The 134,267-nt window shown below is 32.9% G+C and overlaps 6 protein-coding genes and 2 non-coding genes across 44 annotated transcripts; 2 read left to right on the forward strand and 6 right to left on the reverse strand.

Annotated features, from left to right (window-relative positions):
- Nucleotides 1-2,144: 2,144 nt before the first annotated feature.
- Nucleotides 2,145-36,454, reverse strand: LOC109802929 (stomatal closure-related actin-binding protein 3). Of its 37 annotated transcripts, XR_014433636.1 has the most exons (7): nucleotides 36,211-36,454; nucleotides 36,044-36,139; nucleotides 35,925-35,965; nucleotides 34,865-34,935; nucleotides 34,204-34,272; nucleotides 2,513-2,539; nucleotides 2,145-2,307 (listed from the first exon to the last, which is right to left on the reverse strand). XR_014433636.1 is itself a non-coding variant. In XM_083074078.1 (6 exons), exons 1-5 carry the CDS (start codon nucleotides 36,307-36,309, stop codon nucleotides 34,235-34,237), a joined length of 345 nt encoding a protein of 114 aa, XP_082930204.1. In that variant the 5' UTR covers nucleotides 36,310-36,454; the 3' UTR covers nucleotides 2,145-2,307; nucleotides 34,204-34,234. The 37 variants fall into 37 exon arrangements, 23 of the variants coding, with proteins under 23 accessions (XP_082930204.1, XP_082930210.1, XP_082930199.1 ...); XR_014433639.1 differs by lacking the exon at nucleotides 2,513-2,539 and having other exon boundaries at nucleotides 34,795-34,935; XR_014433643.1 differs by lacking the exon at nucleotides 2,513-2,539 and having other exon boundaries at nucleotides 34,760-34,935.
- An 823-nt stretch (nucleotides 36,455-37,277) lies between these two features.
- LOC145957600 (alpha-L-arabinofuranosidase 1-like) lies at nucleotides 37,278-43,028 on the reverse strand. The gene is made up of 15 exons (XM_083074068.1): nucleotides 42,041-43,028; nucleotides 41,729-41,844; nucleotides 41,490-41,640; nucleotides 41,007-41,076; nucleotides 40,544-40,689; nucleotides 40,376-40,421; nucleotides 40,212-40,264; nucleotides 39,982-40,126; nucleotides 39,669-39,787; nucleotides 39,473-39,544; nucleotides 39,264-39,367; nucleotides 39,094-39,150; nucleotides 38,747-38,948; nucleotides 38,409-38,555; nucleotides 37,278-38,311 (listed from the first exon to the last, which is right to left on the reverse strand). Exons 1-15 carry the CDS (start codon nucleotides 42,116-42,118, stop codon nucleotides 38,216-38,218), a joined length of 1,602 nt encoding a protein of 533 aa, XP_082930194.1. The 5' UTR covers nucleotides 42,119-43,028; the 3' UTR covers nucleotides 37,278-38,215.
- A 6,834-nt stretch (nucleotides 43,029-49,862) lies between these two features.
- LOC145957615 (small nucleolar RNA R71) lies at nucleotides 49,863-49,969 on the forward strand. Its single transcript, XR_014433658.1, has one exon. It is a non-coding gene; the product is annotated as a small nucleolar RNA R71 (small nucleolar RNA).
- A 15,984-nt stretch (nucleotides 49,970-65,953) lies between these two features.
- LOC145957601 (alpha-L-arabinofuranosidase 1-like) lies at nucleotides 65,954-74,225 on the reverse strand. The gene is made up of 15 exons (XM_083074089.1): nucleotides 69,967-74,225; nucleotides 69,655-69,770; nucleotides 69,415-69,565; nucleotides 68,939-69,008; nucleotides 68,476-68,621; nucleotides 68,308-68,353; nucleotides 68,144-68,196; nucleotides 67,914-68,058; nucleotides 67,601-67,719; nucleotides 67,402-67,473; nucleotides 67,186-67,289; nucleotides 67,018-67,074; nucleotides 66,671-66,872; nucleotides 66,333-66,479; nucleotides 65,954-66,226 (listed from the first exon to the last, which is right to left on the reverse strand). The coding sequence occupies exons 1-15, from the start codon at nucleotides 70,042-70,044 to the stop codon at nucleotides 66,131-66,133; spliced, it is 1,602 nt and encodes a 533-aa protein (XP_082930215.1). The 5' UTR covers nucleotides 70,045-74,225; the 3' UTR covers nucleotides 65,954-66,130.
- An 11,545-nt stretch (nucleotides 74,226-85,770) lies between these two features.
- On the reverse strand, nucleotides 85,771-93,658 carry LOC145957602 (alpha-L-arabinofuranosidase 1-like). The gene is made up of 15 exons (XM_083074090.1): nucleotides 91,294-93,658; nucleotides 90,982-91,097; nucleotides 90,742-90,892; nucleotides 90,266-90,335; nucleotides 89,803-89,948; nucleotides 89,635-89,680; nucleotides 89,471-89,523; nucleotides 89,241-89,385; nucleotides 88,928-89,046; nucleotides 88,729-88,800; nucleotides 88,513-88,616; nucleotides 88,345-88,401; nucleotides 87,998-88,199; nucleotides 87,660-87,806; nucleotides 85,771-87,553 (listed from the first exon to the last, which is right to left on the reverse strand). Exons 1-15 carry the CDS (start codon nucleotides 91,369-91,371, stop codon nucleotides 87,458-87,460), a joined length of 1,602 nt encoding a protein of 533 aa, XP_082930216.1. The 5' UTR covers nucleotides 91,372-93,658; the 3' UTR covers nucleotides 85,771-87,457.
- A 5,458-nt stretch (nucleotides 93,659-99,116) lies between these two features.
- On the forward strand, nucleotides 99,117-99,223 carry LOC145957616 (small nucleolar RNA R71). Its single transcript, XR_014433659.1, has one exon. It is a non-coding gene; the product is annotated as a small nucleolar RNA R71 (small nucleolar RNA).
- A 17,343-nt stretch (nucleotides 99,224-116,566) lies between these two features.
- On the reverse strand, nucleotides 116,567-121,855 carry LOC145957132 (alpha-L-arabinofuranosidase 1-like). Its single transcript, XM_083073348.1, has 18 exons — nucleotides 121,715-121,855; nucleotides 121,449-121,609; nucleotides 121,329-121,362; nucleotides 120,896-120,950; nucleotides 120,575-120,780; nucleotides 120,263-120,378; nucleotides 120,024-120,174; nucleotides 119,539-119,608; nucleotides 119,082-119,227; nucleotides 118,914-118,959; nucleotides 118,750-118,802; nucleotides 118,520-118,664; nucleotides 118,205-118,323; nucleotides 118,009-118,080; nucleotides 117,800-117,903; nucleotides 117,631-117,687; nucleotides 116,946-117,485; nucleotides 116,567-116,839 (listed from the first exon to the last, which is right to left on the reverse strand). Exons 1-17 carry the CDS (start codon nucleotides 121,853-121,855, stop codon nucleotides 117,254-117,256), a joined length of 1,908 nt encoding a protein of 635 aa, XP_082929474.1. The 3' UTR covers nucleotides 116,567-116,839; nucleotides 116,946-117,253.
- A 3,223-nt stretch (nucleotides 121,856-125,078) lies between these two features.
- Nucleotides 125,079-127,397, reverse strand: LOC145957603 (uncharacterized). The gene is made up of 2 exons (XM_083074091.1): nucleotides 127,188-127,397; nucleotides 125,079-127,134 (listed from the first exon to the last, which is right to left on the reverse strand). Exon 2 carries the CDS (start codon nucleotides 126,982-126,984, stop codon nucleotides 125,080-125,082), a length of 1,905 nt encoding a protein of 634 aa, XP_082930217.1. The 5' UTR covers nucleotides 126,985-127,134; nucleotides 127,188-127,397; the 3' UTR covers nucleotide 125,079.
- Nucleotides 127,398-134,267: the final 6,870 nt, after the last annotated feature.

Below are 134,267 nucleotides of genomic sequence, written 5' to 3' on the forward strand. Positions count from 1 at the left end.
AAAAGGAAAAATGATTAATTTAAATATAAAATTACTTTTATTCATAAACTATTCTTTGTAAATCATATTCAAAGTAATATTAGTATTTTAATCTTCATTATTTTTTACCCATATCTCGAAGCTTCAATTGATGTAATTGTTGATATTTCAAAACATATTAATAAAATGTAATATAAATTGTATTTTATAATATAAAAACTAATATTTTCATTTATTAGAAAAATTTCACTGTTGTTAATTTGATCAAAAATATTTGTCTTTTGAAATATTCATAAATGAATTACGCGAATTTTTAGCTTCCATTAAATTCTTTTGGGAATAATGATAGATATTAAAGACAATATTTTAACCATTCTAAAAGTAATAAAAATAAAATAAAATTAAACAAAATATTTTAATAAAAAGAATAAAATGTTAATAAATTGGGTTCTTAAAACATCATAACATAATATCCACACAATGGGATATGTAACTTTAAAAACAATATTTTCTTTATTCTTAAGTTGGTCATTGCAACTCAACAACACCATGCTTAAATGCTTAAAGTATTCTCAACACTCATCATCTCAACAACATCATGCATTAATTTAGCATATTCAATACAACTATATAATCACATAATCTACAACTTAACTCAACTTTCAACTAGCAACTCACAATATAAATCACCAACGTATTAACTTTCAACATATAGATTTCATTATCATGCAACATTGTCCCTACAACTTATTCAGCATCATTTAACCATAAAATAATTAAAACAACAAGTGTTCATATAACTCATTCATCATGTAAGCAACTAGCTAAATTAGAGAAGAAAATTATTTAGCTAAGTTCCCATGCTAAAGGTGAAATCTCACACTAAGTGTCAGGTTTCTAGAGAGTCATAATAATTTTAAAAAATCCTATGTTAAGCATGAAATTCACGCTTAGCTTCAACCTTCTAAAGGCTCATCCAATCCTCACACTAAGCATGAAAACTCATGCTTAGCCTCAACTTCTTAGAGGTACATCCCAATTCTCACACTAAGTATGAAAACCAACCCATATGCCTAGCCTCACAAACTCAGAAAGTCATGCATAGCTAAAGAACAACCCAAAAGTTATGAACACCACTCAAATCTCTAAAATCCTCTCAACTTCTAACTAATTCATGCACGCAACCTCAAAATCTTCCAATTATTAACAATATGCAACTCATAAATCAAAAGAAAAGAAACATGCATCAACAACATATCAAGTAGATTGTCAATTCTCAATCTTTCATCAAGAACAACAAAACCTCTAAATTTCAACATGCAACCCACTTCAAAATCAACCTCCATAACTACGAATCTAAAATATTCTATCAACATTCAACTCGTAATCCATTTAAAAACTCAACAACTCCATTAAAAAAGGATTCTAGCTTCGTTGACGACTATACACCAACTCAAATCCTTCGTCTCCACAACTCTTGATCACACACACAACTATTCAACTATAAGAATACAGTTACCCGGAGTTAGAGAGAATGAGAGAAAAAGTTTCCAAGTTTAGGCATTACAATTTTCTGCTATGTTATTGTAACTATAGAGATCTCCCAGGTTGTTATAAAATTTTTTGTTTTACTAATTTTTTACATTTCTATATAATCTATAAAGTAAATCAACAAGTGTGCCTTCCAAACAAAGATTAATAATAATAAATTATGTGTAACAATAAAGATATTATAGCATAGTCTGAGAAAAAATTCATTAAAATATAAATAAATGTTCTAGAAATTAATTTTCATAATCCTTAATTAATAATGTGTGTATATATGTGCACATGCTTGTAGAAGTGAATATAAATTTAAAACTGAAATTAATTAATTAATTAATTTTATAATTTATTACATTTTTATAAATAAATAAATTTAATTGAAATTTTTATTTTTATTCACAATATATTTATTTTTAGTTTTTAAATTAAAATAAAAAAATATTATTAAAGTAAAATAATAAATAATTTTTTAACTAATAAAAAATAATTATTAATTTTTTAAAAGGCTATTAAAAGTTAGAAATAATTACTACAATAATATTATTTTTATGAAGATGGATTATTATTTGCAGATAATATTAAATGAAAAATTATTGCATATTTATAACAAAGTTGTTCACTTAATTATAAAAAGTCCCATAATATATATAACTGAAAGTAGGAAAATAATACCTTATACAATAACTAGGTAGTCAAAAGCTACCAATCAACTAACTAGCTACAACGTCAGCCCTCCTCCTGAGTCCCGAAGCTCACCTAGTCTAGCAGAGCACCTATCTTGATCTGCTCGAATACCAAGATATAGTCATCGAAGTCCCAACCACATAGGGAAAACATGTTAGGGTAAGCTCACAACAATAATTATAAAAAAAAATAGCATCAACATATAATAAACAACAATATAATTCTACTTTCAACAACTAGGTAGTCAAAAACTGCCAATCAACTAACTACAACGTCAGCCCTCCTCCTGAGTCCCGAAACTCACCCAGTCCAACAGAGCACCTATCCTGATCTGCTAGCATACCAAGGTATGGTCATTGGAGTCCCAACCACATAGGGAAAACATGTTAGGGTAAGCTCACAACAATAATCATAAATAAAAAATAGCATCAACATATAATAAACAACAATATAATTCTACTTTCAACTTGCAACTTAAAGAAACACAACATCTACAACAATAGATATACAATATCATCTACTAGCAACAACTTTCAACACATCGCACTTTATTCAAATTGGCCGCTTGTAATCGGTATAGCTCGGCCTGGCCCCTATACCGTGGTCGCTTCATACACGTGTGCCTGGATCCTGCCCACACACGGGACCAACCAAGTCCTAGAGGAGAACAACACATCATCCACTCCAAGGGACAACTTTCCAAGGAGGGTTTTTAAGCAAATTGAGCTCTCAGAGCACCACAACTATCACAATCCGCACAATGGGATGAACAACTTTGAAAACTTCTCCTTTAGTCCTAGTGATCAACAACTCATCACAACACAATCACATAGTATTTATCAAAATAGCTCAACTATCAACTCATTCATACAATATTATATACAACTTGAATACAACAACCCATGCAACATCAACTAATAAGTCGTCACGCATATACAACTAGGAGATCTCCAACAACTAAGGTTGAGCAATCTAGGTGGCATAAACCCTATCGAATATAGCGTTTGACCTATCTTAACCAGGTCAGGTATAGGATATCGTTAGGAACTCCGAAGAGAACCATGTATAGACATAAATAGGCGATTGCTCAAGTGTGCCACTTAGACTCGGAGGTCCAGTACTACTGTCAGGTCAGAAAGGTTTAGGTATAAACCTACCACGGCCTTGACTAGCATCACCAATCTACATATGGAGTTAGCCCACCCACTATCCTCCAAGTACCACGTACCCTCCAGTACCTAGTCAAAGACTACATCTCTAACTAGATACCTTACTCAAATTGGTCATTCAACCAAGACATGGATCGACTACTTCCATGTCGCCCACACAGTACTAAAGGATTCAACTTTAAAACAACTTTCAACTTATCTTCTTAGTACTATGTATCTCAAAATAGGACATATATCTTCACCATATCTCCCCAACTTTTCAACTTTACAACAATAGGAAGCTTTACAACTTTACAACTATATAGGCATCATAACAACTTTACAACTATAAGCATCATAACAACTTTACAACAATAGGCATCTTTACAACAATAAGCAACTATAGTCATCAATCTCAACTTTAACAACTTTAAGGAAACTTTCAACTTTACAGAAATAGGCATCTTTACACTACTTAATTAAACAACTAGAACAACTATAGTCATTACAATATCAACTTAATGCAACTTAACAACTTTACAACAATAATCTACTTCAACTTATACATCTCAAATTATTAATAATTCAACGATAGACAACATGTAAACAACTGAGTTTCATCAACCACACAACCTATAAACAACTTAAGCCAACAACTACTCAAATCATCTTCATCGGACAACTTAACAACTTTATAAACAACTTCAACAATATACAACATATTCGACACAAATTACAAATCAACCAACATATTTAAAGTTCATCTATCATGCCAACTTACACAATGCATAAAGCTTCCCTAACCTGAATATTGGCTCTGAATAGCTAGCCAAGAATTCGGGAATAAGAAAAACTTTCCTCCGAGCTCGACTCCCGAACTTCAATCCTTCAAAATCAAGCTTTCTAGCGGACCAGAGTCCTTCTCTCTAAACTTCTCTCCCTTCCTCTCCCTCTTTCTTTCCCTTTCTCTCCCTCCTTAACGCCTATTTATAGAGGTCAAGAGTGGTCAGAACGGCCCTTTTCGAATCTAGAACGGTCCGTTCTGGGCTCCTTTATCATGTGTAAAATTCACATGCAGAATAGCCTGTTCTGAAACCAGAACAACCCGTTCTGGAGTTGAATTTAACTCGTAACAATCACGTTTGGAATGACCCATTCCAGTCTAGGATTTTTAGGCCAATTTAGTAGTTTGGAATGGTCCGTTCCAGTTTGGAAACGACCCGTTTTGGGCTACTAAATCACCCATCACCTTCTGAAATACTTACTACGTTACAATACCCCCAAACAAATAGGAATTTTCGTCCCCGAAAATAGACTTACTTGGAAATAAAGAAGGATATTGCTCTCTACACTACTGCTCAATCTTCCTATGTAGCCTCACCAGTAGCTGCATCCCAAAGAAACTTCACCAATCCAGTGGACTTGCCTCTCAACTCCTTCAACTTGAAATCAATCACAGCTACCAGTCTCTTCTCATAAGTCAGATTCTGCTTGACCTGAATCTTATCCAACTCAACTACATGACTCAGGTCATGAACATACTTCCTCAACTGTGAAACGTGAAACACATGTGATAAGTGCTATGATTTCATTAAGTTTATGGCCTAGTTTGAAGCACTTATATCAATTTTCCTTGCTTTAGACTTTGTTTTTAACTCAAAACATATCTAAATTGTTAGGTGATCACATTTTGTTTTTGAATCATGTTTTTAGGTAACTTACAAGTATTTGGTTGTTGTTTTGTAGTTTAGGAGAAAGCTAGGAAAGAAGGAAGGAAGTCAAGCACAAAGTGGTGAATTTGAAGTTGAAGGAATTTTTGGTTAAGTTCCCAGGCTAAGCCCCAGATCCACGCTTAGCCTCAGCATGGCAGAGAATCCCTGAACAGAATTTTGATCCCCACGCTGAGCGTGGAACTGACGCTTAGCGTGGATTGTGCTGACATGTCATTATTCACATAAGACAAAAGCTTTTATGACCTAAAAGTGGGATTTTCGAGAGAAGTAAGGAGGATCATTCTTGGACTTTGTGTGGCGGCTGGAGAGCTCTAGAACCTTCAAGATCAAGCTTCTTCCTTTCTTCATCATTTGTAGAGTTCTATATGTCTATGTGTAGCTAAACTCACCCTTGTTGGGGTTTGATGTAACTAAATCTATTCTCATGTGTAAACTCTAAGCTATCAATCTAAGTTGTTATTCAGTTTTATTGCTCTTTTTCTGTGCATAATGCTTGTTATGGCTTGATCACCCTTAACTTGAACTTAAGGTTTTTAAGAGATTGAGAAATGATTTTAAACCTTTGACTTGAAATAGAGCAACTAATGGTGCTTATTGCTAGAGATAGAGTAAATGCCATTGGTCTTTCTTAGCTCTTGTTTTTAAAGCTGGTTTCTAGGTTAAACTATGCAAGAGATTGATAGTTTAAGCTAGTAACTTAGATGCCAACTTGTAAGAGATTAGGGTTGGTTACTTTTGAGAGTGATTGATAAATTCTAAATAATAACTATTGTGAACTTAGTGATAAGCATGAGAGGAAGGTTTAGTGAAGTCAAACCCCAACAATTTATTAATATTGCATTAGAATCAAGTTTTGCGCTCTAAGTGTTTACCAAAACACCAAAAAGAATTGTTATTGCTTGTTTACATTATTTACTGCAGCAAATCAAACTCTTATTGTTTTTCGGTAGCTTAGTTATTATACCAAGTGAAATTGCAAAGTGTTGCGCAAGTCCCTTGGGAGACGATACTCATACTTTCATTGAACTACGTATACGATTTGGTACACTTGCCAAACGAGATAACAAGTTTCTGGCGCCGTTGTCGGGGACTTGCGTCTCAATTCTTAGGCAAAGTCACTTGGATTACTAATCTAGGCTGTGATTCATTTATTCTTTTACATTTTGCAATTACTATATTCCTTGTCTTTTAATTCATTGTATTTGTGTTGCTGACTGTTTGTTGTAGCTTTGTGATTCTGGTTTATGCGAGGTACTGTTCCTGCTAGTGATTTAGCTTACGACCCAGAAATTGAGAAAACAGCTAGGAGGAACAGGGGAGCAGTAAGGAAGCAAAGGTTACTAGCCAAGCAGGCACAACATAGAGAGGCTACTTCGTCCTTTCTCAGTCCTTCTTTATCTGAAATCTTAGAGGAAGTTGAAATGGCAGAGGAAAGACCAAGAATTACTCTTGGTGATCATGCAGCTGCTACTGGTACTACTCATTTCTCTAGCATTGCCACTCCTGCAATCGCAGCACTAATTTTGAGATGAAGCCAGCACTGTTGAATCTGATTCAGAACAACCAATTTGCGGGCCTTGATCATGAGGACCCATATCTGCATCTCCATACTTTTGTTGAGCTTTGTGGCATAGTGAAGATACATCAAGTTCCTGAAGAGGTGATTCGGATGAAGTTGTTTCCTTTCTCACTACTTGGGAAAGCTAAGATGTGGCTCAATGCTCTACCACATCAAAGCTTAACCAAGTGGTCTGACATAGAGACAAAGTTCTTGGCAAGATTCTTCCCTTTTGCTAAGATAAATCAAGCAAAAAGTGAGATTGTCACATTCTCTTAGAAGCAAGATGAACTTCTATCCGAGGCTTGGGAGAGATACAAATCCTTGTTGAGGAGATGTCCAAGTCATGGGTTTGATGACCTTACTCAGGTTAATATTTTTCTGGGTGGATTACAGCCACGGGTGAAAATTCTATTGGATGCCTCAGCTGGAGGTAGTATGCGTTTTAAAACACCGGAGGAGGCTATTGAGTTGATTGATGCTAGGGCAGCAAATGATTATGATCTACCAGCTGAAAGGGAGTCAAGACAGAAAAGAGGAATTCTAGAGTTGGGATCTCAAGATGCTTTATTAGCTCAAAATAAGCTCTTGTCCCAACAAATTGAGGCTCTTACCAAGCAAGTTGCTCGGATTCCACAACAACTACAATCCACTCAACATCAAGTTCTAAGTTGTGATCTTTGTGGGTTGAATCATCCTCACGGGCAGTGCATTGATACTTTCCCATCTCATGGAGAAGAGGTGAATTACATGGGAAATCAAGCTCGACAAGGAGGAAATTATGGTGGTAATTATGGGAAGAATTGGCAATCACACCCTAGCACAGGGTGGAACCAGAATGATATTGCTCAATCTAGTAGACCTCCTATGCAAAGGCCCAACTTGTATGACAGGCAGACTAAATTAGAAGAAACATTGAATCAGTTCATGCAAGTCTCAATCTCTAACCACAAGAGTACTGAAGCATCTATAAAGAATTTGGAGATTCAAATGGGGCAGCTGGCCAAACAATTGGCTGAAAATTCTGGTGGAAATTTTTCAGCCAATACTCATACTAATCCAAAGGAGAATTGTAGTGCAATTACAACAAGAGGTGGTAAGAGAGTGGGTGTGTTGGAGGATGAGGAAGAGCAACAAGAAAACAAGGCTGAAGAGAGAGAGGGAGGTGAAAAAAATAATGAAAAAAATAAAAAATAGAAAATGCAAAAGAGAATGTCATAGAGGGAGAAGAGTTGGCTGAGGAAGTTGTTGTTAAAAAATCAAAGAGCCAACTAGCAAGAGAATTAAAGATGAAACCCAAGGTGTCTAATACCAAGGATATGCCATATCCCCCAGCCCCAAGCAAGAAAGATAAAGAAAAGCAATTTGCACGCTTCATGGAGCTTTTTAAGAAGCTTCAGATCAACATTCCTTTCTCAGAGGCATTGGAGCAGATGCCCACTTATGCAAAATTCATGAAAAACCTCTTGAACAAGAAGAAAAAGTTCATTGAGCAAGAGATTATTGAGTTGGAAGCGGGGTGCAGTGCCATAATTCAAAAGAACTTACCTCCCAAGTTCAAGGACCCTGGAAGCTTTACAATTCCAATCACTATTGGGGACCTATCAGTTGGAAGAGCACTGCTAGACTTGGGTGCAAGCATTAACCTCATGCCCTTGTCTATGTTAGATAGAGTTGGACAGGTGGTAGTAAAACCAACCCGCATGACTTTGCAACTAGCAGACCGGTCCATCAAGTATCCCTATGGTGTCATTGAAAACATGCTAGTCAAAGTTGACAAATTCACATTTCTAGCTGATTTTGTGGTTATGGATATGGAAGAAGACTGTGCTATTCCTATTATCTTGGGGAGGCCATTTATGAAGACTGCACGAGCAATCATTGATGTTGGGGATGGTGAATTAAAATTGAGGGTCCATGATGAGGTGATCACTTTTAATGTATTTGAAGCTATGACCCATCCGAATGATAAAGGTGCTTGTTTCCGAATGGATGTGCTGGATGAGGTAGCGTGTGAGACTACAAAGAAGTTGAAAAAATCAGTTCCAGATGATGTAATCCGCTTGAAGCCACCTCCATTCTCACTGCTTAGGAAATCTAAATTGTGGCTCAATGCTTATGAGTCAGCTAAGCATTACAAGGAAAAGGTGAAGTTGTATCATGAACGAAAGATCTTAAAAAGAGAGTTTCAATCGAGACAACTTGTGCTCCTTTACAACTCCCGGTTGAAACTATTTCCAGGGAAGCTGAAGTCAAAGTGGTCAGGGCCATTCAGAGTTAAGAAAGTTAAGCCTCATGGAGCAATACAAGTAGAGGATGTTTCCTCCAAGGAGAGCTGGGTGGTAAATGGCCAAAGACTTAAACTCTACTTGGGCGGTGAAATTGAGCGAGCTTATTCCACCGTTGCATTGGAGGACCCCTGAAGCTTTGGTTTGTCAAGATAGTGACAGAAAACGAGCGTTTTATGGGAGGCAACCCATCATTCTTAATCCAAAAAAAAAAAACCAGTTAGCATGCCTTTAAATTCAGTTATTTTGTGTTAGTGTGTTCTAGGTGTATGTGCATGGTTAATCATTGTGTTTGCTTCTTAGTTGAGAAAGCATTGTGATTGTGAGGGCTTGAGGAACTTCATGTTGAGTTATGCTTGAAAATTTTGAAAATTTGCAGAAAAATTGAAATTCACGCTCAGCATGAAGTTCCAAGCTAAGCTATATCAGTGCAGAGGTAGAAGAATAGCTCTCTAGAGGTGCCACGCTAAGCCTCAGTCCCACGCTGAGCCTCAGAACTTAAACTTGAAAACTGGGAGTTCTCTCTGGAACTCCCACGCTCAGCCTCAGTCCCACGCTGAGCCTCAGAACTTAAACTTGAAAACTGGGAGTTCTCTCTAGAACTCCCACGCTCAGCCCCAGTCCCACGCTTATCCTGGGAGTTCCTTTTTCATTAAATGCTGTCACTCTCTCTCCATACGCCTATTTCTTTCCCTCTACCACTACTCAACCTCTCACAAACACTCTCAAAACCCTAGGTTACTTTCTTTTCTTCTCTCTTGTTCATCAAAGGCGCGAAGGTAAGTTCATCTCCCCTAACCTTGTGTGGTTCCCTCCATTGTATATTTCTTGGTTCCCATTCCTATTTTTCTCCAATCATCTAATCCTCCCTACCCATTTTCATGCAAACCCTTGTATCCATGGTGTTTTTGGGCTTATTTTCATGGTTGATGTTCCTTTATGATATTTGCACATTTGTGGTGGTATATTTGTGAATGGGTCTTCTTAAAACCCTTGGAAACCTTATTTTTGTGAATGCCCAGTACAAGATTCAAGTTATTTTGGTGTTCTTGGTGGTGGGTGAAGCCTTTTGGGGGCCAAAAGGGGAGCACATTGCTGCAACCCTCATGCTGAGCGTGGGCTGGGCGCTCAGCTTGTCTATGGAGTTAAAAAAAAAAAAAACCAACTTGGTTGTTCATTGTTTTGCCTGATTTTGTGTCTTGCTAATTACATTCACTTATTTTACTTTTGTAGCATGGCCAGGAGGCCATGATCAAGAGAAGGGGGGAGGTGATGCAGTTGACGATGAAGAAGAGTTAGATGAGGCTGAAGATGATGAGGAGGAAGACTAAGCTGTTTCACTTTGGAAAACTGTTTTATTATTTTGTTCTGTTATTTGCTTCTAATTGTGTGGTTTTAATGTGTTTTGAAAACTGGAAAAGCAAAAAAAAAATCAGGTGTGTATGTATCCCTTAGTGAACAAAGGTATTTTAAGACACAAGATCAAATATGTTTGTGGTTGCACTCTAGGGATGATTAGAGATAGTGTGACAATTACTTTTGTGGTTAATGACTGTGGCATGATACTTTTGAAAAGTTTTGAGCACCTTTATTAGCCCATGTGAGTTTTGGCCCCTCTTGCTGTTAGAGTGTTACCATTTGATTTCATGCGGTTGATTTTGCTTGAGTCTCTTTTGAGTTTGCATAGCATATGTTGTTTAGAGATGATCAAGGCAATTTTTCTTGTAAATTTGAGCCACTTGACCAAAAAGCCAACCTAACAGAAAAGTGAATCCATTGCACCCTACTTTGAGCCAAACAGTGAATTTATTGAGAACCTTGAAACCTTTAAGAAAAACAAAATTCTCCCACACCTTAAGAATATGAGAGCAGTCAAATTGATCATAATGGGAGAAAAGTCTTAAGTTTGGGGTATTGTGGGGTGATCATTGTTGCTGAGCATATTGATGAATGTACATGTTATGGTTGTACGTTGTGGCCATTAGTCAGCTATTATTCAGTTTCAAAAAAAAAATTCAAAATTCAAAAATCAAGAATCAAAAAGAAAAAAAAAATTCAAAAGAGAAAGTAAAAAAAAAAAAAATCAAACATCAAAAAGTGATTAAATTGTGTGTATAAGTGTGTTGTATGATCTATATGCTTTGGGTGAAGGTAGTATCTTGGGACTTCTGGGGATAGAGAAAGGAAGAAGAATTATACATGGTGATCATTAAGACTTGCTCTTCTACTCCTGTGGTGTCTTTTGTTTACCCAGAAAAACCAATTTCTTTTGTTAGCCCAGCCACATTACAACCCATGAAAGACCTTGTGATCTATGCATGATTATGTGACTGTTTGAATTTGATTGAGATGAAAAGCAAAGTTGACTTGTGTGATTCATTTGTGTAAATTTGAGAGATTCCCACCTAAATACACTTGTGTGATGAGAGAAACACTGATCTTGGTGAGGAAGAGGTTGTTCACTAATTTTCACTAGTATCATTGCCATGCTTGTTAATCCCTTTGGGAACTGTTGCAATACACTTCTGATATCAAATTGTGTGGGCACCACATTAATTGGCTGATCAAGTGTAAACATTTTTTTTTGGTGTTCAACTATTGGAAGACATGTATAGCTGTTTTGTGTGATTACCAATTTTCAAATCGTGTTCAATTAGGAGATTAGGTTGTATGCTAACTTAGTTGCTTTATTTTTCTTTGCTTGAGGACAAGCAAGATCTTAAGTTTGGGGTATTGATAAGTGCTATGATTTCATTAAGTTTATGGTCTAGTTTGAAGCACTTATATCAATTTTCCTTGCTTTAGACTTTGTTATTAACTCAAAACATATCTAAATTGTTAGGTGATCACATTTTGTTTATGAATCATGTTTTTAGGTAACTTACAAGTATTTGGTTGTTGTTTTGTAGTTTAGGAGAAAGCTAGGAAAGAAGGAAGGAAGTCAAGCACAAAGTGGTGAATCTGAAGTTGAAGGAATTTTTGGTTAAGTTCCCAGGCTAAGCCCCAGATCCACGCTTAGCCTCAGCATGGCAGAGAATCCCTGAACAGAATTTTGATCCCCACGCTGAGCGTGGAACTGACGCTTAGCGTGGATTGTGCTGACATGTCATTATTCACATAAGACAAAAGCTTTTATGACCTAAAAGTAGGATTTTCGAGAGAAGTAAGGAGGATCATTCTTGGACTTTGTGTGGCGGCTGGAGAGCTCTGGAACCTTCAAGATCAAGCTTCTTCCTTTCTTCATCATTTGTAGAGTTCTACATGTCTATGTGTAGCTAAACTCACCCTTGTTGGGGTTTGATGTAACTAAACCCATTCTCATGTGTAAACTCTAAGCTATCAATCTAAGTTGTTATTCAGTTTTATTGCTCTTTTTCTGTGCATAATGCTTGTTATGGCTTGATCACCCTTAACTTGAACTTAAGGTTTTTAAGAGATTGAGAAATGATTTTAAACCTTTGACTTGAAATAGAGCAGCTAATGGTGCTTATTGCTAGAGATAGAGTAAATGCCATTGGTCTTTCTTAAGCTCTTGTTTTTAAAGCTGGTTTCTAGGTTAAACTATGCAAGAGATTGATAGTTTAAGCTAGTAACTTAGATGCCAACTTGTAAGAGATTAGGGTTGGTTACTTTTGAGAGTGATTGATAAATTCTAAATAATAACTATTGTGAACTTAGTGATAAGCATGAGAGGAAGGTTTAGTGAAGTCAAACCCCAACAATTTATTAATATTGCATTAGAATCAAGTTTTGCACTCTAAGTGTTTACTAAAACACCAAAAAGAATTGTTATTGCTTGTTTACATTATTTACTGCAGCAAATCAAACTCTTATTGTTTTTCGGTAGCTTAGTTATTATACCAAGTGAAATTGCAAAGTGTTGCGCAAGTCCCTTGGGAGACGATACTCATACTTTCATTGAACTACGTATACGATTTGGTACACTTGCCAAACGAGATGACAACATGTTCCCCCTCAGCAAACTCCAAAGGCTTTCTCCTTTCATTAGCATATGATTTCTGTTTACTCTTGACAGTCTTCATACTCTCCTGAATCAACTTTACTTTCTCAGTAGTCTGTAGGACTAACTCTGACCCCACAACCACTGATTCACTATCTTGGTACCAACACAGAGGAGTCCTACACCTCCTACCATACAGGGATTCAAACAGTGCCATCCCGATACTAGCATGAAAGCTATTGTTATACGTGAACTCTACCAGTGGTATGACTTCCTCCCAACTTCCCAAGTAGTTTAGCACACAAGCCCTCAACAAATCTTTCAAGGACTGAATTGTCCTCTCTAAATCACCATCCGTCTATGGATGATAAGCAGAACTCAATCTCAACCTCGTGCCTAAGGCTTGGTGTAGACTCTACCAAAATTTGGAAGTGAACCTTAGATCCCTATCTGAAATAATACTGGAAGGTACCCCGTGCAACTGTATTATTTCCTTCACATACAACTGCATCAACTTCTCCAAGGACCACTTGATATTGACAGGCAAGAAATGCGCACACTTGGTCAATCCGTCAACAATAACCCAAATAACATTACTATTCCTAGCTGACCTAGGCAACCCAATAATGAAGTCCATAGTGATACTGTCCCACTTCCATTCTGGGATCTCCATCATTTGCAACAAACCACCAGGCTTCTGGTGCTCAACCTTTGCCTTCTGACAGGTCAGATAGGTCGCCACATATTCAGCAATGTCCCTAAAATTTTATCTCTACCCAACTCAAAACCAACAGCCTTCTCAATACCCAACAACCAAAAAAAATCTTCACCAACTCAGGATCTTGCAACTGCTTCAACCTAACTTACTTCAAGAACTCATTAGTTATGGTAGTCATTCTGCAACTAATGTGGTCTTGAGCCAACTCTACATAGAGATTTAAATATCTGAATTTCTCAACCAGCTCCAACTTTTTCACCATTAAACTAGACATGTGGATGAATTTCTTACTAAGAGCATCCGCCACTACATTGGCCTTCCCTAAGGGATACATCAACTGAAAGTCATAATCCTTCAGAAATTCCATCCAGCGTCTTTGCCTCATGTTCAACTCCTTTTGATCAAACAAGTGCTTCAGGCTCTTGTGATCACTGAAGATGTTGAAGCTAGCACCATAAAGATAGTGCCTCCCTATCTTCTAGGCAAAAATAACAACTGCTAACTCCAAGTCATGAGTAGGATAATTCCTCTCATGGTTCTTCAATTTTCTTGAAGCATATGCCACTACCTTCCGATTTTGCATCAACACACACCACAATCCCTGGTGAGAAACATCACAACACACCTCAAATGGCTCACTAGGATCAGGCAACACCAACATAGGAGAAGTAGTCAACCTCTTCTTTAATTATTCAAAACTCTACTCACATGTATCTGTCCAAATGAAAGGATGATCCTTTCTAGTCAACTGGGTTAGAGGCATTACTAATTTGGAGAATCCTTCAATGAACCTCCTATAGTAACCCACTACACCCACAAAGTTCCGAATATTTGTGACAGTTTTTGGGCATTCCCACTGTAACACCGACTCCACCTTAGCCAGATCAACTACAATTCCTTCTACTGAAATAACATGACCCAAGAACTTCACCTCTTTCAACTAGAATTCACATTTTAACAATTTCGTATACAACTATTTTTCTTTCAAAATTTCCAACACCAACTTCAAGTGCTCTCCATGTTTCTCCAGGATTCTTGAATAAATAAGGATGTCATCAATGAACACCACCACAAATTTATGCAAGAAAGGCCGGAAGATTCTGTTCATGTAATTCATGAACACTGTCGGGGCATTGGTCACCCCAAACGATATCACAACGTACTCATAGTGACCATACCTAGTCTTGAATGTAGTCTTAGGTATGTCACCCTCCTTCACCCTGATCTGGTGATATCCTGACCTTAAGTCAATCTTCAAAAATACCGATGCTCCCTTCAATTGATCCATTAAGTCATTTATCCGAGGAAATGTATATCTGTTATTAATGGTCAATTTGTTCAACTGTCGGTAATCAACACACAGTCGACTACCTCCATCCTTCTTCTTCACCAATAACACGGAAACACCCCATGGAGATACACTCAGCCTTATTACCAACTGCTTTTCCAACAATTCCTCCAACTGCCTCTTCAATTCAACCAACTCTGTTAGAACCATCCTATAGGGAGCAACCGACACTAGCCATGCATCAAGAATCAAATGAATGCTAAACTCAATCTTCCTAGTAGAAGGTCACTACAAGAAAAACGTAAATTTTTTACGGATATGGATCTGTCGAAAAATTTATATTTTTCGACGGATATTTCCGTAAGAAATATTCGATGGATTTATATTTCCGTAGGAAATTTTTGATGGAAATATAAATCCGTCAGAAATTTCCAACGGAAACTTTTTGACAGAAAATTTCGTCAGAAATTTCTGACAGAAAAATAAAACCGTCTGAAATTTCTTATTTTTAATTCTTATTTTTAATTTCTTATTTTTAATTTTATTTTTAATTCTAATTTTTAATTCTTATTTTTAATTCTTATTTTCTCTTTCTAAAATTGGAATTTTATTTTTAATTCTTATTTTTTATGTATTCATTTTTAACTACTTTTTATTTTTTTTAAAAAAGATAAATAATTATCTTAGGTGTCACCTACAATAATTACGTACTATTATCGTATTGATGTTTAACACCTCTATTTTTTTTAGTTTTTTAAAATAAATATTATTTATCTACCTTAAAATATTTTAGAGGGATTAAAATCAATAAAAATATTTTACTCATTTTACAAGTACGAAAAAATCTTTATAAATCTTACAAGGATGAAAAATAAAGAAAAAGATTTACAAAGACCAAAATTAAAATCACCCATCTTATAGGGACTAAAATATATTTAAACCTTCTAAAATTAATATTTTCGATCTTAACAATTATTTTAAATAAATAATATTTGTTTTTAAATATTTATAAACTACTTAGAGATGTTAGTATATTATCTTTAAAATTATAGTAAGCAAGTTCAAGTGTGAATATTTTCATATTTGTGTATTTCATGAGTTTTCTATTAAATAATTAGTGCATATATTAGTTTATTTAACATAAATAGTAGTTTCATATTTTAGAAGAAAAAAAATAAATTTTTTATTTTCTAGAAGTAATAAGCTTAAAATTACACACACAAACACACACACACACACACACACACACATATATATATATATATATAATATATGAGGTTATAATTATACCGGTGTAACTTTTACTAATTAAGTATTACGCCACTCAATAACTTTATATTAAATGTGAATTTTGTAAATCCAACCGTTAAATTGAAAGTTCATATCACTTTATACGTGTATATCAAATTTTGTTAAAATTGAACAACAACTGGAAGGTAATCAAAGTATTCATATTTTAGTGTATTTTGAAATGAATATATTACATCAATTTTGTTTTATAAAAATGAAGTATCAAATCATCTTTGATTAATATAAATTTTTTTATATATAATCTAAGAGATATGAACTTTCCTCCGAGCTCGTCTCCTGAACTTCAATCCTTTAAAATCAAGCTTCCTAGCGGACCATAGTCCTTCTCTCTACCTCTCCCTCTTTCTTTCCCTTTCTCTCCCTCATTAACGCCTATTTATAGAGGTCAGGAGTGGCCGGAGCGACCCGTTCTAAACTCTTTCATCATGTGTAAAATTTACATGCAGAATGACCCATTTTGAAACCAGAATGACCCATTTTGAAACCAGAATGGCCCATTCTGGCACGTCTAGAACGACATGTTCTGGAGTTGAATTTAACTCACAACAACCATATTTGGAACGGCCCGTTCCAGTCTAGGAATTTTAGACCAATTTAGTAGTTTGGAACAGCCTGTTCCAGTTTGGAAACGGCTCCTTCTAGGCTACTAAATCACCCATCGCTTTCTAAAATACTTACAACGTTACAGAAACCTTGAAGAATAATTTAAAAATATTTACTTTTGGACTGTGAATGGATAATTTTAAAACAAAAATAAAAAATGATCATTAAATATTAGATTATTAAATATAATTTGTTAAAGAAAAAAAATAATTTTTAACACAAAAAAATTAAATACTCTAAAGAAAATATTATCCTTCACAATATTTTTTAATTGATTTAAAGGAAAAGCATTTAATACTATTACAATGTCATAATATTTGAGGATAATATCCAAATATTTTATTGTTTGCAAAGTGAATGCACAATTTTAAACTACAATAGAAAATGTACAATAGAAAATGAGTATAGACGGAATTAACAAATATCTCATGTATCAGGATACTATTTGAAATTGTCCAAAAAAGAATAATAATTAAACATTTAAATAGAGTAAAAATAAAAAATAAAAAAGTGAAATATATTAAAGATAAATAATTAAATGTTCAAAAAAATAAAAGAAAAATGGCAAATCATATATATATAAAAAAATATGTGGGAACTGTAACAGCCCAATTTTCAATGGGCCGTAGGCCCAATTCGTTGCCCAGAACGGGCCGTTTCAAAAGTGAAACGGGCTGTTCTGGAATAAGTTAAAGGCCCAAAATTTGAGAAGCAGAACGGGCCGTTCTGGAGGGAGAACGGGCCGTTCCGGTTTGGAGAACGGGCCGTTCCAGAGGGAGAACGGGTCGTTCTGGTTTGGAGAACGGGCCGTTCTGGAAGCAGAACTGGCCGTTCTGCTGGGTTTGAGAACGGGCCGTTCTGGTTTGGGAACGGGCCGTTCCAGTTGAAAAATTTACGTAGGTTTGAAGGGCCCAGAACGGGCCGTTCCGATTTTGGAACGGGCCGTAGTGGTAGGTGGGCGAAAAATCCTATAAATAGGCCTCAAATCCTCTCATTTCTACACACCTCTCATTCTCACTCTCTCTTCTCTTCTGTTCTCTCTTTCGTTCCTCTTCTTCTCTCTGAAGACCAAGGGGAACTCAGAGGATGAGGTTCTGCTCCAGTCTTAGTTCCGATCCTTATTTAAGGAAAAAGAGGAGGTTTTGCCCAAGTTCCTATGTATCCAGGTACGGGGGAAAAAGAGATTATTTATATGTGGAGTTACATGAGGAAATTGGGTAGAAGAAGAACCCTTAGGATTATGAGCAATTTTATAATTATTTCTGTTTGAAAAATTATTGGCATTATTTGATTCTGTATGAATTTAGGAGGACGAATATATGATTTATTTGTAAAAATAATGCTCTGGGAGAGAGAACGAAATTATAGAAAAGTGCATGTAGGCTAGGTTTTGGAAAAGTTGAATTATTTCTGTTTGAGCAATTAATGATACCATTAGATTCGGTATGTGTTGAGGATTATAAATATGCTAATAATTTGTAAGAATGATGATCTGGGAGAGAGAACGAAATTGTAGAAAAGTGCCTGTGAGATAGGTTTTAATTAAGGGTTTTACTGTTTATGCTGAATTATATTAAATTGATAATTCCATTGTTTATAATATTAATTTATGAATGTTATTATTGTATTGATTGATAAGAATGAATGATCTTGATGTGAATTACTTGAGGGGTGTGTAAACCCTTATTTTGTTGGGCTTATCTGTTGTGTATGTGAGGTGGAATTGTGTACGTGATGTGAATTTGAATTATGAGATGAGATGTTGTATGAAAATGATTATGATTGTGATTATGGTGCCTCACATCAGTGACTAGGGATGGCACGGCCCCTGGGTAAGTGGTGCTACAGGGAGGGCGTGACCCTAGCATGGTGTGGGATGAGTAAGACAGTTAACACACACCACTTATGTCGATTATGGCAGCCCTGACATAGGGTTAATTGCAAGAGATTGTATGGATTGTAATTTGATTGTGGTTCCTCACACTAAAGGATCAAGGATGATACGAACCCTGGTAGTTGATGTTTCAAGGACGAGCGTACTCCCGGATGATCAGGGATGATACGAACCCTGAGTAGGTGATGCTTCAGGGACGAGCGTACTCCTTAATGACTAGGGATGGCACGGCCCCTGGGTAAGTGATGCTACAGGGAGGGCGTGACCCTGGTTTGGTGTGGGAGGCAATTAACCTGTATCACTTGTGTCAGATGTGGCGAGGTCTTGGCATAGTGTTAATTGTAAGATTGACATGAATTATGAATATGGAAATGATGTTGTAAATTGTGTAATTGGTGTGGATTATGATGGATTGAGATATGTATGTGAAATGAGATATGTTAAATGTGAATTGAGATGTGAAGATGATGAATGATTGATATATATATATATATATATATATATATATATATATATATATATATATTTTATTAAATAGTGAATTATGATGAGATTATATTGTGATGTGTTTATATGTACTTTGCATATAGATATTTTCTTTTCTCACCGTATAAACTGTGGATATTTTAGGTGAAGAAGATCCGGCTACGAGTGACATCTAGAATGTCAACAGTTAAATTATGGGAATGCTCTGATAATGTGACATCAGTGCAGAGGATTTCTAGGACAGAATATTTATATGGATTTGGTATTGTAATAAATGTGTTTAAAATTGTAAACTCTTAAATTTTACCTTTCAAGTTTTATTTTTCAGTCATTTTCTTATATTGAAGAAAGAACAGTTTCGAAGTTTTATGTGAACCCTTTTACGAACCCTTTGAAAGTTTATTCTTCTTAATTAAATTATATTATATATGTGTTGGGGTAGTAAGGGTGTCACAGGAACGAGACAAATTAATCTCAATCTTTTTTAAAGAGTTAGTTAAAATTGATTCAGAAATATATTAAAATCGTAATATATATTCATATTAAATATTCAAATAATTTTATATTTACATATATTTTATATCATTTTAATTTATATATACATATTTGTTTTAGAAATATTATCTTTATAAGTATATTATACGTACATAATTTTATTATTCTTTTTTCTTTAAAAAAATATGTTTCCCTCGAGAAAGAGAAAAAATGACTATCATTATTTAAAATAAAAAAAAGACGTTGAGATAAATCTATAAATAAATAGATTAAATGGCATTATTACACTGATAATGTTTTTATAAAGATTAATTATTGTTATAGATAATATTGAAAAAAAGTTATTGCATATTTATAAAGATAAATTTTATAATTATTAAAAATGTATGATGACTATACATAATCACTGTCGAGTGAAGTCTTGGAGGATAATTTAAAAATATTTATTTTTGGACAGTAAATGAATAATTTTAAAACATTAAAAAAATGAATGAATGAATGAATGAATAAAGACATAAAACATAAAATGAAAATATTATATTTATCAAATATAATTGATTAAAGAAAAAAAATATTATATTTATTAAATACTTTTAAAGGAAATATTATCTTCACACTTATTTTTAATTATTTTAAAAGAAAAATATTTAATAATATTATATTTTAAACTAATAGCTGTCATTTTATGATTATTAACAATGTTATAACTTCGAAGTATATAATATCACAACATTTTAATTTTGCAAAGTGCATGGAGAACTTTAAAATATAAAAATGGAAAGTGAGTACAGACGGAATTAACCAATATCTCGTGTTAGTAATTGAAACTTGTAAAAAAAAAAAAAGTAATTGAAAACTTAAACGTAGTAAAAATAAAAAATTATAAAAAAAAGTAATTGAAAATTTAAACATAGTAAAAAAAGTAAAATATATTGAAAATAAATAATTAAATATTCAATACAATAAAAATGTAACATCCTATTTTTTAAATAAATAATAATTAAATTAGAGTAATTATATATAAAAATAAATATTGTAAAACCTTGTTATTATATACTTTATATTAATAACATTTTAGAAACTATTTTAATATTAATGTATTTATTTTGGAATTTTTTTATTATTTAATTAATTATATGAGCTCTATTTTATTTATGAGATATGATTTATAATTATTATTTTAATTAGTGATGCATGATGTATTTTATAAAATGTATTTTTATTAATAAATATGCTTATGTTATTTTATTAAAGGAAAGAGGTGTATTTTAATTATATTGTATTAATTATTTTATGAGGAGAAAGAAGGACATGATAGTCATTTATTTATTACCATTATTAGAGCCGTCAAAATGGGTCGGGACCCGTGGGCCAACCCGACCCACCTTGAAAACGGGCCGGGTCGGGCCAAAAAAATTGGAGTTTTATAGTAGGTAAGTATATCTCAACCTGGCCCACTTTGACCCGGCCCACCCGGGCTGAACTCGTGGTGGGCCGGGTAGCCCACCAACCCACCATTTTTTTTTGTGATAAAAATTTAAGTATGATTTGTAGTTAATTTTGTATGATGGGATATTAAAAATTTTTATTTTAGACTTTTATCATGATTTATATTTAATTTTGTATGATGAGTTATGACTTATGGCTATTAATGATGCTAATTTTATGATTATTATGTTAATTTATAATTAATTTATAAGTAATTTAAAATTTTTAATTTTGTTGATAATTTTTTTTTTAATTTTTGGTGGGCTGGTGGGCTGGCCCGTATAACCCACCAACCCGTGGTGGGCTGGGCCGGGCCAAATTTTTTTTGAGAAAATCAAAAGTGGGTCGGGTTGAGTTGGCTCATTTTTAAAGTGGGTCAAGGTAGGTCGACCCACATGGGCCGGGCTAGCCCGTTTTGACAGCTCTAACTATTATTATTATTATTATTATTATTTATTTTATTATTTTAAGAAGGAAGTTAAGAGAAATTATCTTACACTTCATTTCTTCTAACTTCTTCCTTACTCATTTCTTTCTGCGCTCTGAAGACCAAGGAGAACTTAGAGAAGAGGAATAACCGAATTTTTCCCATGCTTTGACTTCTGTTCCTCAAGGTAAGTGTAGAGTGAGAAACTTCATTCGGGGTGTGGGAACATCTATTGGATAGCAGGCCCCAATCCCTTGCTTGATGCATGCTCATAGGATCAGACAAATTTTGAATATTTTCTGTTTTGGTGTTTGATGTTTCTGATGTTTTCCTTATTGGATGTTGTGCATGAATATGTAATTAATTTCAAAAATTGGTATGTTGGTGAAGGATTTATATCACTGTATTCTTGGCAAGTGGACCAAGTTTCGATGTAGTATTTTAGTATCGTTCACGGGAATTTGTGATGTTGGTAATTCCAATTCTAATGATTTATAGAGTAAAATCAATATGATTGAAAGTTGATTTAATATGAATTGATTTAAAACAAAAAAGTAAAATCTAGAAGAACAATTATATAACAAGTGGATTGGATTCAATTGTACTTGCTAACTCTTAAATCTTCTATAAACATATATGATTTTAAATTCATTACTTCCATGTTCATAAAGTGACTCAACAAGATTCCTCAAATTTGAATTCTAAAATGATTAATCTTAAACATGATTTCTCTATGCTTTAAGATTAACACTTTGCATTAAGAACGACAACTTGAACCAAGGTGGCTAATCAAATCCAGTTTATTCCTAGATCAAAAGATCGATGACTATGTACAAGATTCATTTCAGGTTTTGTAACAGCCCAAAATCGCTGGGCCAGAGGCCCAATTGATTGCCCGGAATGGGCCGTTTCAAAAGTGAAACGGGCCGTTCCGGAATAAGAAAAATGCCCAAAATTGGAGTAGCATAACGGGCCGTTCTGGTTTGGAGAACGGGCCATTCTGCTGGGATTGAGAACGAGCCGTTCTGGTTTTGGGACGGGCCATTCCAGTTGAGAATTTTGCATAGTTTCGAAGGGTCCTGAACGGCCGTTCCACTTTTGGAACTGGCCGTTCCGGTAGGTGAGCCTGAAATCCTATAAATAGCGCCCCTCACCTCTCATTTTCACACATCTCTCATTCTCTCTTTCTATTATCTTCTGTTCTCTCTTCTTTCCCTCTTCTTCTCTCTAAAGACCAAGGGGCATTTAGAGGAGGAGACCAAGAGATTCCTGTTTTAGTTCAACTGCTGTTTATCCAGGTACGGGAGAAAAAAGGATTATTTATATGTAGAGTTACATGAGGGAATTGGGTAGAGGAAGAGCCCTTAGGGTTATGAGTAATTTTATAATTATTTCTGTTTGGAGAATTAATTGTCTTATGTGATTCTGTATATATTTAGGACTATAAATATATGATTTGTTTGTAAAAAATGATGTTCTGGGAGAGAGAACGAAATTATAGAAAAGTGCTAAGTTAGGTTGTGAAAAATTGGATGATTTCTGTTTGAGGAATTGATGATCCCATTAGATTCTGTATGTGTTGAGGATTATAAATATGCTAATAATTTGTAAGAATGATGATCTGAGAGAGGGAACGAAGTTGTAGAAAAGTTCCTATGAGCTAAGTTTTGGAACAATTGGGGATTTTACTGTTTATGTTGAAATTATATTAAATTGGTAATTCTGTTGAGTATTATATTAATTTATGAATATTATTGTTATATCAATTGATAAAAATTGATGATTTATATGTGAATTGCTTGAGGTGTATGAAGAAAAATTGGATGATTTCTGTTTGAGGAATTGATGATCCCATTAGATTCTGTATGTGTTGAGGATTATAAATATGCTAATAATTTGTAAGAATGGTGATCTGAGAGAGGGAACGAAGTTGTAGAAAAGTTCCTATGAGCTAAGTTTTGGAACAATTGGGGATTTTACTGTTTATGTTGAAATTATATTAAATTGGTAATTATGTTGAGTATTATATTAATTTATGAATATTATTGTTATATCAATTGATAAAAATTGATGATTTATATGTGAATTGCTTGAGGTGTATGAAACCCTTATTTTGTTGGACTTATCCGTTGTGTGTATGTAATATGTTATTGAGCTATAAGATGAGATGTGATGAATGTGAATGAGATGTGGTTATGGTTCTTCACACCTATGACCAGGGGTGAGCACGGCCCGAGATTGTTACATGAGTATCGTGACCTTGGTTAACATGTCAGGGGTGAGCACGGCCCTAGGTTAGGGGTAACGTGACCTTGGCACAGTGTCATATTAGGGGTGAGCACGACTCTGGATTGTTACGTGGGTATCGTGACCTTGGTTAACATGTCAGGGGTGAGCACGAACCTGGGATAGGGATAACATGACCTTGGCAAAGAGTTATATCAGGGGTGAGCACGACTCTGGATTGTTACGTGGGTATCGTGACATTGGTTAACATGTCAGGGGTGAGCACGACCCTGGGATAGGGATAACGTGACCTTGGCACAGTGTTATATTAGGGGTGAGCACGGCCTGAGATTGTTAAATGGGTAGTGTGACCTTGGCATAGTGTGAAGTGCAAGATTTGTGATGATTTGTGTGATTGAGAATTATGACGTGATGACGATGCAAGATTGATAAAGTTATGATACATTGAAAAGTTTATGAATATTTTGTTAAGTATCGAGTTATAATGAGATGATATGTTGTGTGTTTGTATGTACTTTACATATAGATGTTTTCTTTTCTCACCGTACAACTTTGTGGATGTTTTAGGTGAGGAAGATCTGGCTGCGAGTGGCATCTTGAATGCCAACAGTTAAATTAGGGGTATGCTCTAATATTGTGACATCGAGGCAGAGGACTTCTAGGGCAAAATTTTTATATGGATTTGGAATTGTAAATATCATTTTGAAAATAATTTGTAAATTCTTGTGTTTCATTTTCTAAATCATTATTATTGTGGTTATTGAAGAACGATTTTGAAGGTTTTATGTGAACCCTTTTTACCATTGTTGAATATTTTATTCTTTAGTTAATTACAAGATTTATTTAAATATGTGTTGGGGGTAGTAAGGGTGTTACATTTAGTGGTATCAGAGCAGGTCGATCCAATCGGCCGTGAGTTATGAGTTTACTATGCTTATTTGGTAGATGAATGATAGAATGAATCGATTGTCAAATTTATTGATATGTTAGTATGATAATTGTTTTTGTTTGTCGTTATTTATTTGTGTGTACTCTAACAATGTTTTGCATTATGATGATGATAATGATGGTGATGTTTCCCTTGTATTGTTATTGTTGTGCTTACACTTATATTATTTTCTCATAGTTTGGCTGAAAGACATGATATAGCTTAGTTGATGCTATTCATGATTGCTTATTTGTTTTGATACTTCTTGCTTATGTAAGAAGTAGTGGTTGAGTGGTATCGCTCGTGTTGTGAGCATATGTGCCAGTAATAGTGGACGAAGCCTTGTGCTAACCAACTAGAACTATTAGAACCTTGGACGTGGGTAAAACATTGATTTATCGAGTCTATTAAGAGTTTACGATTGGTGGAATTTCTAAAAGCTATAGTTGTAGTGATTGAATCCAAGAGGTTATGTGTTGAGCATTAGAGCTTTGAGCATTCTTGATGAAAGTTCAAAGTATTGGTGATTTCCTTAAGTTTTGATACTTGCATATTAACCTAGTTAGGGTTAGGTTGCATGAGGATTTTATTTCAGTTATAAGTTTTCTGTGCTGAATGTGTGAGTTGATTTGGTTTAGAATTGTAGTGAAAAGCTTGGATATGAGCTTAAGGTGGAAAGAAGTGATTTTGGAATGGTTGAGGTATTTTGTGGGATGTTAGTACACTATTGCTGTATGGTGTAGGGAATATTTTCGTTGCAGTTTTGTTGTGCCAATATCAGTACCATATTGACAGATTTAGATTTTATGGTCTTCATAAAAGTTGTAGTCTTGGGAGTGATCTTTTCAATGGCACTGGAATCAGGTAAAATGAAGGTTTAGAACTCCAGTTATAGTTATTTTGGTAATCAGAGGCTAGTTGTAAGCGTTAAATATATCTGTTGTGATTTTTGAATTGTTAGCTAAGAAGAGGATCTATTCATAATCTCATGTCTTCATAAGAGTTATAGCTTATTCTTTTATCTTTCTTTTGAGATAGGATTGAGATCATTGAACAAGTGTAACTCTCTAGGTATCATTTTCCTTGACAGTTATTGATGGGATATGTATGCTATCATGATGTTTTTGAGTTACTAGGCAATGCAAGGATAAAAATGATTTTGTTATGATGTTCTGAGGTGTTGTCATGTGGATTATAAGGTTGTTCAAGGTTGTATGATGCTATGTGGTAAAGTTAAGTTCATGCACATGTTATATGGTGTAAAATAGTGATAGATTTATATATATGATTGGGAAGGATATATATGAAGGTTTAAATAGGTATTCTAATATGATTTGATATGCATGTATGTGGATATGAGGATAGATGACCTTATGGATTAATTAGTGAATGGTTGTGTGTTTAGTGAGATTGACCTTAAGATGTGATATCATCATATTAGAGTTAATTCTGAAGATATATCCAAGATAGATTTAGGCTAAATTATCTAAGTATGATTTTTGATTGTATGAGGTGAGTGTTCTAGGCCTTGTAATTTCTTGCGCAGATATAACGTAGATCTACCTATGGTAGAAGTTGTGCTTAAGTGGGAGATACCAAAAGTTAATTAGTGAGGTTAAGAGTTTTATTGAGATAGTTTATAGGAAATTTATTGAGTAAATTTTTAAGATAGCGGTTCACGGTTTAGGCTGCTCTCGTTTCTCTCGTCGCTACTACGGGAATCGCTGTTGCTTTCTTTTCCTCTGGTTATTAAGATGTTTCAGTTCACCGGGTTGTCTCTTGCCTACCCATGGATTCAGCAGTAGTTCGAAAGGTTAATCTATATCGGGCATTCCTGGACCTATGCTTATTTTTTTTTAACTCCCCAAAGCATTTCGTCGCTTACTTCTCTGGGTCGCTTACTATTACCTTTGACTGGATTGACTAGGAAAGAGTTGCCTTTGTATGGGATAACAAATGTGAGAGTAGTTTTCAAACTCTTAAGGAAAGATTGACTAGTGTTAATATTACCGTATTTTAGTAAGTATTATGTGGTATATAGTGATGCTTCTAAGATGGGTTGGTTGGAGTATGGATGCAAGAAGGAAGGATAGTAGCTTATGTGTCTAGGTAATTGAAAATTCATGAGAGGAATTACCTTACCTATGATTTTAAGTTAGCAGTTGTAATATTTAGAGACACTGCCTATATGATTCTAAGCTTGAGGTAATTATTGATCGTTAGAGCCTTAATTATCTGTTGACTAAAGGAGTTAATTATGTGACAAAAGAGATAGTTTAATTTCTGGAGGACTAATATTTCAAACTTAGTTGTTAATTGAGTAAAGCCATTGTGGTGACTGATGTTTTGTGTATCAGAGAGATGAATCCTTTTGGCTCAAATTAGAGACTTAAGTTGGGCTTATAAGGTTACCTTTAGTAGTGTGAGACTAAGTATGACTTGAGTAACGAATGGATTGTTGAAGGAAATTGGAGAAGCATAATTAGTTGATTCATTTTTGGTGACAAGATATAAGGCTATAGGATAAGGTGATGGATGAGAGTTTGACTTGGGTGTAGATGGAGTTTGACTTAGGTGCTTGATCTTTAGAAATGATCATAGAAGTAAAACCAATATTGTGGCAGATGCCTTGATTATGATGACCTCTGATATATCATTTTTGATGATTTAAGGGTTGGATTTGATTGAAGAATTTAAAGACTTATGCTTGGTGTGTGAGATTATCCTTAGGAGCATTGAATTGATTATGTTGAAAGTGACTAGTGAATTAATGGATGAGATTAGAGAAGACTAGGAGTTAGAGCCTTTCTTAGGGAACCTAGTGGAGAAGATTGATAGAAGTATAGATAACCATTTCTGAGTAGAAATCGACGTTGTTTTGAGGTGCAAGAACAAACTTGGGTGCTTAGTAACTTTGAATTAAGAAAGATGATTTTAGAGGAAGACCATAAGAGTACTTTTAACATTCATTTAGGAGCTACTGAGATGTATCGGGACCTTAGGAAGATGTATCAGAGTGGTGCAGCAGAAGCATGGTGGCCTAAGATAAAGAGAGTAATAGAGTAATTTGTGTACCTATGTTTAGTATGCTCGAAGTCTTTAGAGATTTTGTAGCCTTTAGACGTCTCATTTTGGAACGAGACAATGTGTGGATAGGCCTTAGTTGTGGGTTTGTCTGAGGTGCTTAAAGAATTGATTCTTTTTGAGTTATAGTGGATAGACTCATAAAGTTTACTTGTCTTACCCTTGTTGATAATAGACATTCTTTAGAGAAATTGATAGAGTTGTACATCTATAAGGTAGTGAGGTTGCATAAGAATTAAAAAGTAAGAAGCGAAGAGTCTACCATTGCAAAATTTTGAGGACGAAATTTCATAAAGGAAGAGAGTATTGTAACAGCCCAAAATCGCTGGGCCAGAGGCCCAATTGATTGTCCGGAACGGGCCGTTTCAAAAGTGAAACGGGCCGTTCCGAAATAAGAAAAATGCCCAAAATTAAAGTAGTAGAACGGGTCGTTCTAGTTTGGAGAACGGGCCGTTCTGCTGGGATTGAGAACGGGCCGTTCTGGTTTTGGAACGGGCCATTCCAGTTGAGAATTTTGCGTAGTTTCGAAGGGTCCAGAACGGCCGTTCCACTTTTGGAACGGGCCGTTCTGGTAGGTGAGCCTGAAATCCTATAAATAGCGCCCTTCACCTCTCATTTTCACACATCTCTCATTCTCTCTTCCTATTATCTTCTGTTCTCTCTTCTTTCCCTTTTCTTCTCTCTAAAGACCAAGGGGCATTTAGAGGAGGAGACCAAGAGATTCCTATTTTAGTTCAACTGTTGTTTATCCAGGTACGGAGGAAAAAAGGATTATTTATATGTAGAGTTACATGAGGGAATTGGGTAGAGGAAGAACCCTTAGGGTTATGAGTAATTTTATAATTATTTCTATTTGGAGAATTAATTGTCTTATGTGATTCTGTATATATTTAGGACTATAAATATATGATTTGTTTGTAAAAAATGATGCTCTAGGAGAGAGAACGAAATTATAGAAAAGTGTCTGTAAGTTAGGTTGTGAAAAATTGGATGATTTCTGTTTGAGGAATTGATGATCCCATTAGATTTTGTATGTGTTGAGGATTATAAATATGCTAATAATTTGTAAGAATGATGATCTGAGAGAGGGAACAAAATTGTAGAAAAGTTCGTGTGAGCTAGGTTTTGGAACAATTGGGGATTTTACTTTTTATGTTGAAATTATATTAAATTGGTAATTCTGTTGAGTATTATATTAATTTATGAATATTATTGTTATATCAATTGATAAAAATTGATGATTTATATGTGAATTGCTTGAGGTGTATGAAACCCTTATTTTGTTGGACTTATCCGTTGTGTGTATGTAATATGTTATTGAGCTATAAGATGAGATGTGATGAATGTGAATGAGATGTGGTTATGGTTCTTCACACCTATGACCAGGGGTGAGCACGACCCGAGATTGTTACATGAGTATCGTGACCTTGGTTAACATGTCAGGGGTGAGCACGGCCCTAGGTTAGGGGTAACGTGACCTTGGCACAGTGTTATATCAGGGGTGAGCACGACTCTGGATTGTTACGTGGGTATCGTGACCTTGGTTAACATGTCAGGGGTGAGCACGGCCCTGGGATAGGGATAACGTGACCTTGGCACATTGTTATATTAGGGGTGAGCATGGCCTGAGATTGTTAAATGAGTAGCGTGACCTTGGCATAGTGTGAAGTGCAAGATTTGTGATGATCTGTGTGATTGAGAATTATGACGTGATGATGATGCAAGATTGATAAAGTTATGATACATTGAAAAGTTTATGAATATTTTGTTAAGTATCGAGTTATAATGAGATGATATGTTGTGTGTTTGTATGTACTTTACATATAGATGTTTTCTTTTGACACCGTACAACTTTGTGGATGTTTTAGGTGAGGAAGATCCGGCTGCGAGTGGCATCTAGAATGCCAACAGTTAAATTAGGGGTATGCTCTAATATTGTGACATCAGGGCAGAGGACTTCTAGGACAAAATTTTTATATGGATTTGGAATTGTAAATATCATTTTGAAAATAATTTGTAAATTCTTGTGTTTCATTTTCTAAATCATTATTATTGTGGTTATTGAAGAACGATTTTGAAGGTTTTATGTGAACCCTTTTTACCATTGTTGAATATTTTATTCTTTAGTTAATTACAAGATTTATTTAAATATGTGTTGGGGTAGTAAGGGTGTCACAGGTTTTCAAAAACGTTTTCCAACAGAATTCAAAACCTAAAAATCATATAACGGTTGATCAAATCAATATAAGCATTAAGAACAGAATCCAGCACAAGTAATGAGAGTGAAATACATATATATTTAAGAACTAGAATAGTTAGTAGTTTCACCATATCCAATCCTTAAGAGTTTATTCACAGCCATGCATGTGGAGAGTTCTTCATGTTGATTTAAGCTCCACCGCTGCAGCTATGAATCCACAGCCATGGCTGTGGAGACTCCTTCATGTTTAAGCAATTTACAACGTTGTAGCTGAGGAATCCACAACCATGGCTACAAGTCTCTAGAACCTCAATTTTTGCACTCTAGGTTTCCACAGCCATGGCTGCAAAACCACAGCCATGGCTGCGACTTTCTAACCTCCTGATTTCACTCCAAATTCTCACAGCCATGGCTACAAAACCACAACCATGGCTATAGAATTCTATCTTCCACAATTTTTCTACAAAAAAGGGAGAAAATTACCATTAATTTCTACTACTCTTTTATCTTCTAATTTTACCTATTTTTAGAGTTAAAAAGCATCAACCTATTTACATTTTGAAAAAAAGAAAGAAAGAGTGCTAAATCATAACAAAAATATATGTATAATAAGCACTCAACATATGTTTTGATGTGGATTAGAGTACAACGGGAAACCCTATGAGAAACAAATAGGGATATGATCATTTGAGAAGAATTAAAATGTTTAATGTGAAATTGAGTATGAATTCGTGTTCTAGAAGTTATTTGAAGTAATTGTATCGATTGACACTACTGCAAGATGTATATTCTTCATCGGCTCTCTAAATTCATCTACATCGGTTCTAAAACCGATGTAGAATAGAGCGACGTAGAAAATGTATATATTTTTACATCGGTTCTGAAAAATCGATGTAGATTGTATTTTTTAAAAAAAATCATGCTTATTTTTGGTGAGAAGTAAATTTAACCTTGAATGTTGCACATTTAACCAAACAACATGGACAAGAGAAATCTTCCGTAACTGCAATCCAAGCTTTCAGTTACTATATAAACTGATTGCTAGTAAACATTGATATTTAGAAGAAAAAAAAAGAGTTAACTATCAGTTATAGAGTAATCTCAGGTGGCAAAAACTAATCCTCAACCAATGAACCAGTAACTAATTATTCTAATCAAATCAACATAAATATAATTGACTATAATGTGAATATTCCTATATAAATGTTAATACTCTAAATATCCCCCTAAGCTAAAGCTATTAAGCTCTCCGCTTGTTACAAATAAACCCCTAAACCTCGAGAAATAGAACCACCTAGAGCGAGTGGTGGGACTAGAGGAAGATGATGATGAAGGGGCAGTTGATGAAGAGCACGAAGTTCATATTCCATCACCATCACCTGAAATAAAAAAATACTCATATTTCACCATTATGAAGAATGTGACACCCTTACTACCCCCAACACATATATCGTAATAATGTAATTAAACTAAGGAAATTAAATTTTCAACATAGGTAAAAGGGTTCACATAAAACTTCATAACTGTTCTTTCTTCAATATCCAAAATAACTGGAAATAAAACTTGGAAGGTAAAATTTAAGAGTTTACAAATTGTTTTCAAAAGACAAGGTATAACTCAAAATACATATAAAAATCTATATCCTAGAATTTTCTGCCCTGATGTCACAATATCAGAGCACACCTACAATTCAACTATTGGCATCCTAGATGTCACTCAAAGTCGGATCTTCCTCACCTAAAATATCCACAAATTGTACAGTGAGAAAAGAAAGCATCTATATATAAAGCACATAAGGAAAACGCAACATATTGTATCATTATGACTCTATACTTAATAAAATATTCATAAACATTGCAATATATCATAACTCGATCAATCATACATCATCATCACGTCATAATTCACAATCACACCAATCATCACAAATTTTACACTTCACATTATGCCAAGGTCACGTTACCCATTTAACAATCCAAGATCGTGCTCACCCCTGATATAACACTATGCCAAGGTCACGTTTCCCTTATAGAATATCTAGCTCAGGAACGTGCTCACCCCCGACATGTTATCCAAGGTCACGATACCAACGTAACAATCCAAGGCTGTGCTCACCCTTGATATAACACTGTGCCAAGGTCACGTTACCCCTAACCTAGGGCCGTGCTCACCCCTGACATGTTAACCAAGGTCACGATACCCATGTAACAATCCCGGGCCGTGCTCACCCCTGGTCATAGGTGTGAAGAACCACAATCACATCACAATCCACACAATTCTTACAATTAACACTATGTCAAGGTCACGCCACAACTGACATAAGTGATACGTGTTAATTATCTCACTCATCCCACATCATGTCAGGGTCACGCCCTCCCTGTAGCATCACTTACCCAAAGGCCTTGCCATCCCTGGTCATTGATGTGAGGAACTACAATCACAATCATAATTACATCCATACAACATCTCATCTCATAGCTTAATTCCATATCACATACACAATTCCATATACACAATAGATAAGTCCAACAAAATAATACCTCAAGCAATTCACATCTAAATCATCAATTTTTATCAATTAATATAATAATCAATGGAATTACACATTTAATATAATCTTAACATAAATAGTAAAACCCTCAATTGTTCCAAAACCTAACTCACAAACACTTTTCTACAATTTCGTTCTCTCTCCCAGATCATCATTCTTACAAATTAAATATATATTTCTAATCCTCAACACAAACAGAATCTAATGGGATCATTAATTCCTCAAATAGAAATAATCCAATTTTTCCAAAACTTAACTTACAGACACTTTTCTATAATTTCGTTCTCTTTCCCAGAGCATCATTTTTACAAATTAATCATATATTCATAGTCTTAAATACATACAGAATCACATAAGACCAATAATTCTCCAAACAAAAATAATTATAAAATTACTCATAATCCTAAGGACTCTTCCTCTACCCAATTCCCTCATGTAACTCTACATATCAATAATCCTTTTTTCCCCCGTACCGGGATAAACAGTAGCTGAACCTACACAAGATCTGGTTGATCCCCCTCGCTGGGTTCTCCTCGATCTGAAGTAGAAAGTAGAGGGAAAGAAGAGAGAGTAGAAGAAAAGAATCAGAAAATGAGAGGTGTGCTTTTTGAGAGTGGTAGAGAGCTCAATTTATAGGCATCAGTCTTCGCCGGAACGGCCCGTTCCAAATCCGGAATGGCCCATTCTAGACCCTTAAATCATGGGTAAAAATCACATCCAGAACGACCCGTTCTCAAACCAGAACAGCCCGTTCTGGTGTGCATTTATTACTCACAACGGCCATATTTTGGAAATGGCCCGTTCCAAGCCCATTCCCATTTAGGGTTATAGGAAGTTTTAATAGTTTGGAACGGCCCGTTCTAACTTGAGAACGGCCCGTTCTAGGCTACTAATTCACATTCATTTTGGTAGTTTGGAACAGCTCGTTCCAATTCCGGAACAGCCTGTTCCAAGCTACTAAATTACCCCTATACATTTATAAAAAATACCAAAATACCCTCAATAAAATAAAATAAAAATGAAAGAAAAACTAGGGTGTTACAAAGAATGGGTCTTTAAATTATGACATGCCTAATCGCACAGGTATTGGTAGTTTGGTACAGGTTATCCAAGATGTTATGAAGTTAGACAAGGAAATTTTAATAGATTTAGGATACAGCAGATTATATTAATTAACACCAACAATATTAATATATTTATTTACACAAAGATTAATATTAACATGTAATGTATTTTAAGATATGTTATGGCCTATTTTACACAATTCAAATTAAATTTCAGCACTTAATGACATTTCTATGCATTTCAAATGTTTCGAAATCAATATTTCCTATTTGTAAGGTTTCAGGGGAAAATGCGATATCCAAGCATGGTGTGAGATATGTGAAAGTATAAAATTTTCAAAAAAAATGGAGTGTCAATGCTTCTTGTCAACATATGGATTATTATTATTATTATTATTATTATTATTATTATTATTATTATTATTATTATTATTATTATTAAATAATAATAAAAATGCAATATAGTGAAATTAAACAAAAACTATCAGCTACAACAGTATTGAGGAAGCAAAAAGCAATTCACCTTGCTTGGCTGATGCAACAATTTGATTCTTCTAGCCTCTTGAACCTCTTCTATTAGTCCATCCACGTCCTGTCAATGAGGAAAAACAGAGTGTATACTTTACGTGCTAAACATAACAATAGCAACATAATATCAATAAAGCATCTTTAGGAATTTTCCATATTAACTAAACAACAAGCAAATAAATATATACAGGGTAGTAAAAAAACACAAGCTTGTTCGTTTACGCATTAGATTTTTCACATGTATGAAAGTTTAAAATTTTCTAGGTCAAGTTTGTATAGGTGATGAGGAAACTAACTTCATAAGAAGTTCTTAACGTATATAATTATATATAAGGTCATTTTAGAAAAATGCAAAATTGTATTATTTACATATTATTTTCTAGCTGCATCCTTCATACAGAGAATAAACCTCTCTTTACTATCCTAAAATTGTATTATTTAATAATTCTTTGCTTATTCCCATACATTTGATTCTCCTGTGTACATTGAAATTATTAGTGTAAAGTAAAGCTTGATTATGAATTCATTAATGCAAAATTATACATACATACACATATAATCGTGTAATCAAACAACATTTTAGTACTTGTGGTTTAGAAGCTTGGGAAGCTTTTTCTTGTTCCTCAAGTGCCTCCCCAATTCTTAGCACCACTGACCTAGCACTTTGGATTTCGGCACAGGCAAAAGACTTTTCTTGATTAACCAACTTTTTAGCATCTTCAGAATCCTATTGCAACAAAGATGGATTCAGATTTTTTTTGTAAACAAAAATCAACATATTTGAATGGAAGAAGAAGAAAATTAAAGCTAATTCAGAAAGCCCTGGAGAAGTAAAAATAGTTGCAGAGCTTATTAGTGTTTAAACGATATACCAGTACTACTAATGAATAATTATCACCATTGTTTCAATGCATTATAGAGGAGAATACAAATGACAAAATAATTTTCAGAGTGACTAATTTCGTTCCATTATATAAAATGTCAAGGGACCAATGTTGATCTTGTGAAAGGTGACAGGAAAAAGAAGGAACCAAAGGTGCCCTTCTGTGGGATTGGAATGCCTTATGCAATAAAGCTTGAAACAGGTTAAGACTATAGCTTTTGGTTTTGTTTACTCAAGCAACCTAGCCTAGTTAAGACTGAAAGGTTACTAAATCAAATCAAAGTAACAAAACACGAGAAGAAGCCACTATTATAAGATTTTTGTTTCATCACAGGGTAACTAAGCAACAGTTCCCCTATTTGGTTTCCCCACGAGATTAAGTGAGTTTACTTGATCAAGGGGACATTTGGATTGTTGTTTGAACTTTACAACTTAACATCCAAACTGTGAAGCATTATTTTAACAATGCGAGTGGCCAGGCAGTATTTGGAAAGAATCCAAGTCTAATTACTCATTTAGTCTTAATGATTGAATAGTCTTTACGTTGCAGTTCCTACAATTTTGACTAAAAACAAATTAAAAAAGTGTATAGGTAAGAACTAAAATGAGTAGATTCTGACTATTGGAACTAAAACATAAAAATTGTGCAAGTAATTCATGATAAAACATTTAGTATGCCAAGAATTTAAAAATGTGTTTACTATTCCTGAAGGAACATCATGAATTAAAAAATGCTAGGAACGTACTATGAACATAATTTAATATGCAAGTTAAAATCAGAAAGTAGTGGAAGTAAATAAGATAATTGTGAGTAAATGGAAAGGAACGCGTACAAGATCTGCAGCATCCCCCTGACGGCCCAATACTCCAAAGCCTGCAAAGAATCATTCGATTAGGAGCATGAGTAACAGCGTGAGAGTGTTGATTGTAACTAAGGGAAACGGAACGGAACCTTGGAGAAATTGAGTATGAAAGACCATTCGGTCTCGGCGAGGACGACGAAAGCCGCTATGATAACCGCGTAATAGTAGAATATGCTATCAAAAATCTGAAAGCGAGTGGTGTCAGACGGTAACGGAAAATAAGAAACGAAGATTGAGAGAGAGAGAGAGGGGTTACGTCAGATGCGTGCTTGAAGGAACGGACGGCGGAGAGGACGTTGACGGCGATGTAGAGAATGGCAGCCAAAGAGGTGAGGACGCTGAAGCACCTGCACATTACCAATAAAGGGTCTGCTCTGTTTCTAATAGTGAGCGAAGACGTCTATGAAGGCGAAGACGGAGGAGGAAGAGAGCGAAGAGGCCTTGGCCCCGAGTATGCTTTAACCTAGCGTGTTCGCGGGGCACATATGAGGGGCTCACTTCTATATCGGTCAATCATAAAATCGATGTAGAATTGCTTATATTTACATCGTTTCTCCTCCCAACTGATGTAAATATGTTTGCATTTTCTATTTATTTACAAGTTTGCCACCGCATTTATGATTTACACCGGTTCTACTAAAATCGATGTAAATATAGCGATGTTAAACAGTGTTTTTGTAGTAGTGTGGATTGCATGCATATGTGTTTTAGTGTGAAAATCGCGTGATTGCGAAGTCTGTAATCATAGGTTCGCGTGGAGGACGCTGAGTGTAGGGAAGTTGAGTTAGGCTTAGGAAAATTGGTCAGGCACAGGAAAGTTGTGCCAGACATAGGGAATATGAAATGTGAATAAGTGACATGAGACATGATATGATATGACAAGTTAAATGTTGAGTCCATGGATTTGTGAATGTGTTACATGCATCATATGCATTTATGTGACGAAGTACGATATAGAGTACACTGTTAGGGAAGGGCCTTCAGATGAAATATCTCGGAGGAGTCCTAAGGGATAGCGCGGTTTGGAAGGCTCAGTTCTGTCTGTTTGTGTGCATGAGATGTATTGCGTGGCTTCACTATCCCGACGAGATCTTAGCAGTACATCCTTCTTGTTGAGAGCGCACGGTTGAACCGTCATATACTCCTAGACTACTCCAAGTATGTTGTTTTGGCAACATACCAAGTGATATGTGATTATGAGACACGTGACTCGTGCCACATGCATGCATTTAAGAGTCAAGTCCATGACATCATTGCATGATAAGTGATTGTTTATGTGTTGTTATTTATGAATTGTACTTGTACCTTCTTTTATGATTGTTATGTGTGTTGTCTAACATTTATTTCTATGCCTGAACCTGAGTGAGATGTTTCTAACTGACCTGCTGTAAAATCATTAACCACCACCATAGCCCAAATGAGCCCCCTTTTCTAGTAGCTCAAATAGCCCCCACAAAAATTACCAGACAAAACAAGAAAACAATATAAAAAATTAAAAATAAAATAATAATAATAATAAAAGCTTCCTTTATTGCTTTTCATTTCATGATTTTGAAATTTAAAAAAAAAAAGTTATTTCATCGGATGAAATTTAAATTGATGTAAAAAACTCTTTTTTACACCAGTTTTGATTTAAATCAATGTAAAATAAGTTTTTTTTACATCAATTATTTTATAAAAATGTCATTATATATATTATTTTCTACCTCAATTATGTAATGATCGTTGTAGAATATAGACAATGTCAAGTGATATTTTTGTATTAATATTTTATGTTTAAATTTTGTTTTATTTTTAGTTGTTGATTGATCATTTGATATTAAAAGATAATTAAAGAAGAGAAAATTTTAAAATAAGATTTGTATGAAGACAAGGACTAAAGACATGGAGTTGGAAAACAAGCTTTAGTTTTGATCCTAGTTGATATTTTACTTGGTGCGCATCTATATATGATGTCAACAAAGCGGTAGTAAAATTGAAAAATGATTTTAACTTTCAATTTTATGATCTCAAATAAAAAAGAAAAAAAAAAACTTATAGTTTGTTCTTCTTGTCATTTAAAATGCGAAAAATATAACATAAAATAAACGGAAATAACATTCTTCTTTAATTAACACAAACAGTTACATATTTTTAAGCCTTGACAACGGAACTCAGTATAATACTCGCACATCTTCGTGCTCAAACTCTTGATAATAATACATTTCCGCATAACGTAAAAGATAGGCCACAAAATCGCTTGCTTCGGAACTATCTTCTTATCAAATTAACAAATCCAATGATGTCACTGAATAGGGGGAGAGAATCACTTTCACGTTACTGCCAACCTTCCCTGGTGAACTTGTTTGTGGAACCACCTGTATTTAAAATGAGTAGCCATAAATGATTAATGGCATAGGTTTTTACTAATTTATGTAATGTATCTAACACAAGTACAGCAAAACCAAATTGTACCTTCTGCGGCTCTGAGAAGGAGTTCTCATCCATTACTTGGTTAGATGTAAGGACTGTGGCTTTAGTATCATAATATTGTTGCACGGTTGCGTTCAACCCAATTATAGAAATGCTAAGGCTCTCACTTGCTGTTCCAAAGTTTACTACCTGCAGAAATCAATTATTACTCCAGGTGAATATAGTGATAGATAAAATCATTTACACCAAATATAAATGCTAATCGAAGATGAAAAATGAACTAGACCTAATCTAAAAGATGCTCATATTTGTTTCACTTTCAGACATTGCATATAACAATAGTCAGAATTTCAGTTTAGTTGAAAAAGGACACCTCTTACCTTTATTCTTAGGTAGTTTTTCTTCTCTGTAGAATTTTTCCAAATAATTGCAGATGCAATGAGTTTATTGGATGAATTAATTGTACTGAGTGTTGAGTCAAGAAATGTTGCTCCACTGGACTCAATGAAAAGTTTTTGCACCCAATAGCTTGGAGTTCCATAAACCTGATATGAGTCGAACACAATTGCATCCGGAACCCATCTACATTGACACGTTTACACAATCTTGTGTTATTATGGGAACCATATATGTTGAAATCAACAATAATTCCCGACAATAAATTTTCAAAGTTCTTATTCTATGTTAAAGAGTATAAGTTTTCAAGGCAAAAGCATAAGAAAATTACCTCCTGTCATTTATATTTGAGAACAGTGGTGCATAAGAAACCATATCGACAACATCACTGCATCGGAAAAAAAAAATATTATATGTAAGAAATAAAAAACTTTATATGGTTAAGTTGAAAAACTACACAAAACACAGTACATTAAAAAAAGTTAAAACAAATTCGTAAACCTGTTTTTTTCCAATCCAATGAGAAACGCAGCTTCAGCCACAGCAGCCAAAAGACTTCCATTTCCAGCATCTTTTCTCCACACCGCATATTCACTAACAAAAGCCTGTAATCAAATTGAGCACTCATATATCAAATGACAGATAAATCAATATCGATAAATGATGAATTGGAAGAGTTCATAAAAATTTAAAACTGAAATTAATCAAACCTTTGGACCAGATCGTGATGTGTGATCGAACTGAGTAGACTTAGAAAACATGCCATTGGAGTCTGTGTAAATCTAATAAAAATAAAACATTAAGAAGGATGTGAGTAATTGAAAAACACAAGACAAGAAAACACTCTTGCCAAAGCTGAAGCAACAAATGAAAGTTCAATATGTAGTATCAGAATGTTATCATTACATGATAATCGAACAAATCAGCTGGATGATTTAATGGTTTAGTAGAAGCATCGCAATTTGAGATAATTTTAATATCAGGGTAGGCATATCTTATAGCATCATGGAACCTAAGGTAATTTCCTGATAAGAAACAAAAAGTCAAAAAAATTAAATTAAATTAACAATTGAATTAATCAAAGTCGATCTTTATAATCGTGCAAAATTTCAAAGGTGATCGATCAGTCGTATAAAACAAGTTTTCATGGTTAACATATATATGAAGATTGCACTAAAATATGTGCTCACAGGATGATAAACACAATAAAATTGCATACCTTCATAATTAAAAAGACCACAATCTTCATTTCCAATAGCAACAAATCTCAAGTCAAATGGCTTAGGATGTCCCATTGCAGCTCTAACAGAACCCCACTTTGACCTAGGAGAGCCTTTTGCAAATTCAATGCCATCGAGAGCGTCCTTTTAATGCATAGATTTTATAGTAAATATAAAGATATAATTCATAATTAACTAAGAAGAAAAGAGCAAGGGAAGAAAGTTGTACTTGTACGTAAGGTGCTATGTTTGATGTATTAATTTCGTCATGGCGACTGATACCTAAATGTGACATTTAAATTAATTAATTAATAAATAAAAATTCAAATACTTGCATGTGATTGTTGAGAACAAATTTCAATTGGAGTAAGATGAATGAATATATATATATACCAGCGTTGAACACCCATACGGGCAATGTACCAAGGTCCTCTGTTAGCTGTTAAAAAATATTAAATCATTATATTAATTCAATTAACTAAGTAGGACAAATGGTGTAAAAAATCAGAAGAAAAAAATAGGACAAATTCAATTATGTTATATATGTAAAAAGATACTCACTTGGAGATACTCAAAATAACCGATTCCATCGTCACTCCAATAGTTCCAAATATCATTAAAGTGTCCAGGTCTCTCTTCCCATGGTCCAACAGTATCTTTCCACTGATATTTGTTTTGCAGATAATTACCTTCAACATAAGTGCCACCTAATGCATCGCCATTCACAAATAGAGTTATTCCAATGGTTACATGGAATTCGACATAAACCCTTGCACACAATGCCCTAATTACATGTGAGCTGGTGAATACAACTAGATCAGTTTCAGCAGCTTTTTTTCCACCATGATACATTCTTTTTAATTACTTATAACTGTATAGAAACTGATTTGTGTTTTTACAAATTTAATTTAACTGTTTAGGTAAGAATGCAGTGTATATTGTTCCCCAATATAAAAATATAAATATATAAATAAATACATTGTATGACAAATCCTCACTCTGAAATCATAGAATTTCAACATACCCGGAAATCTAAGAATTTTTGGTTTCAAATCTGCAACCATTTGGTAAAGGTCCTTTCGGAAGCCATGACCCTGTGACAAGAGAAGAGTGAAATGATATCAAGGAAAAGAACAAACAAAATATAATGCACTGCCATCATTGGGTATTGAGAACTTATTATAATAATTATTAATTATTTTATTACTGAGAACACGTGAAAACTACTACTATGATAATTAATTTGAATAATTCCTTCCTTAAGATTTTTTTTTGGGATTAAATTACGATTGTAATTTAATGTGAGATCAAAGTTTATTTAAATTTTCAATAGTAATTAATTACCAAAATTTTGGGTGAACTATTTTTTCCCCAGAATAATTGATGACACTTTAAATTATTGTAAGACAAAATAATTAATATTATATCTTAAAAATTAAAGTACTGGGGTTTTCATCTTTAGCCACATTTGTTGATTTATAAGGTGTGATTCTTTTATTCTACTAACCAAGTAAGTGTCCAATGGCAATGCTGACACTTGGTCTAACAAATAAACCCCTTGGATGGTAGTGGTTATTTGAAGACTTGAAATATGATTAGTAGCTTTTGCTTCCACTATTATCTCCACCCTGTTCCATTTTGCACCTCCATAACCATACCTGTCAAGAACCATCACAACAAATAATCTTATGAATATAGGTTGCAGAATCTCTACCACATGTCTTCTAAAGAAAAAAAAGAACTAACTTGATATTTGATGACACTATGTTAACATCAACACCCGTGAATGAAAGTTGAAAATTAAGTTTTCCTTCTGATTTAACATGATAGACCACCTTGTACCTCTTCCCTTGCTCGATATTCTGATGATCATTGAAGAAAAAAAAACTTTTAGAAAGATATACATTAAACTAATAATAAATTTGTCATTTCTTAAGAAAAATAAAGGTGTGACATTATTCAAGTCTTTATTTTCAGATTCATTTCTGCTATATTTAAACTTACATAATAAAAAGAAAAAATATGAAAAATATTTATATGTATTAATTATTTTCTTACCATGCCCCAGTAACCAGGGTTAGAGACGCCAACGCCACCAGAAGGGCAAGGTGTGTAACCACCACAGTGCACCACCATTTGTAATGCAGCTTTATTACGCTCAAAGCAAGATGAACGGTTAATTGATACAGAAATCAACGATTCATTTCCAATAATTGTCCAAGGATAAATATTTAAGGTATTGTTTGGGCCTCCAGCTTCAAAGCCTAAAATTAGATTGATAATAATAGAAAAATATCACTTAAAATATATTGAAATCTAAATGAAACATTGAACTAGGAAGACAAAGATGAAGAATTGTTTTTGGGATATGGATATAACCTCTGTTGCTAACAAGTTCTGCCCACAGTCCCCCGGCGGCAGCATGATTAATCTCCTGAAAAATAAGTTCAAAGAAATTGATGACCATTTTAGAAATTGAATTTTTTTTTCTTTTTTTCTGATACTTGTTTTCTATAGGTTCATCTCCTGAAAAATAGGTTATTATGTAATACATCTTTAGAAATGAGTTTGGTTTACCTTTCGTGATTTGGTCTATATTTGGTTTATTTAATAAATAAATTTTGTAAATATTTTAAAACATGTCTTTAGCTAAAAGGAAATTTTCAAACTCCAAATTAGTTTCATTTGCATTCATTAGCAATTTTAAAGTTGAATATTGATGCCATGCATGCAATGCAAGGAGAATAATTTGTTGCATTACCTCGAGAAATGCTCCAAGAAAGGTGTCAGGAATTCGCCTTGTAGTGGCTTTGGTAGCAGCATTTACAACTAGCGTTGAGTTTGCATCAACGTAGCAATACTGAAATGCTAGAAAATAAATCACCAAGGAATACAACATAACACCCAAGGAACCTTTGGAAGAACAAAACACCATTTTTTTCAAGATTTTAAATGACAATCTGTGATGATATCCTTGTTTAACGAAACGATCGTATATATAGGCAACGAAATTATATAAATTGTAAATAAAATTAATTGTCTTAAGGGAAAAAAATAATTTTAAGAAAAAAAAAACTAAGAAAAAACTACTTTTACTACTTTAATTACTTAAAATAATCTTATCTTACCGAATCATCTTCTGTATTAGTTGGTTAAAAGCAAAAACGTTAAATACTTTCATATTTTAAACTGATACTTATCTAAAGTCTAAACTATTAACGATGTACGTCATACGTGAACTGTCAGCGAAAAAACATGGAGGATAATTTCAAAACATTTTGTTTTTGATAACTGAATGGATAACTTTAAAACACAAAATTGGAAAATGAATATAGGCTTTAAAACATAAACATGGAATTAAAGAATGCAAGTGGAAAGATTCGTTCCAACTTACATGTTGTAACAATAATGTTTTGTTCCATCAACAACAAATCATCCACTCATAATATTGATGAGCATAAATCCTTAAAAAATTTACTTAACTCGGTAATAGGATTCCATACTTAATATGGTAATGCACTAAAAACAATGGGTAATAGTCTCTCCATGAAAACATGACAATCATGACTTTTCATTCCATAAAACTTCCTTTCTTCTATGTTTACGCATCTATGCAAATTTGAGACATAATCATCAGACATTTTCAACTCACTAACCCATTTGCAGACAACCTTTTTTTGTTCATTGGATAAAACAAACTTTGCCTTAGGCTTTAACTCTTTTCCATTAGTATGCACTTATAGTTCTAATTCACGTCGTCGACAATGCTCTTTCAAATCTTTTCTTGCATTAACATCATCTTTAGTCTTATCTTTGATGTCCATCACTGTATTAAAGACATTAACAAAGACATTTTTCTTTATATGCATCACATCAAGATTATGTCATATTAAGTTGGTTTTCCAATAAGGCAACTCCCAAAAGATGCTCTACTTTGTCCAATTATGAGACACACCATGTCCATCACATATACAAGGACTAACCTCAATTATTTTTGGGAGACAACAAACTTGTTCCCATACTTCATTCTGTTGTGTGGAAAACCGCAAGTGTACGGTTGTCGTCAAGTAATAAATATCGAATCACAGGGACTACGTGTTTGACCTAGAATTACTAGTATTTTAATTTGAATTTTAAAACAGATGGAATTTCTGTTTTGAGATGATAAGATCAGATTTGAAGGTAAAAGAGATAGTAATGCAATTAATGAATAAGATAAAACTTTAAGATAAGATAAGTAGATTTCCGGGAATCTAGGGTTCGCACAAAGAGTTCCAACATTATTGAATTATTATTTTCATTAATTAATTCTATTCCATCTTGAAGGTAGTCTTAACCTAATTTAATCCTTGCACCTTCTCAGGCTACGAGGACGTGTTTAATTAAAATTAATCCCTACTCTCGTGGTAATTGCGTTCAATTAAACCCGTTAAGATCTTTGTTAATCTATTGCTCCTCGAAAGCTTAAATCTACTCTCGTGATTTAACACTCAAGTCTATTCCTTTAGGTTCCGATAATTAGGTTCTCCTCTCAGTTCATCCCTAATTATCTATGATTATGAAAATTAAGATTAATTGTTTATCATAATTATAATCAAGTTCTCCTCTCAGTTCATCCTTAATTAATGTTATTATGAAAACAATAATATTAAAGTTCATATATAAAATATAAAAGAACAGATCAAGAATTGGAATAAAATTAAGAAACTGAATAATGCATTAATAAAGAGGTTCTCAGAGGCTAAGCCCTGATCCCAGAAAAAGGGAAACTACTCACAGGAGTTCATAGTAGTTCTCCAAGAAAAGGAGAATAAAAGAAAAGCAAACCTTAGAGTCGATGGCACAGGCGCCCAACCTTCTCTCAGTGTCAAAAACTAAAAAACTGTCTCCGAAAACAAAAGTGTTGTTCTAGGCTAACCTCATCTAATTTATAACCTAAAAGGGTAAAAAGGTAAAACTACCAAGATAAAAATTACAAAAATAAAAAATAAAACATAAAACTTAAAAAGCTGGGACGCGAAGTGAATCACGGCCGTGACTGAGAATCACGACCGTGATCTTCTCTGGAGCACATTCATTCACCAAATCGACGCGAAGTGAATCACGGGCGTGATTGGGAGTCACGGCCGTGATTTTCTCTGGTGAATCACGGGCGTGATTTAGAATCACGGCCGTGATTTTCCCTGTAGCTCAGCATTTCCTCTTTAATTCTTAAATCTTGATCCTGCTCAGAGAAAACACAACACATACCAAGAAAAGCATAAAATAGGAAAATGATATAAAAATTTATTAAAAACATGAAAGATATGCATGATTATGCTATGAATTCTTGTGAATTAAAGTGCTAAAATACGAGTAAAATACACAACATCAAATAACCCCAAACTTGAACTTTTGTTTGTCCTCAAACAATAATTAGCACTTTGAAAAAAAAATCATCAAGAATTAACTGAGCATTTAAAATCTTCACTCTTAGTCTCACAAGGTCCAATTAGAATCTTAATCTTTCATTACTAGCGCCAACTCTTAGTTTCTAAGAGTTTCATGATGTCAAATCTTGTAAAGCTCATTAGTCAAACGAAGATAATTTAACAGAAATAATTTTTCAATGCTTGTGACACAAATAGGGGTAATATTTTTATTTTTGTTTTTGTCTCACCTAAAACATTTCCCCAGTAGCCAATCAGTGTAGAGAGGATGATAATTTCAAGAACACGTAGCCTCAAAGGGGGTCTAGCTATTTTACTAAACAATTCCCCAGTAGCTAATTAGTTCCCTTAGTTTTCTAAGGTTAAGAATATTCTCCCTCTAACCTATGACCTCAAAGGGGTGCTAGGTGATTTTTTTTTTTTTTTTTATTACCCCCCAAAAGCTTTTAAGCACGAATTAAAAAGAATTTATCTTCAAGAGACTATTTTTATAATTCTCGATCATTTCAAGTCTCAATACTAAGAACCAAGTGCTAGCCACAAAACCAGCTAATTTTTCAACCTTTTGTTCTGAGACTTCAAGATTCAATTCATCACATTCAGTATTTTCAAAGACGAACAATTTCATTAAAAATATTTACTTTTCAAACACAAATTCAAGCTGGGATTAACTGAATATGTATATATGCATGATTTTTTTATTTTTTATTTTTTTATTTTTTTACTTTGCATGAATGAATGAATGAAATGCGTACATCCTCCTAACCCCAAACTTAAAGATTTGCTTGTCCCGAAGCAAAGAGCTAATGAATGCATGATAGATTATTTTGACAAAATTATAAAATGCATGAATATGCAACCAACCCACAACAGAAAGGAATGCTTGTCCCTAAGCATCAGAGTAAAATAAGGAATAAGAAAGATCTCACTGTGGTGGAAAATCATCTGGATACCGTTGAATGTGCCATTGATACATTTGATCAACCATGTAATTATAATGCTGCTGGCGTTCATCCATTTGTTTCAGCCGGTTATCCATTGATTGAATAGCTGCCAGGATAGCAGCATTGTCCACCTCAGGTCCAGGATGTAGAGGGGGTTGTTCAGGAGCTGCTTCCTCATCTGCAGGAGCCGCTTCCTCAGCTGCTGGAGGTAGGTCCTCTAATGGCTCCAGTGGAAACTGCCGTGTAGCCCGGTTCTTCACGGTGTATGTTGGATTTGGTAACTGGTGGTGCACTCCCGACTGGGTTACTACAAAGTAGTATTTATCATCTTCATCTTTCGCAATGCAGTTCATAGAAGAGCAGGTAGCAAAATTAATAGTACGGCTTCCAGGGAGTGATTCTAACTGGTCCAGCCAAGCGTGATAGCCAAGGTGTTTGGCTATAGTGGTAATGAGGCCGCCATTCACAATCGCACCGTGGCTGGTATTGGAAATACTCTGGAACTGTCGTGCCAAATGACTGCCAGAATCAATAGGCTCCTCTCTGTTTTCCATCATAGCCCATAAAAGTAAAAGGTCGCTCAAACGAACCTTTCCTTCAGAATCACCTCGGGCCAAAACAGTAGAGGCAATAAAGCGGTGCATAATACGGATGGCGGGATGGCGGAAAGCAGAGGAATTACATTTTCCAGCGACCCAATTGCTTGTACCTGTCAAACTATACCAAAAAGAACCAGGGTTGAAAGAACTTGGGGTTCTCGTGCTCCCTCCAGTGGGAAATCCAAAAATATTATTGAACTGAGCCAGGGTTAATTCGTGTTCTTGGTTAAACATACGGAAAGAAATCAAACCTTCAGAACAATTTGGCCCAGATAATATTTCCGTGTGGAGAGAGCTCAAGAACTCAAGAACTAGTCGAGGATAAACAACATCATTATGCACGGTAGCAAAGGTTGTCCACCCAATGTTAGTTAACATGAAATTGATATCAGCACGTAAACCCAACTTACGAATAAATGGGAAGTCGAGATACCTGGTAGGATGGATAGTGCGGAAGCGTAATACCTCGTTCCGCTCACGCTGTTCATCGTTCCGATAGAACCTCGGAGGAAGGTGCGGAATTTCACTTGCTTCTTCCTCGTAACTGTGGGTATCGGAAGCGGTGGAGGACGAACCAACGGTACGGGTGCGCTTGGGAGCCATGGATGAACGGAAGGAGTGAATGTGGGAGGAAGAGGGAAGAAGAGGGAGAAGAAGTGAGAAGCTAGGGTTTGGGAGAGAAGAAAAGAGAGAATGGGCAGAGTTCGTAAGTTTGAGAGAAGTGAGAATGTAAAAGGAGGGGGAAAAATATATAAGGGAAAGGGGAATTTCAAAAATCACGGGTTGTATCTGTTGAGCCTCAGCAGGGAATCACGGGCGTGATTGGAAATCACGGCCGTGATTCTCTTTGTGAGTTTTCAAAAATTCAAACAGAGGAGATCACGCCCGTGATTTATAATCACGGTCGTGATTCTCTCTGGAGTTTTCCAAAAAAATTTCCAGAGAAGATCACGCCCGTGATTTAGAGTCACGGTCGTGATTCTCTCTGGAACTCTGAATTTTTTTTTTTTTTTTTTTTTTTTTTTTTTGGAATAAAATTAATGAAATGCGTACATCCTCCTAACCCCAATCTGTTGAAGACTCAAGAAGACTTTCTACTAGAGGATCTTTTTCTTTACACGGGGGACTTGAATCGATCAAGCAAGCATAATTAGGTTGAATCCCCTCAATATCTATGTGCTTTCCTCCAACTAGAAAATTCTCCAAGGGATCCCTCAAAATAGATCTCATGACTTCTTCCTCCATGTCTTTAGGCAATATATCAACCCTGCAGCAAATATTTTCAAGAGAAGGTTGTCTAACAGATTTAGCAATATTAAATTCCATTGTTTCATCATTAATGGATAAGGACAATTTTCCATGTTTGACATCTACTATCACGCCTGCTGTAGCCAAAAATGGTCTACCTAGTATGATTGGTATTTGTTCGTCCTCTTCCATTTCTAAAACAACAAAATCTCCCGGAATTAAAAATTTACCTATCTTAACTGGAACATCTTCTAAAATTCCTATGGGATATTTTATAGATCTATCTGCTAACTGGATTGACATTGCTGTAGGCTTTAATTCTCCCATATCTAATTTCTTGCAAATTGATAAAGGCATTAAACTGATACTTGCCCCAAGGTCACATAAGGCTTTTTCAAACCTTAGATTTCCAATGAGACAAGGTATAGAGAAACTACCAGGATCCTTAAGTTTTTTGGGCAAATTATGATGGATCAATGTAACAGTCTCTCTATCATCCAATTTCCTTCGGTTAGCTAAAAGATCCTTAAGAAATTTAGCATATGTAGGCATCTGTTGTAGAGCTTCTACAAATGGAATGTTTACATACACTTGTTTGATCATATTTAAAAATTTTTCAAATTGTCTATCAAGTTTAGTCCTGGCTAACCTTTGAGGAAAAGGACTTGGGGGGTGATAAACAGTTTGAGGCTTTGATGAAGATACTTTTTCTTTTTCTAATCTCTCTTTTTCAGGTTTTTCAACCATAGGAGAAGCGTCTTCATCAATCTCAATATTATCATTTTGATTAGACACAGGTCTGTCTAATTTCTTCCCACTCCTTAAAGTAACAGCATTAACATTTTCAGCTGGGTTTGCAACTGTTTTACCTGGGAACTTACCTGGAGAATTGTTTGAACTAGGCATCAACTGTGCAATTTGATTTTCCAGCATCTTGTTGTGGAGAGTAATATTCTCAACCTTGACAGCAAGGTTTTGAATAGAATTTGCCATTGAATCATTGGTCTGTTTTTGATTAGTGACAAAATTCTCCATAAGGTTTTCTAATCTTGAAACACTTTGTTGAATTGAGGGTGTCTGTACTGGATTTCCTTCCCCATTAATGAAGTGATTGGACGGACGGAAATTAGGTTGCTGATTGCTAGTTCCTTGAACTGGGTTATTCTTCCAAGAAAAGTTAGGATGATTCTTCCAACCAGGGTTGTATGTGTTGGAATATGGATTACTCTTCTCTCTTCGAGGAGTGTCATAGAAATTATGAGAAGCTACCACCTGTTCAGTAGTATCTTCTTTTTCTCCAGTAAAAATTGAGGTACAATCTACTGCAGTGTGCCCTTGTTCCCTACAAAGGTCACATACTTGATTTGTAGCCACTGAATTAACCTTAGCTTTTTCCATCTTGTCTAATCTTTGATTAAGAGTATCAAATTTTGCTAAGAGTAACTCAATATTGTTCACTTCATATCGCCCCGGAGTTCCTTTCCTTGCTGTGACTTCTCTTTCACTGTATTGGCTGTGATTTGAGGCTACATTTTCCAAAATAATCATGCAGTCATTAATAGGTTTCCCCATGAAAGATCCTCCAGCTGCTGAGTCTAATATCATGGTGCTTTGTTGGTCCAATCCTTCAAAGAAAAATTGGATGGTAAGCCAACGGTTGAAGCCATGTTGTGGGCATGCTTGAAGATATCCTTTGAACCGCTCCCATGCTTCATAAATAGTCTCTCCAGTGCCTTGTTGGAAATTAGTGATTTTCTTCCTCAATTCTTTAGTTTTAGAAGGAGGAAAGAATTTCTCTAGAAAAGCTCTTTCACATAATTCCCAAGTTGCTATCTTTTCTCTAGGCACTGTTCTTAGCCACACCTTTGCCTTATCTCTCAAGGTGAGTGAGAATAAGCGGAGTCGCATTCCATCAGAAACTTCATCATCAAATTGCTGGGTCTCACAGATTTCCAAGAACCCCTCTAAGTGGTCATTAGGATCTTCTGATGGTAGTCCTCCAAAGGTGTTCTGTTTGAGCATATTCACCAGAGAAGCTGGTACAGTAGCTCTAGTTCGCATCTCCCCTCCAGGTATCCCACGAGCTACGGGTGCAGAGTAATCCCGAAGCGGTAAATTATCTCGTTGTGCAGCCATGTCAAATTCTCTAGAAAGGTTTCTTTTCCTTCTCAGGAGAGTTCTTTCAATCTCAGGATCAAGTGGTGTTGGTTTCCCAAGACGTAGAGATCTCTTTTGCATTAATCCTAAGGCACTGCAAAAAAAAAGAAAGTGACCCGTGAAATCTGAATTGGAGAAGTAAACACTAAAAAAAAAAAATTTATTTATTAAATATTTTTTTTTTTTTAAAAAAAAAAAATCGAATTAAAATAATTGTAATTTAAATCAAGAGACGTAGTCCCCGGCAACGGCGCCAAAAACTTGTTGTGTGGAAAACCGCAAGTGTACGGTTGTCGTCAAGTAATAAATATCGAATCACAGGGACTACGTGTTTGACCTAGAATTACTAGTATTTTAATTTGAATTTTAAAACAGATGGAATTTCTGTTTTGAGATGATAAGATCAGATTTGAAGGTAAAAGAGATAGTAATGCAATTAATGAATAAGATAAAACTTTAAGATAAGATAAGGAGATTTCCGGGAATCTAGGGTTCGCACAAAGAGTTCCAACATTATTGAATTATTATTTTCATTAATTAATTCTATTCCATCTTGAAGGTAGTCTTAACCTAATTTAATCCTTGCACCTTCTCAGGCTACGAGGACGTGTTTAATTAAAATTAATCCCTACTCTCGTGGTAATTGCGTTCAATTAAACCCGTTAAGATCTTTGTTAATCTATTGCTCCTCGAAAGCTTAAATCTACTCTCGTGATTTAACACTCAAGTCTATTCCTTTAGGTTCCGATAATTAGGTTCTCCTCTCAGTTCATCCCTAATTATCTATGATTATGAAAATTAAGATTAATTGTTTATCATAATTATAATCAAGTTCTCCTCTCAGTTCATCCTTAATTAATGTTATTATGAAAACAATAATATTAAAGTTCATATATAAAATATAAAAGAACAGATCAAGAATTGGAATAAAATTAAGAAACTGAATAATGCATTAATAAAGAGGTTCTCAGAGGCTAAGCCCTGATCCCAGAAAAAGGGAAACTACTCACAGGAGTTCATAGTAGTTCTCCAAGAAAAGGAGAATAAAAGAAAAGCAAACCTTAGAGTCGATGGCACAGGCGCCCAACCTTCTCTCAGTGTCAAAAACTAAAAAACTGTCTCCGAAAACAAAAGTGTTGTTCTAGGCTAACCTCATCTAATTTATAACCTAAAAGGGTAAAAAGGTAAAACTACCAAGATAAAAATTACAAAAATAAAAAATAAAACATAAAACTTAAAAAGCTGGGACGCGAAGTGAATCACGGCCGTGACTGAGAATCACGACCGTGATCTTCTCTGGAGCACATTCATTCACCAAATCGACGCGAAGTGAATCACGGGCGTGATTGGGAGTCACGGCCGTGATTTTCTCTGGTGAATCACGGGCGTGATTTAGAATCACGGCCGTGATTTTCCCTGTAGCTCAGCATTTCCTCTTTAATTCTTAAATCTTGATCCTGCTCAGAGAAAACACAACACATACCAAGAAAAGCATAAAATAGGAAAATGATATAAAAATTTATTAAAAACATGAAAGATATGCATGATTATGCTATGAATTCTTGTGAATTAAAGTGCTAAAATACGAGTAAAATACACAACATCACATTCCCACTTAAAAACTAAGGTGGTTGAGATTTTTCTATCCGATTCTTGTAAAATGCATCCTTATTTCTCCTAAAAGAATGGTTAATAGGCAAAAATTGACGATGTGAATCAAACCAAGAAAATTTACTTTCGTTTTTCAATCTGAAAGCCTTTGATTGATTCATAGAATACGGACATGCTAATCTACCAGATGTACTCCAACCTGACAACATTGCATATGCAGGAAAATCACTAATAGTCCACATTAGTGTAGCTTTCATTACAAAATTTTGTTTCCTCGAAATGTCATATGTCACCACTCCTTCATCCCATAACTGTTTTAGCTCATCTATCAACGGTTGCAAATACACATCTATCTTACCTTTGGGATTATGTGGTCCAGGAATGAGTAATGCCAAAAACATATAAGGAGTTGTCATGCATAGTTCTGGAGGAAGATAATAAAGTGTGACATTTACTGGCCAACAAGAATAATGTTTAGCAGTATTAGTAAAAGGCACAAAACCATCGACACTTAAACCAAACCTCACATTTCTTGGTTCACTTGCAAATTCAAGATACATTTGATCAAAGTGCTTCCAGGCTTCACCATCTGATGGATGACACAACACCCCTGATTCTCGTCTATTCTCATAATGCCACCTCATATGTGGAGCAGAACTCATTGAGGCATATAATCTCTTAAGCCTTGGAATGAGTGGTAAGTAATGCATTCTCTTCACAGGTACTTCTTTGTGTTTACCAATGCCAACCTTTTTTTGTTTTTGGTAACGAGGTTTATGACAAAACTTGCATTCTTTTAATTTCATATCTTCAAAAGTGTAAAACAACATACAACCATCGATACAACAATCAATCTTTTTCGCTGTCAAACCAAGTTTTGAAACTATTTTTTTTTGTCCTATAATAATCTTCCAGGATAAGATTATTTGGAGGATGTGTCTCCTTCATAAGAGACATTGTTTGATCAAAAGATCGTTGGGATATGTTTCCCTCTAATTTAAGTGCCAGCAATCTAACAGCAACAGATAATTTAGTATGATCATTACATCCTGGCCATAATGGCTTTTGAGCTGCATGTAGCAAGTCATAAAACTTTTGAGCATCTATATTTGGAGACTCATCCATTTCTTGATCATAATGGATTTCGTAGTCTGAACCAACAACATCATAAGCCATGTTCTCAAATCTATTTAAATGATCATTATATCCCTCGTGTGTAGTAGTAGTATGGGTATTAAAAGTTACACACAGGTCTAGATCACTTTCTCCCTGACATGTCCAATACCAATAATCAGGTATGAATCCTTTCTTATAAAGATGAACTTTAACTTCTTCAGAATTTAAGAACTTCAAATTTTCGCATTTAGAACAAGGACATCTCATTTTTCCATTTGATAAGTTTGTTTGTAGGGATGCATAAGACACAAGTTCATCTACCCCATTTAAAAATGCGTCAGTATATCCCCTTCGATCTGAATTTAGTCTATCATACATCCAACCACGACTTTGTCGAATATCCATCTTCTATCGTTTATAAAAATGTTATAATTAATATAAATCTAAAAGGTCCTAACATCTAAGTGTGTAGTTGTGAGGTTTTAATATTTACCACATTTTTAACACCATAGTCACCACACTAAAGGAACAACTAAGAACAATAAAAACAGTATGGAGAAGGTTAGGAACAATTAAGAACAACTAAAGATTCCAATTGTAAGAAAAATTATAGACATCAATCCAAACAAATATAATTTTAGAACTCAAAAGTTGAAAAAACAACTCAATAGCAATTTAAAATTAACAAAAGAATATCAATAATTTCAATAATACAAATAAAAAACTATAATAAACATTAATACAAATAAAAAAATATAATAAACATTGTGACACATCACAAATAGTGAGAAAAATATCTCGATCACCACAAATAATGAGAAAAATAAACACCTCAATAGCAATTTAAAATTAACAAAAGAATATCAATAATTTAAAAAATACAAATAAACAACTATAATAAACATTTGTGACACATCACAAATAGTGAGAAAAATATCTCAATCACCACAAATAATGAGAAAAATAAATAGCTCAATAGCAATTTAAAATTAACAAAAGAATATCAATAATTTCAATAATACAAATAAAAAACTATAATAAATATTGTGATACATCACAAATAGTGAGAAAAATACCTCGAGCACCACAAATAATGAAAAAAATAAACAGTTCAATAACAATTTAAAATCAACAAAAGAATAACAATAATTTCAATAATATATACAAATAAACAACTGTAATAAATATTGTGATACATCACAAATAATGAGAAAAATACCTCAAGGTAATTGAGGAAATTATGGCTATGACACGAGCATTATAGCAAGACTATTGAAGAATCCACGATTTCCATTGTCTTCAAAAAAGAAAAAAAAAAGGATAAAGTGAAGACAATACAGTGAGTATTGTAACACCACAGTTTTCAATAAAGTTATTATTATTATTATAATAATAATAATTATTATTATATGGTATTTGGTCATAATTATTTTAATAATTATAGAAGAATATTATTTTGTACGTTTTAAATAATTATTGTTTTGGACAATTATTTTGAACGTATTAAATAAGTATTTTTTATTAGCATATTTAAATAAATGTTTATATATTTTAAGAGAAGATTGATTTTATATGATATTTTGTTATTGAAATTATATTATTATATTTTGGGTCAGAAATATATTATTATTATAGAGGAAAAATATTTTATAATATACATGTATTTATTTTATTTAATTATTTTGAGGAAAAAGAGAAGTGGGTTAGAAGAGAAGGAAAAAGGGTTGGGTTGATCCAGCCCAATGAATTAATTTTAAGGAGTCAAGTAGCGTTAACCTTATCTACCTCATTTGCGTTCTGAAGGGATAGGAAAAAAAAAGGAGAAACAAAGAGCTCTAAGGAAGAGTACTCAGGAACGACCTTAGATCACACCTTTCTCTTCTGCTCATCTAGGTAAGGGAGGTTTGGTGTGGGATTGTATGCTGGGTAGTGGGATTGGCCCCCAATCCTGTGTTTGCTGTATTTTTATGTATGCTCATGTATGAGGAGTTTCTCCCAATTGTATCTGTTTTGCTTATTATTTTTCTTATATGCAATTAATTGTACGACTTGAGATCTCTATGGGTTCCTATGGGAAACCCTATGAGAAAACGGGCAAAATATGAATTTTTCTATTTTGCCTTCTGATTACTTTGTTGTGTTCCTTGTTGGATGTGATGCATGAGTATGTGGTTAATTTTAAAAATAAATATGTTTTAATATGATCTAAAATGCTCTATGGGTTCCTCCGGGAAACCCTATGAGAAATAGGCAAAATATGAAATATTTTCTGTTTTGATTTCTGATTTTTCTGTTATATTTCTTGTTTGATGAGATGTAAAAATATGTATTTAATTTTATAAATAAACGAGTTTTGATATAAATTAAAGTGCTCTGTGGAGGCTTTGTGAATATGATGATGTAAAGTGAAATGTGATTGAGACATGGGATATGAAATGTGATAATGAAATATGATGACGAAATGCGATGATGTGATATGACCATGGGAAATGATAATGTGATATGAGAATGCATAGAGTCTTGATTGACATGCATCATTTGCATAAGTGTTTTAAGGGTACGATATAGAATACACCACCAGAGAAGGTCCCCTAGTGTAAAAGCTTTGGGGATTAGTCCTTGGGGATAGCTCGGTTTGGAAGTCCCAGTCTCGCCCATTGTGTGCATGGGATGTATCTTGCGCAGCTTAGCTATCCCGACGAGACTCTGGTAGTATATCCTTCTAGTGAGAGTGCGCAGAGGGTGTGACCCGGCATGTACTCCTAGGCTACTCTTCGTGTATTGCTAGCGGCAATATGCCATGTGATGTTTTACTGGCGCCACATGCATGATAATATGTAGTTCGTGTCCATGCATGAGCATTCTTATTATTAAATGATGATAAATTACTATTTGTATGACTTGGATGATTGGATAAGCTATTGTTGTTGATTGATCTATGAGGTAACTGTATTGTTTGTGTTTGGCTATCCGGTGTGCGTTCCTACACCGTGAGCCAGAGTGAGATGTTTCTCACTCCTTTCTTTTGTGTTGTTTCCCTTGTTTGATATACAGGAGACCATCAACAGCATGAGGCTGAGGATGTGGACGATGGAGCTGAGGCTTCTATGTGAGATTTTGCTCTGATAGGACATGTGACATCAGGACATAGATAGAATTAGAATATGACATTGTTTATGATTTATTAAAGTATATATTTTGGAAAATTCAATTTTTATTCTTTGTAATTTTATTTTCTATTTGGATTAAGGACATGAATGTGAATTCTCTACTCACATGATTATTGAAATTTTTGTTTCAATTTTAAATATTTTTTTTATCCAATGAGATATTTCTTTTTATTATATATATATATATATGTTGGGGTAGAGGGTGTCACATTAAGTGGTATCACAGCCAGATTGATCCAATCGGCCGTGAGTTATGTACTTATCGTGATTCTGTTGTGTACTCTGATTGTGTCTTATTTGTTGTGTACTTTGATGATGTTTTGCTTTGATGATGATGATGTTCTTCTTGTTAAGTTATTTTGTAATTAGAGGAATGATAGTCATGATAGTGTTAGCTAATACCATTATGACCGCTCTTCTTCATTCTTATGATTGCTTATTTGTTTGATACTTCTTGCTTACGGAAGAAGTAGTGGTTGAGTAATATCGCTTGCGTTGTAAGCATATGTGCGAGTAGTGGTAGACGAGATATTGTGCTAATATTATAGGAACTATTGAGGCCTTAGACTTGGGTAAGACATTGATTGTTTTTAGTGTATTAAGAGTTTACGATTGGTGGACTTTTTTAAAGCTATAGTTGTAGCGATTGAATCTAAGGATGATGTATGTTGAGAATTGGAGTTTTGGTATTCTTAAGGAGTGATTGAAGTGTTGATGATTTCTAGAGTTTGATGGTTGCATGTTGACCTTTTATGGTTTAGGTAGCATGTGAATTTTATTTTCTAAGCCTTTTATACTGAATATGTGAGTTGTTTTGGTTTAGGATTGTAGTGGAAAGCTTGAATATGAAGTTGAGGTGTGAGTTTGGAAGGGTTGAGATGTTTCTGTAGGCTTAGATATATTGATATATTATTGCTGTTTGGTGTAGAGGATATTTTCGCTGCAGTCTTGTTGTTCCAGTATGAGTACCATATTGACAGATTTAGATTTTATGGTCTTCACAAAAGTTGTAGCCTTGGACGTTATCTTTCCAATGGAACTGGAATCAGGTAAAACGGAGGTCTAGAACTCTAGTTATAGCTACTTTGGTGATCAAAGGTCTAGCTGTAAGCGTTGAGTATATCTGCTGCGGTTTTTGAGCTTTTTTGCTAAGAAGATGATCTTTTTAGAATCTTATGTCTTCATAGGATTTGTAGCTTATTCTCTTAGCTTTCGTTTGAGATAGGTTTGAGATCATTTGGATTAGTAGAACTCTCTGTGTGTTATTTTCTTTGATAGTTGTTGAAAGGAGAAGTAGGCTGTAATAATGTTTTTGGGTTAGTAGGCAATGCAAGGATAAGAATTTATTTTGTTAAGATGTTTTGAGGTGTTTTCATGTGGATTGAGAGGTTGTTTAAGATTGTATGATGCTATGTGGTAAGGGTTGTTCATGTACATGCTTATGGATGGTATATTTGAAGGTTTAAAGTAGGTATTCTAATATGATTTAATATGCATGTATGTTGATATGTGGATAGATGATCTTAAATAGGGATCAATTGGTGAATGTCGTGTGGTTAGTGAGATTGATCTTAGGGTGTGATATGATCATATTGTAGTTGAGGGTGGAGATATATTCAAGACGGTTGTATGTTAAGTTATCTAAGTATTACTATTTTATTTTATCTTATTTTATTTTATTTTATTATTATTTTTTTATTGTATGTGATAAGTTTTCTAGTTCCTGTAAATTCCAGTTGAGGTAAACATGGATCTGTCTCAGGTAGAAGTTGTGTTTAAGTGGGTAGATATCCAAGCCAGTTAGTGAAGATAAGAGTTTTATGAGGTTAGCTTATTATTATTGGAGATTTATTGAAGGAATTTCTAAGATAGCATTGCCCTTAACTACATTCACTAGGAGGAGTATTCTCTTTATGTGGGATAGTAAGTATGAGAGTAGTTCCAACTCTTAAGGCAAGATTGACTAGTGTTAATATTATTGGATTTTAGTAAGCCTTTTGTGGTATATAGTAGTACTTATAAGATGAATTTGGATGCATTGTTGATGCAAGAAGAAAGGTAGTAGCTTATGTTTCTAGGCAATTGAAAATTTATGAGAGGAACTACCTTATCTATGAGTTAGTGGTTATGATATTACATTAAGATTTGGAGACACTACCTATATGATTCTAAGCTTGAGGTATTTAGTGATTGTTAGAGTCTTAAATATCTTTTGACCAAAAGAGATAGTTGGAATTTCTTAAGGACTAGGATTTTAATCTCAGTTGCTATCTAGGTAAAGGCAATGTGGTGACAGATGCCTTGAGTAGGATGATCTTTCATCTATCATTTTGATGATTTAAAGGTTAAATTTGATTGAAGAGTTTAGAGAATTAAGCTTGATTTGTGAGCTTACCCTTAGAAGCATTGAATTGAGTATGTTGAAGGTGACTAGCAAATTAATGGATGAGAATAGAGGAGCCTAAGCGTTAGATCCTTTCTTAGTGAACCAAGTGGAGAGGATTGGTAAGGGTATAGATAGCCCTTTTCGAGTGGAAGTTGATGGTGGTTTGTGGTTTCAGGATAGAATCTATATGTCTAATAATCCCAAATTAAGGAAGATGATCTTAGAAAAAGGCAATAAGAGTACTTTTAGTATTCACTTAGGAGCTATTAGATGAATTAGGACCTTAGGAGGATGTATGAGAGTGATGTAGCGGAAGCGTGGTGATCCAAGGTGAAGAGAGGAGTAGAGAAAGTTGTGGACTCATGTGTAGTATTCCAAAAGCCTAAGGTGGAACATTAGAAAGTCTAATGCAGGAGACATATCCATTTTTATTTACTTCAGGTAATTTCGAGGACGAAATTTTTAAAAGGAGGGGAGAATTGTAACACCCCAGTTTTCAATAAAGTTATTATTATTATTATAATAATAATAATTATTATTATATGGTATTTGGTCATAATTATTTTAATAATTATAGAAGAATATTATTTTGTACGTTTTAAATAATTATTGTTTTGGACAATTATTTTGTACGTATTAAAAAAGTATTTTTTATTAGCATATTTAAATAAATATTTATATATTTTAAGAGAAGATTGATTTTATTTGATATTTTGTTATTGAAATTATATTATTATATTTTGGGTCAGAAATATATTATTATTATAGAAGAAAAATATTTTATAATATACATGTATTTATTTTATTTAATTATTTTGAGGAAAAAGAGAAGTGGGTTAGAAGAGAAGGAAAATGGGTTGGGTTGACCCAGCCCAATTAATTAATTTTAAGGAGTCAAGTAGCGTTAACCCTATCTACCTCATTTGAGTTCTGAAGGGTTAGGAAAAAAAAAAGGAGAAACAAAGAGCTCTAAGGAAGAATACTCAGGAACGACCTTAGATCACACCTTTGTCTTCTGCTCATCTAGGTAAGGGGGGAGTGAGAAACCTCGCTCTGGGTGTGGGATTGTATGCTGGGTAGTGGGATTGGCCCCCAATCCTGTGTTTGCTGTATTTTTATGTATGCTCATGTATGAGGAGTTTCTCCCAATTGTATCTGTTTTGCTTATTATTTTTCTTATATACAATTAATTGTATGACTTGAGATCTCTATGGGTTCCTATGGGAAACCCTATTAGAAAACGGGCAAAATATGAATATTTTCTATTTTGCCTTCTGATTACTTTGTTGTGTTCCTTGTTGGATGTGATGCATAATTTTGAAAATAAATATGTTTTAATATGATCTAGAATGCTCTATGGGTTCCTCCGGGAAACCCTATGAGAAATAGGCAAAATATGAAATATTTTCTGTTTTGATATTTGATTTTTCTGTTATATTCCTTGTTTGATGAGATGTAAAAATATGTATTTAATTTTATAAATAAACGAGTTTTGATATAAATTAAAGTGCTCTGTGGAGGCTTTGTGAATATGATGATGTAAAGTGAAATGTGATATTGAGACATGGGATATGAAATGTGATAATGAAATATGATGACGAAATGCGATGATGTGATATGAGAATGCATAGAGTCTTGATTGATATGCATCATTTGCATAAGTGTTTTAAGGGTACGATATGGAATACACCACCAGAGAAGGCCCCCTAGTGTAAAAGCTTTGGGGATTAGTCCTTGGAGATAGCTCGGTTTGGAAGTCCCAGTCTCGCCCATTGTGTGCATGGGATGTATCTTGCGCAGCTTAGCTATCCCGACAAGACTCTGGTAGTATATCCTTCTAGTGAGAGTGCGCAGAAGGTGTGACCCGACATGTACTCCTAGGCTACTCTTCGTGTATTGCTAGCGGCAATATGCCATGTGTTGTTTTACTGGCGCCACATGCATGATAATATGTAGTTCGTGTCCATGCATGTGCATTCTTATTATTAAATGATGATAAATTACTATTTGTATGACTTGAATGATTGGCTAAGCTATTGTTAAAATGCAATTCCATCTTACTGTTAGAGAAAACGACTAAAGTACTGTTAGAGAAATATAAAATAAAAGAGATATAATCATTCTGGTACTTTAGAACTAATCGTACTATTCATATGGAAAATACCATAACAAACACAACAAAAACTACATTGTAGTATTAAAGACATTATCAACACATTTTTATGGTTCTAGATCAATTAATCAGGCTAAGTTGGAATCTGAAGTGCTAAATATATAGGACAACAATATTCCTAGCTAAAGTATCAAACAAGGTTCGGAAATGTGATTCTGCATAGGGAAAAAGTGAAACATGAGTGACTTGACATTCATCTGTGCTCCAGGTTACAAGGTAATAATATATGTGTATATAAAATTTGGACAGAAAAAATGTAGAAACTAACTTGTTATAAACCTAAAATTGAATATATAATTAATGACACTTAATGATTATTAATTACAAATATTCCAATTCCTGATTCAGTAAATAAAATACAATAAATATATGCAATTAAATCCAAATTTATACTCAATAAAGTGGGAACAAATCTGAGTATAACAAAAATCAATCATAACAAATATTCTAATAGAAGAAAATAAATTATGTTCACTACAAAACAGTTCTGGCAAGCAAATTAAATTGAGTCTTACAGCCAAACAATTTTTTTTTGCAAGCTTCATCAACTTCAAAGCCATTTCACTGAGCAATCGAGTCCTGAGAGCCATATCATCAAAAGCTTGGCAGAAGTGGAAAGTAATACTATCAACAATGATGATCTTTACCTGGAATTATGTATTTAAAAATGGATCACAATGGATTAGTTAAGTGATGTAACAAAACAACTGATCAAAAGGAAAAGGAAAGAAACCGAAAGCAAGAGTACTGTGATTGTCGAGAATCCAATGCAACATATGAGGTTAATACTCAAGGATAAATTCAACATGTTTACTGAAAAAAAAAAAAAATCAATTTGATTGATGAAATACTATACTTACATCTTTATTCTCGATGATGAATTTGTCCAAGTAATTTATCAAAGCAATTTGCTCAGTGTAGCTGCAAACACGAAAATAGAATATATTTTCTAAGATATTAATTATTAGGGTGAACTTTAACATTACAAGCTTGAAAATCCTTGTGAAACTGGTGGCTGTATTTTGCCATATCTTCTATGCATAGCAATTTGGCTTCTAAAGAAGAGGGCAACGGATAAGGTCGAAACGGCTAGCCAAGCAAGGTTATTTTCATTCCCGCAATCCTCAAGAATAGCTCATGTTCTTTCTTCCGTTCCACTGTGTTCTTGATGCGGGTAGCCAAGAGTGAAGCAACGTTAATCATCTCATCTCTTCGCACTGTCTTGTCTGCGAGCTCCTTCTTCTTTCGCTTCAACTCCAGTTCCTGACTTGCTTCTGCTATTTGAGCTGGAGCTTTGGACTCGACGAGGTATTATAAATCTAAGAAGATCGAGGATGAAATTATACGTGTCAATTATCTAAGTTTCTCTTTCCATCTGTTTAATGCGTAACTAAAAAAAAAGAAGATGAAAAGTGAGAAAGTCACATGTAATTTTGCAGACACAAAAACATAATAAAAATTCATGCACTTTAGGAATTATTAATAGCTAGGTTACGAAAAACAAATAATTAACTAATTACTAGTCTATATAACTATAATAAAAAAGGTAATTTTTTTGGATAAAAAATAGAAGTAAATTATATTCTAGTAATTTAAGAGTTATTAAAGCAATATGCAACTACAAGTTTAATAAAAAATATTTTAGTTTAGTATTAGTTAATAATACATGTATAAAAGCTAGGATAAAAAAATTATGATGGATAATTTTATGACTTTTCTGAAAAAATCAAGTTAATTTTTTAAATAAAAATACAACTTAAAAATATATAAAGGAATCATAATAAATGAAATGTGGGAAGTGATGAATACAAAAACAAGAACAACCTACCGGAAACATGCTTCATTTTTTTATTTTTTTTGGTGAAAGAAAAGGTGAGGTCAATTGGGCTTAAATTTCATCATAGCAAAATTTTGTTGTTTTACTCTAACAATTGGACCTTATTTTTTTTATGATCAATTCTATTTATACTAATTTTAACGTGATAAAGTACACTATTAATTGTTATAAGAAAAATAAATTTTGGGTTTATAGGTTGGACTTTAAACTCACTTAAAGGAATATATCCGATTATAGGTTAAATTTTGGACTTTATTATATTTTGAGATAAAACTTTGGACTTTGGTGAGTTAGACAAAATATAAGTTTAAAGGTTGGGCTTTGATAATTATCAAAAAGATTGATATTTATTTTAAAAAATATTAAAATTAAAGTAAAATTAAAATAAAATTGAATGTTTATGAATTTTTTTAATAATTTAAATTTCTATTAATTGATTGACTCAATTAAAATATTAAATGAGTTAACAATAATTACAAAAATAATCTTTATTATTTTTTTATTAGAGCTCGATGTATCTAAAATAAATTATTGATTAAAAAAATCAGTTGCATATTACATTTCTATCATATATCGATATATTGGTCTCTAATATAGCATAATTAGATACTAAAAAACTATCTAAAATGAGTTAATAGTGACTAAAAAATTAATCAATTATTATTTACTTGTGTATTTTAATTAGAGACCAAATATTTTTGTGTCAAATAATTAGAAACTAAAAAATTTAGTCTCTAATTGTAGTGCATCTTAATACTAAAATATGGATTTCTAAAGTGTTTTAATAGTGACAAAAAAATTTGTCTCTGATTATATTTTAATTAGAGACCAAAAATGTTGTATCTAATTAAATAAATAATATTTTTAAACTATTAACTACTAAAAGTTTAGTCTCTAAATACATTAAAAATATTAATGAAAATAGAGATTGAATTAAGGACCAACTATAATCAATCTCTAAAATAGTATTTAAATAAGTTGCTAAAGTGACTATATAAATTTGGTCTCTAAATCACCTTCTCAAGAGAAAGTTCAAAGATGAAGAGAAACTCAGACTCTAGAGAGTTTTTTTTCTAACTTATATCTCTAAGATTTTTAAGAACTAAACTTATAAAGTTTAATTCTTAAAAAAAACCTTATATACTTCTTCTCTCATGATCAAACTAGATCACTTCTCAAAAACGCTTTAAAGCGTCTAAAGACTTCTCAGAAATTTATTAACTGTTAAAGTCTCTCAACACCACACCTCAAAACACCACAGCATATAATTATTGCTAAAGACAATAATTAACAAAAACTTATAATATAGAATTAAATGTTCAAAAAAGTAAAAGAAAAATGGTGTATCATATGGAAAAAAATATATTTTTATGTGGAAATGAGAAAAATCAACCTCAATCTTTTTGAAAGACTTACTTAAAATTGATTTAGTAATATATTAAAAATTATAATATATATATATATATATATATATATATATATATATATATTCAAATAATTTTATATTTACATATATTTTATATCATTTTAATTTATATATACATATTCGTTTTAGAATATTATCTTTATCAATATATTATAAGTATATAATTTTAATAAAAAAATAATTTTATTATACATTTTTATTATTCATTTTTCTTTAAAAAATATTTTTCCTTCATAAAAGAGAAAAAATGACTACATTAATTACAAAAAATCCAATAAATAGATAAATAAATTGATAGAGTGAGAGAGAGGAGGGGGAGGGGGAGGAGAGGGACAAAAATGTATAAATTGTAAATAAAAATAGGTTAAATTAATCCATAAGTTTCTATAGTTTAAAACATTCTGAATGGATTTTTATTATTTTTAAAAATCTTGTAATTACCATTCACTCACAGACGTTGTTAAATTCTGTTAGCTTATGCTAACTATATTATGTGACATGATAATTATATTTTAATATGGTAATTAATTACCTATTCATTTCCATTTATTTTAAATGTTTTTAATTAAGCCACTAATTTTATTATGCTTACACCATAACTTATGATTCCTTCAAAGTTTACATTTAAATTATGTATGCTTAATAAGATTACAAAGAGGTGTAATAGGTGAAATCCAGTCCCAAGCATTTCATATATGAATTTCTTTAATACTTATTTGAATTTGCATATTTGTCACTTGTTTTAAGTTTATTAATTTTAACTTTGAGTTTAATGAATCAGGTGTTGAATATGTGTGAATATATAATATGTATTTATTTTGTGCTTTTCAAAATTAATAGAGAATCAATCAATCTACCTAGTCCTTGAGGAGACGACCTTACTCATTACTGTTATAAGTTGACTCTGGTACATTTGCCACGGGATCAACAGTACGTGTGAGAAATGTTATTGAAATTAATTCTAACTTCTCTATCATTTGTAAATCATGATTTATTTTCGTTTCTATTTTTAATACATTTTGAAAACTCTAAAAAAAAAATCACTATTTGTTAAGAATTAAGTTTCCCCAATCAAATTATAAATACAAAAATGTTAAATAGAAATTGAGTGAGTCTTGCACAAGTTCTCGCGATTTGGATATTTAAAATCCTATCCATTATAGAACATGCTTTTGATTTTGGTACATTTGTAAAATCATTAACCACCACCATAGCCCAAATGAGCCCCCTTTTCTACTAGCTCAAATAGCCCCCACAAACAATACCAGACAAAACAAGAAAACAATAAAAATAAAATTAAAAATAAAATAATAAATAAAAAAACAAGCTTCCTTTATTGCTTTTCATTTCACAATTTTGAAATTAAAAAAAAAATTATTTCATCGGATGAAATTTAAATTGATGTAAAAAGTTTTTTTTTACACCGGTTTTGATTTAAATCTGTTTAAAATGAGTTTTTTTACATCAATTATTTTATAAAAATATTATATTATTTTCTACCTCAATCACGTAATGATCGTTGTAGAATATAGCAATGTCAAGTGATATTTTTGTATTAATATTTTATGTTTAAATTTTGTTTTATTTTTAGTTGTTGATTGATCATTTGATATTAAAAGATAATTAAAGAAGAGAAAATCTTAAAATAAGGTTTGTATGAAGACAAGGACTAAAGACATGGAGTTGGAAAACATGCTTTAGTTTTGATCCTAGTTGAGATTTTACTTGGTGCGCATCTATATATGATGTCAACAAAGCGGTAGTAAAATTGAAAAATGATTTTAACTTTCAATTTTATGTTCTCAAATAAAAAAGAAAAAAAAACTTATAGTTTGTTCTTCTTGTCATTTAAAATGCGAAAAATATAACATAAAATAAACGGAAATAACATTCTTCTTTAATTAACACAAACAGTTACATATTTTTGAGCCTTGACAACAGAACTCAGTATAATACTCGCACATCTTCGTGCTCAAACTCTTGATAATAATACATTTCCGCATAACATAAAAGATAGGCCACAAAATCTCTTGCTTCGGAACTATCTTCTTATCAAATTAACAAATCCAATGATGTCACTGAATAGGGGGAGAGAATCACTTTCACGTTACTGCCAACCTTCCCTGGTGAACTTGTTTGTGGAACCACCTGTATTTAAAATGAGTAGCCATAAATGATTAATGGCATAGGTTTTTACATGCAAGGCTAATTTATGTAATGTATCTAACACAAGTACAGCAAAACCAAATTGTACCTTCTGCGGCTCTGAGAAGGAGTTCTCATCCATTACTTGGTTAGATGTAAGCACTGTGGCTTTAGTATCATAATATTGTTGCACGGTTGCGTTCAACCCAATTATAGAAATGCTAAGGCTCTCACTTACTGTTCCAAAGTTTACTACCTGCAGAAATCAATTATTACTCCAGGTGAATATAGTGATAGATAAAATCATTTACACCAAATATAAATGCTAATCGAAGATGAAAAATGAACTAGACCTAATCTAAAAGATGCTCATATTTGTTTCACTTTCAGACATTGCATATAACAATAGTCAGAATTTCAGTTTAGTTGAAAAAGGACACCTCTTACCTTTATTCTTAGGTAGTTTTTCTTCTCTGTAGAATTGTTCCAAATAATTGCAGATGCAATGAGTTTATTGGATGAATTAATTGTACTGAGTGTTGAGTCAAGAAATGTTGCTCCACTGGACTCAATGAAAAGTTTTTGCACCCAATAGCTTGGAGTTCCATAAACCTGATATGAGTCGAACACAATTGCATCCGGAACCCATCTACATTGACACGTTTACACAATCTTGTGTTATTATGGGAACCATATATGTTGAAATCAACAATAATTCCCGACAATAAATTTTCAAAGTTCTTATTCTATGTTAAAGAGTATAAGTTTTCAAGGCAAAAGCATAAGAAAATTACCTCCTGTCATTTATATTTGAGAACAGTGGTGCATAAGAAACCATATCGACAACATCACTGCATCGGAAAAAAAAAATTATATGTAAGAAATAAAAAACTTTATATGGTTAAGTTGAAAAACTACACAAAACACAGTACATTAAAAAAAGTTAAAACAAATTCGTAAACCTGTTTTTTTCCAATCCAATGAGAAACGCAGCTTCAGCCACAGCAGCCAAAAGACTTCCATTTCCAGCATCTTTTCTCCACACCGCATATTCACTAACAAAAGCCTGTAATCAAATTGAGCACTCATATATCAAATGACAGATAAATCAATATCGATAAATCATAAATGATGAATTGGAAGAGTTCATAAAAATTTAAAACTGAAATTAATCAAACCTTTGGACCAGATCGTGATGTGTGATCGAACTGAGTAGACTTAGAAAACATGCCATTGGAGTCTGTGTAAATCTAATAAAAATAAAACATTAAGAAGGATGTGAGTAATTGAAAAACACAACAAGACAAGAAAACACTCTTGCCAAAGCTGAAGCAACAAATGAAAGTTCAATATGTAGTATCAGAATGTTATCATTACATGATAATCGAACAAATCAGCTGGATGATTTAATGGTTTAGTAGAAGCATCGCAATTTGAGATAATTTTAATATCAGGGTAGGCATATCTTATAGCATCATGGAACCTAAGGTAATTTCCTGATAAGAAACAAAAAGTCAAAAAAATTAAATTAAATTAACAATTGAATTAATCAAAGTCGATCTTTAGAATCGTGCAAAATTTCAAAGGTGATCGATCAGTCGTATAAAACAAGTTTTCATGGTTAACATATATATGAAGATTGCACTAAAATATGTGCTCACAGGATGATAAACACAATAAAATTGCATACCTTCATAATTAAAAAGACCACAATCTTCATTTCCAATAGCAACAAATCTCAAGTCAAATGGCTTAGGATGTCCCATTGCAGCTCTAACAGAACCCCACTTTGACCTAGGAGAGCCTTTTGCAAATTCAATGCCATCGAGAGCGTCCTTTTAATGCATAGATTTTATAGTAAATATAAAGATATAATTCATAATTAACTAAGAAGAAAAGATCAAGGGAAGAAAGTTGTACTTGTACGTAAGGTGCTATGTTTGATGTATTAATTTCGTCATGGCGACTGATACCTAAATGTGACATTTAAATTAATTAATTAATAAATAAAAATTCAAATACTTGCATGTGATTGTTGAGAACAAATTTCAATTGGAGTAAGATGAATGAATATATATATATACCAGCGTTGAACACCCATACGGGCAATGTACCAAGGTCCTCTGTTAGCTGTTAAAAAATATTAAATCATTATATTAATTCAATTAACTAAGTAGGACAAATGGTGTAAAAAATCAGAAGAAAAAAATAGGACAAATTCAATTATGTTATATATGTAAAAAGATACTCACTTGGAGATACTCAAAATAACCGATTCCATCGTCACTCCAATAGTTCCAAATATCATTAAAGTGTCCAGGTCTCTCTTCCCATGGTCCAACAGTATCTTTCCACTGATATTTGTTTTGCAGATAATTACCTTCAACATAAGTGCCACCTAATGCATCGCCATTCACAAATAGAGTTATTCCAATGGTTACATGGAATTCGACATAAACCCTTGCACACAATGCCCTAATTACATGTGAGCTGGTGAATACAACTAGATCAGTTTCAGCAGCTTTTTTTCCACCATGATACATTCTTTTTAATTACTTATAACTGTATAGAAACTGATTTGTGTTTTTACAAATTTAATTTAACTGTTTAGGTAAGAATGCAGCGTATATTGTTCCCCAATATAAAAATATAAATATATAAATAAATACATTGTATGACAAATCCTCACTCTGAAATCATAGAATTTCAACATACCCGGAAATCTAAGAATTTTTGGTTTCAAATCTGCAACCATTTGGTAAAGGTCCTTTCGGAAGCCATGACCCTGTGACAAGAGAAGAGTGAAATGATATCAAGGAAAAGAACAAACAAAATATAATGCACTGCCAATATTGAGAACTTATTATAATAATTATTAATTATTTTATTACTGAGAACACGTGAAAACTACTACTATGATAATTAATTTGAATAATTCCTTCCTTAAGATTTTTTTTTGGGATTAAATTACGATTGTAATTTAATGTGAGATCAAAGTTTATTTAAATTTTCAATAGTAATTAATTACCAAAAATTTGGGTGAACTATTTTTTCCCCAGAATAATTGATGACACTTTAAATTATTGTAAGACAAAATAATTCATATTATATCTTAAAAATTAAAGTATTGGGGTTTTCATCTTTAGCCACATTTGTTGATTTATAAGGTGTGATTCTTTTATTCTACTAACCAAGTAAGTGTCCAATGGCAATGCTGACACTTGGTCTAACAAATAAACCCCTTGGATGGTAGTGGTTATTTGAAGACTTGAAATATGATTAGTAGCTTTTGCTTCCACTATTATCTCCACCCTGTTCCATTTTGCACCTCCATAACCATACCTGTCAAGAACCATCACAACAAATAATCTTATGAATATAGGTTGCAGAATCTCTACCACATGTCTTCTAAAGAAAAAAAAAGAACTAACTTGATATTTGATGACACTATGTTAACATCAACACCCGTGAATGAAAGTTGAAAATTAAGTTTTCCTTCTGATTTAACATGATAGACCACCTTGTACCTCTTCCCTTGCTCGATATTCTGATGATCATTGAAGAAAAAAAAACTTTTAGAAAGATATACATTAAACTAATAATAAATTTGTCATTTCTTAAGAAAAATAAAGGTGTGACATTATTCAAGTCTTTATTTTCAGATTCATTTCTGCTATATTTAAACTTACATAATAAAAAGAAAAAATATGAAAAATATTTATATGTATTAATTATTTTCTTACCATGCCCCAGTAACCAGGGTTAGAGACGCCAACGCCACCAGAAGGGCAAGGTGTGTAACCACCACAGTGCACCACCATTTGTAATGCAGCTTTATTACGCTCAAAGCAAGATGAACGGTTAATTGATACAGAAATCAACGATTCATTTCCAATAATTGTCCAAGGATAAATATTTAAGGTATTGTTTGGGCCTCCAGCTTCAAAGCCTAAAATTAGATTGATAATAATAGAAAAATATCACTTAAAATATATTGAAATCTAAATGAAACATTGAACTAGGAAGACAAAGATGAAGAATTGTTTTTGGGATATGGATATAACCTCTGTTGCTAACAAGTTCTGCCCACAGTCCCCCGGCGGCAGCATGATTAATCTCCTGAAAAATAAGTTCAAAGAAATTGATGACCATTTTAGAAATTGAATTTTTTTTTCTTTTTTTCTGATACTTGTTTTCTATAGGTTCATCTCCTGAAAAATAGGTTATTATGTAATACATCTTTAGAAATGAGTTTGGTTTACCTTTCGTGATTTGGTCTATATTTGGTTTATTTAATAAATAAATTTTGTAAATATTTTAAAACATGTCTTTAGCTAAAAGGAAATTTTCAAACTCCAAATTAGTTTCATTTGCATTCATTAGCAATTTTAAAGTTGAATATTGATGCCATGCATGCAATGCAAGGAGAATAATTTGTTGCATTACCTCGAGAAATGCTCCAAGAAAGGTGTCAGGAATTTGCCTTGTAGTGGCTTTGGTAGCAGCATTTACAACTAGCGTTGAGTTTGCATCAACGTAGCAATACTGAAATGCTAGAAAATAAATCACCAAGGAATACAACATAACACCCAAGGAACCTTTGGAAGAACAAAACACCATTTTTTTCAAGATTTTAAATGACAATCTGTGATGATATCCTTGTTTAACGAAACGATCGTATATATAGGCAACGAAATTATATAAATTGTAAATAAAATTAATTGTCTTAAGGGAAAAAAATAATTTTAAGAAAAAAAAAACTAAGAAAAAACTACTTTTACTACTTTAATTACTTAAAATAATCTTATCTTACCGAATCATCTTCTGTATTAGTTGGTTAAAAGCAAAAGCGTTAAATACTTTCATATTTTAAACTGATACTTATCTAAAGTCTAAACTATTAACGATGTACGTCATACGTGAACTGTCAGCGAAAAAACATGGAGGATAATTTCAAAACATTTTGTTTTTGATAACTGAATGGATAACTTTAAAACACAAAATTGGAAAATGAATATAGGCTTTAAAACATAAACATGGAATTAAAGAATGCAAGTGGAAAGATTCGTTCCAACTTACATGTTGTAACAATAATGTTTTGTTCCATCAACAACAAATCATCCACTCATAATATTGATGAGCATAAATCCTTAAAAAATTTACTTAACTCGGTAATAGGATTCCATACTTAATATGGTAATGCACTAAAAACAATGGGTAATAGTCTCTCCATGAAAACATGACAATCATGACTTTTCATTCCATAAAACTTCCTTTCTTCTATGTTTACGCATCTATGCAAATTTGAGACATAATCATCAGACATTTTCAACTCACTAACCCATTTGCAGACAACCTTTTTTTGTTCATTGGATAAAACAAACTTTGCCTTAGGCTTTAACTCTTTTCCATTAGTATGCACTTATAGTTCTAATTCACGTCGTCGACAATGCTCTTTCAAATCTTTTCTTGCATTAACATCATCTTTAGTCTTATCTTTGATGTCCATCACTGTATTAAAGACATTAACAAAGACATTTTTCTTTATATGCATCACATCAAGATTATGTCATATTAAGTTGGTTTTCCAATAAGGCAACTCCCAAAAGATGCTCTACTTTGTCCAATTATGAGACACACCATGTCCATCACATATACAAGGACTAACCTCAATTATTTTTGGGAGACAACAAACTTGTTCCCATACTTCATTCCCACTTAAAAACTAAGGTGGTTGAGAGTTTTCTATCCGATTCTTGTAAAATGCATCCTTATTTCTCCTAAAAGAATGGTTAATAGGCAAAAATTGACGATGTGAATCAAACCAAGAAAATTTACTTTCGTTTTTCAATCTGAAAGCCTTTGATTGATTCATAGAATACGGACATGCTAATCTACCAGATGTACTCCAACCTGACAACATTGCATATGCAGGAAAATCACTAATAGTCCACATTAGTGTAGCTTTCATTACAAAATTTTGTTTCCTCGAAATGTCATATGTCACCACTCCTTCATCCCATAACTGTTTTAGCTCATCTATCAACGGTTGCAAATACACATCTATCTTACCTTTGGGATTATGTGGTCCAGGAATGAGTAATGCCAAAAACATATAAGGAGTTGTCATGCATAGTTCTGGAGGAAGATAATAAAGTGTGACATTTACTGGCCAACAAGAATAATGTTTAGCAGTATTAGTAAAAGGCACAAAACCATCGACACTTAAACCAAACCTCACATTTCTTGGTTCACTTGCAAATTCAAGATACATTTGATCAAAGTGCTTCCAGGCTTCACCATCTGATGGATGACACAACACCCCTGATTCTCGTCTATTCTCATAATGCCACCTCATATGTGGAGCAGAACTCATTGAGGCATATAATCTCTTAAGCCTTGGAATGAGTGGTAAGTAATGCATTCTCTTCACAGGTACTTCTTTGTGTTTACCAATGCCAACCTTTTTTTGTTTTTGGTAACGAGGTTTATGACAAAACTTGCATTCTTTTAATTTCATATCTTCAAAAGTGTAAAACAACATACAACCATCGATACAACAATCAATCTTTTTCGCTGTCAAACCAAGTTTTGAAACTATTTTTTTTTGTCCTATAATAATCTTCCAGGATAAGATTATTTGGAGGATGTGTCTCCTTCATAAGAGACATTGTTTGATCAAAAGATCGTTGGGATATGTTTCCCTCTAATTTAAGTGCCAGCAATCTAACAGCAACAGATAATTTAGTATGATCATTACATCCTGGCCATAATGGCTTTTGAGCTGCATGTAGCAAGTCATAAAACTTTTGAGCATCTATATTTGGAGACTCATCCATTTCTTGATCATAATGGATTTCGTAGTCTGAACCAACAACATCATAAGCCATGTTCTCAAATCTATTTAAATGATCATTATATCCCTCGTGTGTAGTAGTAGTATGGGTATTAAAAGTTACACACAGGTCTAGATCACTTTCTCCCTGACATGTCCAATACCAATAATCAGGTATGAATCCTTTCTTATAAAGATGAACTTTAACTTCTTCAGAATTTAAGAACTTCAAATTTTCGCATTTAGAACAAGGACATCTCATTTTTCCATTTGATAAGTTTGTTTGTAGGGATGCATAAGACACAAGTTCATCTACCCCATTTAAAAATGCGTCAGTATATCCCCTTCGATCTGAATTTAGTCTATCATACATCCAACCACGACTTTGTCGAATATCCATCTTCTATCGTTTATAAAAATGTTATAATTAATATAAATCTAAAAGGTCCTAACATCTAAGTGTGTAGTTGTGAGGTTTTAATATTTACCACATTTTTAACACCATAGTCACCACACTAAAGGAACAACTAAGAACAATAAAAACAGTATGGAGAAGGTTAGGAACAATTAAGAACAACTAAAGATTCCAATTGTAAGAAAAATTATAGACATCAATCCAAACAAATATAATTTTAGAACTCAAAAGTTGAAAAAACAACTCAATAGCAATTTAAAATTAACAAAAGAATATCAATAATTTCAATAATACAAATAAAAAACTATAATAAACATTAATACAAATAAAAAAATATAATAAACATTGTGACACATCACAAATAGTGAGAAAAATATCTCGATCACCACAAATAATGAGAAAAATAAACACCTCAATAGCAATTTAAAATTAACAAAAGAATATCAATAATTTAAAAAATACAAATAAACAACTATAATAAACATTTGTGACACATCACAAATAGTGAGAAAAATATCTCAATCACCACAAATAATGAGAAAAATAAATAGCTCAATAGCAATTTAAAATTAACAAAAGAATATCAATAATTTCAATAATACAAATAAAAAACTATAATAAATATTGTGATACATCACAAATAGTGAGAAAAATACCTCGAGCACCACAAATAATGAAAAAAATAAACAGTTCAATAACAATTTAAAATCAACAAAAGAATAGCAATAATTTCAATAATATATACAAATAAACAACTGTAATAAATATTGTGATACATCACAAATAATGAGAAAAATACCTCAAGGTAATTGAGGAAATTATGGCTATGACACCAGCATTATAGCAAGACTATTGAAGAATCCACGATTTCCATTGTCTTCAAAAAAGAAAAAAAAAAGGATAAAGTGAAGACAATACATTGAGTATCGTAACACCACAGTTTTCAATAAAGTTGTTATTATTATTATAATAATAATAATTATTATTATATGGTATTTGGTCATAATTATTTTAATAATTATAGAAGAATATTATTTTGTACGTTTTAAATAATTATTGTTTTGGACAATTATTTTGTACGTATTAAATAAGTATTTTTTATTAGCATATTTAAATAAATATTTATATATTTTAAGAGAAGATTGATTTTATATGATATTTTGTTATTGAAATTATATTATTATATTTTGGGTCAGAAATATATTATTATTATAGAGGAAAAATATTTTATAATATACATGTATTTATTTTATTTAATTATTTTGAGGAAAAAGAGAAGTGGGTTAGAAGAGAAGGAAAATGGGTTGGGTTGACCCAGCCCAATGAATTAATTTTAAGGAGTCAAGTAGCGTTAACCTTATCTACCTCATTTGCGTTCTGAAGGGTTAGAAAAAAAAAAGGAGAAACAAAGAGCTCTAAGGAAGAGTACTCAGGAACGACCTTAGATCACACCTTTGTCTTCTGCTCATCTAGGTAAGGGGGGAGTGAGAAACCTCGCTCTGGGTGTGGGATTGTATGCTGGGTAGTGGGATTGGCCCCCAATCCTGTGTTTGCTGTATTTTTATGTATGCTCATGTATGAGGAGTTTCTCCCAATTGTATCTGTTTTGCTTATTATTTTTCTTATATGCAATTAATTGTATGACTTGAGATCTCTATGGGTTCCTTTGGGAAACCCTATGAGAAAACGGGCAAAATATGAATTTTTCTATTTTGCCTTCTGATTACTTTGTTGTGTTCCTTGTTGGATGTGATGCATGAGTATGTGGTTAGTTTTAAAAATAAATATGTTTTAATATGATCTAAAATGCTCTATGGGTTCCTCCGGGAAACCCTATGAGAAATAGGCAAAATATGAAATATTTTCTGTTTTGATTTCTGATTTTTCTGTTATATTCCTTGTTTGATGAGATGTAAAAATATGTATTTAATTTTATAAATAAACGAGTTTTGATATAAATTAAAGTGCTCTGTGGAGGCTTTGTGAATATGATGATGTAAAGTGAAATGTGATTGAGACATGGGATATGAAATGTGATAATGAAATATGATGACGAAATGCGATGATGTGATATGACCATGGGAAATGATAATGTGATATGAGAATGCATAGAGTCTTGATTGACATGCATCATTTGCATAAGTGTTTTAAGGGTACGATATAGAATACACCACCAGAGAAGGTCCCCTAGTGTAAAAGCTTTGGGGATTAGTCCTTGGGGATAGCTCGGTTTGGAAGTCCCAGTCTCGCCCATTGTGTGCATGGGATGTATGTTGCGCAGCTTAGCTATCCCGACGAGACTCTGGTAGTATATCCTTCTAGTGAGAGTGCGCAGAGGGTGTGACCCGGCATGTACTCCTAGGCTACTCTTCGTGTATTGCTAGCGGCAATATGCCATGTGATGTTTTACTGGCGCCACATGCATGATAATATGTAGTTCGTGTCCATGCATGAGCGTTCTTATTATTAAATGATGATAAATTACTATTTGTATGACTTGGATGATTGGATAAACTATTGTTGTTGATTGATCTATGAGGTAACTGTATTGTTTGTGTTTGGCTATCCGGTGTGCGTTCCTACACCGTGAGCCAGAGTGAGATGTTTCTCACTCCTTTCTTTTGTGTTGTTTCCCTTGTTTGATATACAGGAGACCATCAACAGCATGAGGCTGAGGATGTGGACGATGGAGCTGAGGCTTCTATGTGAGATTTTGCTCTGATAGGACATGTGACATCGGGACATAGATAGAATTAGAATATGACATTTTTTATGATTTATTAAAGTATATATTTTGGAAAATTCAATTTTTATTCTTTGTAATTTTATTTTCTATTTGGATTAAGGACATGAATGTGAATTCTCTACTCACATGATTATTGAAATTTTTGTTTCAATTTTAAATATTTTTTTTATCCAATGAGATATTTCTTTTTATTATATATATATATATATGTTGGGGTAGAGGGTGTCACATTAAGTGGTATCAGAGCCAGATTGATCCAATCGGCCGTGAGTTATGTACTTATCGTGATTCTGTTGTGTACTCTGATTGTGTCTTATTTGTTGTGTACTTTGATGATGTTTTGCTTTGATGATGATGATGTTCTTCTTGTTAAGTTATTTTGTAATTAGAGGAATGATAGTCATGATAGTGTTAGCTAATACCATTATGACCGCTCTTCTTCATTCTTATGATTGCTTATTTGTTTGATACTTCTTGCTTACGGAAGAAGTAGTGGTTGAGTAATATCGCTTGTGTTGCAAGCATATGTGCGAGTAGTGGTAGACGAGATATTGTGCTAATATTATAGGAACTATTGAGGCCTTAGACTTGGGTAAGACATTGATAGTTTTTAGTGTATTAAGAATTTACGATTGGTGGACTTTTTTAAAGCTATAGTTGTAGCGATTGAATCTAAGGATGATGTATGTTGAGAATTGGAGTTTTGGTATTCTTAAGGAGTGATTGAAGTGTTGATGATTTCTAGAGTTTGATGGTTGCATGTTGACCTTTTATGGTTTAGGTAGCATGTGAATTTTATTTTCTAAGCCTTTTATACTGAATATGTGAGTTGTTTTGGTTTAGGATTGTAGTGGAAAGCTTGAATATGAAGTTGAGGTGTGAGTTTGGAAGGGTTGAGATGTTTCTGTGGGCTTAGATATATTGATATATTATTGCTGTTTGGTGTAGAGGATATTTTCGCTGCAGTCTTGTTGTTCCAGTATGAGTACCATATTGACAGATTTAGATTTTATGGTCTTCACAACAGTTGTAGCCTTGGACGTTATCTTTCCAATGGAACTGGAATCAGGTAAAAAGGAGGTCTAGAACTCTAGTTATAGCTACTTTGGTGATCAAAGGTCTAGCTGTAAGCGCTGAGTATATCTGCTGCGGTTTTTGAGATTTTTTGCTAAGAAGATGATCTTTTTAGAATCTTATGTCTTCATAGGAGTTGTAGCTTATTCTCTTAGCTTTCGTTTGAGATAGGTTTGAGATCATTTGGATTAGTAGAACTCTCTGTGTGTTATTTTCTTTGATAGTTGTTGAAAGGAGAAGTAGGCTGTAATAATGTTTTTGGGTTAGTAGGCAATGCAAGGATAAGAATTTATTTTGTTAAGATGTTTTGAGGTGTTTTCATGTGGATTGAGAGGTTGTTTAAGATTGTATGATGCTATGTGGTAAGGGTTGTTCATGTACATGCTTATGGATGGTATATTTGAAGGTTTAAAGTAGGTATTCTAATATGATTTAATATGCATGTATGTTGATATGTGGATAGATGATCTTCGGGATCAATTGGTGAATGTCGTGTGGTTAGTGAGATTGATCTTAGGGTGTGATATGATCATATTGTAGTTGAGGGTGGAGATATATTCAAGACGGTTCTATGTTAAGTTATCTAAGTATTACTATTTTATTTTATCTTATTTTATTTTATTTTATTATTATTTTTTTATTGTATGTGATAAGTTTTCTAGTTCCTGTAAATTCCAGTTGAGGTAAACATGGATCTGTCTCAGGTAGAAGTTGTGTTTAAGTGGGGAGATATCTAAGCCAGTTAGTGAAGATAAGAGTTTTATGAGGTTAGCTTATTATTATTGGAGATTTATTGAAGGAATTTCTAAGATAGCATTGCCCTTAACTACATTCACTAGGAGGAGTATTCTCTTTATGTGGGATAATAAGTATGAGAGTAGTTCCAACTCTTAAGGCAAGATTGACTAGTGTTAATATTATTGGATTTTAGTAAGCCTTTTGTGGTATATAGTAGTACTTATAAGATGAATTTGGATGCATTGTTGATGCAAGAAGAAAGGTAGTAGCTTATGTTTCTAGGCAATTGAAAATTTATGAGAGGAACTACCTTATCTATGAGTTAGTGGTTATGATATTACATTAAGATTTGGAGACACTACCTATATGATTCTAAGCTTGAGGTATTTAGTGATTGTTAGAGTCTTAAATATCTTTTGACCAAAAGAGATAGTTGGAATTTCTTAAGGACTAGGATTTTAATCTCAGTTGCTATCTAGGTAAAGGCAATGTGGTGACAGATGCCTTGAGTAGGATGATCTTTCATCTATCATTTTGATGATTTAAAGGTTAAATTTGATTGAAGAGTTTAGAGAATTAAGCTTGATTTGTGAGCTTACCCTTAGAAGCATTGAATTGAGTATGTTGAAGGTGACTAGCGAATTAATGGATGAGAATAGAGGAGCCTAAGCGTTAGATCCTTTCTTAGTGAACCAAGTGGAGAGGATTGGTAAGGGTATAGATAGCCCTTTTCGAGTGGAAGTTGATGGTGTTTTGTGGTTTCAGGATAGAATCTATATGTCTAATAATCCCAAATTAAGGAAGATGATCTTAGAAAAAGGTAATAAGAGTACTTTTAGTATTCACTTAGGAGCTATTAGATGGATTAGGACCTTAGGAGGATGTATGAGAGTGATGTAGCGGAAGCGTGGTGATCTAAGGTGAAGAGAGGAGTAGAGAAAGTTGTGGACTCATGTGTAGTATTCCAAAAGCCTAAGGTGGAACATTAGAAAGTCTAATGCAGGAGACATATCCATTTTTATTTACTTCAGGTAATTTCGAGGACAAAATTTTTAAAAGGAGGGGAGAATTGTAACACCCCAGTTTTCAATAAAGTTATTATTATTATTATAATAATTATTATTATTATTATATGGTATTTGGTCATAATTATTTTAATAATTATAGAAGAATATCATTTTGTACGTTTTAAATAATTATTGTTTTGGACAATTATTTTGTACGTATTAAAAAAGTATTTTTTATTAGCATATTTAAATAAATATTTATATATTTTAAGAGAAGATTGATTTTATTTGATATTTTGTTATTGAAATTATATTATTATATTTTGGGTCAGAAATATATTATTATTATAGAAGAAAAATATTTTATAATATACATGTATTTATTTTATTTAATTATTTTGAGGAAAAAGAGAAGTGGGTTAGAAGAGAAGGAAAATGGGTTGGGTTGACCCAGCCCAATTAATTAATTTTAAGGAGTCAAGTAGCGTTAACCCTATCTACCTCATTTGCGTTCTGAAGGGTTAGGAAAAAAAATAGGAGAAACAAAGAGCTTTAAGGAAGAGTACTCAGGAACGACCTTAGATCACACATTTGTCTTCTGCTCATCTAGGCAAGGGGGGAGTGAGAAACCTCGCTCTGGGTGTGGGATTGTATGCTGGGTAGTGGGATTGGCCCCCAATCCTGTGTTTGCTGTATTTTTATGTATGCTCATGTATGAGGAGTTTCTCCCAATTGTATCTGTTTTGCTTATTATTTTTCTTATATGCAATTAATTGTATGACTTGAGATCTCTATTGGTTCCTATGGGAAACCCTATGAGAAAACGGGCAAAATATGAATATTTTCTATTTTGCCTTCTGATTACTTTGTTGTGTTCCTTGTTGGATGTGATGCATAATTTTGAAAATAAATATGTTTTAATATGATCTAGAATGCTCTATGGGTTCCTCCGGGAAACCCTATGAGAAATAGGCAAAATATGAAATATTTTCTGTTTTGATATCTGATTTTTCTGTTATATTCCTTGTTTGATGAGATGTGAAAATATGTATTTAATTTTATAAATAAACGAGTTTTGATATAAATTAAAGTGCTCTGTGGAGGCTTTGTGAATATGATGATGTAAAGTGAAATGTGATTGAGACATGGGATATGAAATGTGATAATGAAATATGATGACGAAATGCGATGATGTGATATGACCATGGGAAATGATAATGTGATATGAGAATGCATAGAGTCTTGATTGATATGCATCATTTGCATAAGTGTTTTAAGGGTACGATATGGAATACACCACCAGAGAAGGCCCCCTAGTGTAAAAGCTTTGGGGATTAGTCCTTGGGGATAGCTCGGTTTGGAAGTCCCAGTCTCGCCCATTGTGTGCATGGGATGTATCTTGCGCAGCTTAGCTATCCCGACAAGACTCTGGTAGTATATCCTTCTAGTGAGAGTGCGCAGAGGGTGTGACCCGACATGTACTCCTAGGCTACTCTTCGTGTATTGCTAGCGGCAATATGCCATGTGTTGTTTTACTGGCGCCACATGCATGATAATATGTAGTTCGTGTCCATGCATGTGCATTCTTATTATTAAATGATGATAAATTACTATTTGTATGACTTGAATGATTGGATAAGCTATTGTTGTTGATTGATCTATGAGGTAACTGTATTGTTTGTGTTTGGCTATTCGGTGTGCGTTCCTACACCGTGAGCCAGAGTGAGATGTTTCTCACTCCTTTCTTTTGTGTTGTTTCCCTTGTTTGATATACAAGAGATCATCAACAGCATGAGGCTGAGGATGTGGACGATGGAGCTGAGGCTTGTACGTGAGATTTTGCTCTGATAGGACATGTGACATCGGGACATAGATAGAATTAGAATATATGACATTGTTTATGATTTATTAAAGTATATATTTTGGAAAATTCAATTTTTATTCTTTGTAATTTTATTTTCTATTTGGATTAAGGACATGAATGTGAATTTTCTACTCACATGATTATTGAAATTGTCGTTTCAATTTTAAATATTTTTTTTATCCAATGAGATATTTCTTTTTATTATTATATATATATATATATATGTTGGGGTAGAGGGTGTCACAAGTATAATGAGAAGAAAAGAAAGAAAAAATACCTCAAGGTGAATATAGGGAGGTGAATATGTATCGAGTATAATGGCTAGAAAAAGAAGAAGAAGAAAGAATATAGGGTTTGAGTATAAAGAGAAGAAGAATAAGAAACAATACCTGAGGGTTTTAGGGAATAAGCTGAAATGTGCGGTCTGAAAATTGAGTAAACTATTGATTATAAATGTGAAAAAGAGGAACGAGACTTTCAAAATAATAAAAAAATATTAAAATAGAACAATTTATATATATCGAAAATAGAGTTAGCAATGCCTTTTGTCAGATTAAAATTTGTTAACAATTATTATATTATAATTCTATTAAGACATATCATACCAACTTGCAAAAGTGAGTTACGTGATTTCTTTTTCTTTTTTTTTTAAATGGAAAATATGAAGTCTTGTAATTTTTGAATTGCGTGTGGTTTGTGTGAATCAAAATTTTTAAGTAGTTGAAAATTGAAATTGGCAGAATTGAAATTTTTCGACAACATATATGCAAAATTTAAATTTAAAATAGAAGAAGTATAAGCATCAAATGAATAATTTAAACTGAATAGCAATTTTTGCAACTAGCAAGAGGTACAGGCAACGGAAATAAGTTGGCATAAGCATATGTATGAAAGAAGGGGGAAATAATGTAATAGACACACAAAAAAAAAGTGTAATTTTTACTGGATTTCACTATATTTCACTCCATCCTCAATAATATAGTTATTTATTTTCATTTATAGTAAATTCCCCTCTTTTTCTCCTCTTAAAATGTTCATACTAATTTAACTTATCATTCAGAACTTTGCTTGTCTGCTTTTTGGATAGGCCAATTAGTACCTCCTTATTGCACCCATGCTACTTTCCCTCTCATCAAAAGATAAAATGCAATTTCATCTTACTGTTAGAGAAAACGACTAAAGTACTGTTAGAGAAATATAAAATAAAAGAGATATAATCATTCTGCTACTTTAGAACTAATCGTACTAGTCATATGGAAAATACCATAACAAACACAACAAAAACTACATTGTAGTATTAAAGACATTATCAACACATTTTTATGGTTCTAGATCAATTAATCAGGCTAAGTTGGAATCTGAAGTGCTAAATATATAGGACAACAATATTCCTAGCTAAAGTATCAAACAAGGTTCGGAAATGTGATTCTGCATAGGGAAAAAGTGAAACATGAGTGACTTGACATTCATCTGTGCTCCAGGTTACAAGGTAATAATATATGTGTATATAAAATTTGGACAGAAAAAATGTAGAAACTAACTTGTTATAAACCTAAAATTGAATATATAATTAATGACACTTAATGATTATTAATTACAAATATTCCAATTCCGGATTCAGTAAATAAAATACAATAAATATATGCAATTAAATCCAAATTTATACTCAATAAAGTGGGAACAAATCTGAGTATAACAAAAATCAATCATAACAAATATTCTAATAGAAGAAAATAAATTATGTTCACTACAAAACAGTTCTGGCAAGCAAATTAAATTGAGTCTTACAGCCAAACAATTTTTTTTTGCAAGCTTCATCAACTTCAAAGCCATTTCACTGAGCAATCGAGTCCTGAGAGCCATATCATCAAAAGCTTGGCAGAAGTGGAAAGTAATACTATCAACAATGATGATCTTTACTTGGAATTATGTATTTAAAAATGGATCACAATGGATTAGTTAAGATGTAACAAAACAACTGATCAAAAGGAAAAGGAAAGAAACCCAAAGCAAGAGTACTGTGATTGTCGAGAATCCAATGCAACATATGAGGTTAATACTCAAGGATAAATTCAACATGTTTACTGAAAAAATAAAAATCAATTTGATTGATGAAATACTATACTTACATCTTTATTCTCGATGATGAATTTGTCCAAGTAATTTATCAAAGTAATTTGCTCAGTGTAGCTGCAAACACGAAAATAGAATATATTTTCTAAGATATTAATTATTAGGGTGAACTTTAACATTACAAGCTTGAAAATCCTTGTGAAACTGGTGGCTGTATTTTGCCATATCTTCTATGCATAGCAATTTGGCTTCTAAAGAAGAGGGCAACGGATAAGGTCGAAACGGCTAGCCAAGCAAGGTTATTTTCATTCCCGCAATCCTCAAGAATAGCTCATGTTCTTTCTTCCGTTCCACTGTGTTCTTGATGCGGGTAGCCAAGAGTGAAGCAACGTTAATCATCTCATCTCTTCGCACTGTCTTGTCTGCGAGCTCCTTCTTCTTTCGCTTCAACTCCAGTTCCTGACTTGCTTCTGCTATTTGAGCTGGAGCTTTGGACTCGACGAGGTATTATAAATCTAAGAAGATCGAGGATGAAATTATACGTGTCAATTATCTAAGTTTCTCTTTCCATCTGTTTAATGCGTAACTAAAAAAAAGAAGATGAAAAGTGAGAAAGTCACATATGTAATTTTGCAAACACAAAAACATAATAAAAATTCATGCACTTTAGGAATTATTAGTAGCTAGGTTACGAAAAACAAATAATTAACTAATTACTAGTCTATATAACTATAATAAAAAAAGGTAATTTTTTGGATAAAAAATAGAAGTAAATTATATTCTAGTAATTTAAGAATTATTAAAGCAATATTCAACTACAAGTTTAATAAAAAATATTTTAGTTTAGTATTAGTTAATAATACATGTATAAAAGCTAGGATAAAAAAATTATGATGGATAATTTTATGACTTTTCTGAAAAAATCAAGTTAATTTTTTAAATAAAAATACAACTTAAAAATATATATATAAAGGAATCATAATAAATGAAATGTGGGAAGTGATGAATACAAAAACAAGTACAACCTACCGGAAACATGCTTCATTTTTTTATTTTTTTTGGTGAAAGAAAAGGTGAGGTCAATTGGGCTTAAAGTTCATCATAGCAAAATTTTGTTGTTTTACTCTAACAATTGGACCTTATTTTTTTTATGATCAATTCTATTTATACTAATTTTAACGTGATAAAGTACACTATTAATTGTTATAAGAAAAATAAATTTTGGGTTTATAGGTTGGACTTTAAACTCACTTAAAGGAATATATCCGATTATAGGTTAAATTTTGGACTTTATTATATTTTGAGATAAAACTTTGGACTTTGGTGAGTTAGACAAAATATAAGTTTAAAGGTTGGGCTTTGATAATTATCAAAAAGATTGATATTTATTTTAAAAAATATTAAAAATAAAGTAAAATTAAAATAAAATTGAATGTTTATGAAGTTTTTTAATAATTTAAATTTCTATTAATTGATTGACTCAATTAAAATATTAAATGAGTTAACAATAATTACAAAAATAATCTTTATTATTTTTTTATTAGAGCTCGATGTATCTAAAATAAATTATTGATTAAAAAAATCAGTTGCATATTACATTTCTACCATATATCGATATATTGGTCTCTAATATAGCATAATTAGATACTAAAAAACTATCTAAAATGAGTTAATAGTGACTAAAAAATTAATCAATTATTATTTACTTGTGTATTTTAATTAGAGACCAAATATTTTTGTGTCAAATAATTAGAAACTAAAAAATTTAGTCTCTAATTGTAGTGCATCTTAATACTAAAATATTGATTTCTAAAGTGTTTTAATAGTGACAAAAAATTTTGTCTCTGATTATATTTTAATTAGAGACCAAAAACGTTGTATCTAATTAAATAAATAATATTTTTAAACTATTAGCTACTAAAAGTTTAGTCTCTAATTACATTAAAAATATTAATGAAAATAGAGATTGAATTAAGGACCAACTATAATCAATCTCTAAATAGTATTTAAATAAGTTGCTAAAGTGACTATATAAATTTGGTCTCTAAATCACCTTCTCAAGAGAAAGTTCAAAGATGAAGAGAAACTCAGACTCTAGAGAGTTTTTTTTCTAACTTATATCTCTATGATTTTTAAGAACTAAACTTATAAAGTTTAATTCTTAAAAAAAACCTTATATACTTCTTCTCTCATGATCAAACTAGATCACTTCTCAAAAACGCTTTAAAGCGTCTAAAGACTTCTCAGAAATTTATTAACTGTTAAAGTCTCTCAACACCACACCTCAAAACACCACAGCATATAATTATTGCTAAAGACAATAATTAACAAAAACTTATAATATAGAATTAAATGTTCAAAAAAGTAAAAGAAAAATGGTGTATCATATGGAAAAAAATATATTTTTATGTGGAAATGAGAAAAATCAACCTCAATCTTTTTGAAAGACTTACTTAAAATTGATTTAGTAATATATTAAAAATTATAATATATATATATATATATTCAAATAATTTTATATTTACATATATTTTATATCATTTTAATTTATATATACATATTCGTTTTAGAATATTATTTTTATCAATATATTATAAGTATATAATTTTAATAAAAAAATAATTTTATTATACATTTTTATTATTCATTTTTCTTTAAAAAATATTTTTCCTTCATAAAAGAGAAAAAATGACTACATTAATTACAAAAAATCCAATAAATAGATAAATAAATTGATAGAGTGAGAGAGAGGAGGGGGAAGGGGAGGAGAGGGACAAAAATGTATAAATTGTAAATAAAAATAGGTTAAATTAATCCATAAGTTTCTATAGTTTAAAACATTCTGAATGGATTTTTATTATTTTTAAAAATCTTGTAATTACCATTCACTCACAGACGTTGTTAAATTCTGTTAGCTTATGCTAACTATATTATGTGACATGATAATTATATTTTAATATGGTAATTAATTACCTATTCATTTCCATTTATTTTAAATGTTTTTAATTAAGCCCCTAATTTTATTATGCTTACACCATAACTTATGATTCCTTCAAAGTTTACATTTAAATTATGTATGCTTATTAAGATTACAAAGAGGTGTAATAGGTGAAATCCAGTCCCAAGCATTTCATATATGAATTTCTTTAATACTTATTTGAATTTGTATATTTGTCACTTGTTTTAAGTTTATTAATTTTAACTTTGAGTTTAATGAATCAGGTGTTGAATATGTGTGAATATATAATATGTATTTATTTTGTGCTTTTCAAAATTAATAGAGAATCAATCAATCTACCTAGTCCTTGAGGAGACGACCTTACTCATTACTGTTATAAGTTGACTCTGGTACATTTGCCACGGGATCAACAGTACGTGTGAGAAATGTTATTGAAATTAATTCTAACTTCTCTATCATTTGTAAATCATGATTTATTTTAGTTTCTATTTTTAATACATTTTGAAAACTCTAAAAAAAAAATCACTATTTGTTAAGAATTAAGTTTCCCCAATCAAATTATAAATACAAAAATGTTAAATAGAAATTGAGTGAGTCTTGCACAAGTTCTCGCGATTTGGATATTTAAAATCCTATCCATTATAGAACATGCTTTTGATTTTGGTACATTTGTAAAATCATTAACCACCACCATAGCCCAAATGAGCCCCCTTTTCTACTAGCTCAAATAGCCCCCACAAACAATACCAGACAAAACAAGAAAACAATAAAAATAAAATTAAAAATAAAATAATAAATAAAAAAACAAGCTTCCTTTATTGCTTTTCATTTCACAATTTTGAAATTAAAAAAAAAATTATTTCATCGGATGAAATTTAAATTGATGTAAAAAGTTCTTTTTTAAACCGGTTTTGATTTAAATCTGTTTAAAATGAGTTTTTTTACATCAATTATTTTATAAAAATATTATTATATTATTTTCTACCTCAATCACGTAATGATCGTTGTAGAATGATATTTTTGTATTAATATTTTATGTTTAAATTTTGTTTTATTTTTAATTGTTGATTGATCATTTGATATTAAAAGATAATTAAAGAAGAGAAAATCTTAAAATAAGGTTTGTATGAAGACAAGGACTAAAGACATGGAGTTGGAAAACATGCTTTAGTTTTGATCCTAGTTGAGATTTTACTTGGTGCGCATCTATATATGATGTCAACAAAGCGGTAGTAAAATTGAAAAATGATTTTAACTTTCAATTTTATGTTCTCAAATAAAAAAGAAAAAAAAAACTTATAGTTTGTTCTTCTTGTCATTTAAAATGCGAAAAATATAACATAAAATAAACGGAAATAACATTCTTCTTTAATTAACACAAACAGTTACATATTTTTGAGCCTTGACAACAGAACTCAGTATAATACTCGCACATCTTCGTGCTCAAACTCTTGATAATAATACATTTCCGCATAACGTAAAAGATAGGCCACAAAATCTCTTGCTTCGGAACTATCTTCTTATCAAATTAACAAATCCAATGATGTCACTGAATAGGGGGAGAGAATCACTTTCACGTTACTGCCAACCTTCCCTGGTGAACTTGTTTGTGGAACCACCTGTATTTAAAATGAGTAGCCATAAATGATTAATGGCATAGGTTTTTACATGCAAGGCTAATTTATGTAATGTATCTAACACAAGTACAGCAAAACCAAATTGTACCTTCTGCGGCTCTGAGAAGGAGTTCTCATCCATTACTTGGTTAGATGTAAGCACTGTGGCTTTAGTATCATAATATTGTTGCACGGTTGCGTTCAACCCAATTATAGAAATGCTAAGGCTCTCACTTGCTGTTCCAAAGTTTACTACCTGCAGAAATCAATTATTACTCCAGGTGAATATAGTGATAGATAAAATCATTTACACCAAATATAAATGCTAATCGAAGATGAAAAATGAACTAGACCTAATCTAAAAGATGCTCATATTTGTTTCACTTTCAGACATTGCATATAACAATAGTCAGAATTTCAGTTTAGTTGAAAAAGGACACCTCTTACCTTTATTCTTAGGTAGTTTTTCTTCTCTGTAGAATTGTTCCAAATAATTGCAGATGCAATGAGTTTATTGGATGAATTAATTGTACTGAGTGTTGAGTCAAGAAATGTTGCTCCACTGGACTCAATGAAAAGTTTTTGCACCCAATAGCTTGGAGTTCCATAAACCTGATATGAGTCGAACACAATTGCATCCGGAACCCATCTACATTGACACGTTTACACAATCTTGTGTTATTATGGGAACCATATATGTTGAAATCAACAATAATTCCCGACAATAAATTTTCAAAGTTCTTATTCTATGTTAAAGAGTATAAGTTTTCAAGGCAAAAGCATAAGAAAATTACCTCCTGTCATTTATATTTGAGAACAGTGGTGCATAAGAAACCATATCGACAACATCACTGCATCGGAAAAAAAAAATTATATGTAAGAAATAAAAAACTTTATATGGTTAAGTTGAAAAACTACACAAAACACAGTACATTAAAAAAAGTTAAAACAAATTCGTAAACCTGTTTTTTTCCAATCCAATGAGAAACGCAGCTTCAGCCACAGCAGCCAAAAGACTTCCATTTCCAGCATCTTTTCTCCACACCGCATATTCACTAACAAAAGCCTGTAATCAAATTGAGCACTCATATATCAAATGACAGATAAATCAATATCGATAAATCATAAATGATGAATTGGAAGAGTTCATAAAAATTTAAAACTGAAATTAATCAAACCTTTGGACCAGATCGTGATGTGTGATCGAACTGAGTAGACTTAGAAAACATGCCATTGGAGTCTGTGTAAATCTAATAAAAATAAAACATTAAGAAGGATGTGAGTAATTGAAAAACACAACAAGACAAGAAAACACTCTTGCCAAAGCTGAAGCAACAAATGAAAGTTCAATATGTAGTATCAGAATGTTATCATTACATGATAATCGAACAAATCAGCTGGATGATTTAATGGTTTAGTAGAAGCATCGCAATTTGAGATAATTTTAATATCAGGGTAGGCATATCTTATAGCATCATGGAACCTAAGGTAATTTCCTGATAAGAAACAAAAAGTCAAAAAAATTAAATTAAATTAACAATTGAATTAATCAAAGTCGATCTTTAGAATCGTGCAAAATTTCAAAGGTGATCGATCAGTCGTATAAAACAAGTTTTCATGGTTAACATATATATGAAGATTGCACTAAAATATGTGCTCACAGGATGATAAACACAATAAAATTGCATACCTTCATAATTAAAAAGACCACAATCTTCATTTCCAATAGCAACAAATCTCAAGTCAAATGGCTTAGGATGTCCCATTGCAGCTCTAACAGAACCCCACTTTGACCTAGGAGAGCCTTTTGCAAATTCAATGCCATCGAGAGCGTCCTTTTAATGCATAGATTTTATAGTAAATATAAAGATATAATTCATAATTAACTAAGAAGAAAAGATCAAGGGAAGAAAGTTGTACTTGTACGTAAGGTGCTATGTTTGATGTATTAATTTCGTCATGGCGACTGATACCTAAATGTGACATTTAAATTAATTAATTAATAAATAAAAATTCAAATACTTGCATGTGATTGTTGAGAACAAATTTCAATTGGAGTAAGATGAATGAATATATATATATACCAGCGTTGAACACCCATACGGGCAATGTACCAAGGTCCTCTGTTAGCTGTTAAAAAATATTAAATCATTATATTAATTCAATTAACTAAGTAGGACAAATGGTGTAAAAAATCAGAAGAAAAAAATAGGACAAATTCAATTATGTTATATATGTAAAAAGATACTCACTTGGAGATACTCAAAATAACCGATTCCATCGTCACTCCAATAGTTCCAAATATCATTAAAGTGTCCAGGTCTCTCTTCCCATGGTCCAACAGTATCTTTCCACTGATATTTGTTTTGCAGATAATTACCTTCAACATAAGTGCCACCTAATGCATCGCCATTCACAAATAGAGTTATTCCAATGGTTACATGGAATTCGACATAAACCCTTGCACACAATGCCCTAATTACATGTGAGCTGGTGAATACAACTAGATCAGTTTCAGCAGCTTTTTTTCCACCATGATACATTCTTTTTAATTACTTATAACTGTATAGAAACTGATTTGTGTTTTTACAAATTTAATTTAACTGTTTAGGTAAGAATGCAGCGTATATTGTTCCCCAATATAAAAATATAAATATATAAATAAATACATTGTATGACAAATCCTCACTCTGAAATCATAGAATTTCAACATACCCGGAAATCTAAGAATTTTTGGTTTCAAATCTGCAACCATTTGGTAAAGGTCCTTTCGGAAGCCATGACCCTGTGACAAGAGAAGAGTGAAATGATATCAAGGAAAAGAACAAACAAAATATAATGCACTGCCAATATTGAGAACTTATTATAATAATTATTAATTATTTTATTACTGAGAACACGTGAAAACTACTACTATGATAATTAATTTGAATAATTCCTTCCTTAAGATTTTTTTTTGGGATTAAATTACGATTGTAATTTAATGTGAGATCAAAGTTTATTTAAATTTTCAATAGTAATTAATTACCAAAAATTTGGGTGAACTATTTTTTCCCCAGAATAATTGATGACACTTTAAATTATTGTAAGACAAAATAATTCATATTATATCTTAAAAATTAAAGTATTGGGGTTTTCATCTTTAGCCACATTTGTTGATTTATAAGGTGTGATTCTTTTATTCTACTAACCAAGTAAGTGTCCAATGGCAATGCTGACACTTGGTCTAACAAATAAACCCCTTGGATGGTAGTGGTTATTTGAAGACTTGAAATATGATTAGTAGCTTTTGCTTCCACTATTATCTCCACCCTGTTCCATTTTGCACCTCCATAACCATACCTGTCAAGAACCATCACAACAAATAATCTTATGAATATAGGTTGCAGAATCTCTACCACATGTCTTCTAAAGAAAAAAAAAGAACTAACTTGATATTTGATGACACTATGTTAACATCAACACCCGTGAATGAAAGTTGAAAATTAAGTTTTCCTTCTGATTTAACATGATAGACCACCTTGTACCTCTTCCCTTGCTCGATATTCTGATGATCATTGAAGAAAAAAAAACTTTTAGAAAGATATACATTAAACTAATAATAAATTTGTCATTTCTTAAGAAAAATAAAGGTGTGACATTATTCAAGTCTTTATTTTCAGATTCATTTCTGCTATATTTAAACTTACATAATAAAAAGAAAAAATATGAAAAATATTTATATGTATTAATTATTTTCTTACCATGCCCCAGTAACCAGGGTTAGAGACGCCAACGCCACCAGAAGGGCAAGGTGTGTAACCACCACAGTGCACCACCATTTGTAATGCAGCTTTATTACGCTCAAAGCAAGATGAACGGTTAATTGATACAGAAATCAACGATTCATTTCCAATAATTGTCCAAGGATAAATATTTAAGGTATTGTTTGGGCCTCCAGCTTCAAAGCCTAAAATTAGATTGATAATAATAGAAAAATATCACTTAAAATATATTGAAATCTAAATGAAACATTGAACTAGGAAGACAAAGATGAAGAATTGTTTTTGGGATATGGATATAACCTCTGTTGCTAACAAGTTCTGCCCACAGTCCCCCGGCGGCAGCATGATTAATCTCCTGAAAAATAAGTTCAAAGAAATTGATGACCATTTTAGAAATTGAATTTTTTTTTCTTTTTTTCTGATACTTGTTTTCTATAGGTTCATCTCCTGAAAAATAGGTTATTATGTAATACATCTTTAGAAATGAGTTTGGTTTACCTTTCGTGATTTGGTCTATATTTGGTTTATTTAATAAATAAATTTTGTAAATATTTTAAAACATGTCTTTAGCTAAAAGGAAATTTTCAAACTCCAAATTAGTTTCATTTGCATTCATTAGCAATTTTAAAGTTGAATATTGATGCCATGCATGCAATGCAAGGAGAATAATTTGTTGCATTACCTCGAGAAATGCTCCAAGAAAGGTGTCAGGAATTCGCCTTGTAGTGGCTTTGGTAGCAGCATTTACAACTAGCGTTGAGTTTGCATCAACGTAGCAATACTGAAATGCTAGAAAATAAATCACCAAGGAATACAACATAACACCCAAGGAACCTTTGGAAGAACAAAACACCATTTTTTTCAAGATTTTAAATGACAATCTGTGATGATATCCTTGTTTAACGAAACGATCGTATATATAGGCAACGAAATTATATAAATTGTAAATAAAATTAATTGTCTTAAGGGAAAAAAATAATTTTAAGAAAAAAAAAACTAAGAAAAAACTACTTTTACTACTTTAATTACTTAAAATAATCTTATCTTACCGAATCATCTTCTGTATTAGTTGGTTAAAAGCAAAAGCGTTAAATACTTTCATATTTTAAACTGATACTTATCTAAAGTCTAAACTATTAACGATGTACGTCATACGTGAACTGTCAGCGAAAAAACATGGAGGATAATTTCAAAACATTTTGTTTTTGATAACTGAATGGATAACTTTAAAACACAAAATTGGAAAATGAATATAGGCTTTAAAACATAAACATGGAATTAAAGAATGCAAGTGGAAAGATTCGTTCCAACTTACATGTTGTAACAATAATGTTTTGTTCCATCAACAACAAATCATCCACTCATAATATTGATGAGCATAAATCCTTAAAAAATTTACTTAACTCGGTAATAGGATTCCATACTTAATATGGTAATGCACTAAAAACAATGGGTAATAGTCTCTCCATGAAAACATGACAATCATGACTTTTCATTCCATAAAACTTCCTTTCTTCTATGTTTACGCATCTATGCAAATTTGAGACATAATCATCAGACATTTTCAACTCACTAACCCATTTGCAGACAACCTTTTTTTGTTCATTGGATAAAACAAACTTTGCCTTAGGCTTTAACTCTTTTCCATTAGTATGCACTTATAGTTCTAATTCACGTCGTCGACAATGCTCTTTCAAATCTTTTCTTGCATTAACATCATCTTTAGTCTTATCTTTCATGTCCATCACTGTATTAAAGACATTAACAAAGACATTTTTCTTTATATGCATCACATCAAGATTATGTCATATTAAGTTGGTTTTCCAATAAGGCAACTCCCAAAAGATGCTCTACTTTGTCCAATTATGAGACACACCATGTCCATCACATATACAAGGACTAACCTCAATTATTTTTGGGAGACAACAAACTTGTTCCCATACTTCATTCTGTTGTGTGGAAAACCGCAAGTGTACGGTTGTCGTCAAGTAATAAATATCGAATCACAGGGACTACGTGTTTGACCTAGAATTACTAGTATTTTAATTTGAATTTTAAAACAGATGGAATTTCTGTTTTGAGATGATAAGATCAGATTTGAAGGTAAAAGAGATAGTAATGCAATTAATGAATAAGATAAAACTTTAAGATAAGATAAGGAGATTTCCGGGAATCTAGGGTTCGCACAAAGAGTTCCAACATTATTGAATTATTATTTTCATTAATTAATTCTATTCCATCTTGAAGGTAGTCTTAACCTAATTTAATCCTTGCACCTTCTCAGGCTACGAGGACGTGTTTAATTAAAATTAATCCCTACTCTCGTGGTAATTGCGTTCAATTAAACCCGTTAAGATCTTTGTTAATCTATTGCTCCTCGAAAGCTTAAATCTACTCTCGTGATTTAACACTCAAGTCTATTCCTTTAGGTTCCGATAATTAGGTTCTCCTCTCAGTTCATCCCTAATTATCTATGATTATGAAAATTAAGATTAATTGTTTATCATAATTATAATCAAGTTCTCCTCTCAGTTCATCCTTAATTAATGTTATTATGAAAACAATAATATTAAAGTTCATATATAAAATATAAAAGAACAGATCAAGAATTGGAATAAAATTAAGAAACTGAATAATGCATTAATAAAGAGGTTCTCAGAGGCTAAGCCCTGATCCCAGAAAAAGGGAAACTACTCACAGGAGTTCATAGTAGTTCTCCAAGAAAAGGAGAATAAAAGAAAAGCAAACCTTAGAGTCGATGGCACAGGCGCCCAACCTTCTCTCAGTGTCAAAAACTAAAAAACTGTCTCCGAAAACAAAAGTGCTGTTCTAGGCTAACCTCATCTAATTTATAACCTAAAAGGGTAAAAAGGTAAAACTACCAAGATAAAAATTACAAAAATAAAAAATAAAACATAAAACTTAAAAAGCTGGGACGCGAAGTGAATCACGGCCGTGACTGAGAATCACGACCGTGATCTTCTCTGGAGCACATTCATTCACCAAATCGACGCGAAGTGAATCACGGGCGTGATTGGGAGTCACGGCCATGATTTTCTCTGGTGAATCACGGGCGTGATTTAGAATCACGACCGTGATTTTCCCTGTAGCTCAGCATTTCCTCTTTAATTCTTAAATCTTGATCCTGCTCAGAGAAAACACAACACATACCAAGAAAAGCATAAAATAGGAAAATGATATAAAAATTTATTAAAAACATGAAAGATATGCATGATTATGCTATGAATTCTTGTGAATTAAAGTGCTAAAATACGAGTAAAATACACAACATCAAATAACCCCAAACTTGAACTTTTGTTTGTCCTCAAACAATAATTAGCACTTTGAAAAAAAAATCATCAAGAATTAACTGAGCATTTAAAATCTTCACTCTTAGTCTCACAAGGTCCAATTAGAATCTTAATCTTTCATTACTAGCGCCAACTCTTAGTTTCTAAGAGTTTCATGATGTCAAATCTTGTAAAGCTCATTAGTCAAACGAAGATAATTTAACAGAAATAATTTTTCAATGCTTGTGACACAAATAGGGGTAATATTTTTATTTTTGTTTTTGTCTCACCTAAAACATTTCCCCAGTAGCCAATCAGTGTAGAGAGGATGATAATTTCAAGAACACGTAGCCTCAAAGGGGGTCTAGCTATTTTACTAAACAATTCCCCAGTAGCTAATTAGTTCCCTTAGTTTTCTAAGGTTAAGAATATTCTCCCTCTAACCTATGACCTCAAAGGGGTGCTAGGTGATTTTTTTTTTTTTTTTTTTATTACCCCCCAAAAGCTTTTAAGCACGAATTAAAAAGAATTTATCTTCAAGAGACTATTTTTATAATTCTCGATCATTTCAAGTCTCAATACTAAGAACCAAGTGCTAGCCACAAAACCAGCTAATTTTTCAACCTTTTGTTCTGAGACTTCAAGATTCAATTCATCACATTCAGTGTTTTCAAAGACGAACAATTTCATTAAAAATATTTACTTTTCAAACACAAATTCAAGCTGGGAATAACTGAATATGTATATATGCATGATTTTTTTATTTTTTATTTTTTTATTTTTTTACTTTGCATGAATGAATGAATGAAATGCGTACATCCTCCTAACCCCAAACTTAAAGATTTGCTTGTCCCGAAGCAAAGAGCTAATGAATGCATGATAGATTATTTTGACAAAATTATAAAATGCATGAATATGCAACCAACCCACAACAGAAAGGAATGTTTGTCCCTAAGCATCAGAGTAAAATAAGGAATAAGAAAGATCTCACTGTGGTGGAAAATCATCTGGATACCGTTGAATGTGCCATTGATACATTTGATCAACCATGTAATTATAATGCTGCTGGCGTTCATCCATTTGTTTCAGCCGGTTATCCATTGATTGAATAGCTGCCAGGATAGCAGCATTGTCCACCTCAGGTCCAGGATGTAGAGGGGGTTGTTCAGGAGCTGCTTCCTCATCTGCAGGAGCCGCTTCCTCAGCTGCTGGAGGTAGGTCCTCTAATGGCTCCAGTGGAAACTGCCGTGTAGCCCGGTTCTTCACGGTGTATGTTGGATTTGGTAACTGGTGGTGCACTCCCGACTGGGTTACTACAAAGTAGTATTTATCATCTTCATCTTTCGCAATGCAGTTCATAGAAGAGCAGGTAGCAAAATTAATAGTACGGCTTCCAGGGAGTGATTCTAACTGGTCCAGCCAAGCGTGATAGCCAAGGTGTTTGGCTATAGTGGTAATGAGGCCGCCATTCACAATCGCACCGTGGCTGGTATTGGAAATACTGTGGAACTGTCGTGCCAAATGACTGCCAGAATCAATAGGCTCCTCTCTGTTTTCCATCATAGCCCATAAAAGTAAAAGGTCGCTCAAACGAACCTTTCCTTCAGAATCACCTCGGGCCAAAACAATAGAGGCAATAAAGCGGTGCATAATACGGATGGCGGGATGGCGGAAAGCAGAGGAATTACATTTTCCAGCGACCCAATTGCTTGTACCTGTCAAACTATACCAAAAAGAACCAGGGTTGAAAGAACTTGGGGTTCTCGTGCTCCCTCCAGTGGGAAATCCAAAAATATTATTGAACTGAGCCAGGGTTAATTCGTGTTCTTGGTTAAACATACGGAAAGAAATCAAACCTTCAGAACAATTTGGCCCAGATAATATTTTCGTGTGGAGAGAGCTCAAGAACTCAAGAACTAGTCGAGGATAAACAACATCATTATGCACGGTAGCAAAGGTTGTCCACCCAATGTTAGTTAACATGAAATTGATATCAGCACGTAAACCCAACTTACGAATAAATGGGAAGTCGAGATACCTGGTAGGATGGATAGTGCGGAAGCGTAATACCTCGTTCCGCTCACGCTGTTCATCGTTCCGATAGAACCTCGGAGGAAGGTGCGGAATTTCACTTGCTTCTTCCTCGTAACTGTGGGTATCGGAAGCGGTGGAGGACGAACCAACGGTACGGGTGCGCTTGGGAGCCATGGATGAACGGAAGGAGTGAATGTGGGAGGAAGAGGGAAGAAGAGGGAGAAGAAGTGAGAAGCTAGGGTTTGGGAGAGAAGAAAAGAGAGAATGGGCAGAGTTCGTAAGTTTGAGAGAAGTGAGAATGTAAAAGGAGGGGGAAAAATATATAAGGGAAAGGGGAATTTCAAAAATCACGGGTTGTATCTGTTGAGCCTCAGCAGGGAATCACGGGCGTGATTGGAAATCACGGCCGTGATTCTCTTTGTGAGTTTTCAAAAATTCAAACAGAGGAGATCACGCCCGTGATTTATAATCACGGTCGTGATTCTCTCTGGAGTTTTCCAAAAAAATTTCCAGAGAAGATCACGCCCGTGATTTAGAGTCACGGTCGTGATTCTCTCTGGAACTCTGAATTTTTTTTTTTTTTTTTTTTTTTTTTTTTGGAATAAAATTAATGAAATGCGTACATCCTCCTAACCCCAATCTGTTGAAGACTCAAGAAGACTTTCTACTAGAGGATCTTTTTCTTTACACGGGGGACTTGAATCGATCAAGCAAGCATAATTAGGTTGAATCCCCTCAAGATCTATGTGCTTTCCTCCAACTAGAAAATTCTCCAAGGGATCCCTCAAAATAGATCTCATGACTTCTTCCTCCATGTCTTTAGGCAATATATCAACCCTGCAGCAAATATTTTCAAGAGAAGGTTGTCTAACAGATTTAGCAATATTAAATTCCATTGTTTCATCATTAATGGATAAGGACAATTTTCCATGTTTGACATCTACTATCACGCCTGCTGTAGCCAAAAATGGTCTACCTAGTATGATTGGTATTTGTTCGTCCTCTTCCATTTCTAAAACAACAAAATCTCCCGGAATTAAAAATTTACCTATCTTAACTGGAACATCTTCTAAAATTCCTATGGGATATTTTATAGATCTATCTGCTAACTGGATTGACATTGCTGTAGGCTTTAATTCTCCCATATCTAATTTCTTGCAAATTGATAAAGGCATTAAACTGATACTTGCCCCAAGGTCACATAAGGCTTTTTCAAACCTTAGATTTCCAATGAGACAAGGTATAGAGAAACTACCAGGATCCTTAAGTTTTTTGGGCAAATTATGATGGATCAATGTAACAGTCTCTCTATCATCCAATTTCCTTCGGTTAGCTAAAAGATCCTTAAGAAATTTAGCATATGTAGGCATCTGTTGTAGAGCTTCTACAAATGGAATGTTTACATACACTTGTTTGATCATATTTAAAAATTTTTCAAATTGTCTATCAAGTTTAGTCCTGGCTAACCTTTGAGGAAAAGGAATTGGGGGGTGATAAACAGTTTGAGGCTTTGATGAAGATACTTTTTCTTTTTCTAATCTCTCTTTTTCAGGTTTTTCAACCATAGGAGAAGCGTCTTCATCAATCTCAATATTATCATTTTGATTAGACACAGGTCTGTCTAATTTCTTCCCACTCCTTAAAGTAACAGCATTAACATTTTCAGCTGGGTTTGCAACTGTTTTACCTGGGAACTTACCTGGAGAATTGTTTGAACTAGGCATCAACTGTGCAATTTGATTTTCCAGCATCTTGTTGTGGAGAGTAATATTCTCAACCTTGACAGCAAGGTTTTGAATAGAATTTGCCATTGAATCATTGGTCTGTTTTTGATTAGTGACAAAATTCTCCATAAGGTTTTCTAATCTTGAAACACTTTGTTGAATTGAGGGTGTCTGTACTGGATTTCCTTCCCCATTAATGAAGTGATTGGACGGACGGAAATTAGGTTGCTGATTGCTAGTTCCTTGAACTGGGTTATTCTTCCAAGAAAAGTTAGGATGATTCTTCCAACCAGGGTTGTATGTGTTGGAATATGGATTACTCTTCTCTCTTCGAGGAGTGTCATAGAAATTATGAGAAGCTACCACCTGTTCAGTAGTATCTTCTTTTTCTCCAGTAAAAATTGAGGTACAATCTACTGCAGTGTGCCCTTGTTCCCTACAAAGGTCACATACTTGATTTGTAGCCACTGAATTAACCTTAGCTTTTTCCATCTTGTCTAATCTTTGATTAAGAGTATCAAATTTTGCTAAGAGTAACTCAATATTGTTCACTTCATATCGCCCCGGAGTTCCTTTCCTTGCTGTGACTTCTCTTTCACTGTATTGGCTGTGATTTGAGGCTACATTTTCCAAAATAATCATGCAGTCATTAATAGGTTTCCCCATGAAAGATCCTCCAGCTGCTGAGTCTAATATCATGGTGCTTTGTTGGTCCAATCCTTCAAAGAAAAATTGGATGGTAAGCCAACGGTTGAAGCCATGTTGTGGGCATGCTTGAAGATATCCTTTGAACCGCTCCCATGCTTCATAAATAGTCTCTCCAGTGCCTTGTTGGAAATTAGTGATTTTCTTCCTCAATTCTTTAGTTTTAGAAGGAGGAAAGAATTTCTCTAGAAAAGCTCTTTCACATAATTCCCAAGTTGCTATCTTTTCTCTAGGCACTGTTCTTAGCCACACCTTTGCCTTATCTCTCAAGGTGAGTGAGAATAAGCGGAGTCGCATTCCATCAGAAACTTCATCATCAAATTGCTGGGTCTCACAGATTTCCAAGAACCCCTCTAAGTGGTCATTAGGATCTTCTGATGGTAGTCCTCCAAAGGTGTTCTGTTTGAGCATATTCACCAGAGAAGCTGGTACAGTAGCTCCAGTTCGCATCTCCCCTCCAGGTATCCCACGAGCTACGGGTGCAGAGTAATCCCGAAGCGGTAAATTATCTCGTTGTGCAGCCATGTCAAATTCTCTAGAAAGGTTTCTTTTCCTTCTCAGGAGAGTTCTTTCAATCTCAGGATCAAGTGGTGTTGGTTTCCCAAGACGTAGAGATCTCTTTTGCATTAATCCTAAGGCACTGCAAAAAAAAAGAAAGTGACCCGTGAAATCTGAATTGGAGAAGTAAACACTAAAAAAAAAAAATTTATTTATTAAATATTTTTTTTTTTTTTTAAAAAAAAAAATTTGAATTAAAATAATTGTAATTTAAATCAAGAGACGTAGTCCCCGGCAACGGCGCCAAAAACTTGTTGTGTGGAAAACCGCAAGTGTACGGTTGTCGTCAAGTAATAAATATCGAATCACAGGGACTACGTGTTTGACCTAGAATTACTAGTATTTTAATTTGAATTTTAAAACAGATGGAATTTCTGTTTTGAGATGATAAGATCAGATTTGAAGGTAAAAGAGATAGTAATGCAATTAATGAATAAGATAAAACTTTAAGATAAGATAAGGAGATTTCCGGGAATCTAGGGTTCGCACAAAGAGTTCCAACATTATTGAATTATTATTTTCATTAATTAATTCTATTCCATCTTGAAGGTAGTCTTAACCTAATTTAATCCTTGCACCTTCTCAGGCTACGAGGACGTGTTTAATTAAAATTAATCCCTACTCTCGTGGTAATTGCGTTCAATTAAACCCGTTAAGATCTTTGTTAATCTATTGCTCCTCGAAAGCTTAAATCTACTCTCGTGATTTAACACTCAAGTCTATTCCTTTAGGTTCCGATAATTAGGTTCTCCTCTCAGTTCATCCCTAATTATCTATGATTATGAAAATTAAGATTAATTGTTTATCATAATTATAATCAAGTTCTCCTCTCAGTTCATCCTTAATTAATGTTATTATGAAAACAATAATATTAAAGTTCATATATAAAATATAAAAGAACAGATCAAGAATTGGAATAAAATTAAGAAACTGAATAATGCATTAATAAAGAGGTTCTCAGAGGCTAAGCCCTGATCCCAGAAAAAGGGAAACTACTCACAGGAGTTCATAGTAGTTCTCCAAGAAAAGGAGAATAAAAGAAAAGCAAACCTTAGAGTCGATGGCACAGGCGCCCAACCTTCTCTCAGTGTCAAAAACTAAAAAACTGCCTCCAAAAACAAAAGTGCTGTTCTAGGCTAACCTCATCTAATTTATAACCTAAAAGGGTAAAAAGGTAAAACTACCAAGATAAAAATTACAAAAATAAAAAATAAAACATAAAACTTAAAAAGCTGGGACGCGAAGTGAATCACGGCCGTGACTGAGAATCACGACCGTGATCTTCTCTGGAGCACATTCATTCACCAAATCGACGCGAAGTGAATCACGGGCGTGATTGGGAGTCACGGCCGTGATTTTCTCTGGTGAATCACGGGCGTGATTTAGAATCACGGCCGTGATTTTCCCTGTAGCTCAGCATTTCCTCTTTAATTCTTAAATCTTGATCCTGCTCAGAGAAAACACAACACATACCAAGAAAAGCATAAAATAGGAAAATGATATAAAAATTTATTAAAAACATGAAAGATATGCATGATTATGCTATGAATTCTTGTGAATTAAAGTGCTAAAATATGAGTAAAATACACAACATCACATTCCCACTTAAAAACTAAGGTGGTTGAGATTTTTCTATCCGATTCTTGTAAAATGCATCCTTATTTCTCCTAAAAGAATGGTTAATAGGCAAAAATTGACGATGTGAATCAAACCAAGAAAATTTACTTTCGTTTTTCAATCTGAAAGCCTTTGATTGATTCATAGAATACGGACATGCTAATCTACCAGATGTACTCCAACCTGACAACATTGCATATGCAGGAAAATCACTAATAGTCCACATTAGTGTAGCTTTCATTACAAAATTTTGTTTCCTCGAAATGTCATATGTCACCACTCCTTCATCCCATAACTGTTTTAGCTCATCTATCAACGGTTGCAAATACACATCTATCTTACCTTTGGGATTATGTGGTCCAGGAATGAGTAATGCCAAAAACATATAAGGAGTTGTCATGCATAGTTCTGGAGGAAGATAATAAAGTGTGACATTTACTGGCCAACAAGAATAATGTTTAGCAGTATTAGTAAAAGGCACAAAACCATCGACACTTAAACCAAACCTCACATTTCTTGGTTCACTTGCAAATTCAAGATACATTTGATCAAAGTGCTTCCAGGCTTCACCATCTGATGGATGACACAACACCCCTGATTCTCGTCTATTCTCATAATGCCACCTCATATGTGGAGCAGAACTCATTGAGGCATATAATCTCTTAAGCCTTGGAATGAGTGGTAAGTAATGCATTCTCTTCACAGGTACTTCTTTGTGTTTACCAATGCCAACCTTTTTTTGTTTTTGGTAACGAGGTTTATGACAAAACTTGCATTCTTTTAATTTCATATCTTCAAAAGTGTAAAACAACATACAACCATCGATACAACAATCAATCTTTTTCGCTGTCAAACCAAGTTTTGAAACTATTTTTTTTTGTCCTATAATAATCTTCCAGGATAAGATTATTTGGAGGATGTGTCTCCTTCATAAGAGACATTGTTTGATCAAAAGATCGTTGGGATATGTTTCCCTCTAATTTAAGTGCCAGCAATCTAACAGCAACAGATAATTTAGTATGATCATTACATCCTGGCCATAATGGCTTTTGAGCTGCATGTAGCAAGTCATAAAACTTTTGAGCATCTATATTTGGAGACTCATCCATTTCTTGATCATAATGGATTTCGTAGTCTGAACCAACAACATCATAAGCCATGTTCTCAAATCTATTTAAATGATCATTATATCCCTCGTGTGTAGTAGTAGTATGGGTATTAAAAGTTACACACAGGTCTAGATCACTTTCTCCCTGACATGTCCAATACCAATAATCAGGTATGAATCCTTTCTTATAAAGATGAACTTTAACTTCTTCAGAATTTAAGAACTTCAAATTTTCGCATTTAGAACAAGGACATCTCATTTTTCCATTTGATAAGTTTGTTTGTAGGGATGCATAAGACACAAGTTCATCTACCCCATTTAAAAATGCGTCAGTATATCCCCTTCGATCTGAATTTAGTCTATCATACATCCAACCACGACTTTGTCGAATATCCATCTTCTATCGTTTATAAAAATGTTATAATTAATATAAATCTAAAAGGTCCTAACATCTAAGTGTGTAGTTGTGAGGTTTTAATATTTACCACATTTTTAACACCATAGTCACCACACTAAAGGAACAACTAAGAACAATAAAAACAGTATGGAGAAGGTTAGGAACAATTAAGAACAACTAAAGATTCCAATTGTAAGAAAAATTATAGACATCAATCCAAACAAATATAATTTTAGAACTCAAAAGTTGAAAAAACAACTCAATAGCAATTTAAAATTAACAAAAGAATATCAATAATTTCAATAATACAAATAAAAAACTATAATAAACATTAATACAAATAAAAAAATATAATAAACATTGTGACACATCACAAATAGTGAGAAAAATATCTCGATCACCACAAATAATGAGAAAAATAAACACCTCAATAGCAATTTAAAATTAACAAAAGAATATCAATAATTTAAAAAATACAAATAAACAACTATAATAAACATTTGTGACACATCACAAATAGTGAGAAAAATATCTCAATCACCACAAATAATGAGAAAAATAAATAGCTCAATAGCAATTTAAAATTAACAAAAGAATATCAATAATTTCAATAATACAAATAAAAAACTATAATAAATATTGTGATACATCACAAATAGTGAGAAAAATACCTCGAGCACCACAAATAATGAAAAAAATAAACAGTTCAATAACAATTTAAAATCAACAAAAGAATAGCAATAATTTCAATAATATATACAAATAAACATCTGTAATAAATATTGTGATACATCACAAATAATGAGAAAAATACCTCAAGGTAATTGAGGAAATTATGGCTATGACACGAGCATTATAGCAAGACTATTGAAGAATCCACGATTTCCATTGTCTTCAAAAAAGAAAAAAAAAGGATAAAGTGAAGACAATACAGTGAGTATTGTAACACCACAGTTTTCAATAAAGTTATTATTATTATTATAATAATAATAATTATTATTATATGGTATTTGGTCATAATTATTTTAATAATTATAGAAGAATATTATTTTGTACGTTTTAAATAATTATTGTTTTGGACAATTATTTTGAACGTATTAAATAAGTATTTTTTATTAGCATATTTAAATAAATATTTATATATTTTAAGAGAAGATTGATTTTATATGATATTTTGTTATTGAAATTATATTATTATATTTTGGGTCAGAAATATATTATTATTATAGAGGAAAAATATTTTATAATATACATGTATTTATTTTATTTAATTATTTTGAGGAAAAAGAGAAGTGGGTTAGAAGAGAAGGAAAAAGGGTTGGGTTGATCCAGCCCAATGAATTAATTTTAAGGAGTCAAGTAGCGTTAACCTTATCTACCTCATTTGCGTTCTGAAGGGATAGGAAAAAAAAGGAGAAACAAAGAGCTCTAAGGAAGAGTACTCAGGAACGACCTTAGATCACACCTTTGTCTTCTGCTCATCTAGGTAAGGGAGGTTTGGTGTGGGATTGTATGCTGGGTAGTGGGATTGGCCCCCAATCCTGTGTTTGCTGTATTTTTATGTATGCTCATGAATGAGGAGTTTCTCCCAATTGTATCTGTTTTGCTTATTATTTTTCTTATATGCAATTAATTGTACGACTTGAGATCTCTATGGGTTCCTATGGGAAACCCTATGAGAAAACGGGCAAAATATGAATTTTTCTATTTTGCCTTCTGATTACTTTGTTGTGTTCCTTGTTGGATGTGATGCATGAGTATGTGGTTAATTTTAAAAATAAATATGTTTTAATATGATCTAAAATGCTCTATGGGTTCCTCCGGGAAACCCTATGAGAAATAGGCAAAATATGAAATATTTTCTGTTTTGATTTCTGATTTTTCTGTTATATTTTTTGTTTGATGAGATGTAAAAATATGTATTTAATTTTATAAATAAACGAGTTTTGATATAAATTAAAGTGCTCTGTGGAGGCTTTGTGAATATGATGATGTAAAGTGAAATGTGATTGAGACATGGGATATGAAATGTGATAATGAAATATGATGACGAAATGCGATGATGTGATATGACCATGGGAAATGATAATGTGATATGAGAATGCATAGAGTCTTGATTGACATGCATCATTTGCATAAGTGTTTTAAGGGTACGATATAGAATACACCACCAGAGAAGGTCCCCTAGTGTAAAAGCTTTGGGGATTAGTCCTTGGGGATAGCTCGGTTTGGAAGTCCCAGTCTCGCCCATTGTGTGCATGGGATGTATCTTGCGCAGCTTAGCTATCCCGACGAGACTCTGGTAGTATATCCTTCTAGTGAGAGTGCGCAGAGGGTGTGACCCGGCATGTACTCCTAGGCTACTCTTCGTGTATTGCTAGCGGCAATATGCCATGTGATGTTTTACTGGCGCCACATGCATGATAATATGTAGTTCGTGTCCATGCATGAGCATTCTTATTATTAAATGATGATAAATTACTATTTGTATGACTTGGATGATTGGATAAGCTATTGTTGTTGATTGATCTATGAGGTAACTGTATTGTTTGTGTTTGGCTATCCGGTGTGCGTTCCTACACCGTGAGCCAGAGTGAGATGTTTCTCACTCCTTTCTTTTGTGTTGTTTCCCTTGTTTGATATACAGGAGACCATCAACAGCATGAGGCTGAGGATGTGGACGATGGAGCTGAGGCTTCTATGTGAGATTTTGCTCTGATAGGACATGTGACATCGGGACATAGATAGAATTAGAATATGACATTGTTTATGATTTATTAAAGTATATATTTTGGAAAATTCAATTTTTATTCTTTGTAATTTTATTTTCTATTTGGATTAAGGACATGAATGTGAATTCTCTACTCACATGATTATTGAAATTTTTGTTTCAATTTTAAATATTTTTTTTATCCAATGAGATATTTCTTTTTATTATATATATATATATGTTGGGGTAGAGGGTGTCACATTAAGTGGTATCACAGCCAGATTGATCCAATCGGCCGTGAGTTATGTACTTATCGTGATTCTGTTGTGTACTCTGATTGTGTCTTATTTGTTGTGTACTTTGATGATGTTTTGCTTTGATGATGATGATGTTCTTCTTGTTAAGTTATTTTGTAATTAGAGGAATGATAGTCATGATAGTGTTAGCTAATACCATTATGACCGCTCTTCTTCATTCTTATGATTGCTTATTTGTTTGATACTTCTTGCTTACGGAAGAAGTAGTGGTTGAGTAATATCGCTTGTGTTGTAAGCATATGTGCGAGTAGTGGTAGACGAGATATTGTGCTAATATTATAGGAACTATTGAGGCCTTAGACTTGGGTAAGACATTGATTGTTTTTAGTGTATTAAGAGTTTACGATTGGTGGACTTTTTTAAAGCTATAGTTGTAGCGATTGAATCTAAGGATGATGTATGTTGAGAATTGGAGTTTTGGTATTCTTAAGGAGTGATTGAAGTGTTGATGATTTCTAGAGTTTGATGGTTGCATGTTGACCTTTTATGGTTTAGGTAGCATGTGAATTTTATTTTCTAAGCCTTTTATACTGAATATGTGAGTTGTTTTGGTTTAGGATTGTAGTGGAAAGCTTGAATATGAAGTTGAGGTGTGAGTTTGGAAGGGTTGAGATGTTTCTGTAGGCTTAGATATATTGATATATTATTGCTGTTTGGTGTAGAGGATATTTTCGCTGCAGTCTTGTTGTTCCAGTATGAGTACCATATTGACAGATTTAGATTTTATGGTCTTCACAAAAGTTGTAGCCTTGGACGTTATCTTTCCAATGGAACTGGAATCAGGTAAAACGCAGGTCTAGAACTCTAGTTATAGCTACTTTGGTGATCAAAGGTCTAGCTGTAAGCGTTGAGTATATCTGCTGCGGTTTTTGAGATTTTTTGCTAAGAAGATGATCTTTTTAGAATCTTATGTCTTCATAGGAGTTGTAGCTTATTCTCTTAGCTTTCGTTTGAGATAGGTTTGAGATCATTTGGATTAGTAGAACTCTCTGTGTGTTATTTTCTTTGATAGTTGTTGAAAGGAGAAGTAGGCTGTAATAATGTTTTTGGGTTAGTAGGCAATGCAAGGATAAGAATTTATTTTGTTAAGATGTTTTGAGGTGTTTTCATGTGGATTGAGAGGTTGTTTAAGATTGTATGATGCTATGTGGTAAGGGTTGTTCATGTACATGCTTATGGATGGTATATTTGAAGGTTTAAAGTAGGTATTCTAATATGATTTAATATGCATGTATGTTGATATGTGGATAGATGATCTTAAATAGGGATCAATTGGTGAATGTCGTGTGGTTAGTGAGATTGATCTTAGGGTGTGATATGATCATATTGTAGTTGAGGGTGGAGATATATTCAAGACGGTTGTATGTTAAGTTATCTAAGTATTACTATTTTATTTTATCTTATTTTATTTTATTTTATTATTATTTTTTTATTGTATGTGATAAGTTTTCTAGTTCCTGTAAATTCCAGTTGAGGTAAACATGGATCTGTCTCAGGTAGAAGTTGTGTTTAAGTGGGTAGATATCTAAGCCAGTTAGTGAAGATAAGAGTTTTATGAGGTTAGCTTATTATTATTGGAGATTTATTGAAGGAATTTCTAAGATAGCATTGCCCTTAACTACATTCACTAGGAGGAGTATTCTCTTTATGTGGGATAGTAAGTATGAGAGTAGTTCCAACTCTTAAGGCAAGATTGACTAGTGTTAATATTATTGGATTTTAGTAAGCCTTTTGTGGTATATAGTAGTACTTATAAGATGAATTTGGATGCATTGTTGATGCAAGAAGAAAGGTAGTAGCTTATGTTTCTAGGCAATTGAAAATTTATGAGAGGAACTACCTTATCTATGAGTTAGTGGTTATGATATTACATTAAGATTTGGAGACACTACCTATATGATTCTAAGCTTGAGGTATTTAGTGATTGTTAGAGTCTTAAATATCTTTTGACCAAAAGAGATAGTTGGAATTTCTTAAGGACTAGGATTTTAATCTCAGTTGCTATCTAGGTAAAGGCAATGTGGTGACAGATGCCTTGAGTAGGATGATCTTTCATCTATCATTTTGATGATTTAAAGGTTAAATTTGATTGAAGAGTTTAGAGAATTAAGCTTGATTTGTGAGCTTACCCTTAGAAGCATTGAATTGAGTATGTTGAAGGTGACTAGCAAATTAATGGATGAGAATAGAGGAGCCTAAGCGTTAGATCCTTTCTTAGTGAACCAAGTGGAGAGGATTGGTAAGGGTATAGATAGCCCTTTTCGAGTGGAAGTTGATGGTGGTTTGTGGTTTCAGGATAGAATCTATATGTCTAATAATCCCAAATTAAGGAAGATGATCTTAGAAAAAGGCAATAAGAGTACTTTTAGTATTCACTTAGGAGCTATTAGATGAATTAGGACCTTAGGAGGATGTATGAGAGTGATGTAGCGGAAGCGTGGTGATCTAAGGTGAAGAGAGGAGTAGAGAAAGTTGTGGACTCATGTGTAGTATTCCAAAAGCCTAAGGTGGAACATTAGAAAGTCTAATGCAGGAGACATATCCATTTTTATTTACTTCAGGTAATTTCGAGGACGAAATTTTTAAAAGGAGGGGAGAATTGTAACACCCCAGTTTTCAATAAAGTTATTATTATTATTATAATAATAATAATTATTATTATATGGTATTTGGTCATAATTATTTTAATAATTATAGAAGAATATTATTTTGTACGTTTTAAATATTTATTGTTTTGGACAATTATTTTGTACGTATTAAAAAAGTATTTTTTATTAGCATATTTAAATAAATATTTATATATTTTAAGAGAAGATTGATTTTATTTGATATTTTGTTATTGAAATTATATTATTATATTTTGGGTCAGAAATATATTATTATTATAGAAGAAAAATATTTTATAATATACATGTATTTATTTTATTTAATTATTTTGAGGAAAAAGAGAAGTGGGTTAGAAGAGAAGGAAAATGGGTTGGGTTGACCCAGCCCAATTAATTAATTTTAAGGAGTCAAGTAGCGTTAACCCTATCTACCTCATTTGAGTTCTGAAGGGTTAGGAAAAAAAAAAGGAGAAACAAAGAGCTCTAAGGAAGAATACTCAGGAACGACCTTAGATCACACCTTTGTCTTCTGCTCATCTAGGTAAGGGGGGAGTGAGAAACCTCGCTCTGGGTGTGGGATTGTATGCTGGGTAGTGGGATTGGCCCCCAATCCTGTGTTTGCTGTATTTTTATGTATGCTCATGTATGAGGAGTTTCTCCCAATTGTATCTGTTTTGCTTATTATTTTTCTTATATACAATTAATTGTATGACTTGAGATCTCTATGGGTTCCTATGGGAAACCCTATTAGAAAACGGGCAAAATATGAATATTTTCTATTTTGCCTTCTGATTACTTTGTTGTGTTCCTTGTTGGATGTGATGCATAATTTTGAAAATAAATATGTTTTAATATGATCTAGAATGCTCTATGGGTTCCTCCGGGAAACCCTATGAGAAATAGGCAAAATATGAAATATTTTCTGTTTTGATATTTGATTTTTCTGTTATATTCCTTGTTTGATGAGATGTAAAAATATGTATTTAATTTTATAAATAAACGAGTTTTGATATAAATTAAAGTGCTCTGTGGAGGCTTTGTGAATATGATGATGTAAAGTGAAATGTGATATTGAGACATGGGATATGAAATGTGATAATGAAATATGATGACGAAATGCGATGATGTGATATGACCATGGGAAATGATAATGTGATATGAGAATGCATAGAGTCTTGATTGATATGCATCATTTGCATAAGTGTTTTAAGGGTACGATATGGAATACACCACCAGAGAAGGCCCCCTAGTGTAAAAGCTTTGGGGATTAGTCCTTGGAGATAGCTCGGTTTGGAAGTCCCAGTCTCGCCCATTGTGTGCATGGGATGTATCTTGCGCAGCTTAGCTATCCCGACAAGACTCTGGTAGTATATCCTTCTAGTGAGAGTGCGCAGAAGGTGTGACCCGACATGTACTCCTAGGCTACTCTTCGTGTATTGCTAGCGGCAATATGCCATGTGTTGTTTTACTGGCGCCACATGCATGATAATATGTAGTTCGTGTCCATGCATGTGCATTCTTATTATTAAATGATGATAAATTACTATTTGTATGACTTGAATGATTGGCTAAGCTATTGTTGTTGATTGATCTATGAGGTAACTGTATTGTTTGTGTTTGGCTATTCGGTGTGCGTTCCTACACCGTGAGCCAGAGTGAGATGTTTCTCACTCCTTTCTTTTGTGTTGTTTCCCTTGTTTGATATACAAGAGATCATCAACAGCATGAGGCTGAGGATGTGGACGATGGAGCTGAGGCTTGTACGTGAGATTTTGCTCTGATAGGACATGTGACATCGGGACATAGATAGAATTAGAATATGACATTGTTTATGATTTATTAAAGTATATATTTTGGAAAATTCAATTTTTATTCTTTGTAATTTTATTTTCTATTTGGATTAAGGACATGAATGTGAATTTTCTACTCACATGATTATTGAAATTGTCGTTTCAATTTTAAATATTTTTTTTATCCAATGAGATATTTCTTTTTATTATTATATATATATATATATATGTTGGGGTAGAGGGTGTCACAAGTATAATGAGAAGAAAAGAAAGAAAAAATACCTCAAGGTGAATATAAGGAGGTGAATATGTATCGAGTATAATGGCTAGAAAAAGAAGAAGAAGAAAGAATATAGGGTTTGAGTATAAAGAGAAAAAGAATAAGAAACAATACCTGAGGGTTTTAGGGAATAAGCTGAAATGTGCGGTCTGAAAATTGAGTAAACTATTGATTATAAATGTGAAAAAGAGGAACGAGACTTTCAAAATAATAAAAAAATATTAAAATAGAACAATTTATATATATCGAAAATAGAGTTAGCAATACCTTTTTTGTCAGATTAAAATTTGTTAACAATTATTATATTATAATTCTATTAAGACATATCATACCAACTTGCAAAAGTGAGTTACGTGATTTCTTTTTCTTTTTTTTTTAAATGGAAAATATGAAGTCTTGTAATTTTTGAATTGCGTGTGGTTTGTGTGAATCAAAATTTTTAAGTAGTTGAAAATTGAAATTGGCAGAATTGAAATTTTTCGACAACATATATGCAAAATTTAAATTTAAAATAGAAGTATAAGCATCAAATGAATAATTTAAACTGAATAGCAATTTTTGCAACTAGCAAGAGGTACAGGCAACGGAAATAAGTTGGCATAAGCATATGTATGAAAGAAGGGGGAAATAATGTAATAGACACAAAAAAAAAAGTGTAATTTTTACTGGATTTCACTATATTTCACTCCATCCTCAATAATATAGTTATTTATTTTCATTTATAGTAAATTCCCCTCTTTTTCTCCTCTTAAAATGTTCATACTAATTTAACTTATCATTCAGAACTTTGCTTGTCTGCTTTTTGGATAGGCCAATTAGTACCTCCTTATTGCACCCATGCTACTTTCCCTCTCATCAAAAGATAAAATGCAATTCCATCTTACTGTTAGAGAAAACGACTAAAGTACTGTTAGAGAAATATAAAATAAAAGAGATATAATCATTCTGGTACTTTAGAACTAATCGTACTATTCATATGGAAAATACCATAACAAACACAACAAAAACTACATTGTAGTATTAAAGACATTATCAACACATTTTTATGGTTCTAGATCAATTAATCAGGCTAAGTTGGAATCTGAAGTGCTAAATATATAGGACAACAATATTCCTAGCTAAAGTATCAAACAAGGTTCGGAAATGTGATTCTGCATAGGGAAAAAGTGAAACATGAGTGACTTGACATTCATCTGTGCTCCAGGTTACAAGGTAATAATATATGTGTATATAAAATTTGGACAGAAAAAATGTAGAAACTAACTTGTTATAAACCTAAAATTGAATATATAATTAATGACACTTAATGATTATTAATTACAAATATTCCAATTCCTGATTCAGTAAATAAAATACAATAAATATATGCAATTAAATCCAAATTTATACTCAATAAAGTGGGAACAAATCTGAGTATAACAAAAATCAATCATAACAAATATTCTAATAGAAGAAAATAAATTATGTTCACTACAAAACAGTTCTGGCAAGCAAATTAAATTGAGTCTTACAGCCAAACAATTTTTTTTTGCAAGCTTCATCAACTTCAAAGCCATTTCACTAAGCAATCGAGTCCTGAGAGCCATATCATCAAAAGCTTGGCAGAAGTGGAAAGTAATACTATCAACAATGATGATCTTTACCTGGAATTATGTATTTAAAAATGGATCACAATGGATTAGTTAAGTGATGTAACAAAACAACTGATCAAAAGGAAAAGGAAAGAAACCGAAAGCAAGAGTACTGTGATTGTCGAGAATCCAATGCAACATATGAGGTTAATACTCAAGGATAAATTCAACATGTTTACTGAAAAAAAAAAAATCAATTTGATTGATGAAATACTATACTTACATCTTTATTCTCGATGATGAATTTGTCCAAGTAATTTATCAAAGCAATTTGCTCAGTGTAGCTGCAAACACGAAAATAGAATATATTTTCTAAGATATTAATTATTAGGGTGAACTTTAACATTACAAGCTTGAAAATCCTTGTGAAACTGGTGGCTGTATTTTGCCATATCTTCTATGCATAGCAATTTGGCTTCTAAAGAAGAGGGCAACGGATAAGGTCGAAACGGCTAGCCAAGCAAGGTTATTTTCATTCCCGCAATCCTCAAGAATAGCTCATGTTCTTTCTTCCGTTCCACTGTGTTCTTGATGCGGGTAGCCAAGAGTGAAGCAACGTTAATCATCTCATCTCTTCGCACTGTCTTGTCTGCGAGCTCCTTCTTCTTTCGCTTCAACTCCAGTTCCTGACTTGCTTCTGCTATTTGAGCTGGAGCTTTGGACTCGACGAGGTATTATAAATCTAAGAAGATCGAGGATGAAATTATACGTGTCAATTATCTAAGTTTCTCTTTCCATCTGTTTAATGCGTAACTAAAAAAAAAGAAGATGAAAAGTGAGAAAGTCACATATGTAATTTTGCAGACACAAAAACATAATAAAAATTCATGCACTTTAGGAATTATTAATAGCTAGGTTACGAAAAACAAATAATTAACTAATTACTAGTCTATATAACTATAATAAAAAAGGTAATTTTTTTGGATAAAAAATAGAAGTAAATTATATTCTAGTAATTTAAGAGTTATTAAAGCAATATGCAACTACAAGTTTAATAAAAAATATTTTAGTTTAGTATTAGTTAATAATACATGTATAAAAGCTAGGATAAAAAAATTATGATGGATAATTTTATGACTTTTCTGAAAAAATCAAGTTAATTTTTTAAATAAAAATACAACTTAAAAATATATAAAGGAATCATAATAAATGAAATGTGGGAAGTGATGAATACAAAAACAAGTACAACCTACCGGAAACATGCTTCATTTTTTTATTTTTTTTGGTGAAAGAAAAGGTGAGGTCAATTGGGCTTAAATTTCATCATAGCAAAATTTTGTTGTTTTACTCTAACAATTGGACCTTATTTTTTTTATGATCAATTCTATTTATACTAATTTTAACGTGATAAAGTACACTATTAATTGTTATAAGAAAAATAAATTTTGGGTTTATAGGTTGGACTTTAAACTCACTTAAAGGAATATATCCGATTATAGGTTAAATTTTGGACTTTATTATATTTTGAGATAAAACTTTGGACTTTGGTGAGTTAGACAAAATATAAGTTTAAAGGTTGGGCTTTGATAATTATCAAAAAGATTGATATTTATTTTAAAAAATATTAAAAATAAAGTAAAATTAAAATAAAATTGAATGTTTATGAATTTTTTTAATAATTTAAATTTCTATTAATTGATTGACTCAATTAAAATATTAAATGAGTTAACAATAATTACAAAAATAATCTTTATTATTTTTTTATTAGAGCTCGATGTATCTAAAATAAATTATTGATTAAAAAAATCAGTTGCATATTACATTTCTATCATATATCGATATATTGGTCTCTAATATAGCATAATTAGATACTAAAAAACTATCTAAAATGAGTTAATAGTGACTAAAAAATTAATCAATTATTATTTACTTGTGTATTTTAATTAGAGACCAAATATTTTTGTGTCAAATAATTAGAAACTAAAAAATTTAGTCTCTAATTGTAGTGCATCTTAATACTAAAATATGGATTTCTAAAGTGTTTTAATAGTGACAAAAAAATTTGTCTCTGATTATATTTTAATTAGAGACCAAAAATGTTGTATCTAATTAAATAAATAATATTTTTAAACTATTAACTACTAAAAGTTTAGTCTCTAAATACATTAAAAATATTAATGAAAATAGAGATTGAATTAAGGACCAACTATAATCAATCTCTAAAATAGTATTTAAATAAGTTGCTAAAGTGACTATATAAATTTGGTCTCTAAATCACCTTCTCAAGAGAAAGTTCAAAGATGAAGAGAAACTCAGACTCTAGAGAGTTTTTTTTCTAACTTATATCTCTAAGATTTTTAAGAACTAAACTTATAAAGTTTAATTCTTAAAAAAAACCTTATATACTTCTTCTCTCATGATCAAACTAGATCACTTCTCAAAAACGCTTTAAAGCGTCTAAAGACTTCTCAGAAATTTATTAACTGTTAAAGTCTCTCAACACCACACCTCAAAACACCACAGCATATAATTATTGCTAAAGACAATAATTAACAAAAACTTATAATATAGAATTAAATGTTCAAAAAAGTAAAAGAAAAATGGTGTATCATATGGAAAAAAATATATTTTTATGTGGAAATGAGAAAAATCAACCTCAATCTTTTTGAAAGACTTACTTAAAATTGATTTAGTAATATATTAAAAATTATAATATATATATATATATATATATTCAAATAATTTTATATTTACATATATTTTATATCATTTTAATTTATATATACATATTCGTTTTAGAATATTATCTTTATCAATATATTATAAGTATATAATTTTAATAAAAAAATAATTTTATTATACATTTTTATTATTCATTTTTCTTTAAAAAATATTTTTCCTTCATAAAAGAGAAAAAATGACTACATTAATTACAAAAAATCCAATAAATAGATAAATAAATTGATAGAGTGAGAGAGAGGAGGGGGAGGGGGAGGAGAGGGACAAAAATGTATAAATTGTAAATAAAAATAGGTTAAATTAATCCATAAGTTTCTATAGTTTAAAACATTCTGAATGGATTTTTATTATTTTTAAAAATCTTGTAATTACCATTCACTCACAGACGTTGTTAAATTCTGTTAGCTTATGCTAACTATATTATGTGACATGATAATTATATTTTAATATGGTAATTAATTACCTATTCATTTCCATTTATTTTAAATGTTTTTAATTAAGCCCCTAATTTTATTATGCTTACACCATAACTTATGATTCCTTCAAAGTTTACATTTAAATTATGTATGCTTAATAAGATTACAAAGAGGTGTAATAGGTGAAATCCAGTCCCAAGCATTTCATATATGAATTTCTTTAATACTTATTTGAATTTGCATATTTGTCACTTGTTTTAAGTTTATTAATTTTAACTTTGAGTTTAATGAATCAGGTGTTGAATATGTGTGAATATATAATATGTATTTATTTTGTGCTTTTCAAAATTAATAGAGAATCAATCAATCTACCTAGTCCTTGAGGAGACGACCTTACTCATTACTGTTATAAGTTGACTCTGGTACATTTGCCACGGGATCAACAGTACGTGTGAGAAATGTTATTGAAATTAATTCTAACTTCTCTATCATTTGTAAATCATGATTTATTTTCGTTTCTATTTTTAATACATTTTGAAAACTCTAAAAAAAAAATCACTATTTGTTAAGAATTAAGTTTCCCCAATCAAATTATAAATACAAAAATGTTAAATAGAAATTGAGTGAGTCTTGCACAAGTTCTCGCGATTTGGATATTTAAAATCCTATCCATTATAGAACATGCTTTTGATTTTGGTACATTTGTAAAATCATTAACCACCACCATAGCCCAAATGAGCCCCCTTTTCTACTAGCTCAAATAGCCCCCACAAACAATACCAGACAAAACAAGAAAACAATAAAAATAAAATTAAAAATAAAATAATAAATAAAAAAACAAGCTTCCTTTATTGCTTTTCATTTCACAATTTTGAAATTAAAAAAAAAATTATTTCATCGGATGAAATTTAAATTGATGTAAAAAGTTCTTTTTTACACCGGTTTTGATTTAAATCTGTTTAAAATGAGTTTTTTTACATCAATTATTTTATAAAAATATTATATTATTTTCTACCTCAATCACGTAATGATCGTTGTAGAATATAGCAATGTCAAGTGATATTTTTGTATTAATATTTTATGTTTAAATTTTGTTTTATTTTTAGTTGTTGATTGATCATTTGATATTAAAAGATAATTAAAGAAGAGAAAATCTTAAAATAAGGTTTGTATGAAGACAAGGACTAAAGACATGGAGTTGGAAAACATGCTTTAGTTTTGATCCTAGTTGAGATTTTACTTGGTGCGCATCTATATATGATGTCAACAAAGCGGTAGTAAAATTGAAAAATGATTTTAACTTTCAATTTTATGTTCTCAAATAAAAAAGAAAAAAAAACTTATAGTTTGTTCTTCTTGTCATTTAAAATGCGAAAAATATAACATAAAATAAACGGAAATAACATTCTTCTTTAATTAACACAAACAGTTACATATTTTTGAGCCTTGACAACAGAACTCAGTATAATACTCGCACATCTTCGTGCTCAAACTCTTGATAATAATACATTTCCGCATAACATAAAAGATAGGCCACAAAATCTCTTGCTTCGGAACTATCTTCTTATCAAATTAACAAATCCAATGATGTCACTGAATAGGGGGAGAGAATCACTTTCACGTTACTGCCAACCTTCCCTGGTGAACTTGTTTGTGGAACCACCTGTATTTAAAATGAGTAGCCATAAATGATTAATGGCATAGGTTTTTACATGCAAGGCTAATTTATGTAATGTATCTAACACAAGTACAGCAAAACCAAATTGTACCTTCTGCGGCTCTGAGAAGGAGTTCTCATCCATTACTTGGTTAGATGTAAGCACTGTGGCTTTAGTATCATAATATTGTTGCACGGTTGCGTTCAACCCAATTATAGAAATGCTAAGGCTCTCACTTACTGTTCCAAAGTTTACTACCTGCAGAAATCAATTATTACTCCAGGTGAATATAGTGATAGATAAAATCATTTACACCAAATATAAATGCTAATCGAAGATGAAAAATGAACTAGACCTAATCTAAAAGATGCTCATATTTGTTTCACTTTCAGACATTGCATATAACAATAGTCAGAATTTCAGTTTAGTTGAAAAAGGACACCTCTTACCTTTATTCTTAGGTAGTTTTTCTTCTCAGTAGAATTGTTCCAAATAATTGCAGATGCAATGAGTTTATTGGATGAATTAATTGTACTGAGTGTTGAGTCAAGAAATGTTGCTCCACTGGACTCAATGAAAAGTTTTTGCACCCAATAGCTTGGAGTTCCATAAACCTGATATGAGTCGAACACAATTGCATCCGGAACCCATCTACATTGACACGTTTACACAATCTTGTGTTATTATGGGAACCATATATGTTGAAATCAACAATAATTCCCGACAATAAATTTTCAAAGTTCTTATTCTATGTTAAAGAGTATAAGTTTTCAAGGCAAAAGCATAAGAAAATTACCTCCTGTCATTTATATTTGAGAACAGTGGTGCATAAGAAACCATATCGACAACATCACTGCATCGGAAAAAAAAATATTATATGTAAGAAATAAAAAACTTTATATGGTTAAGTTGAAAAACTACACAAAACACAGTACATTAAAAAAAGTTAAAACAAATTCGTAAACCTGTTTTTTTCCAATCCAATGAGAAACGCAGCTTCAGCCACAGCAGCCAAAAGACTTCCATTTCCAGCATCTTTTCTCCACACCGCATATTCACTAACAAAAGCCTGTAATCAAATTGAGCACTCATATATCAAATGACAGATAAATCAATATCGATAAATGATGAATTGGAAGAGTTCATAAAAATTTAAAACTGAAATTAATCAAACCTTTGGACCAGATCGTGATGTGTGATCGAACTGAGTAGACTTAGAAAACATGCCATTGGAGTCTGTGTAAATCTAATAAAAATAAAACATTAAGAAGGATGTGAGTAATTGAAAAACACAAGACAAGAAAACACTCTTGCCAAAGCTGAAGCAACAAATGAAAGTTCAATATGTAGTATCAGAATGTTATCATTACATGATAATCGAACAAATCAGCTGGATGATTTAATGGTTTAGTAGAAGCATCGCAATTTGAGATAATTTTAATATCAGGGTAGGCATATCTTATAGCATCATGGAACCTAAGGTAATTTCCTGATAAGAAACAAAAAGTCAAAAAAATTAAATTAAATTAACAATTGAATTAATCAAAGTCGATCTTTAGAATCGTGCAAAATTTCAAAGGTGATCGATCAGTCGTATAAAACAAGTTTTCATGGTTAACATATATATATGAAGATTGTACTAAAATATGTGCTCACAGGATGATAAACACAATAAAATTGCATACCTTCATAATTAAAAAGACCACAATCTTCATTTCCAATAGCAACAAATCTCAAGTCAAATGGCTTAGGATGTCCCATTGCAGCTCTAACAGAACCCCACTTTGACCTAGGAGAGCCTTTTGCAAATTCAATGCCATCGAGAGCGTCCTTTTAATGCATAGATTTTATAGTAAATATAAAGATATAATTCATAATTAACTAAGAAGAAAAGAGCAAGGGAAGAAAGTTGTACTTGTACGTAAGGTGCTATGTTTGATGTATTAATTTTGTCATGGCGTCTGATACCTAAATGTGACATTTAAATTAATTAATTAATATAAAAAAATTCAAATACTTGCATGTGATTGTTGAGAACAAATTTCAATTGGGGTAAGATGAATGAATATATATATATACCAGCGTTGAACACCCATACGGGCAATGTACCAAGGTCCTCTGTTAGCTGTTAAAAAATATTAAATCATTATATTAATTCAATTAACTAAGTAGGACAAATGGTGTAAAAAATCAGAAGAAAAAAATAGGACAAATTCAATTATGTTATATATGTAAAAAGATACTCACTTGGAGATACTCAAAATAACCGATTCCATCGTCACTCCAATAGTTCCAAATATCATTAAAGTGTCCAGGTCTCTCTTCCCATGGTCCAACAGTATCTTTCCACTGATATTTGTTTTGCAGATAATTACCTTCAACATAAGTGCCACCTAATGCATCGCCATTCACAAATAGAGTTATTCCAAAGGTTACATGGAATTCGACATATATACACCCTTGCACACAATGCCCTAATTACATGTGAACGGGTGAATACAACTAGATCAGTTTCGACAGCTTTTTTTTCCACCATGATACATTCTTTTAATTACTTATAACTGTCTAGAAACTGATTTGTGTTTTTACACATTTAATTTAACTGTTTAGGCAAGAATGCAGCGTATATTGTTCCCCAATATAAATAAATAAATAAATATAGTATAGCAAATCCTCACTCTGAAAGCATAGAATTTCAACATACCCGGAAATCTAAGAATTTTTGGTTTCAAATCTGCAACCATTTGGTAAAGGTCCTTTCGGAAGCCATGACCCTGTGACAAGAGAAGAGTGAAATGATATCAAGGAAAAGAACAAACAAAATATAATGTACTGCCATCATTGGGTATTGAGAACTTATTATAATAATTATTAATTATTTTATTACTGAGAACACGTGAAAACTACTACTATGATAATTAATTTGAATAATTCTTTCCTTAGGATTTTTTTTTTGGGATTAAATTACGATTGTAATTTAATGTGAGATCAAAGTTTATTTAAATTTTCAATAGTAATTAATTACCAAAAATTTGGGTGAACTATTTTTTCCCCAGAATAATCGATGACACTTTAAATTATTGTAAGACAAAATAATTAATATTATATCTTACAAAATTAAAGTAATGGGGTTTTCATCTTTAGCCACATTTGTTGATTTATAAGGTGTGATTCTTTTATTCTACTAACCAAGTAAGTGTCCAATGGCAACGCTGACACCTGGTCTAACAAATAAACCCCTTGGATAGTAGTGGTTATTTGAAGACTTGAAATATGATTAGTAGCTTTTGCTTCCACTATTATCTCCACCCTGTTCCATTTTGCACCTCCATAACCATACCTGTCAAGAACCATCACAACAAATAATCTTATGAATATAGGTTGCAGAATCTCTACCACATGTCTTCTAAAGAAAAAAAAGAACTAACTTGATATTTGATGACACTATGTTAACATCAACACCCGTGAATGAAAGTTGAAAATTAAGTTTTCCTTCTGATTTAACATGATAGACCACTTTGTACCTCTTCCCTTGCTCGATATTCTGATGATCATTGAAGAAATTTTTTTTTTTAAAAAGATATACATTAAACTAATAATAAATTTGTCATTTCTTAAGAAAAATAAAGGTGTGACATTATTCAAGTCTTTATTTTCAGATTCATTTCTGCTATATTTAAACTTACATAATAAAAAGAAAAAATATGAAAAATATTTATATGTATTAATTATTTTCTTACCATGCCCCAGTAACCAGGGTTAGAGACGCCAACGCCACCAGAAGGGCAAGGTGTGTAACCACCACAGTGCACCACCATTTGTAATGCAGCTTTATTACGCTCAAAGCAAGATGAACGGTTAATTGATACAGAAATCAACGATTCATTTCCAATAATTGTCCAAGGATAAATATTTAAGGTATTGTTTGGGCCTCCAGCTTCAAAGCCTAAAATTAGATTGATAATAATAGAAAAATATCACTTAAAATATATTGAAATCTAAATGAAACATTGAACTAGGAAGACAAAGATGAAGAATTGTTTTTGGGATATGGATATAACCTCTGTTGCTAACAAGTTCTGCCCACAGTCCCCCGGCGGCAGCATGATTAATCTCCTGAAAAATAAGTTCAAAGAAATTGATGACCATTTTAGAAATTGAATTTTTTTATCTTTTTTTCTGATACTTGTTTTCTATAGGTTCATCTCCTGAAAAATAGGTTATTATGTAATACATCTTTAGAAATGAGTTTGGTTTACCTTTCGTGATTTGGTCTATATTTCGTTTATTTAATAAATAAATTTTGTAAATATTTTAAAACATGTGTTTAGCTAAAAGGAAATTTTCAAACTCCAAATTTGTTTCATTTGCATTAATTAGCAATTTTAAAGTTGAATATTGATTTTTTTTTGAACGGCTAAGAAAATTTTCATTAAAAAGGTACCAGTGGTACCAAAAGAGAAATAAAATAGTATACAACATAACCAAACATACCAGTCTCGTGAAAGGAATAATTATGTCAAGGAAACTACATACCAAACATGTAGATTATTTTAGTGAATATACCTAGACATGCATAAACCAGGATTATAGCACCATTGTGAAAAAGTATACCGGAATGTCTTTGCAAATGATGACAGCCACCTCCAACTGTAAACCTGAATCTCGTTCACCAATCTTTCAAAAGAGAAGCTATTATCATTGAACCTGTAACGATTCCTTGTCCTCCACACTGTCCAAGTAGTTGCCAACCATATGGAACGCCAATATACAACCTGTTCGTAGTGTTGAATTGGTCCAGGAATGAAGTTGAAATGATCCAAAATGTTGCTAGGTAGGGGGGCAGGACAGCTAATCCAATTGAGACAAACTTTCCATACCTTGTCCACCACCGGGCAGGTACAGAACAAATGATAATCAGATTCAATATCCTTCTTACAAAATACACATAATGCATCATTATCTGAGAGGACAATTCTCCTCCTAGCCAGATTATCCACCGTCGGGAGACCCCTACTCATCATTCACCACACAAAAATTTTGGCTTTTGGTGGTGCTGGGATCGACCAGATACAATTAGGTACATCATTATAAGATCCTGCTATAGTTTCAGAGGTGATAGCATGATAAGCATACCTTACTGTATAACTTCCAGACGGTTCACTCTGCCACCCCCATGAATCATCCTGTTCCGGCCTAAGACTATACTCTGTAAGTTGTTGCAATAATTGTTGCTCCAATGATTTCTCCCATTCAAACCTTTCTCGTCTCCAATGTAGCTTCCAAGTCCAACTGTTGTTCGTCCAAGAACCCATATCCTGAACAAGACTATTTTGCTTCTTAGAAATGTTGAATAACCTCGGAAAAACCTTTGCTAGGCAGACTGTTCCCATCCAACTATCTAGCCAAAATCTAACTCTAGATCCTGAACCAATTTTCCACTTAAGTTGCCTTTCAAACCAATTGTCTTGTTCTATACCACCGCATACCAAAAGAAGATCCCTCCACCATATGGAATCACTTCGAGAACTACTTTGAGCACAAAGATTTGTGCCACCTCCATATCTCGAATATAATACCCTAGCCCATAATGAATGTCTTTGATGAAAAATTGACCACCTCCACTTTGCTAGCAAAGCCATATTAAACCTGGTAATATTTTTAACTCCCAATCCCCCCATCTTCTTTGGTAAAGTGATCCTATCCCAGCTTATCCAGCAGATTTTTCTTTGATCTTCCTTACAACCCCATAAAAAGTTTCTTTGTAGACGAACGATTTGTTTGCTGACCTTAACAGGCATTCTGAAGAAGGAAAGAAATAATAATGGTAGGGAAGTTAAGACCGAGTTAATTAAGCACAGTCTACCTGCCATTGATAAGACCTTGCACTTCCAAGAAGATAACTTTTTTTGAATTTTGATAACAATAGGTCTCCATGTCTCAAACTTTCTTGGATTGGCACCAATGGGAATCCCAAGATATGTAAAAGGAAAGGATAGAAGTGAGCAATTCAATAATTGGGCAAAACCTTCCTCCATAGTAGAATCAATTCCCATAGCTCCGAACTTGCTCTTACAAAAGTTGACTTTCAAACCTGAAACCATCTCAAAGCATCTCATCATACTTTTAATTGCCATTACATTCTCTAATTTAGCCTCACCAATAAACATGGTATCATCAGCATATTGGATAATACTGATAGGAACCTGTTGAGATCCAACTTTCACATCACAAAATCTCTTTTGACTAACTGCTTCCCTCATCATTCCCGTTAATCCTTCAGCTACAATTGTGAAAAGGAATGGAGACAATGGATCACCTTGTTTAAGCCCCTTTTTGACACCGAATTCCTCTGAAGGACTACCATTCACAAGTACAGATACTCTGGATGACATGAGACATTCACTTATCCAACTAATCCAAAGGGTATTGAAACCAAGATGTCTTAGCATATACAGAAGATATGTCCAACACACTGAATCATATGCCTTTTCATAATCCACTTTAAAAAATATAGTTGGTTTATTAAATCTTTTAGCCTCATCCACAACTTCATTTACAACCAATGCACTATGAAGAATATTTCTACCCCCAATAAAGGCACTTTGCCTCTCATCAATAACACTTGGCAAGACACACTTCAATCTATTTGCAAGGACCTTTGATAATATCTTGTACATACAACCTACTAGAGAAATAGGCCTATAATGACTGAGGCATTGAGGATCATTTCTCTTTGGGATTAGAGTGATGAATGTAGAGTTTGATCCCCTGGGTAATTTTCCATTATTGTGAAATTCTCTGATAAAACGACAGATATCCCCACTCAATGTAACCCAGAATTCCTTTATGAATCTAAAACTAAAACCATCAGGACCTGGACACTTGGAACTGCCACATTCCCATACTGCTGACTTAATCTCCACTTCCGTGAAAGGAGCAATAAGCAAGTTATTTTGTTCTGAGGATATGACCTTGAAACGGACACCATCTAGTACAGGTCTATGTTGGTACTGTTCTTGGAATCTTTGTTTGAAAAATTGTCTTACATGGTCTTTGACCACCATGGTTTCATCTGACCACACCCCATTTATAAATAACCCCTTCAGTTCATTCTTTCTCCTTCTCCAGTTGATCATTAAGTGAAAAAACTTAGTATTCATGTCTCCCTCCTTGAGCCACGAAACCCTTGATTTTTGAGCTAGAATCGATTCATTTCTAATAGCCACCTCCCAAAACTTATTTTGAAGTTCTAGTCGATCCGACCGTTCAGTTTCATTCAATCCTGTTTCCTCTTCCTTCTTGTCCAGACTACTAAGAATATTCACAATCCTTTTCTGTGACGACACTGGATCCTCAAACTTGACAGAATTCCATTCTCTTAACTTTTGTTTGAGAAGTTTAAGTTTCTCTTTCAATACATAGGCCCCCCATCCATGAACACACAATTCCTTCCATGTATCAACAACAAATTTTTTGAAAGAAGGGTCTTGAAACCAGTGATCGAGCGAGCGAAAAGGTTTCGGTCCCCAGTCTGAATTTGAAACTTGTAGTTTAATTGGACAGTGATCTGAAATGCATCTATCCATGATCATTTGTATACTACCTGGCCATGCTAAGAACCATTCCCTGGAGACCAAAATCCTGTCTAGCCTGCTCCTTACTGTACCATTTGTCTTGTACCAAGAAAACCGTCTCCCTACAATCGGTAGATCCTCAACTTCCATCTTCTCAATGAAATCATTAAATGCACGCATATCAGATTGACTACAATTCATTCGTCCCATACTCACTCTCTCTGTTTCGCACCGTATACTGTTGAAATCTCCCACCACACACCAAAGATTGACTGAACTAAGTCTTCTTTTATCTTTTATCTCTTCCCAAACTCCCATACGTGGAACTCTTTGACATGGCGCGTAAACATTAACAATATTCAACCTTAACCCATTATCTTTCCACACCCCTTCCAATCCAAGATAAGATACACCTTCAAAGTGTTGAGATACCTGGAATTTGTCTCCATTCCATAGACATAACAATCCACCCGCAGTATTAATCGCTGGCACAGCTCTCCATTCGCAATTTCCATCCCCCCATAGTAATTTACACAATCTTTCATCAATGTCTTCCTTTTTTGTTTCTTGTATACACACTATCTGAGCATCTTCTTCTACTATCAGCTTCCTGATAACCCTCCACTTAACCTTACCTCCCATCCCCCTGACATTAAAAGATATCAGCTTCATGGATCACCGTCAAGATTCCCCTTCCTATTTTGATTTATTAGTTCTTGTTTCTCTTTTTTATCTCTCTCCTCTAAATCCATCAATGTTTTGATAATCTGTTCTTCTTCCCCATTGAACGTGATACCAATTTGTTTCCCCATTTCCCAAATCCTTTTGGCCTCCGCAAAATCATTCTTCATCCAAAACAGCCTATTGCAATTATTTATATCCCCATCCGAAATAGAATTACATAGTGATGATACTGCATTCCTCACTTTACTCCTTGCCGCTTTCCGGTTGCGATGATGTTCCTTGGATCGTATTTCATTTTGTGGTAGAATGTCATCCTTCATCCCTCCCTCTCCACTCTCCTTCTGTGATTTATTTATTCCACTTTTTGATATTGAAGGATTGAATTTTGAACCCCCTATAATTGATGTTTCTGCTTGTGTATTCAACATTTTGATGGAGTCAACATTATTAGTCTCCGTAACATATTCCTCTGCTTGACTAATCCTATCATCATTATCAGACTTTCCAGATTCACCTTCACAAATATCCTGATTATTCACTATGACTTGTCTGAAACTTGATTCTCCAAGCTCAAATGTAGATGGAGCACGAGGAAACACACCATTGAACACTTCTTCACGTAAGTTCGACACCCCAATAGGCCCATATGTTTTTTCCACCACAAATTCGTCACTGTCTTCCTCATTCTCTGATAACTCATCCTTCTCAGTTACACTGTCTTCTGAACATTCTGCTGATGATGATATCATATTTACCTCTCTTTCACTACCTATCGATGACATGAGTGAGCTTTGATTGCACCACAACCTGCATTTGCATTGACTAGCTACACTTGCATTTTCTTCATGAATACGAACCTTAGTGACCATGTCATTGATCTTCACCGAGAAATGTGAATCCACCAAATTGAAGGAGGATGTTTTGATTAACAGCCTTGCAGCATCCAGTCTAGAAAAGGTGTTTATCTGATCGTCCATCGCAACTAAGGTGCCCATCGTCGCTATGACTTTTGAGAAGCACTCATAACTCCATAAATGAATAGGAACACCATTACACTTCACCCATACCAACCTATTACCAGGAAGTAAGTTTGGTTCCCACTTTTGAATAGAGTGAAAGAAAGACCAGACGTCAAGTTGATCGTTCAAAACCTCCTCATTCACCCCAGAAATTAAGACCATATCATCTCCCATATACCGAACTTTTGCTTGTTCTCTTCCACAAAGGATCCTAGCTTCTTGTATTTTGTCGAATAAAGTTAAATCCTTCAGCCTACCCACCCAACACTCCTTAATCCACTCTGAATTTACATATTCAGGTACATTGATATGTATTCCATTCCACTGTTCAGGATTAGACGAATGTTTAACTCTCCATACTTGAGAAATTTTTCCTCTATCACTTCCTCTTACAATTTGCGCATAAGATTTCCTCTTATCATCTCCTACTGGTAATTCCTTCCCATTCAATCCCCTATTGTCAATCTTAGATGAAACCTTCCTTGTGTCCTTGTGTGAAATCTTCATCTTAACAATTTTTTCTTTGTTACTAGGCATGAATACGGAGTCATTCCTTGGGAATTTAGGCAAATTGACATACAACTTTTGACTTCCTATCCGAACATTATCTAGTTCTCGTTCAAGTCTCTTAACATCTTTTACATCCAGAAATCTAACAAAACCGAATTTGTTGCCCCATCTATTCCTTTTTCTAACTACGAAAACTTCCCACACCCTCCCCCACCTTTGAAAAATTCTACGCAAATCAATTTCATTATATTCTTCTGGAAAGTTCTGAACATAAAAGGTTGTACACCTACCATTGAGTTCCTTGTTGTCATGCCGTTGTCCATGCCGTCGTCCAGCAGTTCTACTCCGTTGATATTCCATATCGCTTCAGACTTCTTCTTTTTTTTTTTTTTTTTGAGCGTTGAAACCGGCTCTGAACCTACCTCCCGACTGCCATGCCAAGGGAAGCTGGATCTACATGGATCGGGACCGAGGGAAGCTGGATCTACATGGATCGGGACCGAGGGAAAGCTAGATCGAAGCCGAGGGAAGCTGGATCTACAAGGATCGGGACCGAGGGAAACGGTGGGTGCCTAGTATGCTGGAGGAGATTTTGTTGCTGGTGCCGGTGGAGATTTTGTTGCTGGTGGAGATTTTGAAGGAGGAGGAGGAGGCGGCGGCGCTGAGGGAATTATCACCCCTCGTCGACTCCTATCCCTAAACTCACTCAACCATGGCGAGACTCAGAGACGACCACCACTGAAGAGTTGCTGATCAGAATGCAGAAACTGATAATTGGAATCTATGGCCCTGGTGTTGTCATTGCTGTCAAAAGAACCACAGGTGAGCTTGTATGGAAGACCACTTTGGATCACCACTTTGGACAACCATCATAACAGGGTAGCATCTCATGCCGAAAGTTGAATATTGATGCCATGCATGCAATGCAAGGAGAATAATTTGTTGCATTACCTCGAGAAATGCTCCAAGAAAGGTGTCAGGAATTCGCCTTGTAGTGGCTTTGGTAGCAGCATTTACAACTAGCGTTGAGTTTGCATCAACGTAGCAATACTGAAATGCAAGAAAATAAATCACCAAGGAATACAACATAACACCCAAGGAACCTTTGGAAGAACAAAACACCATTTTTTTCAAGATTTTAATGATATCCTTGTTTAACAAAACGATCGTATATATAGGCAACGAAATTGTATAAATTGTAAATAAAATTAATTGTCTTAAGGGAAAAAAATAATTTTAAGAAAAAAAAAACTAAGAAAAAACTACTTTAACTACTTTAATTACTTAAAATAATCTTATCTTACCGAATCATCTTCTGTATTAGTTGGTTAAAAGCAAAAGCGTTAAATACTTTCATATTTTAAATTGGTACTTATCTAAAGTCTAAACTATTAACGATGTACGTCATACGTGAACTGTCAGCGAAAAAACATGGAGGATAATTTCAAAACATTTTGTTTTTGATAACTGAATGGATAATTTTAAAACACAAAATTGGAAAATGAATATAGGCTTTAAAACATAAACATGGAATTAAAGAATGCAAGTGGAAGATTCGTTCCAACTTACATGTTGTAACAATAATGTTTTTCCATCAACAACAAATCATCTACTTGCAATATTGTTGAGCATAAATCCTTAAAAAATTTACTTAACTCGGTAATAGGATTCCATACTTAATATGTTAATGCACGAAAAACAATGGGTAATAGTCTCTCCATAAAAACATGACTTTTCATTCCATAAAACTTCCTTTCTTCTATGTTTACGCATTTATGCAAATTTGAGACATAATCATCAGGCATTTTCAATTCACTAACCCATTTGCAGACAACCTTTTTTTGTTCATTGGATAAAACAAACTTTGTCTTAGGCTTTAACTCTTTTCCATTAGTATGCACTTATAGTTCTAATTCACGTCGTCGACAATGCTCTTTCAAATCTTTTCTTGCATTAACATCATCTTTAGTCTTATCTTTGATGTCCATCACTGTATTAAAGACATTAACAAAGACATTTTTCTCTATATGCATCACATCAAGATTATGTCATATTAAGTTGGTTTTCCAATAAGGCAACTCCCAAAAGATGCTCTGCTTTGTCCAATTATGAGACACACCATGTCCATCACATATACAAGGACTAACCTCAATTATTTTTGGGAGACAACAAACTTGTTCCCATACTTCATTCCCACTTAAAAACTGAGGTGGTTGAGATTTTTCTATCCGATTCTTGTAAAATGCATCCTTATTTCTCCTAAAAGAATGGTTAATAGGCAAAAATTGACGATGTGAATCAAACCAAGAAAATTTACTTTCGTTTTTCAATCTGAAAGCCTTTGATTGATTCATAGAATACGAACATGCTAATCTACCAGATGTACTCCAACCTGACAACATTGCATAGGCAGGAAAATCACTAATAGTCCACATTAGTGTAGCTTTCATTACAGAATTTTGTTTCCTCGAAATGTCATATGTCACCACTCCTTCATCCCATAACTGTTTTAGCTCATCTATCAACAGTTGCAAATACACATCTATCTTACCTTTGGGATTATGTGGTCCAGGAATGAGTAATGCCAAAAACATATAAGGAGTTGTCATGCATAGTTCTGGAGGAAGATTATAAAGTGTGACAATTACTGGCCAACAAGAATAATGTTTAGCAATATTAGTAAAAGGCACAAAACCATCGACACTTAAACCAAACCTCACATTTCTTGGTTCACTTGCAAATTCAAGATACATTTGATCAAAGTGCTTCCAGGCTTCACCATCTGATGGATGACACAACACCCCTGATTCTCGTCTATTCTCATAATGCCACCCTATATGTGGAGCAGAACTCATTGAGGCATATAATCTCTTAAGCCTTGGAATGAGTAGTAAGTAATGCATTCTCTTAACAGGTACTTCTTTGTGTTTACCCATGCCAACCTTTTTTTTTTTTTTTTGTAAGGAGGTTTATGAACAAACTTGCATTCTTTTAATTGCATATCTTCAAAAGTGTAGAACAACATACAACCATCGATTCAACAATCAATCTTTTTCGCTGTCAAACCAAGTTTTGAAACTTTTTTTTTGTCCTATAATAATCTTTCAGGATAAGATTATTTGGAGGATGTGTCTCCTTCATAAGATACACTGTTTGATCAAAAGATCGTTGGGACATGTTTCCCACTAATTTAATTGCCAGCAATCTAACAGCAATAGATAATTTAGTATGATCATTACATCCTGGCCATAATGGCTTTCGAGTTGCATGTAGCAAGTCATAAAACTTTTGAGCATCTATATTTGGAGACTCATCCATTTCTTGATCATAATGGGTTTCGTAGTCTGAACCAACAACATCATAAGCCATGTTCTCAAATCTATTTAAATGATCATTATATCCCTCGTGTGTAGTAGTAGTATGGGTATTAAAAGTTACACACAGGTCTAGATCACTTTCTCCATGACATGTCCAATACTAATAATCAAGTATGAATCCTTTCTTATAAAGATGAACTTTAACTTCTTCAGAATTTAAGAACTTCAAGTTTTTGCATTTAGAACAAGGACATCTCATTTTTCCATTTGATAAGTTTGTTTGTAGGGATGCATAAGACACAAATTCATCTACCCCATTTAAAAATGCGTTAGTATATCCCCTTCGATCTGAATTTAGTCTATCATACATCCAACCACAACTTTGTCGAATATCCATCTTCTGTCGTTTATAAAAATGTTATAATTAATATAAATCTAAAAGGTCCTAACATCTAAGTGTGTAGTTGTGAGGAAGAAGAAGAAGAAGAAGAAGAAAGAATATAGGGTTTGAGTATAAAGAGAAGAAGAATAAGAAACAATCACTATAAGAAAAATTAGCATTATCTATGGAAGAAATCCGTAGATAATGCTGAAAATCCATAGGTAACTGTTAATTACCCATGAATTACCTACGAAAAAAAATTCGTAGGTAATAAGCTTGTAGATAATGTTAACTACAGAAATTTTTCGTAGGTAACGTTACCTACGAATTTTTTTTTGAATTTTAATAAATTTATTAATGTAACAACCTTCATATTTGGCCTCTCAAGGATGCTATTTCATGACACTTCACTTTTTAACATATTTTGTCCTTACTGCACATTTTCTGGAAACTTCCCAGAAGGTCACCCATCCTTATTGTAACGTCCGATTTATATAACCATAATTATATAATAATAATTATATATTTTCTTATATAATATTTTCATCTTACAATTAAATCATTAACAATATTTTTATTTTATTTTGAAGATAAAAATAAAGAAAAAGAATATTTTATGAATTTAATACATGACATATCGTTCTAAAATATTTACAATAATGTATTATTATACACATTAATTCTTTCTTCAACTTCTATTACAATAATTACATTGATAGTGAAAAGAAAATTGCAATTGAAGTAATATGATTGACAAATAAAATTATAACAAATCCATCAAAAAGTCTCCATACTCCAATTTCTCCCAAGTAGGATAGCGGTAATAACAACTGCAAAATGATCTGGAATCCCAAGTAGATCCATCTATTTTATAATATATTTAATTTAAAAAAAACAAAGAAAGGAAAGGAGTAAGAACAATATCCAATAAATACAATAATTCAAAGAATAAACTGAATTATTTATAATCAATATTATATATATATATATATATATATATATATATATATAAATATAAATATATATACAAATCATATATTAGATTTTCATGATACAATAAATTTTGAATTATACTTGTAGTGACTAGTCAGGATAAATGAACATCATCATAACACCAACCAACAAAAAGATATTTCACCTTAACCAACAATAGGATATTTCACCTTCATTCCTTACTCATTTAAATCCCCAAGGTCAAACTTCCAGCTACAAATAATTCAAACTTTATCTTCTATGGCCATAGAACAATATTTATCTTCATAAATACGTGAAGAAATAATAACAATATGAGTCAAAGAGACTTTAACAAAACTATATCATAGTTAATTATAAATATATTTACAATAAATATATTTACGTAAAAAGAATATATTAATAGTACCAATAATATAAATAAAAATGACAATCATTATAAAATAATGAAACTGTACTGTCCGTACCGCGAAGCCGAGCTCCGAGCTTGGCATCATAGCACAAAATGAGGTCGGGCACGCCGCACGCGCTACGCGACGTCAGCTCGACATTTAAGCAGATCATAACCGATTTCGAGGGATCTCGCTTCAGACGGGATCCACCATTTAATCCTATCATATCTTATCTCAGGCCCAAGGCTCAAAGCAACCCTAATCCACACTAAGGTACGTGCATTACTTATACGAGATTCATACTCCCACAAGAACTAACTTTAGCATCGGAGTCTCTTTTGCAGGTACCACCCCCATCTTGGAGCACCAGCGTACCCGTGAAGGAGGCTCACCGATCTTACCTGGGGGATCAGCTCTACAACAGATTTTCGGTAAGAACAGAAACAATATAAAATATGAACACCTTAATAATTATTATAGACAAAAATAATCAAAGGTTAAGCAAATAAATGAGGTTAGGGACACCCCACTAAATAAAATAAATAAAAATAGTAGTAGATAAAATTTTAAAGAGATAAGGTTCTCCTCCCCCTTACCTGGATAAGTTAGAGTTAAAATTTGGGCAGGACCTCCTCCTCTGGATTCCCTCTTTCTTTCCCTCTCTCTCTTTCTTTCTCTCTCTCTCTCTCTCTCTCTCTCTTTCTCTCTCTCTCTCTCTCTCTAAGATTTTCACCTTCTCACTAAGTTATAAATTTTTCACCCCCTATGCCCCTATTTATAGGCATCCTGGTGCACCCGGAACGGCCCGTACTGATTTCGGAACGGCCCATTCCGGAACCTTTAAATATACGTAAATTTCTCAACTGGAACGGCCCGTTCTGAAATCAGAACGGCCCGTTTCCAAAAAGCAGAAAGGCCCGTTCTAAAATCAGAACGCCCATTCTAGAGTTCACTTTTACACAGATTGACCATAATGAGAACGGCCCGTTTCCAACTGAACTTTTTAGGCATTTATTTTCTTACTCTGGAACGGCCCGTTTCCCTTTGGGAACGGTCCGTTCTGGGAAAACCCAAATAGGCCATTTTACACATTTCGAACTGCCCGTTCCATTTTTGAAACGGCCCGTCCCGCGCCAACAAAAACAAGCCTTTTTGAAAATTTGGAACGGCCCGTTCCACTTTTGGGAACGGCCCGTTCTGAGCCTTCAAAATACCAGAATAATTTTATTATTTTTAATTATAAAAATTCCTTTAGTAATTTTCATAAATATTTAAAATACATAATAATCAAGTATTAAAATCTCTACTTAAAAGACCCATTTTTATTAATTAATAACTATAAGAAAAATAATTTTCATAAATATAAAATATTGTATAAAATTTGGGATGTTACAATTCTCCCCTCCTTTTAGAAATTTCTTCCCCGAAATTTTCTTGAAAATAGAAATGGGTATGCTCGCATCTTGCTTTCTAATTCTCATGTAACCTAACTACCTTATTGATGTACAACTCTATCAACCTCTCCAATGAATGTCTAATATTAATAAGTACAAGGTGAGCAAACTTAATGAACCTATCCATTATAATCCAAATAAGATCAAATTTCTTAAGCATATCAGATATAACTACAACTAAGTTTATAGATACCAAATCTTATTTCCAAATTAGGACGTCTAAAGGCGATAAAAATATTAAAAGACTCTAGTGTTCCACCTTAGACTTTTGGCATACTATATACTAGTATACAAATCCCTCTACTTCTCTTTTCTCCTTAGGCCGCTTCCGCTGCGCCACTCTGATACATTTTAGTATCTCCTAAATGAATACTAAGAGTACTTTTATGTTCTTCTTCTAAGATCATCTTCCTTAATTCGAGATTACTAGGCACATAGATTCTATCTTTGAATCTCAAAACACCATCAACTTCCAAGCGTAAAGGGTTATCTATACCTTTACCAATCTTTTCCACTTGGCTTACTAAGAAAGGATTTAACTCCTGGGTCCTCTAATCACATCTATTAATCTATTAGTCCTTTCAACATACTCAATTCAATGCTCCTAAGGGTGAGCTCACACATCACGCTTAAGTTTCTAATCTCCTCAATCAAATTCAACCCTTACATTATCAAAAATGATAGATGAATGGTCATTTACTTAAGGCATTTGTCACCATATTACCTTAATTTTTATGACCATCTCCAAGAATCAAGTACTTAATCGTAAATTTACTAGGTACGTATAATCAATCTCTAAGTCTTACCGCCCTATCCATACCCAAGGCAAACTCATATCTATTACCTTGTCTTATGGTCTTGTGTCTTGCATCAAAATGAATCAACTAATTATGTTTCTCTAATTTTCTTCAATAATCCATTCTTTACTCGAGTTATACCTAGTTTCATACTACTAGGAGTAATTTCACAAGTCAAACTTAAATTCTTAATGTGAGCTAAAAGATACATCCCTTTAACCATAAGGGGAGATATATATATATAGAGGTTTCCTACTCAAAGTATCGACCACCACATTGGTTCTTTCCAAATAACAATTAAGATTAAAATCTTAATCCTCAATAGTTTC

Source organism: Cajanus cajan, chromosome 4, assembly GCF_000230855.2.
Source record: "Cajanus cajan strain Asha chromosome 4, NIPB_CcT2T_4, whole genome shotgun sequence".
Lineage (NCBI taxonomy): Eukaryota > Viridiplantae > Streptophyta > Magnoliopsida > Fabales > Fabaceae > Cajanus > Cajanus cajan.

Coding starts and splice junctions, on each gene's coding strand:
- LOC109802929 (XM_020364351.3), bottom strand. CDS start 36,071: ATGGTCTTTCATACTCAATTTCTCCAAG. Junction 35,966..36,043: donor TCATACTCAATTTCTCCAAG/GTTCCGTTCCGT, acceptor GATTCTTTGCAG/GCTTTGGAGTATTGGGCCGT. Junction 31,445..34,203: donor TGTTGCATCAGCCAAGCAAG/GTGAATTGCTTT, acceptor TTTTTATTTCAG/GTGATGGTGATGGAATATGA.
- LOC145957600 (XM_083074068.1), bottom strand. CDS start 42,118: ATGGTGGTGCACTGTGGTGGTTACACACCTTGCCCTTCTGGTGGCGTT. Junction 40,422..40,543: donor GTTATTTTGAGTATCTCCAA/GTGAGTATCTTT, acceptor ATTTTTTAACAG/CTAACAGAGGACCTTGGTAC. Junction 40,265..40,375: donor CGTATGGGTGTTCAACGCTG/GTATATATATAT, acceptor TGTCACATTTAG/GTATCAGTCGCCATGACGAA.
- LOC145957601 (XM_083074089.1), bottom strand. CDS start 70,044: ATGGTGGTGCACTGTGGTGGTTACACACCTTGCCCTTCTGGTGGCGTT. Junction 67,075..67,185: donor ATTGGATTGGAAAAAAACAG/GTTTACGAATTT, acceptor TTTCCGATGCAG/TGATGTTGTCGATATGGTTT. Junction 66,873..67,017: donor TCAAATATAAATGACAGGAG/GTAATTTTCTTA, acceptor GTGTCAATGTAG/ATGGGTTCCGGATGCAATTG.
- LOC145957602 (XM_083074090.1), bottom strand. CDS start 91,371: ATGGTGGTGCACTGTGGTGGTTACACACCTTGCCCTTCTGGTGGCGTT. Junction 89,047..89,240: donor TGGTCTTTTTAATTATGAAG/GTATGCAATTTT, acceptor GTTTCTTATCAG/GAAATTACCTTAGGTTCCAT. Junction 88,402..88,512: donor ATTGGATTGGAAAAAAACAG/GTTTACGAATTT, acceptor TTTCCGATGCAG/TGATGTTGTCGATATGGTTT.
- LOC145957132 (XM_083073348.1), bottom strand. CDS start 121,855: ATGAGTAGGGGTCTCCCGACGGTGGATAATCTGGCTAGGAGGAGAATT. Junction 120,781..120,895: donor AGAACTTGTTAGCAACAGAG/GTTATATCCATA, acceptor ATCTAATTTTAG/GCTTTGAAGCTGGAGGCCCA. Junction 118,803..118,913: donor CGTATGGGTGTTCAACGCTG/GTATATATATAT, acceptor TGTCACATTTAG/GTATCAGACGCCATGACAAA.
- LOC145957603 (XM_083074091.1), bottom strand. CDS start 126,984: ATGGAATATCAACGGAGTAGAACTGCTGGACGACGGCATGGACAACGG.